This window comes from Ornithorhynchus anatinus, chromosome X2 (assembly GCF_004115215.2).
Source record: "Ornithorhynchus anatinus isolate Pmale09 chromosome X2, mOrnAna1.pri.v4, whole genome shotgun sequence".
NCBI classification, from domain to species: domain Eukaryota; kingdom Metazoa; phylum Chordata; class Mammalia; order Monotremata; family Ornithorhynchidae; genus Ornithorhynchus; species Ornithorhynchus anatinus.
Window position 1 is genome coordinate 3,235,888 of NC_041750.1, and position 138,148 is coordinate 3,374,035.

The window sequence follows — 138,148 nt, forward strand, 5'->3', positions numbered from 1 at the left end:
AGCACTGTTCCGAGCGCTGGGGGATACCAGGTGATCAGGGTGTCCCACGTGGGCTCACAGTTTTAACCCCCGTTTTGCAGGTGAAGCAAGCGAAGTCCAGAGAAGTGACCTGCCCAGGATCACAGAGCAGACGGGCGGCGGAGCCGGGATTAGAACCCATGACCTTCTGCCGCCCCGGCCCGTGATCTATCCACTACCCCGTGCCGCTTCATCATTACCACTGTGATTACTACAGATAAGAACACAAGATCTCAAGACTGCGAGCTTGTTGCGGGCAGGGAATGGGTCTTTTGTTAGACTGCCCTCTCCCAAGCACTGATTACAGTGCTTTGCACCCAGTAGGCGCTCAATAAATACGACCCAACGGAAGAATGGAAGTCCGATGCGGCGTCGGAACTCGGGAAGCCCAGGGAACGCGTCGGAGCACAAGACCCACGTCTGTGCAGTCTCGGTATTTCCCGGACGGATCTGTGGAGTTTCGCAATGAAGGCGGCCAAATCCGTGCGGTCTAACGCGATTCATGACCGTTTCCCATCGGACGTTGCCCCGGGAAAATACTCTACGCCCCCAAAAGTCTACCGGCGTTTTCCCTAATAATAATAATTATGATATTTGTTGAGCGCTTGCTATGTGCAGAGCACCGTTCTAAGCGCTGGGGTCGATTGTCCCACGTGGGGCTCTCATTTTTTCATCCCCATTTTTACAGATGAGGTAACTGAGGCACAGAGAATAATAACGTTGGTATTTGTTAAGCGCTTACTGTGTGCAGAGCACTGTTCTAATCTAACAGGGTAATCAGGTTGTCCCACATGCGGCTCCCGGTCTTAATCCCCCTTTTACGGATGAGGTCACCGAGGCGCAGAGAAATGAAGCGACTTGTCCGAGGTCACACAGCAGACAAGGGGTGGGGCCGGGATTAGAACCCACGACCTCTGACTCCCAAGCCCGGGCTCCTTCCACCGAGCCACGCCGCCTCTCACAACCTGCCCTGCCGATTTATTGCCTGCCGTCTCAGCCCGTTAAGGGCCCGTGACGAATCTACACGTTGCGCACTTTGGGCCGTCGCACGCTTCCGACGGAGTTCAGAGGTCCTCGACTCGCCGCCCTCCGCCGCCTTTCCGGCCCCCGTGTCCGATGACGGCCAAACAACTCACCTCATCCGACGGCGGAGGCAGCGGGCCGGCGTTTCCCCCGCCACCGCTGGGCTGTGGGAGAAGGATGGCCGAAATCACTCTTGCGCGGGGATCATTTTCTACCTCCTCTCTATTTTTACGGTATTTGCTAATAATGGTAACGATGATGATGGTATTTGCTGAGCACTTACTATGTGCCGAGCACTGTTCTAAGCGCTGGGGTGAACACCGGCTCATCAGGTGGTCCCACGTGGGGCTCACGTCTCAATCCCCGTTTTACAGATGGGGTAACTGAGGCCCAGAGAAATGAAGTGACTTGCCCAAGGTCACACAGCAGATACGTAACAATAATAACGATGCTGGTATTTGTTAAGCGCTTACTATGTGCCGAGCACTGTTCTAAGCGCTGGGGTAGACCCAGGGGAATCAGGTTGTCCCACATGGGGCTCACAGTCTTGGTCCCCATTTTACAGATGAGGTAACTGAGGCACAGAGAAGTTAAGTGACTTGCCCACAGTCACACAGTTGACAAGTGGCAGAGCGGGGATTCGAACTCACGACCTGATACGTGGCGGAATGGGGGCTAAAAATAAATAAATGGTGGTGTTTGTTAGGCGCTTACTACGTCCTAAGCGCTGGGGGAAGGTACAAGGTGATCAGGTCGTCCCACGTGGGGCTCACGGTCTTAATCCCCATTTTACAGATGAGGGAACTGAGGCACCGGGAAGTGAAGTGACTTGCCCAGGGTCACACAGCTGACAAGGGGCAGGGCCGGGATTAGAACCCACGACCTCAGGCTCCCAAGCCCGGGCTCCTTCCACTGAGCCACAGTGCTTCGCCAAGTGCTTACCGTGTGCCAGGGACTGTCCTAAGCGCTGGGGTAGATACGACCTAGTCCCTGTCCCACAAGGGGCTCACAGTCTTAATCAGAAGAAGCAGCGTGGCTCAGTGGCAAGAGCCCGGGCTTGGGAGTCGGAGGTCGTGGGTTCGAATCCCGGCTCCGCCACTTGCCAGCTGTGTGACCTCGGGCAAGTCACTTCACTTCTCTGAGCCTCAGTGACCTCACCTGTCAAATGGGGATGAAGACGGTGAGCCCCACGTGGGACAACCTGATCCCCTTGTATCCCCCCCAGCGCTTAGAACAGTGCTTTGCCCATAGTAAGCGCTTCACAAATGCCATCGTTATTATCATTACTAGGCCTCGCTCCTTGAGGTTGGGCCTGGAACCGGGGTCTTCTGACAGGGAGAGGCTTCCTTTCTCCTCCTCCTCCCACTGATGATAATTATGGTATGTGTGAAGCGCTTAGTATGTGCCAGGCACTGTACTAAGCGCTGGGGGTGGATACAAGTAAATGGGGTTGGGCACAGTCCCTGGCCCACGTGGGGCTCACAGTCTCAATCCCCCTTTTACAGATGAGATCCCTGAGGCACGGAGAAATTTAGTGACTTGTAGTTTATGGAAGATTTACGGTAATTAATTCAATATTAACGTTGGTATTTGTTAAGCGCTTACTAGGTGCAGAGCACTGTGCTAAGCGCTGGGGGAGATACAGGGGCATCAGGTTGTCCCACGTGAGGCTCACGGTCTTCATCCCCATTTTTATAATAATAATAATGTTGGTATTTAAGCGCTGACTAGGTGCAAAGCACTGTTCTAAGCGCTGGGGGAGACACAGGGTCATCAGGTGGTCCCACGTGAGGCTCATGGTCTTCATCCCCATTTTTATAATAATAATAATGTTGGTATTTAAGCGCTGACTAGGTGCAAAGCACTGTTCTAAGCGCTGGGGGAGATTTCTAGGGTAATCAGGTTGTCTCACCTGAGGCTCACGGTTTTCATTCCCATTTTAATAAGAATAATGTTGGTATTTGTTAAGCGCTTACTATGTGCAGAGCACTGTTCTAAGCGCTGGGGGTGATTTGCTGGGTCATCAGGTTGTCCCACGTGGGGCTCAGTCTTCATCCCCATTTTCCAGATGAGGGAACTGAGGCCCAGAAAAGTGAAGTGACCTGCCCACAGTCCCCCAGCTGCCAAGTGGCAGGGCGGGGATTGGAACTCATGACCTCTGACTCCAAAGCCCGTGCTCTTTTCCACTGAGATGGTCCACTGCCTGCCTTGAAACGGCCCGGTTGGCAGCCCCCCACCCCTCCAGGCCTGAGGCAAAATGGCGCCGTCGCCTCAAATCCCATTTCGCCTCCCTCCTCCCCGCCGGAAGTGGGAGAAGGCGCGCGCCCCCTCCATTGCGCAGGCGCCGGGGCTCCATTTGGCGCTCCGGACGCGCGCGTGCGCCCTGGGCCCGCGTGAGTCAGTGCCCCCCCCCCCCCGGTCGTGGTGCGCAGGCGCCTCGGCTGACGTAAGGGCGGTGTAACGGGCGGCGGTTCTGCCCCTCGTGACCTTGACCCCGGCCGAGGCCCCGGGCTGCCCCCGGCGCCGCCTGCGCGGGGGGAAAAACGTGGCGCGGCCCCCGCCCCGAGCGGACCCGGCCGCTGCGGCCCGACGGGGCGGGATGGGGGGGTGGGTCCGGCCGGGGCGGGGGCGTCCGGAGCGCCGCGGAGGGGGGCGGGTTGGGTGGCGGTTCAGGCGGGGCGGCGGGCGGCCCCGGGGTCCTGGCGAGGCCCCGCCCCCTGCCGCCCCACGTGGCTGGAGGTTTCCAGAAGCCCCGCGCAGTGCAGTTTCGCCCCCCGCTCGCCACCGCCATGCTCGCCGTTGCCCGCCTCGCTCGTCCTTCCGCCCTCCTGCAGGTGAGCGACCCCATCGTCATCGATTCCTGCCCACCTCCTCCAGGAGGCCTTCCCCAACGCCCCCCTCCCTTTCCCACTACTAATAAATCCGCCTGGGAAGCGCTTACCCCCGTGCCAAGCGTTGGATCGCGGCCCATCGGTTGCACCTCGTCGTCTTCGCCCCCTTCCAGAAATGCAAGGCTTGCCCAAGGTCACCTGGCTGAGTAATGACGATGGCATTGGTTAGGCCCTGGGTAGGGGTGCAGAGCGCCGTCCTAAGCGCTAAGGCGATCGGGTGGGCCCACGTGGGGGCTCACAGACTTCACCCCCATTTTACAGATGAGGAAACCGAGGCCCAGAGAAGTGACTTGCCCACAGCTGACAAGTGGCAGAGGCGGGATTAGAACCCAGGCCCTCTGGCGGCCCCTTCTCGTGTCGCTAAGGGGCATTTTAGTGATTTCTCTTCAAGTCCATCCGTCCCCACTCTGGACTGGAAGCGCGTTGGGGGTAGGGAGCGTGTCCTGTTGTGGCGTTGGACTGGCCCGAGCGTTTAGGGCAGTGCTGTGCACCCAGGAAGAGCCCGGGAGATACGGCTCCGGGGCTTGTCCGTTGGCCGCAGCCGGGCCGGTCCCCCTGGAGCCCCCCGATTTGGCCCGTCATCCCACCCCCCCTTTACTTACCCCAGCGCTTAGCACAGTCCTTGGCCCGCAGTCGGCGCTTAACGAGGACCGCCCGATCGCCTTTTGGCTAATAACAGAAGTATCAATAACGTTATCCATAACAGTAATGCCACCACTAATAATGATGATGGTGTGTGTTGAGCGCTTAATAATGATAATGTTGGTATTTGTTAAGCGCCTACTATGTGCCGAGCCCTGTTCTAAGCGCTGGGGTAGACACAGGGTAATCAGGATGTCCCACGTGGGGCTCACAGTCTTAATCCCCATTTGACAGATGAGGGAACGGAGGCACAGAGAAGTGAAGTGACTTGCCCACGGTCACACAGCTGACAAGTGGCAGAGCTGGGATTCGAACTCATGACCTCTGACTCCAAAGCCCATGCTCTTTCCACTGAGCCACGCTGCTTACTATGTGCGAAGCGCTGGGGGGATCAGGTTGTCCCACGTGGGCCTCACAGCTCCGTCCGTCAAGGGGCATAATAATAACGTTGGTATTTAATAAGCGCTTACTATGAGCCGAGCACTGTTCTTAGCGCTGGAGTAGACACAAGGGAATCAGGTGGTCCCACGTGGGGCTCCCGGTCTTCATCCCCATTTTACAGATGAGGTAACTGAGGCACAGAGAAGTTAAGTGACTTGCCCAGTCACCCAGCTGACAAGTTGCAGAGCCGGGATTCGAACCCTTGACCTCTGACTCCAAAGCCCATGCTCTTTCCACCGAGCCACGCTGCTTCTCCAAGTGCAGCGACTCGCCTCGCCCACAGTCACACAGCTGACAAGTGGCGGAGCTGGGACTCGAACTCGTGACCTCTGACTCCAAAGCCCGTGCTCCTTCCAAGAGGGATGGGGCTTGGGCCTGGGCGTCAGGTCATGGGTTCGAATCCCGGCTCCGCCACCCGTCTGCTGTGTGACCTCGGGCAAACCACTTCTCTGGGCCTCGGCCGTGAAACGGGGATTGAGACTGAGCCCCACGTGGGACAGGGACTGTGCCCACCCCGGCGCTTGGCACAGAGTGGGAGCTCAGTGGAAAAAGCCCGGGCTTGGGAGTCCGAGGTGATGGGTTCGAATCCCGGCTCGGCTACTTAGCTGCGTGACTGTGGGCAAGTCACTTCTCTGGGCCTCAGTTCCCTCATCTGTAAAATGGGGGTGACGACTGGGAGCCTCACGAGGGACGACCTCATTACCCTGTGTCTCCCCCAGGGCTTCGAACAGTGCTCGGCACAAAGTAAGCACTTAACAAACACCAACATTATTATTAAGAGAATCCGAAACGGGGGGAGGAAAAGCTTCGCTTGTCCACACGTGGGCAGGGGCAAGGTTGCGGGATGGTGGTTTTTTTTTTTTAATTTATCAGTCATCCCTCGAGGCCCATCCGGAGGACGCAGGAGGGAGGGAGATGATGGAAAAACCCACACCCTTCACTCTCCGGGCCGGCAAGGTCAAAGGAGGGAGCCAAGAATAAGTTAAAAACTCTCCCCAGTGTGGTAATCGCCGGGGTGTTAAGCGCTTAGTATGCGCCAGGCACTGTTGAAAACGATGGGGCTAGTGCAAGAAAATCCCCTCAGACCCTCCCGGCCTCGCAGTCTACGAAGCGGAAGACCCCTTTTACAGATGAGGTAACTGAGGCGCGGGGAATTGACTTGCCCAAGGTCACCCGACGGGACAGGATGAATTGCGACAAGTTTCCCCGTGTTCCGTAGCGCAAATAAACGAGCTCGCTACCGAGGAGACTGTGAGCCCCGCGTGGGACAGCCTGATAACCCTGTATCTATCCCAGGGCTTCAAACAGTGCTTGGCACATAGTTAGCGCTTCACAAGTACCGTCATTATTCGCTGTCTTTGAGACAGTTCTGGCAATCATCTCTAGACTGTGAGCTCATTCTAGGCAGGGAACGGTTTGCTAATTCCGCTTTATGGTCCTTCCCTGAGCGCTTAATACAGTGCTCTGCACCCAGGGAGCGCTCAGTTCGGTTAATCGCTTTAGTTTTGCGAATCTGCAGTAAATATAAAGTGTCCTCACTGTGCCGGAGTAGAGTAGGCTTCACGTCCTTTCCTTACGGTCAGATCTTGGTAGCTGAGACCTTTTTTCCCTCTGGTGTTCTCTCTCAGGATGGCTGGAACGGTCTTAGTCACGAGGTCTTCAGAATCCTCTCCCGGAGAGACTACGCGTAAGTGTGAACCCTGTCACTGGGGGAAGAAACGGGGGTCGCCCTCGTAACCCGCGTTGCCGAACTGTGCTTTCCAAGCGCTCGGCCCGGAGAAAGCGCTCAACGAATTGGGTGGAATGAACGAACCGTGTCTTGCAGGTCCGAAGCGATCAAAGGGGCTGTCATCGGCATCGACCTGGGCACCACTAACTCCTGCGTGGCCGTTATGGAGGGAAAACAAGCAAAGGTAAAGTCGACCGGCGTCCGCGTTGTTCCCGGGCCTGCTGGATCCCGTGGGCGCTCAACAAATATTTGTTCAGGGCGATTTTATCAGTCCGGTGGAATCCACTGACTACCGGATAGACCCACCAGCCATCTCGATCACTTAAGCTCTTGTTTATGCTCATCTAGCGTATATGTGGTTTGTTGTTGTTTCTTTAAATGGTATTTATTAAGGCTTACTAGGTCCCGGTCACAAGCTAATCAGGGTGAACACCGTCCCCGTCCCGCGCGGGGTTCACGAATCTTAATCCCTATTTTACAGGGGAGGGAACTGAGGCCCGAAGAAGTGAAGCGACTTGCCCGGGGTCACACGGCAGACAAAGTGGAGGGGTTGGGATTAGAACCCAGGCCCGTGTTCTATCCACTAGTCCATGCTGCTTCTCTAGCTAAATTTTGGCTACCTTATTTGCCGGTGTTTTCACATTACACGCCTCTCTTCTCCCATTAGCCGGTCAGCCTTCTCCTTGGGGCTGTTGGTTCATGACATTAGGCAGGCCACTCTACTTCCCCGTGCCTCGGTTCCCTCGGGCCTCGTTCGTCGTGGTGACGGCCCCAGGCGTCAGGTGGTGCGGCAGCTAAGGAAACAGTGATAGTAATTATTAAGCAATGGGAATTAGACCCGCTCCCTGCCCCTTGGATGGCGGGGGGGTGCTTTGCCTGACCCGAACTGGGGGTCCCGAAGGTTTGGGCAGAGATCGGGACGGAGTTTGAGCCTTAAATCCGAGGGCCCGCCTTGGCTGTCCCGCTCCCCCTCTGGACTGTAAGCTTGTTGTAGGCAGGGAAATTGCCTGTTGACAAATGCCCGCTAAGGTGCTTCGCACACAGTAGGCAATCAGTAAATTGCATCGAAGGAATCAGTGATGGGAAACGTATCGAAACCCCCCGCGGGAAGGCCCTCTTCCTCCGGTGGGACCGTGGGTTTTGCCCGTGCTGAGGAGGGGGAGGTAAACGCGGAGGGGGCTGCCGGCGAGCTCGTGGGACCCGGAGGAGGGGGATTTGGGGAGGGTGGTGGTCCCTCGCCTTGAGAGGGAGGGACCGAGGTGCCCCGGGGGTGAGAAAGGACCTGGGCATGGCTCCTCGAGGCGGCAGCTCCTCCCCCTCATCCGTCCGTCCCCCGCCGGACGCGCACAGGTCCTGGAGAACGCCGAAGGGGCCAGGACGACGCCGTCGGTGGTAGCCTTCGCGGCGGACGGCGAGCGGCTGGTGGGCATGCCGGCCAAGCGGCAGGCCGTCACCAACCCCAACAACACCTTCTACGCCACCAAGCGCCTCATCGGCCGGCGCTACGACGACAGCGAAGTCCAGAAAGACATGTGAGTGGCCGCCGACCCCGGCCTGGGGGGGACGGGGGCAGGGGGTTCCCCACAAGGTTCGAGCGAAAGCTAATCGGGTTGGACACGGACCATGTCGCTCGTGGGCCTCACGGGTTTAATCCCCATTTTGCGGAGGAGGTAACTGAGCCCCCGGGGAAGTAGAGTGACTTGTCATGAAGCAGACAAGTGGTGGAGCTGGGATTAGAACCCAGGTCGTGACTAACCGAGTTTGGGCATCTATTAAGATCCGGCCTCGGGCTGACAAGTGCAGGAACCCATGACGGCCCCTCACTCCCACCCCAGGGGAGTCTGCCGACTGTGTCCTCGGCAGACTCGGTTGCTGGTATTTATTGAACACCTCCTGGGTGTGGAGCACTGTTCTGAGCGCCTGGAAGAGTCGGTAGGCACGATTCCCCCGTTCAAGGAGTTTGCGAGTCTAGCAAGGGCGACCGCTCCTGAAATAAATCCCAGAGAGAAGGAAATAAGAGTTTCGGGAGGACGTAAGCAACGGAAGTCCGTAAGAAATGCTAGCGATGAGACGGCGAGACAGACGCGCAAGTGGGCTCGGCAAACCTGATAGGATTGCGTATGGGGCAGGCATCTTTAAGAAAAGATTATCACTTGCACGTAACTTAGGCATGGTATCGACGCTGGGGGGGATCAGCCCGGACTCGGGCTCTGCCTCGAGCTCGCGATAGAAGAGGAAGAGCTTGGCTCAGTTTCCCCTACCCGCCCGCCTCTCTGAGCTGCCTCCGCACCTGGCTGCGTCCCCCTTGAGCCTGTCGATACCCCAGCCCCTCAGCACTCGTGTCCGTATGCCACACTCCGTTATTTCCCCTCGCTAATCTGGTCTCTATCCCCCGCCCTTGGAGACTTGAAGCTCCTTGTGGGCGGGGATCACATCTACCCACCTCTGTTATTGTTATTAGTAGTATTAATTAGTAGTGCTCAATAAATACCACGGGTTGATTGGCCTTCATCTTACAGAGGAGGAAACCGAGGCCCAGAGAGATTATGCGGCTTGTTCACCGTCACTCAGCGGGCCCGGATCCGACTCCCGACCCCGTAGGCCCCTTTTGGCCGTTGCCCCGGTGGCCGCTCGAATCTCGGCGGGCCGTCCGTTCAAGCCGCGTACTCTCGCCGAGTGCGTGAGGGGAATTCTCCCCGGGGGAGCGTCTTTGGGCCGCGTCCTAGCGTGTTCGGCGGCTAAAGGGAATCCTTGGTCTTGCAGCAAGAACGTCCCCTTCAAAATCGTTCGTTCATCCAACGGCGACGCCTGGGTGGAAGCCCACGGGAAGCTCTACTCCCCCAGTCAGATCGGAGCGTTCGTGTTGATGAAGATGAAGGAGACCGCAGGTGGGTCCGCTGGGCCCGAGGGGACCTCCGGCGGGGACGCGCTCTTCCCGTCGGCCGTGGGTGCGGCTGAGGGATCGGGTTCCGCCTGGTACCACTCCCAACCTGCATGATGTTGGCTGGGCAGCAGCGCGGTCTAAAGGGTAGCGCAGCGTTCTGCGCGTGGTAAGCGCTCACTGGGTACCGTCGATGGAGTCCGGACCTGGATCGGACCGGTCTTGGATCCGACCCCGCCGTTTGGGCTAGGCCTCTGTCACCTCATCCGTGAAACGAGAATGACCTAGGACCTCTCTGACCGATCCCCGTGAGGGGCACGTGGATATCCACTGAGCGCTTACTGTACGCACAGCGCTGCCCTAAGCGCTTGGGAGGGGACCATCCAAGAGACTCGGGAGACCTGGGTTCTAATCCCAGCCCCGCCTCACGTCTGTGGTCGAAATCACCTCCAACAGCCAAACACCGCCCACAAGTCATTGGAAGGAGCTGTGGGGGGGGCCTGGTGACGGCGGTGAGGTGGGCGGCGACCCCGTTCTGCAGCTGGAGAAGCGATGACAAGAGAGGGGCCCCCGCGCCCAAAGAAAGGGGTCCGGCTGCCCCAGCCCCGGGTTGGCATCTGGTTTCATTCTCTTACAGAAAACTACCTTGGGCACGCGGCGAAGAACGCCGTCATCACCGTCCCCGCCTACTTCAACGACTCGCAGAGACAGGTGATCCAGCTCTCCTCCTTTAAGGCTTTCAGGCCTCTCAGAAGACTTAAATGTGACTTATCTAGATGAAGATTATAACAAATTGGAAACATCTTGGCCTTCCTTTTTTTTAAAAAAAAAAAAGATATATCAATATATAAGATTATGCATGCTCTAAACAAATAGTCTAGTTCAAGATATGACCAGCACTAGCATTAAACATTTTTCTCCAGGTTATAATATGTTAGTCCAACGTAGTGTTAGCAGTGGCTCGAGCTCCTTGGGTAGGAATAATGATGATAATGGTAGTTAAGCACTTACTATGTGCCAAGCACTACTCTAAGCATTGGACAAGTTAATCAGATTGGACACGGTCCCTGCACCACTTGGGGCTCACGCTTATAATCACTATTTTACAGAAGAGGTAACTGAGGCCCAGAAAAGTAAAGTGACTTGGCCAAGGTTGCACAGCAGACGTGGCGGCCAGGATTAGAACCCAGGTCCTTCTGACTCCCGGGCTCTGTGCACTAAGCCACGCCGCCTGTGTGATTCTGCCCTAGACGCTTGGGCCGAGCGGACACGTAGACCTATAAAAATAAGGATTTAAGTGCTTACCCCGGGCCAGGCCCTGTACCGAGCGCTGGGGTGGATACGAGCAAATCGGGTGGGACGCGGTCCCTGCCCCATCTGGGGCTCACAGTCTTAATGAGGGAACCGAGGCCCAGAGGAGCGAAGCGACTGGCTCGGGGTCACCCGGCAGACGGGCGGCGGAGCCGGGACGAGAACCCACGTCCTCCCGACGCCCAGGCTCCAGCCACAAGACCGCACCGCTTCCCCGGTTACACGGTTACCTTGCGTCTCCCGCAGCGCTTGGCACGTGGTAAACGCTGAACAGTCGTCCTCTCCTCCTTCCCCCCCCGCCAGGCGACAAAGGACGCCGGCCAGATCGCCGGCCTGAACGTCCTGCGGGTGATCAACGAACCGACGGCCGCCGCCCTGGCCTACGGCCTGGACAAATCCGAAGACAAGGTGTAAGTCCAGCTGGGGCGGGAAGTTGAGGGGGAGTTGCTCGTCAGGGACCACCCGGAGGGACGGTCTAAGCCTCTAGACTGTAAGCTTCTTGTGGGCAGGGAATGGAGAGCACCCAGTAAGCGCTCGATAAATACGACTGACGGAAGCGCGGAAAAAAGCCAAAAGCCCACCTCTTTCGTGAGCGCCCGGTCCGTCCTTCCCGTCACCCACCTCGCACGGGGGTCGAACTGCCCCGGTCCGAGCTCTCCGGCCGGCTGACGGCGGCCCCCCTGTCTCCCCGCCGCACAGCATCGCAGTCTACGACCTGGGCGGGGGCACTTTCGACATCTCCGTCCTGGAGATCCAGAAAGGGGTCTTCGAGGTGAAGTCGACCAACGGCGACACCTTCCTGGGCGGCGAAGATTTCGACCAGGCCCTGCTTCAGCACATCGTGAAGGAGTTCAAGAGGGAGGTGGGTAGCGGGTCGACTTCCCGGCCGCCCGGGGGACGGTAGCGGAGGCCCGCCCGACTCAAACGCGCGCCGGGCGTGTGGTCTTGTCGCCGTAGACGGGCGTCGACCTGATGAAGGACAACATGGCCCTGCAGAGAGTGAGGGAGGCCTCGGAGAAGGCCAAGTGCGAGCTGTCGTCCTCCGTGCAGGTGAGCTCCCGCCGGCCTCGGAGGTGGGGGGTGCGGGGAGCACTCTGGGACTAGGCGGCGGTCACTGTGCACCGGCGGGGGGCATTTAGGATATCACCGGTGGGACCCACAGATTTTGGGACTGGCCGCGTGATCGGGTGTGGGGCGGAAAGTGGAGCTTAGCCCGTCCCAGGGCCGGGGGCCCTCTGGCAACCGAAAATATTGGGATCCAGATCATCCTTGATTTTTTCTTTTGTCACTGTTGGGTGGGGGGTGGTATCCGCCCATCCCGATCAGTCTCTTCCCCTTGCCCGGCCGGGGTTGGCAATGGGGGGAACCCAAGGGCTTAGGGGGTTGTCCTGACACCCGGCGCGCCATCTCGGCCACAGACGGACATCAACCTGCCGTACCTGACCATGGACGCGTCGGGGCCCAAGCATCTGAACATGAAGCTGACGCGGGCCCAGTTCGAGAACATCGTAGCCAACCTCATCAAGAGGACGGTGGCCCCCTGCCAGAAGGCCATGCAGGACGCCGAAGTCAGCAAGAGCGACATCGGGGAGGTCATCCTCGTCGGGGGCATGAGCAGGATGCCCAAGGTAACCGGCGGGCGGGGGTGCGGGCGGCGGCGAGCTCTCCCAGGCGAGGCCCGATTCGCCGTTGGTTCAGCCGGGGAGCCCTGTGCCGTGATGGATTTAACGATCGACACATCATTCCGAAACGAGCGGTGTGGACAGCTAATGACTGAGCACAGAAACCCTGCTGAACCGTCCTGGGAGATCCCTACCGGGCAGTCGTGTTTGAGCGCGTACTGTGTGCTGACCACTGTACTGTGCGCTTGGGAGAGTACAATATAATACCACAGAGGCATTCCCTACCCACAACGAGCTTAGAGTCCAGAGGGCCCCGAGTGAACGGCCCAGAGGGGTGAGGCTTCGGCTTCCGGTCACGAATGCGGGCCGGGAGGGAAGACCCCGATGGCTGTCGACAGGCCGGCGGGATCGCACTTGGCGACGTCACCTCTCTGCCCCAGAGATCGCCCGTAGTCCGCCAGATGACAGGGCCGGTTTCCGGTCCCGTCTCCAGGTGCAGCAGACGGTGCAGGACCTGTTCGGCCGGGCCCCGAGCAAAGCCGTCAACCCGGACGAGGCCGTGGCCATCGGGGCCGCCATCCAAGGGGGCGTGCTGGCCGGCGACGTCACGGACGTGCTCCTGCTGGACGTCACCCCCCTGTCGCTGGGCATCGAGACCTTGGGAGGCGTCTTCACCAAGCTCATCAACAGGAACACCACCATCCCAACCAAGAAGAGTCAGGTAAGCGTCGGGCCTGCTCGGTCTACCTGAGAACACGGTAGCCGGAGGAGGTGGCTTTAGTCCAGGGGACTGCCCGAGCCAGACTTGCCCGAGGCTCGACTTCAAGCCCAGAAGGGAGGGCGGGCCGGGGCAGGGGGCAGAATGTATTGCGGGAATATCCAGAGGCGATCCCAGCCTTGCGGTGGGATGGGCGGAGCAGTTTCGGTCGCCGGCCGTTGTGTTTGAGACCGGGTTCCGGAGACGACGATTCTGTGAAATTCCGTGGTGTTGGAGAGCTGAACGGGATCCCGAGCCAGGATGGGGGTTATCTGCTTGGTGGTGAAATCGTAGACATCATTTTGAGCCCCCAAACAGCAGCACGACCGGTCATTTTTATCCCTTCCTCCGAGAAGGCTTTCCGTGGTCTGGCACAGCTGGGCCCCGGGTGTCTGGTTACTGCCTCCTCTTCACCGGAATGACTCCCAAATATCCCTGCTCCCATTCTCGGAGGAAGCGGTCTCCTTGGGCTGACACCAGCCAACCTGATTATACTTTCACTAGCCAGCTGGACGTGCCCCAGCAAACAAATCCCCTCTCTTTGTACAGGTGTTTTCCACGGCTGCTGATGGACAGACCCAAGTGGAAATCAAAGTCTGTCAAGGGGAGCGAGAGATGGCTGCAGACAACAAACTTCTCGGCCAGTTCACTCTGGTAAGTCCCCGGATGACGGGGATGCCTTGGGGCCCGGCCGCGGGCGCAAAAAACCGAGGTGGGTGGAGAGGCGTGACGGTTACCGAGGTGGGTTCCTCCCGGGGAGTGGAAACGATCACGGAGTGAGCGTGGACATAGGCATCGCCTCGGTGGTTCTTGGGGAGGTGGCCAGAGAGCTGACCAGACTCCCTGACATATGGGGTGGAGGATCCCGGGCCACTCGGAGATCAGTTGGAGTTACTCGGGGTATTGGCTGACCTCCCCTTGGTACAGAACAGAACTGGCTGCCTCGAGCGAGAGGGAAGGGGGTCAGCTGAATCGCCCCAACAGACTTGTACTGTCCTGGCCTTCCTGTGTCCATCTGTCAAATGGGGATACAAGGGCTATTCCCCCCCCCCAGTTAGGGTGTGAGCCCCAGGTCGGACGGGTGACCCGCGTCGGGCAACAAGACGCTAACGATCTGGGCTCTGGGCTTTCAGATTGGCATCCCTCCGGCCCCCCGGGGCGTCCCTCAGATCGAAGTCACCTTCGACATCGACGCCAACGGGATCGTCCACGTTTCCGCGAAGGACAAGGGCACCGGGCGGGAACAGCAGAGTGAGTCGGGGAGGCGTCCTCTTGCGGCGGGCGGGGGAGGATGGTTCTGTGCCGTGATGCGTTTTTTCCAACACGTCATTCTGAAACCCAAAGTGTGGTGGCTTTTCGACTGAGCACAGGATGGGGGAAGCGGGTGTCGAGGGGGACCGCCCCCCTCCCCGGGCCTTAGCTAGTTTGTGGGGGAGAGGAGGGAGGGAAGCCAGGTTAATCCGTTTGTCCCCGTCCAGTCGTCATCCAGTCTTCCGGCGGGCTGAGCAAAGACGACATCGAGAACATGGTCAAGAACGCCGAGAAGTATTCCGAGGAAGACCGACGGCGGAAGGTGGGTGGGGAGACGGGCGCCGTAGCCCACCGCCCTCGGTCGGAGAGGCGCCCTCTTCTCCCCAGCACCACCGGGTCATCGGGGGGCGGGGGCCGTTGCGTCGGGGCCAGGCCCAGTTAGGGAAGCGATCCCGAGACGAGGTGATCCAGCCAGGCAAGGAACGTTGGGAAGGAGCCATGGTGTCCGGGGACTCGGGCTGGTGCCCTTTGAGCCCACAGACCGAGAGGAGACGAATGGATAGGCAGCGGCAGAATGGTGGTAGTAATCTGGAGCCGACCAGATGTGAGTTGGACTGAACGCTTGGGACCCGTTCCCTGGCCCCAGGGAGCTTAAATCTCAGACGAGGTGATTCAGCCCATCTGACATCTGGTGTCTGTGTTCCAGTAGCCGTCAGTAAACACCACTGGGAACTCAAGTGTCGTTCACCGGGAAGGGCGGGAGAATGTCTTGTCTCCTGGGGGGGGGGGGGGGCGGCGGGGTCCCCTCTCGGGCACTGAACTGGGCTTCCCTTGGACTCCGCCCCCTCAGGAAAGGGTGGAAGCCGTCAACATGGCAGAAGGCATCATTCATGACACGGAAACCAAGATGGAAGAGTTTAAGGATCAGCTGCCAGCGGACGAGGTGAGCCCCGGTCCCCTGAGCGCGGGACGCCCGCCCCGAAGTGGCGGACGTCACGGCCCGCGAGGCAGTTGCGCCCCCACCCCCGAAGCCCGAAGGTCACTCTGCCCGGGGCACCGGGTCTGCTTGACCCGGGGGGGGGGGGGGGGGGGTTCCTCCCCTCTCACTTCCCCCTCTCCGCCTTTCCAGTGCAACAAGCTCAAAGAAGAAATTGCCAAAATGAGGGAGCTCTTGGCTCGCAAAGACAGCGAAACGGGGGAGAACATAAGGCAGGCGGCCTCCTCCCTGCAGCAGGCGTCGCTGAAGCTGTTCGAGATGGCGTATAAAAAGGTACTTGGCGGGCAGGGGCCGGCGGCGAGCGTTGCCCGGGGCGGGGGGACCAGACCTGGGGCCGCGCAGGTCGGGCATCCAGCCCCTCACCGTCGCTTCGATTCCCAGATGGCGTCCGAGAGAGAGGGCAGCGGCAGCTCGTCCGGGCCCGGGGACCAGAAGGAAGACCAGAAGGAAGAGAAGCAATAGGGGGGCCGCCGGCATCCCAGCCGGAGCCGAGGGCGCGAGAACGTATCGTGAAGCTTGGGGCCGAAGGAGCTTAAAGGACCTTCCCGAGCAGCAAAGGGCAAAATTCAGTCTTACTGTGTTTTTGCAGTATCCTATATATCTTCCTCTTACTGTATCAATTTAGCGGACGTGTTAGCGGATTATCGGCGGAGCAGAGGGCATCCGAGCGCTCCACAGTTGTTAAATGTTCATCCTCGGCTTTCCGGGAACCCCCAGCCGCACGTCAGGGCCCGGGCCGGGCCGGGGGCTCCCACCGGTCGTTCAGCGGACGGGCACGGCCCGGCACGAGACGGGGGCTGCGGGGCGCAGGCCGGGCACCCCCGCCGTGCTACGGGCCGCTCCGGAGCGGAGGAGGGGGGCCGGCTGAGGGCCGGCCCCCCCGAGAGAGGAGAGGGACAACTGCTCAAGCAAAAAATGTCCCTCTTCTGGGGAAGAAAAGGCGGGAGGGGGGCTCTTAAGGGGGGCCCGAAGATTCCCAGTCTCTGCTTTGGGAAACCTACATCCTTGTCGATTGTTCTGTTGATCCATTCTGGATTAATTTTTTTTTTTTTTTTAAAGAATAAATGTGAAAGGTTCGCGGCTGTCTCATTTTTAACCGCGTCTGACTTCGGCCCCACTGAGCCCCACGTGCTAATGAAGAAGGCTTTCTCGTACTGTGGGCAAGTCACTTAAATTCTCTGTGCCTCAGTTCCCTCATCTGTAAAATGGGGATTAAGACTGTGAGCCTCATGTGGGACAACCTCGTTACCCTGAATCTACCCCAGCGCTTAGAACAGTGCTCTGCACATAACGCTTAACAAATACCAACATTATAATACGGGCCGTGCTGCCCCAACACACGCGCGCAGTTTTCTTTCCCCTCATTTCCTGTCCCCCAGCCACCGTCCTACGAGAAAAATACTGTTTGGACTACGAAAAGAAGTAAAGGCCAAGCCCCAAAGCATCCGCTTGTCCCCCGGGCCCTCGATATTGCCATTATTAGTGTCCGTGAGCGGGGCTGTAGGAGACACAAGTTGCCAAAAGTCCATGGCGGCACAAGGAAGTAAAAGCCACACGTCCATCCAAGCCCCAGGTGGGCGAGGAATCGCATCCAACCTCCTGATTTGGAAACTGCCCCCAAGCCTTGGTCTTGGGGCGGGGAGGTCCGGGCAGAGGTGAGCTGCTCTTGGTCACCTTTAATGGGGGAGGGCATTAGGGGCGTCTCCCAAGCAGCTCCTATGGCCGGTGAGCATCCTCGATTGGCATTTCAGTGCTTACTCTGTGCTGAACAGTGAGGTGGATACAGTACCCAGCAGAGCGGACCCTACCCCTGTCCTACGTGGGGCTGCCCTTGTCCCCATTTTACAGGTGAATCCACCGAGGGCCAGTGAAGGGAGAAGCCCGAAGCCCTGCGGCAGGTCCGGCGGCCTGTGTTCTTTGAGGTCACGCTCTTCCTTGCCAACGGGGAATGTAGACCTTGGCCTTCCCGGCCTGAGCTCCAGGGGTTCGATCAATCATTTATTGAGCACTGACTACACAGTCTCCACTGCGTCCCTGGGCGACTACGATGCCGAGTTGGTGGTCGTATTCCCCTGCTTACAATGAGCGTACGGGCTGGAGGGGGATACGTTAATAAAATTATCGATAGAAGTGCCGAGGGAGGTGAACAAAGGGAGCAAATTCAAGTGCAGGGATGAGGCAGGAGGGAGTGGGAGAAGAGGAAATGAGGGAAGACTTCTTGGAGGAGGCGGGCCTTCAACAGTGTAATGCAGTGGGGTTAAGCTCATCTGTAAAATGGAGATGAAGACTGCGCTCCACGTGGGACAGGGACTGTGTCCAACCCCATTTGCTTGTAATATAATAATATTCGTATTAAGCGCTTAGTATGTGCAGAGCACTGTTCTAAGCGCTGGGGGAGATACAGGATCATCAGGTCATCCCACGTGAGGCTCACAGTTAATCCCCATTTTACAGATGAGGTCCCTGAGGCCCAGAGAACTGAAGTGACTCGCCCACAGTCACACAGCTGGCAAGCGGCAGAGCCGGGAGTCGAACCCATGACCTCTGACTCTGAAGCCCAGGCTCTTTCCACTGAGCCACGCTGCTTCCCTGTAATCCACCCCAGCGTTAAGTACAGTGCCCGGGGCATAGTAAGTGCTTAACAAATGCCATAAAAATAAAGAGAACTGCCAGGCCTGGGGCAGACAAGCCCCCCCGGTTTGCCGAAGAAGCCTCTCCCTAGATGAGGGGGCTGCTTCCTCCAGGTCGTGCTGACGCCCCTCGCCCCCCCGCCGCCCCGGCAAAGGCTGAAACGGTGACCGTTTCAAGGGAACCGACATCTTGCCCGCCCTCTAACCTTCCCCGCCTGCAACCTCGAGGGGAAACGGTTGGGAAGCAGGGTTGCCTAAATGGAAAGAACGCCGGGCTGGGAGTCAGGTTACCCGAGTCCTGACTCCCAGTTCTGCCACGGGCCTGCTGTGCGACCTGCCGCTTACCCTCTCTGAGCCTCAGTTTCCTCACCTGTAAAATGGAGCAAAGATATCGGATTTGCCTCCCTCTTAAGACGGGGTCCGGGCGGGGACCGAGTCCGACCTGATTGTCTCCTACCTACCCCGGCGCTCGATACAGGGTTTCGGCATCTAGAGAAGGAGCGTGGCGCGGTGGGTAGAGCCCGGCCCTGGGAGTCGGAAGGACCTGGGTTCTAATCCCAGCTCCGCCACCTGGCTGTTGTGGGAGTCCCCGGGCAAGTCGCTTCACTTCTCCGTGCCTCAGTTCCCTCATCTATAAAACGGGGAATACGACTGTGAGCCCCTTAGTGGGACGGGGACCGTTTCCAACCCGATTAGCTCGTACCCATCCCCGGGCGCTGATTCCCCGGCCCGTCCTCCATCCACTGGACCACTCTGCTTCTCTATGAGAGAAGCAGCGTGGCTCAGTGGAAAGAGCCCGGGCTTGGGAGTCAGAGGTCATGGGTTCGAATCCCAGCTCTGCCACTTGTCAGCTGTGGGACTGTGGGCAAGTCACTTCTCTCTGCCTCAGTTCCCTCATTTGTAAAATGGGGATGAAGACTGAGCCTCATGGGGGACAACCTGATTACCCTGTATCTACCCCAGCGCTCAGAACAGTGCTCTGCACCTAGTAAGCGCTTAATAAATACCAACATTATTATTATTGAGCACCGACTGAATGCAACCCCCTTATCAGCGGTGTGACCTCGGGCACGTCATTTCACTCGCCTCAGTGACCTCTTCCGTAAAACGGGGACGAAATCTGTGAGCCCCACGTGGCACAACCTGATGACCTTCTATCTCCTTAGAACAGTGCTTGGCACATAGTAAGCGCTTAACAAATACCAACATCATTCTTCTTATTAGCACTTTGAACTAAGCTCTTGGAAAACCACAACAGAAGCATAACCCAGGCTCCTGTCCCACAGGGACCTTACACACCAACACGTACCGGATCGCTAATATATTAGATATCGTTAATATCACGACAGCAGGGAAAGAGGGGAGCTGATATGCCTTTATTAGAACGGTGCCCGGCACATAGTCGGCGCTTAACAAATACCAGGATTATCTTGATTTCTTCGCTTATGCTGACTTAGCCGAGAAAGCGGGCCGCAAGCCGGGGGAAAGAAAGAACGTCACCTTGTGTCACCATCCTTCACTCACCTCCCGCTCTTCAGGTCTCTCGGGGTCCTCCTCGTTCCTCAGGAAACGGTGGTTTGGACGCGTTGAACTTCCTCGGCACCCAAGCAGCTTTGGTTTTTCCATCTCCCGTTCAGTCGTATTTACTGATAAAGCACTTGGGAAAGTGCAGTGCCACAATAAACAGTGACATTCCCTGCCTATAACGGTCATTCATTAATTCAATAGTATTTATTGAGCGCTTACTATGTGCAGGGCACTGTACAGTCGCGTGAGGAGCAGTGCCGGCGGACACTCTGGCCTGCTCTTGGGGGGCAACGGGGAGATGGATCGCCAGTTTTACCTGAACGCCCTGATGAGGGAAGGAAGGAGAAAAATCTTCCACTCTTTCCGGGGCAGAGGGGGAAGACCTCCATTTTCCCGTACTCTCCCAAACGCTTAGGACAGTGCTCTGCCCACATTTTCTTGTAAGCGCTCAATAAATAGGACTGATGGGTTCACTGAAGCAGAGGAATCACCCCACCTTCCCCTCTCCTCTCCGTTCCTGCAGCCTCCACCCCCACCCAAGACCCCCTTCTCTGATTCCTTTTTGCATTTCTCGACCGTGAGCCCGTCGTGGGGTAGGGATTGTCTCTATCTGTGGCCGAATTGTACTTTCCCCAGCGCTTAGTACAGTGCTCTGCACACAGTAAGTGCTCGATAAATACGATTGAATGAATGTTTCCAAGCTGATTAGCTTGCATCTACCCCAGCGCTTAGAAAAGTGCTTGGCACATAGTAAATGCTTAACAAATATTATTATTATGGGCCCTTGTGCTTTCTAAGGGGTCAGAGAAGCAACATGGCTCAATGGAAAGAGCCCGGGCTGGGGACTCAGAGGCCATGGGTTCGAATCCCGGCTCTGCCACTTGTCAGCTGTGTGGCTGTGGGCAAGCCACTTCTCTGGGCCTCAGTTCCCTCATCTGGAAAATGGGGATGAAGACTGTGAGGCCCACGTGGGACCACTTGAGCACCCTGTATCCCCCAGCACTTACAACAGTGCTTTGCGCATAATAAGCGCTTAACACGTACCACCATTTTTTTTTAAGTGCAGAATGGGTTCCTGGGGTCTCTGCTGGATCCCCCAAGGTCCCTCCCCAACCTTACACCTGCCCAAAGACGCAGAGGATTCCGGGAGAGGCCCGACTCCACCTGAGCGTCACAGCGCCTTTCAACGTGAGCCACCCAGGGACGAGAAGCGAAGCCAAGGCCACCTTACGCCCGGAAAACAGGTTCTGGCCAGCTACATCAAAGACGTTCCTGCAGAGCCACGTGGCCCAGTGAAAATATCACAGGCCCGGGAGTGGGAGGCCCCGGGTTCGAAACCTGACTCCGCCATTTGCTGCGTAGCCCTGGGCGAGTCACTCCACTTCTCCGGGCCTCAGTTCCCTCATCTGGAAAATGGGGATTAAGACTGGGAGCCCCATGTGGGACAGGGCCTGTGTTCAACCTGACTTGCTGGTATCCATCCCAGCGCTCAATATGGTGACTGACACATAGTAAATCTCTAACAAATCCCATTAAAAAAACAAAAAAGGGGGGGCAAGGAATGTGGGTGTGAAGTGAGGCGGAGGGCTGGGGAAAGAAGCTGGCTTGCAAGGCAGGGTTGGCCCTGTTTTTCTGCGTGTATCTCTCTCTCTGTCTCTTCTGCATTTTTTTCTTTCTCTGTGTCTGTTGTCTCCCATTCTGTCTCTCTCTGTATCTGTCTATCCCTCTGTCTCTCTGTGTGTCTCGTTCTGGGCCTGCCTGTCTCTCCCTCTGTGTCTCTCTCTCACTCTGGTCCTTGGTCTGTCTCTCCCTCTGTGTGTCTCTCTGGCTCTGGGCCTGTCTCTCTCCCTGTGTGTGTCTCTCTCACTTTGGACTCATCTGTCTCTCCCTCTGTCTCTCTGTCTCTTGCTGTGCCTGTCTCTCCTTCTCTGTGTGTCTCGCTCTGGTCCCTGTCTCTCCCTCTGTGTGTCTCTCTCACTCTGGTCCTTGTCTGTCTCTCTCACTGTGTGTCTCTCCCTCAGTGTGTCTCTCTCACTCTGGGGCTGCCTGTCTCTCCCCCGTGTGTCTCTCTCACTCTGGTCCTTGTCTGTCTCTCCTTCTGATTGTGTCTCTCTCACTCTGGGCCTGTCTCTCCCTGTCTGTCTCTCTCGCTGTCTCTCCTCAGTGTTTCTGTCTCGCTCTGGTCCTTTCTGTCTCTCCCCTTGTGTGTCTCTCTGGCTCCGGGCCTGTCTGTCTCTCCCTCAGTGTTTCTGTCTCGTTCTGGTCCTTTCTGTCTCTCCGTCTGTCTCTCTCGCTGTGTCTCTCTGGCTCTGGGCCTGTCTCTCCCTCTCTGTCTCTCCCTCTGAGTGTGTCTCTCTCATTCTGGACCTTGTCTGTCTCTCCCCCTTGTGTGTCTCTCTGGCTCCCGGCCCGTCTGTCTCTCCCTCTCTGTCTGTTTCTCCCTCAGTGTCTCTCTCACTCTGGTCCTTGTCTGTCTCTCCTCCTGTGTCTCTCTGGCTCTGGGCCCATCTGTCTCTCCCTCAGTGTTTCTATCTCTCCCTCTGTGTCTCTCCCCTGTGTGTGTCTCTGGCTCTGGGCACGTCTGTCTCTCCCTCAGTGTGTCTCTCTCACTCTGGTCCTTGTCTGTCTCTCCCTGTGTGTGTCTCTGGCTCTGGGCCTGTCTGTCTCTCCCTCTCTGTCTCTCTCGCTGTGTATCTCTCCTTCAGTGTGTCTCTCCGCTGTGTGTGTGTCTCTGGCTCTGGGCTCGTCTGTCTCTCCCTCAGTGTGTCTCTCCCTCAGTGTCTCTCTCATTCTGCTCCTTGTCTGTCTCTCCCTCAGTGTGTGTCTCTGGCTCTGGTCCTTGTCAGTCTCTCCCTCAGTGTCTGTCTCTGGCCCCGGGCCCGTCTGTCTCTCCCTCAGTGTCTCTCTCACTCTGGTCCTTGTCTGTCTCTCTGGCTCTGGTCCTTGTCTGTCTCTCCTTCAGTGTGTCTCTCCCTCAGTGTGTGTCTCTGGCTCCGGGCCTGTCTGTCTCTCCCTCAGTGTCTCTCCCTCAGTGTGTGTCTCTGGTCCTTCTGGTCTGTCTCTCCCTCCTTGTGTCTCTCCCTCAGTGTCTCACTCTGGTCCTTGTCTGTCTCTCCCTCAGTGTGTGTCTCTGGCTCCGGGCCTGTCTGTCTCTCCCTCTGTGTCTCTCCCTCAGTGTCTGTCTCGCTCTGGGCCTGTCTCTCCCTCAGTGTGTCTCTCCGGCTCTGGTCCTTGTCTGTCTCTCCCTCAGTGTCTGTCTCGCCCTGGGCCTGTCTCTCCCTCAGTGTGTGTCTCTGGCTCCAGGCCTCTCTGTCTCTCCCTCAGTGTCTCTCCCTCAGTGTGTCTCGCTCTGGGCCTGTCTCTCCCTCAGTGTGTGTCTCGCTCTGGGCCTGTCTCTCCCTCAGTGTGTGTCTCTGGCTCCGGGCCTCTCTGTCTCTCCCTCAGTGTCTCTCCCTCAGTGTGTGTCTCTGGCTCTGGTCCTTCTGGTCTGTCTCTCCCTCCTTGTGTCTCTCCCTCAGTGAGTCTCTCCCACTCTGGTCCTTGTATGTCTCTCCCTCAGTGTGTCTCTCGCTCTGGGCCTGTCTCTCCCTCAGTGTGTGTCTCTGGCTCCGGGCCTCTCTGTCTCTCCCTCAGTGTCTCTCCCTCAGTGTGTCTCTGGGCCTGTCTCTCCCTCAGTGTGTGTCTCTGGCTCCGGGCCTCTCTGTCTCTCCCTCAGCGTGTCTCTCCCTCAGTGTCTCTCTCGCTCTGGGCCTGTCTCTCCCTCAGTGTGTGTCTCTGGCTCCGGGCCTGTCTGTCTCTCCCTCAGCGTATGTCTCTGGCTCTGGTCCTTCTGATCTGTCTCTCCCTCCTTGTGTCTCTCTCTCAGTGTCTCTCCCACTCTGGTCCTTGTCTGTCTCTCCCTCAGTGTGTCTCTCCTTCAGCGTGTCTCTCCCTCAGTGTATGTCTCTGGCTCTGGTCCTTCTGGTCTGTCTCTCCCTCCTTGTGTCTCTCCATCAGTGTGTCTCTCCCTCAGTGTGTGTCTCTGGCTCCGGGCCTCTCTGTCTCTCCCTCAGTGTCTCTCCCTCCCCCCCCGCCCCCCCCCGTCTGTCTGTCTGTCCCGCTGGGGGGCGGGAGGGGGCGCTGTCCCCTCAGGCGGCGGCCCCGCCCCGGCAGCCCCCGCGCCAGCTTGGCGCGCGCGCGGCCCCCCGTGACGTCGCGCCGGCCGCCGGTGACGTCACAGGCCGCCCGGCGGTCCCGGAGGCCGCCTCTCTCTCTCTCCCTCCCCGCGGCGCCATTCCGGGGCAGCCGGACCCTCTCCCGTCCCCGGGGCGGGTTCGGAGCGACGAACGGGAAAAAAGAAAAAAAAAAAGGGGGAAAAACATCCCCTCCGCGCGCCTTCCTCTGGCCCTTTAAGAAGCCGGCCTGACGCGGCGCCGGAGGAAGCCTCGCGAGACTTGCGGGCCGCCCCCCCCCCCAGCCCGGAAGGGGACGTGAGGGAAGCGCGCGCGCCCCTCCTGCGCGTCGCACCCGGAAGCGCGTCCCGTCCAATGAGCGGGCGTCCCCGCGGCCCCGCCCCCCGCCCCGCGGCGGCCGACCAATGGGAGGGCCCGGCGGGGTCCGGCGCCGTCCAATGGGGTCCGTCGGGCCCGGCGGCCCCGCCCTCCCCCCGGCGGCGGAAGTGGCGTCACGGGCCCCATGTGAGCCGATTGCAACACATGCAGCGGCCTGGAGAGGGAGAGCCGGTGTCCTACGTCAGAGCCGCCGACACCGACGCCGCCAGCGCCATCGCCGCCGGGGGGCCGGGACCTTAGGTGAGGCGGCGGGAGGGGGAGGGGCGCGAGGGGGAGGGCGGTCCCGGGGAGGGGGGGGCGGGGGTCCCGGGGGGGGGGGAGGAGGAGGAGGGGAGGGGAGGGGGGCTCCCGGTCCCGGTGATGGCGGGACCCCTCACCCCTCTCTTTGCGGCTCCAGGGAGGAGGAGGAGAGAAGATGGCGGACGATCCCAGCGCGGCCGACAGGAACGTGGAGATCTGGAAGATCAAGAAGCTCATCAAGAGCCTGGAGGCGGCCCGCGGGTGAGCAGCCCCCCCGCCCCCCGGGGGTGATGATGAGCATCCTCGGAGGGGCCGGGGGTCAAGCCCTGGTTGGGGGCACGGCGCTGCTCTAAGCGCTGCGGGGCAGCCGGGGTCGTCAGGCGGACACCGCCCTCCTCCCCCCCCCCCCCGACGCTCCCGGGCTCCCTCTTTTCCCGAGGAGGCGCGGGGAAGGGAGGTGGTCCCGCGCCGACAGGTGGCAAAGGCGGGATTCGAACCCGGGGCCGCGGCCGGGGAGGCCATTTTGAGGAGGAGCCGCGGCGACGGGGGTCCTGGGGGGCCCCCTCCCCCTTTGGGAGCGAGGGGACCCCGCGGGGGGGGGGCGCTGGAAGTCGCCCCCACCGGCCTCGGTGGGGACCACGACGGCCTTGGCGCGCCCACTCTGTGCTAAACGCCGTCCTCATCCCCCGGGGGCTGCGGGGCCGTCAGGTTGTCCCACGAGGGGCTCCCAGTCCGCATCCTCTTCTTCCGGGGGGGGGAAACTGAGGCACGGCGAACCGGCCCCGAGCCCCACGGCCGACAGGCGACGGAGCCGGGATTGGAACCCGTAACCTCCGCCTCCCGAGCCCGGGCTCTTAACACCATCGTCGGCATCGTCGTGTTGGTGTTTGTAAAGCGCTGACTATGTGCAGAGCGCTGGGGTAGACACAGGGGAATCGGGTCGTCCCACGTGGGGCTCACAGTCTTCATCCCCATTTTCCAGATGAGGTAACTGAGGCACAGAGAAGTTGTGACTTGCCCAAAGTCACACAGCTGACAAATGGCGGAGCTGGGAATCGAACTCATGACCTCCGACTCCAAAGCCCATGCTCTTTCCACTGAGCCACGCCGCTTCTCTAACCCTAACACGGAGCCACGCTGTGGCGGCCCACCGGAGAAAGACCCCTTTTCCCCCTCGCCTCCGATCCAACGGGGTGGCTCCTTAGGGGGGTGCTCGGTCTGGGCCCGGGGGGCGTCTGCTTCATCAGCCGGCCCGGTTTCAGCAGCAGGAGGAGGAAGGGAGGGGTGTCTCGGGGGAGAAGAGCGGGCCCGAGAGGATTCGTCTTCTCCTCCGACGCGGGGACGGCCGTCCGGGGACGTCTTAGCCGCTCGGGGATGTCTCTGCATCCTCTAGGTAGGGGAGATTCCCGCCTCGCCCCCGTTGGCGATTTCAGGGCCGGAATCGGGATCTGCGGTTTCGAACTCCGCTCCCCCACCCTCGGGAGACGCTCAGGAGGCAGCCGTGGCGTTATCGCGGTAGTCGTCGAGGGCCTTGGACGCGTCAGGCGAGTTAGGATGGGTCCCTGTCCCACGTGGAGGAGGGAGTAGGATTTAATCCTCATTTTACAGCCGAGGAAACCGAGGCACGGAGAAGGGACGCGCCCAGCCGGGATCGGCACCCGGCGCGGGGCCGGAGCGGAGGGTACGGCTGGACGGGGAACGGGAGGGCCGTCAGACTGGCGGCCGGCGCCCGGGACCCTCCCCGCAACCCGCTTCCGAGTCACGGCCGGTCCTCCCTTACGGATATTCGAGGCCCGAAACCCGATCCCGTCGAACGAGGCGCGGAAAGACGGCTCGCTTTCCCCCTACCCGTCTTCAATCGAAAAGACGGAAGAGGGCCACGGGGCCGGAACTCGGAGTGATGATTGCGGGGCGGAGGTTCAGTCGTGGATCCTTGGACGCGTCCTGGGGTCGGGGGGGGTGGAAATAAACAACGAGACGAACGATCTTCCAGCGGGTGAAGTAAATAGCCCCCCGGCGATGCTGCTGGATCTGCCTCGGGGGGGGGGGGGTAGAGGGCGGGTTCACGCTCTGGCAAAGGAAACAGAGAGAGTGGGGAACACGAGGGCGACGGGTTTGATTTCTCCCCTCCCTGTTGTGGCTGGAGGGTGGTCGTCCTCACCCGTTGCTCCGGGGTCCTCCCTGAGAAATCTCAGACCCTCAGCTGGTGTTACGGCCCCATTTCTCACCCCCCCACCCCCTTTCTTAACCCGCCGCTTTGAGCTGTCGTGAGCGGGAGCCCCCGTTATGATCTGGGATAACCAGCGGAGCTCACCCCGAGGGCACGGCAGAGCATTTTTAGGAAAAGCACCGGTTACCCCGGGGGGAGAGAGCGGTTAAGGGTCGGGGAGGGCACTTGAAAAGAGCCCCAGCTAAAGCAGTTTTGGGCCGCCAGCCAAGCGTAACCCGGAAGAGATGAGGCAGATATCGCACGCCTTGAAACGGCGCTGCCCACCTGGGCCCCGTCTTCTCTCTGTCGTATAACAGTAACGAGAGGCGTGTTACCGGTTAAGCGCCTACTCCGTGCACCGTTCTGAGCGCTGGGGTAGATACGGGCTACTCAGGTTGGACACATTCCCCGTCCCGCTCGGTGCTCACCGTCTAAGGAGGGAGTAGGGTTTAATTCCCATTTGACAGATGAGGCGCAGACCCAGGGCGGTGGGGCCGGGATTAGAACCCAGGTCCTCCGACTCCCGGGATCTGTCACGTCGCGGAACGGCTCTCTCTCCGGGAGATGCTGCGGCTGGCTGTTGGGAGAGCCTCCGCTTTCTCTGGTTACGCTGCGCCGATCCCTCCGCCCCCGGGAAGGCTTCCCGGTTGGTCCGGTAGCCTCTTCCCCGCCCAGCTCGTCCCCGAGGGTCACCCGGGAGTTGGTTCCGAGCCCGCGCGCTCCTCTTTCGTTCATTCAGTCGTATTTGTTGAGCGCCTACGCTGTGCAGAGCGCTCTACCGAGCACTTGGGAGGGCACAGTAGAGCAATAAGACACATTCCCTGCCCACGACGAGCCTGCGGTCCGGAGGACGAACTTACGGTCTGTGGACATTGGATGGGGGTCGGGGGCGGCGACGCCTCGCTGCCTGCGATGTCGCAGCGAATCGGGTCGACACGTGCAGTGGCGGGAGCACGGGCCCCGGAGATGGAGGGCCCGGCTCCGACGCCTCTCTGCCGGGTGACCTTAGGCGAGTCACTTCGCTTCCCTGGGCCTCGGTTCTCTCATCTGTAAAACGGGGCTTGAAGACCGGGACCCCCACGGGGGACGGGGGCCGCGTCCAAGCCCGGGCCTATCCCAGCACGGGTTCGCAATTGAGTCCCACCGTTACGAACTGCCCCAAAACCCGAGTCGCCAGATTTTTCCCCCATTGGGGTCGGGGGGAGAACTCCCCGGAAGGGGCTTCGCTCTCAAGAGGTCCCTTTCTTCCAAGCGAGATCGGATGCGGCCAAAACACATCCCACCCAGGCAGACGGACGTGGCAAGGAATCACCGGACGGGGTTAGATTCAGGAGCGGGTCCAGAGGGCAGTCAAGCAACCGAGCGGCATCACCGAAGGTAGATGGATTAAACCGCGAGCGCGAAAGGAAGGCATTCATTCAGTGGTATTTATTGAGCGCTTACTGTGCGCCAAGCACGCTGCGGAGCACTTGGGAAGTGCCGTTCGGCAAGAAATAGAGACAATCCCTGCCCTCAGCGGGAGGGAAAAAATTGGGCCGGAAGAGGTCAGCCGCCCAAAGGCGTAAATCGCCTACGAAATGGCCCGAACCTGTAGGACGGGGAGAAAAACAGCACCGGCCCGGGAGTCAGCGGGTGACGGGTTCTAATCCCAGCTCCGCCACGTGTCTGCTGTGGGACCTTGGGCAAGTCACGTCACTTCCTCGGGGCCCCACTTACCTCACCTGTTAAATGGGGCTGCAGACTGTGAGCTCCATGGGGGGCAGGGGGAATGCTTACTCCGCACACAGTAAGCGCTCAATAAAAACGATTGAAAAAATGAATAACACGGACTGCGTCCAAGCTGATCAGTCAGGATCTACACCAGTGCCGTTTAAAATAGAGCTTAACAAATATTATTATAAACTCTCATTAGGGTTGTTATTATTATTAATAAGAAAGCGGTCTATCTGGCATCTTTTCCTTGTCACTGTGGCTAAAAGAATCTGTGTGATACCCATGGGGAGGGGTCCGTGTGAAGGAGCGGTTGGATAAGAGAGAGCACCTACCTCTTTGTCAAAAGGCTGAGCCGCTCAAACCCCGTCTTTCTGAATCTCTCGAGCGGGAAAGAGAAAGTCACCCGGCTCTGGGAGGGCGCAAAAGATTCGTCCGCCTCGAAGAGCGGTTAAAGCCATCAGGCATTGGGATTTCTCGAGCCGCCCACTGCGTGCAGGGCCCCGGACTGAGCACCTGGGAGGGTAGGATAGCGAGGGACTCGGTCTAATGTGCCCTCAAGGAGCTTCCTGGATCGCCTAGTTATCGGAAAAAGTGGCCCAGTTGGAACCAGAGCGTCATCGGAGTGCGGTCCATCCAGCCGTGAACTTCCCGGCGTCGAAGGGGACGCGTGTCGTATGAGTTCGTTTCGGGTCTCAGTCTCTTCCTCGAGGGTTATTGGAAGAAGGGGAGGGGGAGGCCGCGGGGAGCCTGGGCCCGGCCCCAGGAGAGATAAGAGGCCGCGCCGAAATCCTGCATCTGCCAAAGCCATTAACGTGCCTCTGTGGCCCGGCCCCGCTTAGACGTTTTCAGAAACCCGGGCGACACGGTGAAACTGCCTCCGGTGTCGTCCACGGAGGGCATCGGGCCAGAACCCGTCGCGGGCAGGGAACGTGTCTGTTCTATTATGCTCTCCCGAGCGCTTAGTACGGTGCTCCGCACGTTGTGAGCGCTCAATAAAGATTGGCTGACTCCTTGGGAGCCGAGGCTGGTTCCTCGGGCTCAAACTGGACTTGGGTTTTCACCCCGGTGCTCCGGAGGAGCCTGGAAAAGTGGCATAGCTCGAGGACCTGGGGGTAGCGAGAGGCCGGTTGCCGGATGAGGGGTGTTTTTTTCTCTCCTACCCCCACCCCGCCCCTCAATGGCGTTGAATAATGATACTTATAATAATTACAGTATTAAGCATTTACTATATGCCAAGCACCGTTCTAAGAGCTGGGGTAGATAAAAAGTTGAACACAATCCCCGTCCCACACGGGGCTCGTGGTCCTAATCCCCGTTTTTACAGATGAGGGAACTGAGGCTAAGTGAAGCCAAGTGACTTACCCAAAGTCACACAGCAGACAAGTGGTGGAGCGGGAATTAGAACCCAGCTCCTTCTGGGCTCTATCCGCTAGGCCGTGCTGCTTAAGACCCCCTGTGAGGCGAAGGTCCAGCTGTGTAGGGTCCCAACCCAATGCACGGGCAAACCGTGATCCCTCTAGGCTGTGAGCTCGTTATGGACAGGGAACATCTCTGTTAATTGTTGGATTGTCCTCTCCCAAGCTCTGCACGGAGGGAGCATTCAATAAATACCGTTAATTGATTTTTTTTGGCCACGGGGCAGCATTGACAGCCCCCTTTGCGGATTCACATTTTTCAACATCGGGGAATCCATCGGACCTAGTGTCTCGGTTGCCCCAGATAAAAATGGTGGGGTCAGCAAATAGCCCCTCTGTCTTTATTTTCCCTCACAGGTCTGAGTCCATTTCGGCAGCCTCGCCTGGGAGACCTCTCCTCCTTAACCCGGCGTTGAGCTTAAAGTTGTAATTCGGCAGCGACGCTGAATAGTAGATTGTTGCTGGTTGTCCCGGGTGGACGCACCAAGGCGGAGGCGGACTACATTCGGGCGGATTTTTTTTCTGTCCCACGGGGACCGGTTGAGAGGAAATGTTCGAATGGAAAACCCACCTGAATGATACCTCTCGAGCTGTTAGCGCTGTTCTAATCCCCCGAAGGGAGGCTTCACTTAATCGAAGGGTCCTTAAATGGGTTCCAAGCGGTTTCCCTTCGTGCTGCGTGTCAGGAACCGTTCTAAGCGCTGGGATAGGTACACGATAATCGGGTTGGACGCAGTCCCTGTCCCACACGGGGCTCACGGTCTTAATCCCCGGTTTACGGATGAGGGAACCGAGGCCCAGAGAAGTGAAGCGACTGGCCCAAGGTCACCCAGCAGACAGGTGGCGGAGCCAGGGTTAGAAAACAGGTCCTTCTGCCTCCCAGGCCCGGGCTCTATCCGCTAGGCCACTCTGCTTCCCCGTTAAGTGCTTACTATGTGGCGGGCACTGTACTAATCGCTGGGGTAGATGCGAGGTAAAGGGGTTGGACCGAGGGGGCTTGGCCGTCCGGTGGCCACTTACCTCCGTGGGGTCTCCGTGGTCACTCTCCCCCCCCCCCGAGAGTGGGTCTTTCCGCGCTGCCTCCCGGAATCGATTCCGTTCCCTCTCCGGCCTCGAGCTCGACCCCCTTCGGTGCGGGCTGGGCGCAGGGAGAGACCCCGGCCGGCCCCTCGGCACCAGGAGAGAGGAGGAAAAAAAAACAAAAACCGGGACAGTTTGGGAAAGAGGGTGGAGTCGGGAAGGAACCGTTTTTATTTTAAGCCGAAAACTCAAATAGCTCTGCTAAGGCCAAAGCTGCTGCAGAAAGGAGAAGCGGCTCGGGCCTGAGGGAAGGAGCCCGGGCCTGGGAGTCGGGGGACGCGGCTCCTAATCCCGGCTCCGCCGGTTGCTTGCTCTCCGACCACGGGCAGGTCATTTCTCGTCTCTGGGCTTCCACGACTGTAAAATGGGGATTCAAGACCTCCTGTCTCTCGTACTCAGACTGTGAGCCCTGTGCGGGACAGGGATTGGGTCCAACTTAATTAACTTGTACCTGCCCAAGTACTTAGAACAGTGTTTGACACATAATAAGCACTTTAAAGATGCCGTGGGGGAGAAAAAATCCGGCCTGGAAAACCTGGGGGCCACGAGAGAGTGGCGGGCTGGAAGATGAAGGGGGCCGGCTAACGCTGGACACGCTAGTCCGTCCCGAAAGCAGCAATCGACCGCAGGGGGAGATCTGGCCCGAGGTGGCCCTGAGACCACCTCAGTTGTAGTTTTTTTGGTTTTTTAAACATTTATGGTGTTTGTCAAGCGCTAACTTTGTGCCAGACACTGTACTCAGCGCCGGGGTAGATACAAGAAGGGAGAAGAGGAATCGAGTCCCCGTTTTGCAGGCGAGGAAACTTGAGGCACAGAGAACGGACTTGCCCAGGGTCACCCGGCAGGCAAGTGGCAGAGCCGGGACCTCGGGTGCTCTGGCTCCCGGGCCGTGTCTCTTTCCACTGCGCCATCCTACCCTTCCCTCTTCCCTACCGCTCTTCACTTCCCTCGGCCTCCCACGTGGGGAGGGGAGACCGGCCACGCTGAGGGGTGGGGGGAAGACTTTGCCAAGTCACTTGGGAAGGCGACTTACCCGAGGTCACCCAGCAGACGAGCGGCGGAGCCGGGATTGGAGTCCTTCCGACTCCCGGGTCCGGGCTCTAACCACTAGACCACGCCGCTTCTCCGTTAGGGCTCCTTCCGTGTGGCTTCCCTGCGGGCCCCCCGCTGTAGGATCGGTCAATTCTCCACATCAACAGACCCTCATCGCCTCCCCCTCCCCACCCCAGGGCCGGCGTCCCCTCTCCAGCACCTCAGAAAGCGGGCACGTTGAGAGAGGGAGAGGCTCCCAAAGGGACCGGTGGGGCCGGATGTGTGTGGGCTTTGGGGTTCGGACCGTCGACGTTCTCTGGCTCCGAAGAAACCAGTCCACAGCCTCCTCACCTCACGTTGAGCGAGCGTCAACTGCGGGCAGAGCGCCGTGCTGAGCGTTTGGGAGAGGACGACCCGGCAGGTGGGAGGCGCGATTCCCCCGCTCCAGGATCCCGCCGGGTAGCGGGGGCAGGCTAGAGTTTGGTTTCAGCGATCCAGGTGGCCACAGCAATACCCCCTCGCCCTGTCCGAATCCGATAAGGGCAGCGGATTTTCGCACATCCGTCCCCGACCGAGGCGGCGGGCGGGTTGTGGAGCTGGTCTAACGGGCGTCTCCGGCCTCTAGACTCCAAGCTCCTCTTCTAGTCTGGAAGTCTGTCCTCCAGCCTGAAAGCGCCTCCCGGCCGGGGAACGTGTCTACCAACTGTTCTGCCGTAGCCTCCCAAGTGCGGAGCACAGCGCCCCGCACACAGTCGACGCTGGATAAACCCGATGGAGTCGCGAACCCCCTTGGCGCTCTCGGGCCTCCCCCGCCTCGGTCTCCCCGGGGGACGGTGGCGCTTCGCTCGCCTGACGAAAACGTGGTCCTTCTGTCTCCTCCAGCAACGGCACCAGCATGATATCGTTGATCATTCCTCCCAAAGACCAGATCTCGCGAGTGGCCAAGATGTTGGCCGACGAGTTCGGGACGGCCTCCAACATCAAGTCTCGCGTGAACCGCCTTTCCGTCCTGGGAGCCATCACGTCCGTACAGCAGAGGCTCAAACTCTATAACAAAGGTAACGAGGCCGGCGGCGGGCGGGAGGGAGGAGTTTGGGGCCCACGTAGTAAGCGCTTGAAACGATACCACAACTATTTTCGTCATTATCATTATTGTTATTACCGTCGGAAATGGGGCCCTGCGAGTTAAACCAGTGATGCGTGTGACTCGCCCGCTTCTCGAAGGCTCTTGGGATAAACTCTGCTCCGTAAATAATAACAACGTTGGTGTCTGTTAAGCGCTTACTGTGTGCAGAGAATGACATGGAAGACCATCGGTCGAAGGCCGGTTGGCCAACAAATAAAACCGACACCGGCTTCTCATCCGCATCTAGCTGGTCCCGAAGCCCCCCGAACACCCAAACTGGGGGTGGCCGGGATCCGCGGGGGCGGGCGGGGGGCTCAGGTCTCGGATCGAGCTAAAGCGGTCAAGGTAGCCCACCCTCTTGCGAGCCGCGGGGGTCTAAAAATGACTCTCGTGCCTCCTTCAGTACCTCCAAACGGCCTGGTTGTTTACTGTGGAACAATTGTGACAGAAGAAGGAAAGGAGAAGAAAGTCAACATTGACTTCGAGCCTTTCAAACCGATCAATACGTCGTTGTATCTGTGCGACAATAAATTCCATACGGAGGTAAGAGCCCCCTCCCTTCAATCAGTAGAAGCAGCGTGGCCTAGTGGCTAGAGCCCGGGCCTGGGAGTCGGAAGGCCATGGGTTCTAATCCCCTCTCCGCCACTTGTCTCCTTTGTGACCCCGAGCAAGTCGATTCAGTCCTCCGGGCCTCAGTTTCCTCAGCCGTAAAGTGGGGGTTAAGACTGTGAGCCTTACGTGGGCCAGGGACTGTGTCCAACCTGGTTATCCGCTATCTCCCCCAGCACTTGGAACAGTGCTTGGCACGTAGTAAGTACTCTAATAAATACCGTTATTATTACCGCCTGTAGAGCATCCAGCATGCACAGGGCGATGTACTGAGCGCCGGCGGGGGATCCTTGTGGTCGAAAGGCTCAAGCCGGGCAGCTCGTTCCCCGAGAAAAGGGGGAAGCCGGACTTCCTGGGGCCTGATTTTTGGAACCGACCCGGTCCCCGTCCCAGCTCTGGGTTCGGTTGGCGAATCACGCCTCACTAGGGCCGGGCTCGCAGCTTGTCGTGAGGACAAAGTCGCCACCCCCCCCCCCCCCGCCCCGTTCCCGCCCCGAACTCGATGTGTTGGCCCGGTCGATCGATCGTCGGTACCTATTGAGCGCTTACTGCGTGCAGACCGTTATCCTGAGCGCTTGGGCGAGGACAACGTAATACAGCAGACGCGTCCCCTGCCCGCAGCGAGCTTACCGTCTCGGTGGCGGCGGTGGGTTGCTCCGTTGGGCCCCCGGTGATGGCAGGGCACCGCCTCTAAGGTCCCGGGCGGGCGTTGGGTTCCCCCGAGCCGCCGGCGTCCGGCTGCCGGGCGGCTGAGGGCGGCGACGGCTTCTGCTTTCTAGGCCCTCACGGCCCTCCTGTCCGACGACAGCAAGTTCGGCTTCATCGTGATCGACGGGAGCGGGGCCCTCTTCGGCACGTTGCAGGGGAACACCAGGGAGGTCCTGCACAAGTTCACCGTCGATCTCCCGAAGAAACACGGTAAGCCGGAGCCGGACCCGGGGGCGGGGCGGGGTGACTCTTCCTCCCCGAGCCTAAGGGGAGCAGGGGAGGAGGCCGCGGAGAGGGAGGAGCAGGAAGCGCCGAACGGAGAAGCGGTGCCGCCCGGGGATAGAGCCCGGGCCTGGGAGCCGGAAGGAGCTGGCTTCTAATCCCGGGCTCCTCCTCTTGTCTGCCGGGCGAGCGACTTCGCCTCTCCGGGCCTCGGTGCCCTCCTCTGTAAAGTGGGCGTTAAGAGCCCCAAGTGGGACCGGGTCCAAACCCGATTAGCCGGTATCTCCCCCAGCCCTTAGCACCCAGTAAACGCTGAACGAATACTATAATAGCATTAGCAGGGTGGGAGGTCTCCCCGCTAGCCCCCGCGGGGGCCGGCCGTCCCCGGCTCACCGCGGGCCCCGGGCTCCCCCCTCCGCCGCGCCGACAGGTCGCGGAGGTCAGTCGGCCCTGCGTTTCGCCCGGCTGAGGATGGAGAAGCGGCACAACTACGTAAGAAAGGTGGCGGAGACGGCCGTGCAGCTCTTCATCTCCGGGGACAAGGTGAACGTGGCCGGGCTCGTGCTGGCCGGCTCCGCCGACTTCAAGACGGAGCTCAGCCAGTCGGACATGTTCGACCAGGTACGCGAGCGAGCGGAGGCGGGGGGCTCGGGGGCCGCTTGGGGAGGAGCCCGGGAGTCAGAAGGTCGTGAGTTCTAATCCCGGCCCCGCCGCTCGTCTGCCGTGTGGCCTGGGACGAGTCACCTCGCTTCTCCGTGCGCCTGTAAAATGGGGAATAAGACCGCGAGCCCCTCGTGGGGCGGGGACCGCGTCCGACGGATTTGCTCGTCTCCACCCCGGCGCTTCGTGCGGCGCCCGGCGCGTAGTAAGCGCTCGACAAACAGGGGTGGTTATTAAGTAGCAGAGTGGGGAGGAGAAGCAGCACGGCCTAGTGGAGCGAGCGCAGGCCTGGGAGTCCGGAGGAAGACCCGGGTTCCGCTCCCGGCTCCGCCGCCCGTGCGTCGGGCGAGGCGCTTCGCTTCTCTGGGCCTCATCTGGAAAATGGGGATGAAGACCGTGAGCCCCCCGGGGAACGGGGCCTGGGTCCAACCCGGTTGACCCGTGTCTGCCCGGCCCGTGGCGAGCACTGAGAGCGTTAACACCAGCCCTCGGGCCCTCGAGGGGGTCCCTGCGGGGGCGGAGGGCGGCGGCCTGGCGGGTCCCAACGGTCCTTTCCCCGTCGGTCACAGCGATTGCAGTCCAAAGTCCTAAAGCTAGTCGACATTTCGTACGGCGGCGAAAACGGATTCAACCAAGCCATCGAACTGTCCACCGAAGTCCTCTCCAACGTGAAATTCATTCAAGAAAAGAAGCTAATAGGTACGAGCGATGGGCGGCGGCGCCGGGCCGGGGTTCGGCAGTGGTGACGGACGGGGCGGGTCCCGTAGTGAAGCCCCCGCTTCCTTCAGCATCCTTCGGAAGCGGTGCGGCCTAGTCGGTAGAGCGCGGGCCTGGGCGTCAGAAGGTCGGGGGTTCTGATCCCGCCTCTGCCGTGATCTTGGGCAAGTCACTTCACTTCTCCGCGCCTCAGTTCCCTCATCTGAAAAATGGGGATGAAGACTGTGAGCCCCACGCGGGACAGGGACCGTGTCCAACCCGATTATCTTGTATCTACCCCAGTGCTTAGAGCAGTGCTTGGCACATAGTAAGCGCTGAATACCAACATTATTATTATTCTGAAGGGTGAAACGGGCCTTGTCAGGGAATCCCATTCGCGGAACGTAGCGGGTCTCCGGGAAACAGCCCGCAGTCGAGCACTTAGATTCGCTCAGTCACTCGAATTCATTGAGCACTTACCGTGGGCAGAACACTGTACTAAGCACTGGGGAGAGTATAGTGTAACAACAGAGTCGTTCCTTTCCCACAGCATGGGGAGGCAGCCATGTATATAATTAAATAAGAGATGTGGACGTGAGGGCGGTGGGGCCGGGAGAGGGGGTGAATAAAGGGAGCGAGTCAGGGTGACGCAGAAGAAGGGAGTGGGAGAAGAGGAAAGCAGGACTTAGTCAGGGAAAGCCTCTCGGAGGAGGAAAGGTCAGAGGGAACCAGGCCTCTGCCCACTCATCGCCCGTCCAACTGACCCTTCTTGGGGTCCCCAGCGGGGCGGGAGGAAAGTCAAAGACAAGATTGGGTTCGCTGTTTCGGGGGGACCTCGACTGCGGCAAGCGTTTTTGCAACGCGGGTCTTCCCGCGTGTTCCCGAGAGCGTGCCCGGCGCTCGAGACTCACGGGTCTCTCTCTCTCCCCCTCCGGGCCTGTCATTCCCCAGGAAGGTACTTCGATGAGATCAGTCAGGACACCGGGAAGTACTGTTTTGGAGTCGAAGACACACTAAAGGCTTTGGAAATGGGAGCCGTAGAGATCCTCATAGTCTATGAAAATCTGGACATAATGAGATACGTTCTTCATTGCCAAGGCACCGAAGGTAAGGCGAGCTGGGGAATTGCTCACCCCGGGCTCGAGAGGGTCTTTGGCGGGGGGATCTTGAGGGTCCTTCCCCCCTGCTGCCCGTTTCCGGCTCCCGGGGCCTGCCGGTTGGACGTTGCAGAACTTCCATCTGCTCTCTAGAGAAGCGGCACGGCGGAACGGATAAAGCGTGGGTCGGGGGGTCAGAAGGACCTGGGTTCTAGCCCCGGCTCTGCCACACGTCTGCTGCGGGACCTCGGCGCGTCGCGTCGCTTCGCTTCTCAGTGCCCCAGTTCCCCCTCGTACTTAAACCGTGAGCCCCACGCGGGACAGGGGACTGTGTCCGACCTAACTAACTTGAATCGTGGAGCCGTGATCGACTTGGCTTCGAAGTCGGGGACCTCCCCGGGCCCACCGGCGCTCGCCCCGTCTCCTAACGCCCGCGGGGGCGGAGATGAGCCTGCAGCGTCCGCCCTGCCCCCCTCCCGTCTTCTCAGCGGGATCCCAAGCTTCGGCCCCGGTCTGCCCCGCCGGGCCAAGCTAACGCTTCTTCTTCTTCTTCCCCCGTGACGTCCGTAGAGGAGAAGATTCTGTATCTGACCCCGGAACAAGAGAAGGATAAATCTCACTTCACGGACAAAGAGGTACCGTTGTTTCTTGGTGGGGCGGATTTACGTACATAGAGCGAACGCCCCTCTCTCCCTATAAGTTACCAGCAGTGCCAGGGTAGCTCCTTCTCCCTCCTCCTCCTCTTCCTCCCTCTCCTCCTATTCCAGTCCCAACCGCGTATGCAGAAACTGGAACCCCAGCACCCCACTGGGGCCGGGACGTACCGCCCCCCGCATCCTCCGCTTCCGCCCCGCCGTCTCGCTTCCTTCCTCACGAAGCAGAGCAGAGGGTCCCCGGAGCTCCCCACCTCCGATTCAGTGCCCGGCTCCCGTAATCGCCCTCCTCCATCTTGTGGGCCTCTGCTCCTGGGTGAGGGGTCGGCCCCCCAGCCCGAGGGTGGGCTAACGCCCCAGTGGGCGGTGGGGACAACCCGAGGCCGCCTTGGTTCCCCTTAAGAACTGGGTCTGCGCTTGCCGAGTGCCCTCGGTGGGCAGGCTGCACTCTGTCTCTCTCTGTGTCTCTTCCTCTCTCTCCTCTCTCCTCCTTTTTCTCCTTTCTCCTCTCCCTCGTCTCCTCTGGCCTCTCCTTTCTCCTCTCCCTCGTCTCCTCTGGCCTCTCCTTTCTCCTCTCCCTCGTCTCCTCTGGCCTCTCCTTTCTCCTCTCCCTCGTCTCCTCTGGCCTCTCCTTTCTCCTCTCCCTCGTCTCCTCTGGCCTCTCCTTTCTCCTCTCCCTCGTCTCCTCTGGCCTCTCCTTTCTCCTCTCCCTCGTCTCCTCTGGCCTCTCCTTTCTCCTCTCCCTCGTCTCCTCTGGCCTCTCCTTTCTCCTCTCTCTCCTCTCCTCTGGCCTCTCCTTTCTCCTCTCTCTCCTCTCCTCTGGCCTCTCCTTTCTCCTCTCTCTCCTCTCCTCTGGCCTCTCCTTTCTCCTCTCTCTCCTCTGGCCTCTCCTTTCTCCCCCCTCTCCTCTGGCCTCTCCTTTCTCCTCTCTCCCCCCTCTCCTCTGGCCTCTCCTTTCTCCTCTCTCCCCTCTCCTCCGGCCTCTCCTTTCCTCTCCTCCATCTCTCTCCTGACTCCGCCGTGTCTGTGTCCCGCGCCCCTTCCTCCCCGCAGACGGGCCAGGAGCACGAGCTGATTGAGAGCATGCCCCTGCTGGAATGGTTTGCCAACAACTACAAGAAATTTGGAGCCACGTTGGAAATCGTCACGGACAAGTCCCAGGAAGGATCCCAGTTTGTGAAAGGATTTGGCGGGATTGGAGGTGAGTGCGGCCACCCCGTCGGACCCCGGAGGGCCTCCCCTCCGGCCGGAGCCCACCCTGGGGCGGCGTCGACTCCGAGAGCCAAGTGGAGATTCAGAGTCGCTCGGCCTCCCCGCTCATCCTCTGGCTTCCACCCCCCCCTAGACCGTAAGCTCCCCGCGGGCAGGGACCGTGTCCAGCAGAGTCCATTACAGTGCACCCTCCCAAAGCGTCCAGCCCGGAGCCCCCACTCCCTTCACCCCTTCCCCCAGTAGTCACCCACTAAATAGCAGAGAAGCAGCATGGCACAGTGGCTAGAGCCCGGGCGTCAGAAGGTCATAGGTTCTGATCCCGGCTCCGCCGCTTGCCTGCCGTGTGACCTTGGACAAGTCGCTTCACCTCTTCTGGGCCTCAGTTCCCTCATCCGTCAAATGGGGATCGAGACGGTGAGCCCCACGGGGGACCGGAACTGGGCCCGATCCGACTTGCCCGTACCCCCACCAGCGCTTAGTACGGCGCGTGGCACCTAGTAAGCGCTCAGTAGACACCGCGGTGACGGTCGCCCCGACGGATCTGCCCCACCAGGTATCCTACGGTACCGAGTGGACTTCCAGGGGATGGAATACCAAGGCGGAGACGACGAATTTTTCGACCTCGACGACTACTAGGTAGTCAACCCGGGTCCGGCGAGAAGCGCCTCGCCCTCCAACGTCCAACCCAAGGAGCACAGCCGCGACAGAGCCAGGCCAGATCCCTGCCTGACGGTCGGAGAGTCTCCGGGCTTCCCGATCCCCCGCGCATCGGATAGCGAAAACAACCACAAGACAACCTTACACTGCGATCGGTCACATGGCGTCACCGCAGGAGCAGCAGCAGTAAACTACTAAGTTCCTCGAGGCCACTCTGGACTAATTTAAAACAACAAACGGAAAACAACAAAAAAAAAAGGGGGGGGTGGGGGAGAAAAGAATCCCAGTTTTTACTTTTACTCGGTGGTGAAATTGGTTGCTCTCGTATTTTATGGAGAAGAAAAACAAACCACGAGGCCAGATGATTTTTTTAACCTTCATACGTAGAAGCAAAAACACTCTAACTGCTGTAAGCCGTCAAAAGTTAATCGAAGCGAGACCCTACTAAGTTTATTTTGATTGGAGGAAATTTTCGATGGCTGCCTTTCGCAGCGATCCATTTACATGGCATATTCTCCGCTTAACCTGCAGAAGAGATAACACGGGGCAAAACCATTTGAACTGGTTCTGCACGCCCTCTCCTCCCCCGTCTGTCTGCCCCCCTTCTCCGTCTCTCTCCCCTCCGTCTCTCCCCCCACCCCACCGTCCCTCCCCGCCTTCCCCATCCGATGTGGGAAGATGGCCCGGGCGGGGGTCGGTTTCAAACGTAGCCGTCCCGCCTCCGCCTCCCTCTTTGCCCCCCCGCCCTAGGTGCCCCTCTGAGGGGGCGAGGCGAGGAGCAGATGGCGGCGGGCCATCTCTGGACCCAGCCCTCGCCCCTCCCCCTCGGTCAGGGCAGCCCCAGGGGCGGGGAGGGGGCGGGAGGGGGAGCGAGCGCAGGGCTCGGATCCTTCACCTGCCAGGGAGGGGCTGGGGGCGTCTGCGAATGCTGGGATTGTAAGAAATAAAGTGGAATTTAGACGGACGCGAGGTCATTTAAGAGATGATTATTTTATTAATTTTTTGCCTCTCTTTGGTTTTGGTTTTTGGCTTTTTTTTTTTAAATGCTCTGACGGTAGCGGGGAGGCCTATCGGCGGGGCCTGGCCGCCCCCCGACATCATGCGAACGTTTGATTGACTGAAACGAACGGCGGGGGCCTCTCGCGGAGAGGACGGACAGTGTGACCGGGCGGGCCGCGGGCGGGTCCCCGCCGGGGGCCGGACGCCGGTCACGGGACGGGCCCTGCGCCGGGAGGGACGGGATAGGGGGCCTAAGCCCTCGACGCCGGGGCTGGAACCGGGTTAGAGCCCCGGGCTCTCGAGCGCCGGGGGGGGGGGGGGCGGGTAGGGGAGAACCGGTGTCGGGGGGGAGGTGGGGTGCCCCCAGGCCGGCCCCCCTCCGCCCCCCACGGATAACGGGGGCGTCGGTGGGCTGAGCACGCGAGAGGAGGAGTTGGCAACGGCTCCCCGAATAGACTGCGGGCCAAGGCCGACCAGCCCCTCTCCCGGGCTTCGCGATCCTGGCTCCGGGACCCCTTCTTCACCAGGAGGAAGGGAGCGTGGGGTAAACCAAGCCCCCCACCCCTCCCCAGTTACGGGAGACCACCCCCACCGGACCCAGTAAGAGCCAGGGGGCCCCCCCACCCCGCCCCCCCAAACCCCCGAGCCGGGGACTTCCCGCCAACCCACTCGTGCAGACTCAACTGCCTCCGGAGCGATTACCTTGGGGTCTTTGCCATCGTAAATGGGTCTGGGGTGACCTGACCGAGAAACAGAAAAAAATTGGATGTAAATTTGCATATTTCGGAATAGACTGCTTGTTGTCCCGCAGGATACCTTTAGGGTAGATATGCAGCTCCTTTTTTTGTAGTTTTTATTTTTACTATTTAAGTTGGGAAATGATGCCAAATTTTTGTATTTCTTTAAATCGATGTGTCCTCTTCCGTGATATATATTGCATTATATATTGATGTGTGTATCAATATATACTGATATGTATTACACTTACACATACGGAACCTACCGGGGGGTGAAAAATCAGAGCCTTTGCATTCTATATAGCCTCTGCAGAGAGATCCTAAGCAGCGAAATCTTGGTGTTGTGATGTACAGAAATGGAGAAGAGTATTAAACCATATTTAAGAATATGCCTTAGGTGCGTGAGTCTTTTATTTTTGAGAGCCTGCTGCTGATGAGTACCAAGCGGTTTTGAAGTTTCGTGCCCGACCCCGTACTTGGTTCTTTTTTTTTGTCTGGAGTTGGCATTGAGAAGCAGCGTGGCTCAGTGGAAAGAGCCCGGGCTTGGGAGTCAGAGGTCACGGGTTCGAATCCCAGCTCTGTGTCTGTGGGCAAGTCGCTTCACTTCTCTGTGCCTCAGTTACCTCATCTGTAAAATGGGGATTAAGACTGTGAGCCTCACGTGGGACGACCTGATGACCCCGTATCTCCCCCAGCGCTTAGAACAGTGCTCTGCACAGAGTAAGCGCTTAACAAATACCAACATCATTATTATTGTGCATTTCATGCCGTCTAGGGAATCATTTTTGTATTTGTTAGCACTTGCTATGGGCCAAGAGCTGTTCTAAGCACTGGGGTAGATAGAGTGGTGGTGAGCTATGCTGTTGGGGGAAGGGAGCCAAGGGGAAGGAGGAGCAGAATTATTATTTTTTAAAATGGGAGTTAAGCACTGTACTAAGCGCTGGGGGAGGGACAAGCTAATCTGCTGAGACACAGCGTCCCTCACGGGGCTCACTCTCTTAATCCCCGTTTTACAGATGAGGAGAACGAAGCACAGGGAAACAAAGTCACTCGCCCACGCTCACATAACGGACAAATTGGCGGAGCTGGGATTAGAACCCGGGTCCTCCTGATTCTCAGGCCCGGGCTATTTATTAGGCCACCCTGCTTCTTGACTCCACAGCCGAATCCAGAAGTCCCTGGCCCTCCCCTTGAAGACTTGGGCCTTGGGGACTTCAATGGACACAGCTGTGGCTCTCCTTTCTCAGAGAGGAAGAGACAATTCTAAGGTAGAAGGAAATGTAGCTTTCCTCTATCAACCTCAGAATCTAAAAGCTCACTGTGGGCAGGAAACGTGTTTATTGTAATATTTTCCTCTCCCAAGCGCTTAGTACAGTGCTCTGCAAACAGCGCTCCATAATTAGCCTCGAATGAATAAAATCCAGATCATCAGCCAGCCCAGAGTGAAATCAGACTTTAAATGGGAATTAGCCATTTCCATTTTAGGTGGAAACTGATTTTCCCTGATCCCTGCGGGCAGGGCGCTTAGTACAGTGCTCTGCACACAGTAAGCGCTCCGGAAATACCAGGGAGTGAATAAAATCCAGGTCGGCGGCCAGCCCAGGATGAAATCGGACGTTCACAATTCCCATTTTAGAGAGTTGGAAACCGACTTTTCTTGATCCTTGCGGGCAGGATCAATTCTGTTCTATTATTCTGACGATTCTGTTGTATTAGACTCTCCCACACGCTTAGTACAGGGCTCTGCACACAGGTGCTCAGTAAATACCACTGATGAATGCTCAATAAATACCGCTGATTATCAATCGAGGGTACTGACCGCTTACTGCGTCCGCAGAAGTAGGTTTGATCCAGATTCAGGGCTCAGGGTCTAAAGGGAGAGAAAAAAGCAGGCGTTTAATCCCCACTTATAAAGTCCAGAGCACAGAAGTGACTTGCCCAAGGTCACCCAGCAGACCAGACCGGGGTCAGCATTAGAACCCAGGTCTCCGGCCTCCCAGGCCTGTGCGCTCACCACGAGGCCGCAGTGCTTCCCCGGCTATTCCTTCAATCGTAATTGAGCGCTCTGTGGGTGCGGAGCACTGTACTAAACGCTCGGGAGGGGACAACGGAACGATAAACAGCCAGGTACCCTGCCCGCAAGGCATTTAGAGTCAGATATCAATATAAAGGTGACGGATACGAGACCACCGTCACTTCAACCTCCATCCCCGGCTGTAGACGGGTGCAGGCTGAGGAAGGTGGGGGGCAACCCTGCTGAACCATCCCGGGAGATACAGAGGAGCAGCGTGGCTCAGTGGAAAGAGCCCGGGCTTGGGAGTCATGGGTTCGAATCCCGACTCTGCCACTTCGCTGTGTGACTGTGGGCAAGTCACTTCACTGGGCCTCAGTTCCCTCATCTGTCAAATGGAGATGAAGACGGTGAGCCTCAGGTGGGACAACCTCATTCCCCTGTATCTACCCCAGCGCTTAGACCAGTGCTCTGCACGTAGTAAGCACTTAACGAATACCAACATTATTATTATTATTCTCTGTGCCTCAGTGACCTCATCTGGAAAATGGAGCCTCCCGTGGCATCACCTGATGACCCTGCATCTCCCCCAGCGCTTAGAGCACATAGTAAGCGCTTGACAGATACGAACGTTCTTATTAAGAACCCAGTGCCCACAGGATGGGCATTCATTCCCAAGGCCCAGGCCCAGCTGGGAAAGCCGCTTGGAAGGAGGTTTGGGAATTCCCAGTTGAGCCTGGAAAATGGGCCCAGGGCAGTGGCAGCCGCTGGCCACAAGGTGGCGCCACTGCTAAGGGCTTGGGGGGGGGCCCTGTCCATTGGGTCACGTGACCAGCCTGGTGTGTGAGACCCCTTAATGATAACTCTGATATTTATTTTATTTTCTTAATGGTATTTAAGTGCCTATCCGCCGGGGTGGATCCCAGCACACGGGGTCGGACCCAGGCTCCCTCCCGCCTGGGCCATTTCATTCATTCATTCAATAGTATTTATTGAGCGCTCACTATGTGCTGAGCACTGGACTAAGCGCTTGGAATGGACAAATCGGTAGCAGAGACAGTCCCTGCCCTTTAATAATAATAATAATAATGTTGGTATTTGTTAAGCGCTATGTGCAGAGCACCGTTCTAAGCGCTGGGGGAGATCCAGGGACATCAGGTGGTCCCTCGTGAGGCTCCCGCTCTTCATCCCCCATTTGACAGATGAGGGAACTGAGGCACCGAGAAGGGAAGCGACTCGCCCACAGTCCCCCAGCTGCCAAGTGGCAGAGGCGGGATTGGAACCCATGACCTCTGACTCCCAGGCCCGGGCTCTTGCCACTGAGTCACGTTGCTTCTCTCATTATTATAAGCAGCACGGCCCAGTGGAAAGAGCATGGGCCCCCCTCTCCCTGTTCCTCTTCGCTGCTTGCACACAGAAGGTGTTCAGTAAATCCTAACAACTTAAATCTCCCGCTACAGCTCCCAGGAAGCTAAGAGTCAGAGTGAATTTAATTTAGCCGGGATTAGAACCCACATCCTCTGACTACCCAGCCCCCATTTTACAGAGGAGGGAACTGAGGCCCAGGGAAGCGATTTGCCCCGGGCCAGACGGCAGCCAGGTGGCCGAGACGGGGTGAAGAGCCGCGGCCTTCTCGCTCCCAGGCCCCGGCCTCTCTCCGGGTTCTGCCGCTTGCCTCCCGGGCGACCTTGAGGAAGTCACAACTTCTCTGGAACTCAGTTTCCTCATCTGTGAAGCAGGGATTATTTTTAGGCCGCGCTAATTAGACTGGGCCCTCGCTGTGGGGCGGGGACTGGGTCCGACCTGATCAACTGGTATCTACCCCAGTGCTTAGCACAGTGTTTGGCACCCAGCTCTTAACTACCACCGTGAATATTATCATTACTGTCATTATTATTAATAATAATAATGTTGGTATTTGTTAAGCCCTTACTATGTGCAGAGCACCGCTCTAAGCGCTGGGGGAGATACGGGGTCATCAGGTTGGTCCCACGGGATGCTCCCGGTCTTCATCCCCATTTTCCAGATGAGGTCACTGAGGCACAGAGAATAATAATAATAATGTTGGTATTTGTTAAGCGCTTACTACGTGCAGAGCACTGTTCTAAGCGCTGGGGTAGATACAGGGGAATGAGGTTGTCCCACCTGAGGCTCACAGTCTTCATTCCCATTTTACAGATGAGGGAACTGAGGCACAGAGAAGTGAAGTGACTCGCCCACAGTCACACAGCTGCCAAGGGGCAGAGTCGGAATTCGAACCCATGACCTCGGACTCCCACGCCCGGGCTCTTTCCACTGAGCCACGCTGCTTCTCTTATTATTATAAGCAGCATGGCCCAGCGGAAAGGGCATGGGCCCGTCTCCCTGTTCCTCTTTTTTTCTTCCTTTTGCGGTATTTCTTTGGCACTTACTATGCGCCAGACACCGGACTAAGCACTGGGGTAGATACGGGGTAATGGGGTTGGACACGGTCGGGGCCCCACATGGGGCTCACGCCCTTCATCCCCGTTTTGCGGACGAGATGGCCGAGGCCCGGAGAGGTGAAGCGACTCACGCGAGGTCACCCAGGCGACGAGCGGCGGAGCCGGGATTAGAACCCAGGTCCCCGCTCATCGAAGCCGGAAGCAGGCCCCCCGGGCCTCGGTCTCCCGGCCTAGCGAGCTGCCTTCCGGTGGGAGGTGGGGGATTCCTTCTCCCGCACCCAGGCCAACCTCGGCGGCTTCCTGCCCTCCCTGTCTGGTTCTGCTGCCAGTCGGCCGGATGCCGAGGAGCAGGGAAGTTCCTTCCCGCCCCCTGGAAATTCCCTCCTGACTCGTCCGCGTGGCCTTTTTCCTCGTTTCGGGAGCCAGGGCGGCCCGCGTTCCCGCTAGGAAACGGGGAGGCAGGAAGCCCGGGTCCCTCCGCGACCTAAGGGGGGGGTCTTAAAGCCAACATCACTGAGAAGCAGAGTGGCCTAGCGGAGAGACCACGGGCCTGGGAGTCAGAAGGATCTGGGTTCTAAACCTGGCTCGGCCACCCTTCTGCAGGGGTGACCTTGGGCAAGTCGCTCGACTTCTCGGGGGCTCAGTCTCCCCATCTGTAAAATGAGCCCCATGCGGGACAGGGGCTGTCTCCAACCTGACCAAACTTGTACCCACCCCGGCGCTTAGAACAGTGCTTGGCACAGTAATAATTATTGTTATTATATTGCACACAGTAAGCACTCAAATACCACTGATTTATCATCCTCTCCCAAGCGATTAGTACAGTGTCCCGCATACGGTAAGCACTCAATAAACACCACTGATTTATTATCCTCTCTCCAGCCTTTCGTACATTGCCCGGCATACACAGAAAGCGCTCAGTAAATACCACTTACTGATTGTCCTTTATCAAGCGATTAGGACAGTGCCCTGCACACACAGGAAGTGCTCAGTAAATACCACTTGTGATTGTCCTCTCCCAAGCGATTAGGACAGTGCCCTGCACATACAATAAACGCTCAATAAATACCACTTCGTGATTGTCCTCTCCCGAGCGATTAGCACAGGGTCCTGCATCCACAGTAAGTGTTCAATAAATACCACTTAGTGATTGTCCTCTCCCGAGCGATTAGCACAGGGTCCTGCATCCACAGTAAGTGTTCAATAAATACCACTTAGTGATTGTCCTCTCCCGAGCGATTAGCACAGGGTCCTGCATCCACAGTAAGTGTTCAATAAATACCACTTAGTGATTGTCCGCTCCCGAGCCATTAGGACAGGGCCCTGCATACACTGTAATGATTGTCCTCTCCCAAGCGATTAGCACAGTGTCCTGCATACCCATTAAGCGTTCAATAAATCCCACTTACTGATTGGCTTCTCCCGAACGATTAGTACAGTGCCCTCCACACACAATAAATGCTCAATAAATACCACCGAGTGACCGACTGTCCTCTCCCAAGCGATTAGTACGGTACCCTGCGCACACACAGTAAGTGTTCAGTAAGTACCACTTAGTAACTGTCCTCTCCCAAGGGATTAGGACAGGGTCCTGCACACACAGTAAGTGTTCAATAAATACCACTTAGTGACCGTCCTCTCCCAAGCGATTAGGACAGTACCCTGCACACACAACAAATGCTCAATAAATACCGCGGAGTGATCTATCGTCCTCTCCCAAGCGATTAGTACAGCGCCCTGCACACGCGGTAAGTGTTCAAGTGGGCCGGGTCGTCAGTAGACTGGGAGAGAAGCAGCGTGGCTCGGTGGAAAGAGCCCGGGCTTGGGAGCCAGAAGTCACGGGTTCGATTCCCGGCTCTGCCACTTGGCAGCTGTGTGACTGCGGGCGAGTCACTTCACTTCTCTGGGCCTCAGTGACCTCGTCTGTAAAATGGGGATGAAGACCGTGAGCCTCATGCGGGACCACCTGATGACCCTGTATCTCCCCCAGCGCTTAGAACGGTGCTCTGCACGTAGTAAGCGCTTAACAAATACCAACATTATTATTATTACGATGGGGGGGCCCTGCTCCTCGCAGCCCTTGCTCCGGGGACCCAAAGCACCCACCTACGGACCCCGGTCTCCCCGGAGGAAGAGGAGGGAGAGACCGGCACCCCGAAGAGCCACTGGGGAAGGGGAGAGGGGACCCCCGAACCCGGACCCTGAACTTCGAACCGAACCCTGCACCCTGGCAGCTTGTCGGCAGGAAAGGGGACAGGGGGACTCGCCGGCCACCGCCGAGATCTGAGAAATGGGATCCAGCAGCAAAGCGGCTTGGCCTAGTGGCTAGAGCCCGGGGGCCTGGGAGTCAGCGGACCGGGGTTCCCACCCCGGCTCCGCCACTTAACAATAATAATAATAAAAAAATAGTATCTGTTAAGCTCTTACTATGTGCCAAGCACTGTTCTAAGCGCTGGGGGGGGGGAGATACAAGGTCATCAGGTTGTCCCACGCGGGGCTCACACTCTTCATCCCCCTTTTTACAGATGAGGGGACAGAGGAGTGAAGTGCCCACGGTCACCCAGCTGACAAGCAGCGGAGCAGGGATTCGAACCCATGACCTCTGAGTCCCAAGCCCCGGCTCTGGCCACTGAGCGGCGCTGCTTCTCACTTGTCTGCTGAGTGACCCGGGGCCTCAGTTCCCTCATCTGTAAAATGGGGGTGAAGACTGGGAGCCCCACGGGGGACGGGGACTGCGTCCAACCTGATTGACTTGAATCTACCCCAGCGCTTAGTACAGTGCCTGGGACGTAGTAAGCACCTAACACACGTCGTTTAAAAAAAAGCAAAAAGCTTAGTACAGCGCCTGGGGCATAGTAAGTGCTTAACAAATGCCATTTTAAAAAACCCAACAGCCCAGCAACGAAAAAACCTGATGAGCTGGTATTCTACCTCAGCACTTAGTACAGTGCCTGCCATGTGGTAAGCACCTAAATGTCATTTGAAAAAGCAAAAATCACAAAACGAACTGGTTAGCTTAGTACAGTGCCTGGGACAGAGTAAGTGCGCTTAGTCCAGGGAGGAGCAGCGCGGCTCAGTGGAAAGAGCCCGGGCTTGGGAGTCAGAGGTCATGGGTTCCAATCCCTGTCTGCCACTTGTCAGCTGTGTGACTTTAGTCACTTCTCTGGGCCTCAGTTCCCTCCTCTGGAAAATGGGGGTGAAGATTGGGAGCCCTACGTGGGACAACCTGATGACCTTGTATTCCCCCCCCCCGCCCAGCGCTTGGCACATACAGCGTGGCTCAGTGGAAAGAGCCTGGGCTTTGGAGTCAGAGGTCATGGGTTCGACTCCCAGCTCTGCCACTTGTCAGCTGCGTGACTGTGGGCAAGTCACTTCACTTCTCTGGGCCTCAGTTCCCTCATCTGTAAAATGGGGATTCACTGTGAGCCTCACGTGGGACAACCTGATGACCCTGTATCTCCCCCAGCGCTTAGAACAGTGCTCTGCACATAGTAGGGGCTGAATAAATACCAACATTATTATTATTATAGTAAGCGCTTAATAAATACCATCATCATCATCATTTGTCGAGAGCTGGTAGCCCGGGGTCAGATTCCATAAATAAGTTGTGAACCAGGTGGGCTCAGCTCTTTCTTCCTGTGGTCCCGGCCCTGGGACAAGGAGGAGGAGGAGGAGGAAGGGTTTGGGGAGGAGGGGAGGACTGGGTCCCTTCCTCGTCTGTTACCTCCGAAGAACAGGGACTTCGATCAATCGATCGAGGGCATTTCATTCATTCAATCGTATTTATTGAGTGCTTACTATGTGCAGAGCACTGTACTAAGCGTTTGGAATGGACAACTCGGCAACAGATAGAGACCATCCCTGCCCAGTGACGGGCTCACAGTCTAAACGTGGGAGGGGCACCTTACTAAGCAACTCCAATCCATCAGTGGTATTTTTTAAGCGCTTACCGGGTGCAGAGCACTATATTGAACGCTTAGGAGAGTACAATAGAACAATAAACTGACGTTTTCCCCACCCGCAGCGAGCTTACAGTCTGTCCCCCCCGTCTAGACTGGTAAACTCGATGTGGACAGGGAACGTGTCTTCCATTTCTGTTGTATTGGACCTTCCCAAGTGCTTAGTACACCGTAAGCGCTCAGTAAATACCACCGATTGATTTCTCCCCATCTACAGGTCTTTCTGTCACTGACGTCTGCCTCCTCCACTCCCCGCCCCAGACCGTAAGCTCATCGTGGGCGGGGAATGTCACTGTTTATCGTTGTATTGTACTTTCCCAAGCGCTCAGTGCTCCGCACACAGTAAGCGCTCAGTAAATACGACTGAACGAATGAATGCTGTCCGCTCTTTTCCTCAGAGAGCGGGCAAAGGGTTCCAGCCCCGTCCTGCTTCAAACCTCCCCGGGATCCCTTGATAAGACCCAACCCGGCCACGGAGAAGACTTCGAATATTCTGGCCCCCTTAGGTCACGCCAGGTCACCCCGGATTCCCTCGCCGAATCTGGGAAAGTCGGAGCGTTTCGGCCGTCTGGGCTCCGGGCGGCCAAACTAATAATAGCACCTTGAGTTCTGTAGCGTGCTTTGATTATTTTTTTTCCCCGAAGCACTTTCACATCGCTTTATCCTCCCGACGACCCTGGGAGGGAAGGAGAAGCGGACGGTGTTATCCCCATTTTACAGAGGAGGAAACTGAGCTCCAGCGAGGTGAACTGACTCGTCTGAGGTCACATATCAGAGCTGGGGTTAGGACCCAGGATTTCGGCCTTCCTCTCTCCCACGCTCCTTCCACCAGAACAGGAAGTTCAGGTCCCGGGCAGCTGGTCGGCATTTTTAACTTCTCTTAAAAACTTTTACTGGCCGGTGGCCCGATTTAATAATAATTGTGGTATTTTCTCGACACTTCCTATGTGCCAAGTCCTGTAGCTAACGTCTGGGTCGGATGCAGTATAATCAGTTTGGAATCGGTGTCTGTCTCACCCAGGGCTCACCTTCTAAGGGGGAAGGGAGAAGGGGTATTGAATCCCCATTTCACAGATGGTGAAATGAGGCCCAGAGAGGTTGTCAGTCAATCCACTCAACCGATTGATTGCATTTTTTGAGCGCTTACTACGTGCAGGGCCCTCTACTAAGCGCTGGTCTCCCCTTCTAGACCGGAAGATGGCCGTGGGCAGGGTACGTACCTACCGATTCTGTTGCACTGTACTCTCCCGAGCGCTTAATCCACAGTAACTGCTCGATAAATACGGTCGATCGATTGGTTAAGTGACTTGCCCGAGGTCACCCAGCAGGCACTTGCCGGAGCTTGGATTCCTCTTGGCCGGGGAGGACTTCAGGCTACTTCTCCCGGAAATCCAAAGGAAATCCAAAGGGGCCAGAGCCCGTGGACTTGTTCCCAACGCTAGCCGTCCCCCCAGCACTCCCTCCCTCCCTTCACCTGGTCCTCATCGGTCCTCCCTGGCTCCTCCGCTTCCTTCCTGGCCACGGCATCGCTTCGGGCCAACTCTTCAGGTGGCCACAGCGGAGGCCGTGGTGGTCCCGGGCCTGCTCGGCGGCGCAGATATTAATAACGCGTCCGCCTCCGGGCTGGGCTGGGTCGGCCCACTCCCTGACTTCCCTCTCTCCTCCCAGCGGCAGGCCTAGTGGATAGAGCCCGGCCCGAGGGTCACAGTGACCTGGGTTCCAATCCCGGCTCCGCCACTTGTCTGCCGTGGGACCGTGGCCAAATCACTTCATTTCTCTGTGCCACATCTGTAAAATGAGGACCGGGAGCCCCACGTGGGACAGGGACCGCGTCCGACTCGATTATCTTCTATCGCCCCAGCTCATAGTAAACGCTTAACAAATACCATGATCATTACTGTTATTATTATTATTATTGTCCCCGGGGCTGGGCTGGGATGCTTCCTCCCTCCTCCCAGCAGCGGGGGCGATAATAGTTACAACATCTGGCCGGAGAATAATGAAAATGGAAGAAACTGGCAGGGATAGAGGGAGAAAAGGAGTGGGGAGGAGGGAGAAAAAAAGAAGGAAAAAAGGAGGAGCCGAGGAGTAAGAGGCAGCCGGTCTCACTTTTTTTTTTTTTATGGTATTTGTTAAGCACTTATTATGCGCCGGCCACTGTACTATTCATTCATTCAGCCCTATTTATAGAGCGCTTACGGCGTGTAGAGCACTGTATTGTACTAAGCACTGGGGTGAATACAAGATAATCAGATTGGACACAGTCCGTGTCCCATGGTCTGTCTTAATCCCCATTTTACAGATGAGATAACCGAGGTGCAGAGCGGTGAAGTGACTCGTCCAAGGTCACCCAGCAGATAAGTGGCAGAGCCGGGAAGAGAACCCAGCTCCTTCTGAATGCCAGGCCCGGGCGCTATCCACCAGGCCATGCTGCTTCTCAGTTGCTTTCTAATGTCGGCCCCGCCACTTGTCCCCTGTGTTACCTTGGGTGAGTCTTTTCTCTAGACTGTAAGCTCATTGTGGGCAGGCAACACGCCCATCAACTCTGTACCGTACTCTCTCAAGCGCTCAGTACGGTCCCCTGCATATAGTAAGAGCTCAATAAATACCACTGAATGATTCTCAGGGCCTAAACCCTCTCGTCTATAAAATGGGGATTCAAAATGTGCTTTCAGTCATCAGTCAAACAGTCGTTCATATGTACTGAGCGCTTACTCTGTGGAGAGCACTGACTAAGCGCTTGGGAGGGTAGAAGAGAACAATATAACAGACACCTCCCTGCCCGCAGCGAGCGTACGTAGTTATTATTCTATTTATTTTATTAATGATGTGTATATATAATGATCTAGAGGGGGAGGCAGACATGAATAGAAATAAATAAATGACAGATTTGGACAAAAGTGCTGTGTGGCTGGGACGGGGGGGATGAAGAAAGGGAGCAAGTCAGGGCCTTGCAGAAGTGGGTGGGAGAAGAGGATATCCGTAATCTATTTATTTCCACTAATGTCTATCTCCCTCTCCGGACTGTAAGCTTCCAAACGCTTAGTACAGTGCTCTGCACACTGTAAGCGCTCAATAAATACAATGGAATGAATGAACGATCGAATGAAAAGAAGGACTTAGTCAGGGAAGGCCTCTGGGAGGAGATGTGCCCTCAGAGGAGTTAACAATGCTTCCCGAGGGAGGTGGCTTTTTAATCGGGTTCGAGAAAGCTAAGCAGCCCCCTTTAGAATGATTATTATACATACACATCGTTAATAAAATCAATAGAATAATAACTACGCACATATATACACAAATGCCGTATATATGCACTCCCTTTGGAATCCAGATCTAGGCTAGAGCTGCCGAAAACAGCCCACACGGGCCGTCGCCCGGGCCCCAAGGTCGGGCGGGTTGGCACTGCCCAGCGCTTCTGGGAAAAGGCAGATGGACCTCAATAAGAGGCTACTATCCCTGACCTTTGGCCACCTTCCCCGGCGTCTCCCTGGGGCCCTTGGCTGGGTTCAGATTAGGTGGCTCCTGGCTGCCCGGCCGACTTTATGATGCCACAGGGAGAAGGGCGCGCTATTTCAGAGGGGGTTCGGAGTCCCTGATGGACTGAAAGGGGCACCAGTTGGACGGTATCTTAGGAGTGTGCCTCGTTGGAGCTAGTAATAATGATAACTGTGGTAACTGTGAAGCACTGACTACACGCTGAGTGCTGAAATAACAATAGCTGCAGTATTTATTAAGTGCTTACTATGTGCCAGGCCCAGTACTAAGCGCCGGGCTAGATGCAAGGGGACTGGGTTGGACTCAGTCCCTGTCCCACAGGGACTCACAGTCAAGAAATGGGGAGAACAGGTATTGAATCCCCATTTTTGCAGTTGAGAAAACAGGTATCGAGAATAATAATAATTACGGTATTTGTTAAGAGCTTTTATGCGCCAGGCATCGTACTAAGTGCTGGGGTGGATACAAGCAAATCGGGTTGGACACAGCCCCTGACCCATGTGGGGGCTCACAGTCTTCATATCCATTTTCCAGATGAGGGAACTGAGGCCCAGAGAAGTGAAGTAACTTGCTCTCCCCCCTCCTCCTCCCTCTCTGTCATTTTAGTTATTTCTATCGATGTCTCTTTATTTCTACCGATGTCTGCCTCCCCCCTTTAGACCGGGAGCTCACTGTGGGCAGGGATTCACTCTTTATTGCCGTATTCTACTCTCCCAAGTGCTTAGTACAGAGCTCTGCACAAAGTAAGTCCTTGATAAATACGATCGAAGGAACGAACGAACACACCCACACCTATCTTAGGCCGGGGGGAAAGAGTTTAGAGAAGCTGACCAAGGGAGATTGAGACACCTCGTCTGGAAAGTGCTCAGAAAATACCACTGATTGATGGATTTATTGAGGTCCACCGACCCCAGATAACACGGAAGGGGCCAGGTCCAGCCCTTCCAGGTAGCCATTAGGGTTACGGAGGGGAAGGACTCGTCCCATTCAATTAGAAGCGGGAGCGCAAAGGTTACCTGTTCGAGGGGAGTTTGAACCCCAGCGCTCGGCCGAATCACTTTGTTGCCGTGCTGTTCCCAAGCCGAAGTCCTCTTCCCCTTCATTCGCTTCCTCCGCGTCTCCCCGGAACCTGATGGAAAATAAAACATCAGAGCAGCCGAGGAGAGAAGACGGATTTGGTTTGCTCCCCGGGGATCCTCGGATCAGCATCCCGTTATCACTATCAACAGTACTAACCGAGCACTTTCTCTGGGCAGGGCTCTGTGCTGAGCAGTAATAATAATAATACCCTCCCTCCCTGCCCGACGGCACTTGTGTATAGATGTACGTAGTTATTATTCTATTTATTTTATTAATGAAGTGTGCATATATAATGATCATGATGTGGTAGTATTTGTTAAGCGCTTACTATGTGCCAAGCACTGTTCTAAGCGCTGGGGGAGATGCAAGGTCATCAGGTTGTCCCACGTGGGGCTCCCCATTTTACAGATGAGGGAACTGAGGCCCAGAGAAGTGAAGCGGCTTGCCCAAGGTCACCCAGCAGACAAGCGGCGGAGCCGGGATTAGAACCCACGGCCTCTGACTCCCGAGCCTGGGCTCCCGCCACTGGGCCACGCTGCTTCGGCACCTATCTATGTATCTATAATTGTACTTCTTTGTATCGATGCCTGTTTACTTGTTTTGATGCCTGTGTCCCCCTTTCTACCCTGTGAGCCCCTTGTGGGCAGGGGAGAGAATCTCTGGAAATTCCAATAATAATAAGAATGATTATAATAATGTTGGTATTTGTTAAGCGCTTACTATGTGCCAAGCACTGGGGTAGAAACAAGGTCATCAGGTTGTCCCACGTAGGGCTCACAGAATTCATCCCCATTTTACAGATGAGGTCACTGAGGCCCAGAGAAGTTAAGCGACTTGCCCACGGTCACACAGCTGACGAGCGGCGGAGCCGGGATGAGGGTGGTAGCTACTTATGCTGGACTTGAACCTCTGACTTCTGCGCGGCGTCGGATTTGGTCACCAGGGTCTTTATTCCTTGTCCAAGGAACGCCACCCGGGGGTTCCGGCGGAGGGACCCGGCATAATAACGGCACTTATGAAAGGCTTACCCTCTGCTAAAGCCTCTGCGGGGAGACGTCAGAGAATCAGTTTCGATGCGGTCCCGTCCCCCGTGGGGTTCACGGTCTAAGAGAGAGAGGGCAGGGATAACCATAATAATAATAATGATGAGGAGGATGATAATAGTTGTTTAGCGCTTACTATGTGCCAAGCAGGTGATGACAGAGGTGGTTTAGGAAGGTTGCTCCATGTGAGACAGGGACTCTGTCCGACCTGATTATCTTGTATCTACCCCAGCGCTCAGCACAGCGCCCGGCGCATAGTAAACGCTTGACAGATACCATTAAAAATATCATCTCACGTCGTCGCGTCGTCTCCGACCCATAGCGACACCACGGACACATCTCTCCCAGAACGCCCCGCCTCCATCTGCCATCGTGGAGGGGATCGACAGAGTTTTCTCGGTAAAAATACAGAAGTGGTTGACCGATGCCTCCTTCCGCGCAGTCTCCTCGAGTCTCCGCCCTCGACTCTCTCCCGTGCCGCCGCTGCCCGGCACGGGTGAGTTTTGACTCGTATCAGACGGCCTTCCGCTCGCTAGCCACTGGCCCAGCTAGGAAGGGAATGGACGGGCCTCCGCTTGACTCTCCCTCCCATAGTCAAGACTGGTCCTGGAAACTCTCCGGGTGCCACCCTGAGAGGAAAATTAAAAATAGAAACGCATCTAAATATCTATCTGTCCTCCCTCTTTCTTAGACTGGGAGCCCCCTGAGGGACAGGGACTGTGTCCCACCTGATTAGCTTGTATCTACCCCCAGAACAGTGCTTGGCACATAGTAAGCACCTACCGCGGATGTCCCAATTATTCTTCTTATTCGGTCCAAATGCTTAGTACGTAAACACCGTTACCGCTACTTCTAGATTGTGGCTGCTGGAACCTTTCACTGGGGAAGAACTGGTTCTAAGGAAGGCCTTTCCCCCGCGAGACTGTGTCTAGCACAGCGCTCTGCGCACTGTGAGCACTCAATAAATACCACCGATTGATGGATGGATTAAACAATGGACTGATTAAATTAATCGATTTGAACTCCTGGGTAAAATAGATCGGTCGCTCCGAAAGCATCACTCTTCCCCGGACCGGTAACGATAGTATTTATTAAGTGCTTACTGTGTGCAGAGGCCTGTACTAAGCCCTGGGAAAGAGTACACAGGTGGGAATAAATATGAACCCTGTCCCTCCCAATCTAAGGATAAAGGTCAGGGAGAGGACTGGAGACATACATCCGGAGCAATGAAACAATAAAACATAAAATCAGCACAGGACACAAGGACAGATACACAACACACAAAACAAAAACAAAAGTCAGCAGGGAACTGTGGCAGGAGGAGCAGAATTTCGGACGACTCATGACTCAGAGTCCACGGCATTCCCGTAGCTATAGCGGTGGCTACCGGGGCCACGAGCCTTTCTGAGGTTCTGTGAGGACTCGGGCCCCCGGGGTGGTTTGCGATCCCACTGTGGCGGGGAGGGGTGCGGAGCGGGATGGGATGGGATCTCCTCGATGCTACGGGGGAGCCCGTCCCTGTTCCCGGAGCCGCACCGCGACTTGTGCCCGCGGTGAGAAAGAAAGAGCCTTGTCCGCTTGGGGCACATCTGTTTTGACCGTCATTTGAGATGGTAACTATAATAAGGAAGCACTACTTCATTTTTTTTTATGGTATTTGTTCAGCGCTTAACTTCAGCGTTTGGGCAAGCCACGTCACTTCTCTGAGGCTCAGCTCCTCCGTCTGCAAAATGGGGACTCAATCTCTGTCCCTTTTACCTAGACTGCGAGCTCCATGTGGGCCCTGATGATCCCGTATCTACTCCGGCGCTTAGAAAGTAATTGGAACCTAATAAGGACTTAACAAAAATCACAGTTATTGAGGACAGACGTGGACAAGAGCAGAAGAGAGATCCAGAGAGGCCTTTAAGTCGAGGGTTTTGTCCCAATAAGTACCGTGTCCCTAACGTCGCCACTGGCGTATGAGATATCCAATATCCCAGGTAATTGGGGCGAAAATGAAGAGCAAGGGGAATAGCCTAGGAAGAAACACCCGGGAAACATTCACATTCTCTAGACCACAAACTCATATTTATGAAGCACTCCCTGGGCGCCGTTCACCGCACGAAGCACTTGGGAAAAGAAGAGCAGAAACCCGAGTCTCGTTCCCTGCACACAAGGAACTAGAAGCGGCGTGGCTTAATGGATAAAGGCCGGGCCTGGGAGTCCGAAGGACCCGAGTTGGAATCCTGGCTCCGCCACCTGCCTGCCGTGTGACCTTGGACAAATCGCTTCCCTTCTCTGGGCCTTAGTTATCTCACCTGTAAAATGGGGATTAAGACCGTGAGCCCCATGTGGGACAGGGACTGTATCCAGCCTGACAAACTTGTAAATAACCCAGCACTTTGAATAGTGCTGGGCACATAGTAAGTGCTTAACAAGGACCCTAATTATTATTATTATTATTAGGCATCCCCTCTATTATTGCTGTTTTTATGTTTTATTGTTTCATTGCTCCGGATGTATGTCTCCAGTCCTCCTCCCGACCTTTTACCCTTAGATTTGTGAGGGGCAGGGTTCATATTTATTCCCACTTATTATTATTCCCCTCTGCCCTCCATCTTTTAGGAACTCTCTCTGGCCAACCTGAGCTATTGAGAAGCCCCCATGCCCAGCTTTCCCCCTGAAACAATCATGATCACACACCACGTCCCGTCCCAGCCGTCTCATTACCGGGAAGAGGGAAACAAACTGGAGGGAGTTCACAGGGAAGCAATAAAAATGATGAAGGGGCCGGAGCCGTTTATGGGAAGAAAGATTAAAAGAACGGCGTCGTTATGGTCGGGCTGGGGGATGATTAAGGGAAGACACGTTAGACGACTGCACCCCTCCCGGAAGAATGTAAATTCCCCCGGGAAGGAGCCAGGATGGGAGCGGAGCACCGTGGAAGGCCGGGATGAGGAAAAGGAAGGATCGTTCCTGGGCAGAGGCAGTCTCTTTCTCTGAGAGGTGGCCCCGGCATGGAAGTAGCTGAGACAAAATCAGACTTTAGCTTTAGAAAGGAGGCTGAGATTGAACCCTCCAAAAGAGCAATAAAGTCATTATGATTATTTTTACGGTATTTCTTACGCGCTTACTGTATGTCGAGCGCTGTTCTGAGCACCGGGGTAGATGCAAGGGGTCTAATCAGGTCGAGCACAGTCCCTCTCCCACGTGGGGCTCACGGTCCAAGTTGGAGGGAGGAGGATTTCATCCCCATTTTACAGATGAGGTAACTGAGGCCCAGAGGCACAAAGTGACTTGCCCAAGGTCTCGCAGCAGATAAGACCTGGAATTAGAAGCCGGGTCCTCTGGCTCCCAGGCCACGCTGGCTTTCCAGTAGGCCACGCTGTTTTCTAAAATAGATGTATAGGACGGGTAACTTTCACAACGGATACTTAAAGGAGATCTGCAAAAACGGGTGGTAGGTTGAGAAAGACGGCCCACTGCGGGCAAGCCAACAGGCTCAAATGTGTACAGATAAGAACGTAAATACAGCGAAGCGGTGTGGTCTAGTGGACAGAGCACAGATCTGGAAGCCTGCATTTGCCGCGGTGCTTAGCACACTGCTTGAACATAATAAGCACCCAATCCATATCACCTAGCGGAAGGAACCCGAAGCGGGGGAGTCACAGGACCTGAGTTTCAATCCCCGTTCTGCTCCTTGCCTGCTGGGTGACCTTGGGCAAATCACTTCACTTGACTGTGAGCCCGCTGTGGGCAGGAATATGTCGATCTGTTGTTATAGTGGGAGAGTGGGAGAGTGTTATAGTGTTTTAGTGTACTCTCCCACATGGTTAGTCCAGTGCTTTGCACACAGTAAGCGCTCAGTGAATACTATGGAATGAATGAACTTCACTTTCCTGTGCTTTGGTTTCCTCATAAGCAAAATGGGGGTCTCTAGACTGTAAGCTCGCTATAAGCAGGGACTGTGCCTGCTCCTTCTCTTGTTCTCTCCCAAGCGCTTAGTTCAGCGCTCTGCATGTAGTAAGCGCTCAATAAATAATAATAATAATAATGTTGGTATTTGTTAAGCGCTTACTATGTGCAGAGCACTGTTCTAAGCGCTGGGGTAGACACAGGGGAATCGGGTTGTCCCACGTGGGGCTCACAGTCTTAATCGCCATTTTACAGATGAGGTAACTGAGGCCCAGAGAAGTTAAGTGACTTGCCCACAGTCACACAGCTGACAAGTGGCAGAGCTGGGATTCAAACTCATGACCTCTGACAAAATGCCCATTCCGCCCCCTATTCAGTCTCTGAACCCTACGCAGGACAGGGACAGCGTCCGATCTGATCGAGTTGCATCTACCCCAGCGCTTAGTACAGTGCCTGGCACATCGGAAGCGTTTCAACGCCGCGGTCACCGTCGTCATCATCCGCCCGTCTGGAGGCCTCAGGCCAGGTGACAGATGGGACGGCAGCATCCGCCAGAAACCTCTGAACAGGCAGGGATGGATATGACCCACCGGCGCTCCGAGCTCTGCTCCCCTGGTGCTGACTTGATCATTCTTCCCCTCCGATGGATCGAAGTAGTTGAGTCCTCCTCCTTTGTTTCCCGGATCTCTTATTTCCCTTCTGCCGTACACCCCCAGGGCCCCAACAGAGAAGCAGAGTGCCCCCGGCGTCTCTCCTCTCCGATCCGGACTCCACTCCGCTCTCCGGATCATTTTTCTAAAATATCATTCCCCTGGGCACCCCCTCCCTCCGCCTCAGAAACCTTCCGGTCACCCATCCGTCGCTGCATCAAACGGAAACTCTTGACCGCTGGCTTTGAGGTGCTCCATCAGCCCTCTCCCCTCTCTGCACCCTCGCTCCTCTCCCACCTCACCCCAGCTCGCACCCTTGGCTCCTCTCAAGCCAGCCGGCTCACGGGGCCTCGAGGAACTAGTAATTTGAGAATGAGAAAGGGAAGAGGGCGACAGACACGAGTCGCTCGATCGCGTAAGGATGAAACAATAAAAATCCAAAAACGACATCAAGGCCGGGGCGGTTGACATATACAGGACCGGAGGGCTAGGGCAGCAGGAGTAGAGGAACGCATTTCAGGCTCACTCACAGTTGTTAAAAAATGAAATGATCAGTAAAAAACGATCAGCGGTGGCTACTTGCCGCTGCGCCTGGCTGGACAGGGAGGGCACGGTGGGAGTCCTGATGTGTCGGGGGATGTGTCTGTCCCCCGTAATTTAGGAGGGTCGGTCCTCGAGATGAGAGAGTGGGGATGGTGCGGGGCAAGCGAACCCCACTCGGAAAAGTTCACTCCCAAGTCCTGGTGCCAGGAAGAAAGTTGGCCAAGGGATATGGCCAGAACCGTCGTTTCGGAAAGTGAAAGCACCCTCTCGACCCCGATCGGGCTTTCGAGGAGGGAGCTTTGAAAGGGGCCTGTACTAGATCCCAGAGCGCATACTTGGTGCCGACCACCGTACTAAGCGCAGTCGGGCAAATGGCCCACGCCCAGCCCCCGAGGGCTGAAGTCAGGAGGCAGGCTGAAGGAAATGAGGTCGCTCTGCCTCTCCCCTCAACTTCCTCTCAGTTTGGCTCCATTGGGAATCCGAGAGGGAACTGCCAAGGCCCGTGGCAGGCCCACCCTGGCGACCGGCGGGGGGGGGACGGGCGGGAAAGGAGGAGGACGAAGGTCGGAGGGAGAGAGGGAGCGAGAGGCGGTGTCCCGTGTGAGGGGGAGGGCGTCAAAAGTTTTGCAGGTGACAGGGTCTGGTTGGATTGATCCATGTGGCTGTCTGATGGGAGAGAGACCCCGAAGATGAATTCTCGGTTCTGAGGGGACGTAAGGCGGGGGGCCTCGGCTGAGGTGGGAGGGGAGACGGTCCGGCCATTGGGTCAGGAACAGGTTGCCTTGGAGTCACCGGATGGTGGAGGGGGACATTGCAACTCCCATGGACCCTGGAGACAGGAGGAGGCTCCATTCATTCATTCGCATTTAATCGAGGGCTTACTGTGTACAGAGCACTGCACTAAACGCTTGAGAGAGCCAGACGCTCTCCCAAGCCTGGGAGTCAGAAGGTCGTGGGTTCTGATCCCATCTCCGCCACCTGGCTCTGTGTGACCTTGGGCAAATCACTTCTCTGGGCCTCAGTGCCCTCATCTGTAAAATGGGGAATAAGACTGTGAGCCCCGTGTGGGCAGTGACCGTCCCCCTCAATCTGCTCGTTTAGTAGAGCGCCTGGCATATAGTAAGTGCTTAACAGATGCCACCATTATTGTTATCGAACTATAACAGTAGAACAGACACATTCCCTGCCCACAACAACCTGGCAGTTTAGAGGGGCCAGACAGACATTAATAGAGATAAATGACAGATACGGACATAAGTGTTTCGGGGCTGGGAGGGGAGATGAATAAAGGGGGCGAGTCAGGGCGACGCAGAAGGGAGTGGGAAAAAGAGGAGAGGAGGGCTCAGTCGGGAAGACGTCTTGGAGGAGATAGAATTACCAAAACCGTATCACACCATACGTACCTCGAAATAACCGATCGCACCGCTTCAGCCCCCGAAGCCGCCGAGCCGGGCACGGAAGCCGGTAGGTCACCTTCGCTCAATCGCCCAAGCTGGACACTCTAGAACCAGTCAGGAGCCGGCGGGGGTGGGGCGCCTCAGGAGCAGACGGGAAAGGATGCTCGATCTAGCAACCGAGCCATTCCAGAACGGAAAAGGAGGTCCGCGGAGGTCATCGGATCCACCCCCCTGCCTCTGGAGAAGACTGCCCGGCCACGGACCTGAAAGGAGAAAAACAAATCAGCATCCACCCCCGAGGAACGGCGTCCAACGTCCGGCCGCCCACCTCCCCGGCCGATCGCCGTGGCAGTCGCACCTGAAAGGGGGCGGCTCGGAGGCCCCGCCGGCCCCCCGCGTCCGGGTGGGATCGAGGGGCCCGGCGGGCCCTTCCGCTCCCCGGAGTCGGTCCGAGCTGGGCCGGGGCCCACGGCCGACCTACGTCGCGGCCGACTCCTTGGGCGACGGCCAGGGACTGGCAAGGGGACACGCTTTCTTCCTGGAAGGATTCTTGGCTCGAATTCCGGGGTCCGCTCCGTCCTCCGTCTCCCCTCGGGAACCCTCCCCCCCCCCCCCCCGGGGCCTTGGCTCCTGCCGCCCCCTCGGCGATTCCTTCTAGGGATGACACGCTGGCGGCGATCCACGAAAACTCAGTCTGACGGGGTCGGCTTTTGTTATTTTTTTTTCTTTTAAATGGTAGTCACAAAGCGCTTACCAGGTGTCGGGCACCGTACTAAGCACCGGGAGAGATACAAGCTATTCCAGTCCCCTTGCCACATGGGCCGCACCACGTTAAATCTCCATTTTACAGATGAAGGAACTGGGGCACAGAGAAGTTAAACGACTCGCCCCGGGTCACGCAGGAGACGAGGGGCGGAGCCGGGATCAGAACCCAGTTCCTTCTGACTCCCAGGCCCGCGTTCCAGCCACTCGGCTAAGTCCTTCGGATTCCTCATCCCAGGCAATGAGGACCCGTCCTTTCTCCCCCGAGAGGACCGCGAGCCCCAAGCGGGACAGAGACTGACCCAACCCCAGGGCTTGGCCCAAAATGAGGACTTAATTTAATGACTATTAAGCTCTGAATCGACCACAAGCCTCAGCACGGGCTGACAGGTCCCCCACCCCAGGCTTCAATTACCCACCACCAACGGGGAACTGGAGAGAAGCAGGTTTCGCCCAGGTCTCTGTGCCAAGCGGGAGTCCCCGCTGCCTCGCCAACTCTCGGAGTTTCACCTCTTGGAATGGCCCACGCGAAGAGAGGATTAAAAGACAAAAAGTCACACCCCTTGTCTTCTCTGGGGTGCCCTTCTGCGAGGGAAAGGGGAGTGAGCGGGTGCCCCTAAATCTTGAACTCAAACGGCAGGATTCACACTCTCTTCAACTGGCAGCCGGGAAGCCCGGGATGCCGTGATAAAGGAACGGGAGAGCCTGGGCCTAACTGGGGAGTCCCTTAGGACCTCGGAGCGTCTGGGGGAAAAATCGAGGGGTGGGAAATCCAAAGAAGGCAGGGACAGACACCCCATTCCAGGACAAAACAGCCAGCGCTATTTTATTTCCTTTTTAATTTTCCCGGAAGGATATACACCGAATATCCCATTGGCAGTAAAGCGCATTCAATGTGTTTTATAAGCCAAACAGTCACTTGGTTTAAGCAAACACAATTACAAAGTAAAAATAAGACCACAAAATAATAAGACGCATGTTCATAACATACAAAGAAAAAAAAAAACGCCACCTACTCAGTAGGCAACTTCAACATTCCAACTCCTGAATATATATTTATAAATTTACATTTTCACTTACAAAAATAGACTTCTGAGAGTTCGGATTTAATTGTCTGTTTGTTTTTTTTTTGCTTACATTCTGGAGAAACGAAGCCGACGGCTTTCACCCTCCCCTCCTCCTCCTCCTCCTAAGACTCCCTGTTGTCTCTCTGTCCACCTTAAGACCAGAATCAGGCATGTCCCACACAGAAATCATGTGTCAAGGCGGCAGCCAGAGCGTCACGAAAAGGCACCAAGACGTGGAACTTCTTCCAACCGAAAGGAAAGACGAAAACCAAACCAAACCAAACAAACCTCCAAAAGACTTTTTTTTTTTGCCACATGTGAGAGTACAGTCGGTTGGTATTTACAAAAAAAAAAAAAAAGTGAACGGAACATCACTCTGACACATGCTCGGGTTAATATCTAGGAAGTGCCGTTTCAGCGAGAAGTTTCAAACGTGGCCAAGCGTAGTCGCTAAAACGGAATCGCCGTGGGTTTCGTTTTGTTTTCTTTCTCTGGTTTCTTTTTTTCCCTTTTCTTATACAAAACGAGGCCCTGACTCCAAATCATACCGTGTGAATCGGCCAGTCGCCGTCACATCGAGAGTAGCCCAAGAAGAACGAGATCTCTGGCACGGGGACGCTGTACAGAGGCAGGGGGCCGGACCCGAAGGCCCCGGCTCCCTGCCCGCCGAACTTAAGGTTCAAACGTTTTCAAAGGGGGAGGGGGTGGAAATTAGACGGAAATGAGATATCCAGAGTCCATGCAAATCAAGTCCTTGGATGGAGGTGATGGATTTCGGCATGGCTGTGGCTTTTTCAGGCAGCTGAAGTTAAAAGGGGGGGGGGGGAGGCGGGGGGAGGGGGGGGGGCGTGCGTGCAGAGACGAGGAGTCGGATCGGGATCCCCGTCCCGACCCCGCACCGACACCCCCGACCCGAGAACGGGCCGGACACCCCCGTCTCCCCCGGGACGGGGCGGGGGGGGGGGGGGGGGAGGTGTCCCTCTTCGGTCCCCCGCCCCGCCCCAACGCCAGTCCTCTTCTGGCCCCTAACAGATCTCTATTGTCCTGGGCGAGAAGGCGGCCGCCATGTCCGAGAGGGCCGTCGAGCCGCCGAAGGGGCCGGCCACGCCCGGGGCGGCGAAGCCGGGGACCCCCGGGGCCGGGAAGGCGGAGGCGATGGAGGAGAACGTGGAGGCGATGGAGGGCGAGGGGAAGCCGCTGTGGGCCGGGGACGGGTAGGACGACGAGGAGCCGGGGGACGGGTAGGAGGTGGGGGCCGGGGACGGGTACGAGGCGCCGACGGAGGAGGAAGAGGAGGAGGAGGAGGAGGAGGAGGAGTAGGAGAGGGGCGGGAGCGAGGAGGCGGGCAGGGCCGGGGCGGCGACGACCGCCGGGCCCTTGTCCGCCTTCTTGTCCTTCTGCCGCAGGTGGATCTTTGTGTGTCTCTTGCGCTCGTCGCTGCGGGCGAATTTGCGGCCGCAGATGTCGCAGGCGAAGGGCTTCTCGCCCGTGTGCGTCCGGATGTGGGTGGTCAAGTGGTCGCTGCGGCTGAAGTTGCGCATGCAGATGCGGCACTGGAAGGGCTTCTGGCCCGTGTGGATGCGGATGTGCCGGGTCAGCTCGTCCGAGCGGGAGAAGCGCCGGTCGCAGGACTCCACGGGGCAGGCGTAGGGCCGCTCGTGGGGCGGGGTCTTGCTGGGCCTGTTGGGGTACTTGCGCAGGCGGCCGGGCTTGGCCGCCTGGGCCGGGTAGGCCGCCCCGAGGGGCTTGGGGTCCTGCGAGCCCGTCTGCGTGGCGAAGGCCTTGATGGTGGACAGGGGCGTGAGCGACAGCTGCGGGCCCCGGCCCTCGGGGGCGGCGAACGGCTTCTGCTCCGCCGGGCCCAGCTCCCCCTGCCCCTGCCCCTGCCCCGGCGGGAACAGGTAGTCCGGGATCACGGGCACCTGGAAGCCGGCCTTGGCGCCGGGGTAGGCCGGGGGCGGCGGGTACTGCAGGCCGCCGGGCCCCCCCGGGGGCGGGGGGAAGGCCGGGGCCTCGGGGAAGAGGTCGGCGCCGGCCGCCGGGAACGTGGGGGCGGCCGAGTAGACGGGGCCGTTCTCCGTCGACTGGACGGCGCAGCTCGGCGGGGGGCTCTGCGAGGCGGAGGAGGCCGGCGAGGCCGAGGCGGCCGGCGGGTTGGTCACGCTCACCAGCCCGCTGACCAGGCTGAACAGGGGCTCCGGCCACAGGGGGTTGGCCCCGTTGGGCGCCGGCTCCAGGGAGAAGCGGCCCGTGTAGGCGATGGGCGGCAGGCGGGTCGTCTGGTTGGGGTAGCCGGGCTCCGCCAGCCCCTTCTCGGCGCCCAGGGAGATGTCGGGGAAAGTGTCTAGGTGGACGAGAGGGGAGAGACAGACGGAGAGCGGCGGCGTTACTCGGGGTGGGGTCGGGTCTCGGGGGACGGGGAGGTTCCGGGGGGGCGTCGCGGGGGGCCCGGTTAATAATCGACGGCGGCAGATCGCGACGTTCCTGGAAGGCCTCCGGCGGCAGAGCCCTCCTCGACAACAGCTGACGCAAATACGGAGAACCCCCCTCCACTGCAGCTCCCCGGGCTCCGCATCGGCGGCCAGCGGGGGCATCCCCTCCTCTCCCCGGCCCGTCCCCGGGACCCCCCACCCCCGCCGGGCATCCCCGGGCATCCCCAGCCGGACCCCTCGGGCTCCCTCCGGCCGCTGCGGGCGGCCGGGCGGCCGGGCGGCCGGGCGGGGCACCGTGCCGACGCTCCCTCGCTCGGCAAAACAAGCCCCCCCCTCCCCCTCCATCACCACCCCCGCAGCCCCAGAAACCGCCTCTGAGCCCCTCCCCGCCAACACACCCCAGGGGGAGGAGGGGGGAACGGGGGGGGGATGGGGGGAAGGAAAGGGGGGGGAAGAGGGTTGGGGGAGAAAGGGGGGGTTGGGGGAGAAAGGGAGGGGGGGCTGAGGGGGGAGAGAGGAAGGGGGGGCTGGGGGGGAGAGAGGAAGGGGGGGTTGGGGGGGAGAAAGGAAGGGGGGGCTGGGGGGAGAAAGGAAGGGGGGCAAGGGGGGAGAAAGGACGGGGGGTCTGGGGGGGACAAAGGAATGGGGGGCTGGGGGAAGAAGGGGGGAGCTGGGGGGAGAAAAGAGGGGAGCTGGGGGGAGAAAAGGGGGGGCTGGGGGGAGAAAGGAAGGGGGGGCTGGGGGGAGAAAGGAAGGGGGGGCTGGGGGGAGAAAGGAAGGGGGGGCTGGGGGGAGAAAGGAAGGGGGGGCTGGGGGGAGAAAGGAGGGGGGCTGGGGTGGAGAAAGGAGGGGGGCTGGGGTGGAGAAAGGGGGGGCTGGGGGGGAGAAAGGAAGGAGGGGTTGGGGGAGAAAAGAAAGGGGGGCCGGGGGGAGAAAAGGGGGGCCTGGGGGAGAAAAGAAGGGGGGCTGGGGGGAGAAAAGGAAGAGGGGGCTGGGGGGAGAAAGGAAGGGGGGGCTGGGGGGAGAAAGGAGGGGGGGTTGGGGGAGAAAAGAAAGGGGGGCCGGGGGGAGAAAAGGGGGGCCTGGGGGAGAAAAGAAGGGGGGCTGGGGGGAGAAAAGGAAGAGGGGCTGGGGGCGGAAGGGGGGGTCTGTGGAGAGAGAGGGGAGGCTGGGGGTCCCCCCTCCCGCCCCCGGGGCCCCCGCGGACGAGGCCGGACGCGGCGCGGGGGAGGGGGGTGTCCCGGCGGGCCCGGCCGGCGAGGGCGCGGCGCTTTTTACCTGCGGCCAGGTGTTCGAAGTGCTGCTCGCCGGCCTCGCCCGCGGGGGGGAAGCCGCCGCCGCCGCCGCCGCCGCCGCCCGCCGGCCCCGCTGCTCCCGCTGCTCCCGGTCCGGCCGGTCCGGCGGCGTCGGGGGCGAAGGGAGCCCCGGCGGAGCCCAGCAGCATCATCTCCTCCAGCTTGGGGTAGTTGTCCAGGGCGGGGGAGGAGTGCGGGAAGGGGCCGAACGGGTCGGCCAGGGCCAGCGGCGCCAGCAGCTGCAGCTCCGCCTTGGCCGCCGCCATGGGGGGCGTCGGGGGGGGGGGGAGGGGGGGTCCCGGGAGGGGGAGGGGGGTGTCCCGGGGGGGGGGGTCCCGCGGGGGGGGGGGCGGGTCGGGCTGGTCCTGCGCGGCCGGTGCTGCGGCGTCTCTCCGGCGCCTCCCCCGCCGCCGCCGCCGGCTCGGCCTCCATATAAAGGGTCCGGGCGGCGCGGCCCCGCCCCCGCCGTGACGTACATGGCCATATTTGGGAGGGAGGAAGCCCTTATATGGCAGGGCGGGAACGGGAGGACCCCCCGCGTGACGTCACGCGCCCCCCCCTCCCCCCTCCGGCCGCGCGCTCCGCTCGCTGCGCTCGGACGGGGATCCCGGGGACGCCGCCATCCCTCCCTCCCTCTTTCCCCTCTCTCCCCTCCTCCCGCTCCCGCCGGAAGCCCCCGCCGCCATATTAGGCGCTGCCCATATAAGGCCGGTTCCGGCGGGGGATCCTTCCTGGGCCTTATATGGCGCTTCCGGGACCCTCGCGCCCCGGACCGCGCGCCGCCTCCTCCTCCTCCCCCCCTCCCCCCGACCAGCTGGCGCGCATGCGCGCGCTCTCCCTCCTCCTCCTCCCTCCCCCCTCCCCCCTCTCCGCCGGGAGGAGCGGGAGGGCCCGCGAGCGCGCCCCTGTGCGCGCCCCCGCCCGGGGCCGTGAGAACCAGGGGAGGGGGGGAGGAGGAGGAGGAGGAGGCCACTGAGGACGCGGCGGCTGTCCCGGAGAAAGCGGGGAGAAACCGAGGCAGCCCCGCCCCCACCTTTAGGGGAGGGGAGACCCGTGCCCCCCCCCCCCACCATTGGGGGAGGGGAGATCATTTCCCGCCCCCACCTTTGGGGGAGGGGAGATCCACTCCCCCACACTACCTTTTGTGGGGGAGACCCATTCCCCGCCCCCACCTTTGGGGGAGGGCAGATCCATCCCCCCCACCCCCTTGGGGGAGGGGAGATCCACTCCCCCTCCCACCCTTGAGGGAGGAGAGATCCACCCGCCCCCACCTTTTTGGGGGGGAGACCCATTCCCCCCCCCCACCTTTGGGGGAGGGCAGATCCATCCCCCCCACCCCCTTGGGGGAGGGGAGATCCACTCCCCCTCCCACCCTTGAGGGAGGAGAGATCCACCCGCCCCCACCTTTTTGGGGGGGAGACCCATTCCCTCCCCCCACCTTAGGGGGAGGAGAGACCCATTCCTTCCCCCCACCTCCGGGGGAGGGGAGACCCATCTCCCCCACCTTAGGGGGAGGGAAGACCCATCCCTCTCACCTTAGGAGGAGGGGGAGACCCCTCTCCCCCCGTTCTGGGGGAGACCCATTCCCCCCCCCAACCTCTGGGGGAGGGGAGACCCACCCCCCCACCTTAGGAGGAGGGGGAGACCCATCCCCCCCATCTTTAGGGGAGGGGGAGACCCTTCCCTCCCCCCCCCCCAGGGTCTGCAGGGGAGAGCAGAGGGGTTTCCCCTCCCCTCCCCCTCCCCCTCCCCAGCCCGGCCTGGCTGCCCACCTCCTCCGGGCTGCCCCCCGGGGCCGGTCCTGGGGGGGGAGGGCAGGGGGCCGCCGACGCAGTGAGCGCGCAGTGAGCAGGCGCCGCCCGCCCCGCATCCCCCTCCCTCCTTCCCTCCCCCTCCAGAATAATAATTGCAGCTTTCCTTCAGCTCCTACTATGTGCCAAGCACCGTACTAAGCGCTGCTGGGGTAGAGACGAGGTCATCGGGTTTGTGCAAAGCACCGCCCCGAGGATCCCAGGCGATCAGCTCGTCCCACCTGGGGCTCACGGTCTAATAATAACGTTGATATTTGTTAAGCGCTTACTAGGTGCAGAGCACTGTTCTAAGCGCCGGGGGAGATTCCCCCACGAGGGAACTGAAGCGTGGAGAAGTGAAGTGACCGGCCCAAAGTGACACAGCCGACGAGCGGAGGAGCCGGGATTCGAACCCACGACCTCTGACTCCCCAGCCCGGGCTCTTTCCGCTGAACCCCGCCGAATGCGGCGCCTGACACATAATAAGCGCTTAACGAAGACCTTAAAGAAATGAGATTCGTGATGAGGAAGGGATCTGGGCAACTAAAAGACCCCGGCCAAGTTCGAGGTCTCGATAGTCCTGGGCCCGGGTATTGGGTATCGGGCTTATTATTTCCAGGATTTTTAGGATGAAAGCGAAATTGGAGAACCAGGGAGGTGACGGGGCAGTGTGAGTAGAGAGCCGATTCCGGGGGTCTAGATTTGAGAAGAAAAGCATTCATTCAATAGTATTTATTGAGCGCTTACTATGGGCAGAGCACTGTACTAAGCGCTTGGAACGAACAAGTCGGCCACAGATAGAGACGGTCCCTGCCGTTTGACGGGCTCACGGTCTAAAGAAAACAGTCTACAGAAAATCGACATCGTGAGCTGGAATGGGTAGTAAGAGTTGATCTTGCTTCAACTTAGATGATTCCATCACAGCGGGTCATCGTCAGAATGGTTAACGCTCTGTCCGGATCAAAGTCCCGGGGGTCCGGGTTCCGTCCGGGGGTTGGCGGGGGAAGACCCCCAGCCCTCCAGCGCGACGTCCCGGGTGCTCGCTCCCTCGTCCTGCTGGAGTCTCTCCCTCCCGCACTTGGCCTTCCAACCACAAACTGGGGAAACCGAGTCCCACCCTCTCCAACCGGCGACCAACCCTTCCCCTCGTTACTGCCTCATATTCTTTGTTCGAGTCTTCCCGGAGAAGATACTGGATTCACCTCAGGAGACCCTCCCCGGTGCCCACTTCAGGGTTTCGTACCCCGGAAGCCCCCTTGACGGACCGCTAGAAGGCAGGGGGTCTTACGGTTTCCTCCTTAATAACCCTAATAATAATAATAATAGCACTGATAAGGAGCATAGTGGAACGAGCGTGGCATTGGAGCTTGGTGCTCTAGCCTGCTAGGTGAACTTGGGCAAGTCCGCTTCTGTTACCTCAATTTTCTCCTCCAGAAAATGGGGAGAAAGTACCCCCCCTCGCTCCGAGACCCGTGGCTGCGTGTGGGATCGAGATTGGGTCTGAGCTGACTTTCTGGTATTGTCCCCCCACAGTTAATAAACGGAGTGGTTAATAAACATTATGGTGAACACCTTGAACCCGTTTAGGAAATTCGATTTCTCAGAGAGCTTTCACATGAGCTCTCATATTTTCTTCCCACGCCATCTCAGGGGCGGAGTCGTTAACACCCTCACTTTACAGGTGGCGAGACCGAGGCCGCAAAGCTGGTCAGTGGCCGACCTGGGACTAATAATAATAATAATAATTATAGTGATAATTTTGGGATTTGTTAATCGCTTACTATGTGCCGGGCACCGTACTAATCGCTGGTTTGGCTACAAGCCAGTTGGGTTGGATTCACTCCCTGTCCCGCGTGGGGCTCGCGGTCTTAATCCCCATTTTCCAGATGAGGTCGCTGAGGCCCAGAGAAGTGAAATGACTTGCCCAAGGCTACGCAGCAGACGGGCGGCAGAGCCGGGATTAGAACCGACTCCCGGTCCCGCCCGCTACCCACTACGCCATGCCGCTTCCCTAGAATGTAGGCCTTTAGGGCTCAGAAATTCCTGCTCTTTCGACTGGTCTCCTTTGGGCCCAGGGAAGTGCACGCGGTGCGCTGCGCGTAGTAAGTGCCCAATAAATACCCAGCAAGTGCCCAATAAATACCACCTCGGCCCTCCTGGATTCCCCTGTTTATTTAGAGAAGCAGCGTGGCTCAGTGGGAAGAGCCCGGGCTTGGGAGTCAGACGTCATGGGTTCGAATCCTGCCTCTGCCACTTGTCAGCTGTGTGACTCCGGGCGAGTCATTTAACTTCTCTGTGCCTCAGTGTCCTCATCTGTAAAATGGGGATTAAGACTGTGAGCCCCACGTGGGACAACCGGATCACCCTGTATCTACCCCAGTGCTTAGAACAGTGCTCGGCACATAGTAAGCGCTGAACAAATGTTAACACTGTTATTATTATTTGTCATTGACTAATTTACCCACTTGTGTTTCTCTTCCTCATTCATTCGGTCCTATTTATTGAGCACTTACTCCGTGCTAATGGAAAGAGCCGGGGCCTGGGAGTCAGAAGATTGTGGCTTCTCATCCCGGCTCCGCCACTTGTCTGCGGTGAGACCCTGGGCAAGTCATTTCACTTCTCTTTGCCTCAGTGACCTCATGTGGAGCGTGGGGATTGAGAATGTGAGCCCCAACGTGGGACAGGGACTTTGCCCAACTCGATCGGCTTGAATCAACCCCAGTGCTTAGTAGAGCGCCTGGCACATAGTAAGCGCTGAACAGATACCGTAATTATTAGTAATAGCATTATTTTACCTGATAACACTGATGACCATAGCATCTATTAGGCATTTCCTCCGTGCCTCAGCCCTGTGGCAAGCAGCATTGTTTAGCCTTAATCAGAAATGATAGAAGCCCTTTTGAGTGCAGGGCTCTGAAAGAGGTGCTTGGGAAGTAACCAAAGACAGATCTCAAAGCCCTCAAGGAGCTTGCTGTCGAATCGAGGAGAAAGCAGCCTTAACCATAGGAATAAACCGCAGATAAGTTAGAGAAGATAGAATTTACAAATACATATATATATATATATAAAAAACAGTGCTTGGCACATAGTAAGTGCTTAACAAACGCCAATATATATAATAACGGTGGTATTTGTTAAGCGCTTACTATGGGCCGAGCTCTATTCTAAGCGCTGGGGTAGAAACGGGGTAATCAGATTGTCCCACATGAGGCTCACAGTCTTAATCCCCATTTTACAGATGAGGTTACTGAGGCACAGGGAAGTGAAGTGACTTTAGCTGACAAGGGGCAGAGCCGGGATTCGAACCCGTAACCTCTGACTCCCAAGCCCGGGCTCTTTCCACTGAGCCATGCTGCTTCCCATGTTTAAGTGTATATATATATATATATACATATATATATATATACACACTTACTCCTTAGACTATAAGCCCCATGTGGGACAGGGTTATGTGACACATAGAAAGCGCTTAACAAATACAACGACTAAAATAATATTAATAATATGCACCTTTATACACGTGTTTACATATACATTTATGAAAGTATTCCTTAGGGTCTATTATACACACATACTATTACACACAAAGACATGTGTAGATTACAGAAACATCCATATTACATGTATTATATGAATGCAATAGGCCCAAAATACAAATGATATTAGTCAGTCGTATTTATTGAGCTCACAGTCTAAGCAGGAGGGAGAACAGCTGTTTTATCCGCATTTTAAAGTCGAGGAAACGGAGGCCCAGAGAAGTGAAGCGACTCGCCCGAGGTCACGCAGCAAGCCGGGGTTAAAACTGAGGTCCTCTGACTCCCGGGCCCTTGCTCTTTCCATTAGGCCGCACTGCTTCTAGTAATAACAATAACAACAATAATAATAATGAATAATAATAATCGTGGTATCTGTTAAACACTTACTCTGCACTGGGTATATTCATTCATTCATTCAATAGTATGTACTGAGCGCTTACTGTGTGCAGAGCACTGGACTAAGCGCTTGGAATGTCCAATTTGGCAACAGATAGAGACCATCCCCGCCCACTGACGGGGGAGACACGTGGCAAAGGAAAACTGAACGAAACCAAAACAAGACTTGGGTTGGACACAGTCCCACCTGGGGCTCCCGGTCTTCAACCCCATTTTCCAGGTGAGAGAACTGAGACCCAGAGAAGTGAAGTGACTTGCCCAGGTCACCCAGCAGACGAGTGGCAGAGCCGGGATTGGACTGTTTCCCCTCTCCCGCGGACGAGGGAGAGACCGAGGCCCCGTTTGTGGAGCCGGAGCCTGCAGGATGGGGCTCGAGTTCGGCTCTCGCCAGGCCGACCGTTTCCCCATCATTGTTCTCTGGCCGGAACGGACGGACGGACGGAGATTTCCAAGCCCTTTTCGCTGGCTCCGTCCCAAGCTCCCGTGGAGGAAGGAAGGGCGGGGACGGGGGCTCTCGGCCCACTGGCGGAGTCGGCCCCGCTCGTTGGAGGTGCCCGTTCCACCTGTTGTCTCCTGCTCACCGCTCCCAGGGAGCGAGGGAAGAGCCGGCCTGCCCCCTACCACCCCCGTCATTCATTCATGATGGTACTTGTTAAGCGCTTACTAGGTGCCGAGCACTGGTCTAAGTGCCGGGGTAGAGGATGATAATATAATAATGATAACGGTGTTGGTCAAGCACTTACTATGTGCCAGGCACTGTACTAAACGCTGAGGTAGATACGAGCAAATGGGGTTGGACACAGTCCCTGTCCCACGTGGGGCTCACAGTCTTAATCTCCATTTTACGGATAAGGGAACGGAGGCCCAGAGAATAATAATGTTGGTATTTGTTAAGCGCTTACTCTGTGCAGAGCACTGTTCTGAGCGCTGGGGTAGACACAGGGGAATCAGGTTGTCCCCCGTGGGGCTCACAGTCTTCATCCCCATTTTACAGATGAGGGAACTGAGGCGCAGAGAAGTAAAGTGACTTGCCCAAGGTCACGCAGCAGTCTAGCGGTGGAGCCGGGATTAGAACCCGCGACCCCTTCGGACGCCCAGGCCCGGGCTCTAGCCACTACGTCATGCCGCTTCTCATGATAAAAGTGAATCGGGTTAGACACAGTCCCTGTCCCACTTGGGGCTCACGTTCATTCATTCGATCGTATTTATCGAGCGCTTACCGTATGCGGAGCACTGCGCTAAGCGCTTGGGAGAGGACAGTATGACCATAACCAGACCAAACTGGGCCTCAGTTTCCTCCTCTGTAAAATGGGAATTGGTTACTTCTTCTCCCTCCTACTTAAACTGTGAGGCCCAGGGGGGACGGGACCGTGTCCAATCTAATTATCCCAGATCTTGAACCTACCCCGGAACCCAGATCCCGTACCGACGCCATCGCTCAGTACGCTGCTTGGCAATCCATCGATCCATCTGGTATTTATTGTAATAATGTTGGTATTTGTTAAGCGCTTACCGTGTGCGGAGCACTGTTCTAAGCGCTGGGTCATACAGAGTAATCAGGTTGTCCCACATGAGGCTCACAGTTAATCCCCATTTTTACAGCTGAGGTAACTGAGGCACAGAGAAGTGAAGTGACTTGCCCACAGTCACACAGCCGACAAGTGGCAGAGCCGGGATTCGAACCCATGACCTCTGACTCCCAAGCCCGTGCTCTTCCCACTGAGCCACGCTGCTTCTCAACTGTAAGCTCCCCGTGGGCCGGAATCACATCTATCAAATCCGCTGTTCGATAAATGCCATTGACTGATTGAGCGCTTCCTGCGTGCAGGGCACTGGGCTAAGCGCTCGGGGGAGTGCAGTACCACAGAGTCGGTAGACCCGTTCCCAGCCCACGAGGAGTTTACTACGGTCAAGATGGGGAGGCGGACGTTAAAATGAATCAGGGGAGACGGACATTAAAATGAGTCGTCGTCATCGTCACCGTCAACGGTGTTTACTGAGCGCTTACTGCGTGCAGAGCACTGTACTAAACACTGGGGAGAGTACAGTACGGCAGAGTTGGTAGACACATTTCCTGGTTTCAGTCCAGAGGTGCGAGACATTCAATATGAATAAAGAATTTATAATACGTAATTTGCTATAGGACGGGGGGAAATGACAGAGTGCAAGGTGGTGTTCCACGGTTATTATTACTAGGCTCATTTTTAGTCAGGCGCTTACTACGGTGCTCACGGTAAGCACTCAAGAAACTCTATCGATTGATGGATATTAGTTCCTCCCTCCCCCCTTGCCTTAAGAGGAACCAAGCTGAGGGAAAGAGAAGCTGCATGCCCTAGTGGAAAGAGCTCCGGGCCCGGGAGCCAAAAGGACCTGGGTTCTAATCCTGCCCCCGCCACTCGTCTGCTGTGTGACCTTGGGCAAGTCACCTCACTTTTCTGGGCCTCAGCGACCTCATCTGGAAAACGGAGGTGGAGACGGTGAGCCCCAGGTGGGCCAGGAACTGTGTCCAACCTATTTAGCTTGTATCTATCCCAGCGTTTAGAACAGTGCCTGGCATATAGTAAGGGCTTAACAAATACCATTTTTAAAAAAAAGACGTTTGTAGACCCTCCGAAGGGGCTGCCTCCCCTTCCCTCCCCGACCCCGATCCCGCCCATCTCCCGGCAGCCAATAAATCGTCACCGGAGCTTGAAGGGCGACGGATGGGTCTGCAGGTTGGTAACCTCGGGGCCCTTTCTGCGAGCTTACTTTAGCAAAGTCTGAGCGCCCCAGAGGTATGGGGAGGACCCCCTTTCTCCCCCAACCCCCCTACCCGCCAACCACCAAGGAGCGTTTAGGTCAGGGTTGGTGTTTTCACTCAGATTTTCCTAGGGAAGACTGGGTGGAGTGGAAAACAAGAAAGAAATCGAAGCTCACGTTTGAGTGGAAAGTCGAGTCAGCTGTAAACATCCTCCGCTCTGGCCCGGGGTGCCGGCCTGCTCCGCTGAGGGTGTCAAAATTGTTCTATCAGAAAGGAAAACATAACCTTTTTTTCCACCCCAGTTTCCTCCCCTCCTCCCCGGCCCCCCTACCACGTCAGCAGCCACCACGGCCGACCGGGCCTGTGGTTTCCCGCCGGGGCCGCGGTGACACAGGAAGTGATTCTCCGTCAGACTTTCCGAGCGCTCACGACGCGTCGGGCCGGGGCCGGCGGATCCCCCTCCTGCGACTCCCCGAACGATTTCCATCCAGCCCCGGCCCCTGCTCGCCATTCCCAGGCCCGACGGGGTCTCCCGGAGCTGATCCGAGATTCCCCACGATGGGGGAATCGTTGTCGGAGCCTCTGGAAGAGCCGTCTGGCTGTCTGGTTTTAATCCCGGCTCTGCCACGTGTCTGCTGTGTGACCTTGGACAAGTCGCTTCACTTCTCCGGGTCTCAGTGACCTCATCAGTAAAATGGGGATGAAGAGTGGGAGCCCCACGTGGGACTGGGACTGGGACCAACCTGACTACCTTGCATCTATCCCAGAGCTTAGAACGGCGCTTGGCACAGAGTAAACGCTTAGCAAGCACCATAATTACCATCATTATTATCCTTATTATCAATCTGGAGGGCCTGAAGGGGACGGAATTGGGGGGGAGGGCAGGGGAGGCCACGGATGGGGTGGGTGGAGACAGAAAGACAACCGGATAATTGTGGCCAATCGGTCCATCCGTCCCGGGGATTTATTGAGCGCTTACTGTGTGCAAGGCACTCAGTAAGCTCTTGGGAGAATCCAGTAGAACAATAAACAGACACATTCCCTGCCCACAACGAGTTTACAGTCTGGAGGGATGAGCTTACGGTCTAGAGGAACCAGACCAGCAGACCGAGGGTTTGGAAAAGTACAATAAAATAGAGTTGGTCAACATAATCCCTGTCCACAGTGTGCTTAGAGTCTCCAGAGGAAGACATCACAGATAGGGGAAGAATTCCAGATAGGGGAAATAGCATATCAGGCTACGGACATAAGTGCAGTGAGGCTGGGGTCAGTATCAAAGTGCTTAAGGGCAATTTGGATGTGTGCCCTTGAATCTGTGACCTCTGAACATTCGATATCAGCCCCATTCACTCACACGATCGTCTTTATTGAGCGCTTACTGCGTGCAAGGTACCGTATTAAGTGGTTGGGAAAGTACAACCCAACAATAACCAGCTGCATTCCCTGCCCACAGCGAGCTCACGGTCTAGAGGGGAAGACAGACAGCAGTATGCAGAAATAAACAAATAAATAACAGAGCTATACATTTGGGCTGTGGGGCTGGGATGGGGGATGAATGAAGGGAGCCAGGCAGGGCGATGCAAAAGGGAGTGGGAGAAGAGGAGAGGAGGGTTTAGTCAGGGAAGGCTTCTTGGAGGAGATGGGCCTTCGATAAGACTTCGAAGTGGAGGGGAGCAATCGTCTGCCTGAAATGAGGGACGGGGGGGACGTTCCAGGCCAGAGGTAGGATGTGGGCGAGAGGACGGCGGCGAGACAGATGTGATCGAGGTACAGTGAGAAACCCCACCCCCAACCCCGCGGCCCTTACGTACGGATCTCTGAATGATTTATTATAAAGGACTCATTTATTCATATAAACGTCTAGCTCTAGGCTGTGTATGGGCAGGGAATGTGTCCGCTAATTCTGTGGTACTGTCCCAAGCACTCAGAACTGCGCTCTGCGCAGAGTAAGCGCTCAATAAATACAGTTGATTGATTAAGGGATCCACAACCAGATGCATAGTCAGCACAGAGGGGAGGGCGATTGTTCAGCGCCTACCATGTGCTATGCCCTGTGGCTGATACAGGATAATCCGATTGGACGCAGACCCTGTCCCACAAGGGGCTCACAGTCCACGTAGGAGGGAGAACGAGGTTTTCGTCTCCATTTAAAGGTGAGGAAACTGAGGCTCAGAAAACTTAAGCGACTTGCCCAAGGTCACCCAGCCGGCAAGTGACGGAGCTAGGATTAGAACCCAGATCCTCTGACTCTCGGGCCCGGACTCTTTCCGGTAGGCCACGCTGCTTCTCCATGGAAAGAGAGGCAGAGATGGAGAGAGAAAAGCAGAGAGAAGGGAGGGAGACTGAGGCAGGAAGCGGAAAAGCAAAATGCATCCAGCCTGTGCTCTCTTCATCTCTGGATGGCCCTCACTCATAAACTCCCCTCTGACCCACATCCGGGAATGCCCCATCTTTGCCCTTCTTCAAGGCAATCCATCAATCAGTCCTATTTATTGAGCGCTTACTGTGTGCCGAGCACTGGACTAAGCGTTTGGGGGAGTACAGTTATAACAAAGTTGGTAGACACATTCCCTTGCCCACAACGAGCTCATACTCTAGCGGGGGAGACAGATATTAATAGAAAGAAAGAATTTACAGATATGGGCATAAGAGCTGTGGGGCAGAGGGAGGGGTGAGTAAAGGGAGCCCATCAGGGCGACGCAAAAGGGAGCGGGAAAAGAAGAAAAGGAGGGCTTAATCAGGGAAGGCCTCTAGGAGGAGATGGGCCTTCGATAATAATAATAATAATGATGATGATGATGCTATTTGGTAATAAGACTTTGAAGGTGGGGGAGAGTGGTGGTCTGCTCAGAGGCAGAGGGATGGATGAGATGACCTTCCTAAGGTCTATCCTAGCTGGAGGATTTTAGGAGGGAAACGACGGGGATCCAGGCGGGATTCCGGCTTTAGCCGGATTTAACCGGGGTGAGGAGGGGGACCCGGGGGCGGGCGGACTGGAGGGTCAGGACCCCCACGGCCCCCTTCCCAGCCCCCAGGATCAGGATCCCTGAAAGGACGTTCAATGCCAAGCGGCTTCCTTCCTACGGATCCCTTTGTGCTTTCCGGCAAAGCCCCAGCGTTTCCAGAAACGTCTGAAGGCAGAGGGAGGAGACAGAGCAGAACCTTACATAAAAGCACACGGAGGGGACGGAACAGGCTCTCTGAGGTTTCTTTCTTTCTTTTTTTCCTCTCTTCTCTAAAAACCCATTCCAAAAGCTGAGCTAGAAAGCGCGGGGGCTCTGTCCCTCCCTCCGCGGCCCCCTCTCTCCCGCCCCCCACCAGGAACGCCAGCGAGGCCCGTTCTCGGTCAGTTGGAGCCGGTCGGGGGGAAGCGAGACTCTTTCCTAGCCGACGGAGTCCTCCCGCATCCCTTCGGAAGAAGCGACGCGGTCTAGAGGGAAGAGCCCGGGCCGGGGAGTCGGGAGACCTGGGTTCTAATCCGGGCACCACCGCTCGCCTGCTGGGTGACCTTGGGCAAGTCGTTTATCTCAGTCTCCTCCTCTGTGAGATGGGGATTCAATTGAACCCCGTGTGGATCCGGCTGATAAGGCTGAGGAGAAACAGTGTGGCCTAGTAGAAAGCTCAAGGGACAGGGTTCTCATCCCGGCTCCACCACCACCTTGCCGCGTGACCTTAATCAATCGATGGTATTTATTTTGTGCAGAGCATTCCCACGGCACTTATTACCTATCTGCCATTTATTTCTTTATATTATTGTCTGTCTCCCCTTCTAGACTGTAAGTTCACTGTGGGCAGAGAATGTGCCTGTTATAGTGTCGTATCGTCAGTACAGGGCTCCGCACACAGTAAACGCTCGATAAATGTGACTGACTGATTGGCTGACTCATTAAGAGCTCGGAAGAGTATAATGCAACGGAATTAGCGGACGCATTCCCCGTCCATAACGAGCTTACTTAGGCAAGTCACTTGGCTTCTCTGGGCCTCAGTTTCTCCGTCTGTGAAATGGGGATTCAAGACCCGTTCTCCCTCCTCCTTAGCCTGTGAGCCCCATGTGGGGCAGGGACTGTGTCCGACCTGATTAACTGGGGTCTCCTTCAGTACTTGGCTCAACAAATAGCGTGTCTTAGTAGAAGCGGGATGACCTAGTGGTCAGTGCTCGGGCCCCGGAGGCAGAAGGACCTGGATTTTAATCCCGGCTCCGCCCCTTGTCTGCCGTGGGACCTTGGACAGTAAAATGGGGGTTAAATCCTCCTCCCTCCTACTTAGACCGTGAGTCTGTTGTGGGCCGGGGACTGTGTTCAACCTGATAAACTCGTATCTACCCCAGTGGTCGGACATAGTACGTGCTTAGCAAAAGTACCATATAAAAATACCACGATCATTATTATTACCCCTGTTGTTATTATTGTCATCCCTGACCACAGCTCTCCCACCCGGGAGGCTTTCCTGCCTCTCTCCTGCTCCATCCCAGCAGCCCCCCAGAGACAGTGGGGGGAGGGGAGTTGGAGAGGCCTAAACTGCCCCCCCCCCCCCCGCCCCCAAACCCCCGATTCCCCAGGGCAGGCCGGGTCCTGCCACCCCCAGACCAGAAGAAAGCCAAAAAACATCCAGGTAGCCCCTCACAGCTAAAGATCCAGGAGATACAACGCCCACGACACACACACACACAACGCTGACGACATCAGCACTCTATCCGGACGCAGGCCCAGATGCTGGGGGATTGCTGGAATGGGGCAAATGGATCCGGGTGCAGGTAGTCTGGGGGGGGATGAGGGGCTGGGATTTAGAGTGAGGGTGGGGGTGGGTGTCCTCTGCTTGAAGAAGATTCATTCATTTGTATTTATCGATTGCTTACTGTGTGCAGAGCACTGTACTGAGCGCTTGGGAGAGGACAATATAACAATGGACAGACATGTTCCCTGCCCAGAATGAGCTACTTTGTATGGGGAGGTTCTCACCCTCAGTGACTGAAAAGGACAAGAATAATAACGGTGGTTGTTGAGCGCTTACTATGAGTCAAACACCGGGCTCAGCGCCGGGGTAAATGCAAGTTCAGCAGGTCAGACGCAGTCCCTGTCCCACATGCGGCCCACGGTCCAAGAGGGAGGGAGACCAGGAAGCTAAGCCCCATTTTACGGAGGAGGAGACCGAGGCCCTGAGAGGCAGAGTGACTTGCTCAAGGTCGCACAGTAGACAAATGACAGAGCGCAGGTGTTCTGACTCCCAGGCCCGGGCGCTCCGGGCTAGGCCTCTCTGCTTCCCACGCGAGCACACAGGCCGCCCCTCGTTGCGCCGAGGTGTCTGTTGCTTGCTGGGTTTGGGCTCTCGCCTCCCGGCCCCACCAGGCTGCAGCTTTCGCATCTTCTGCAGGGGATGAGCCGCTCCTCTCCGGATCGCAGCCTTCCCGGCTGGTCCGTCTGAGGCTACCGGCTCCCCGGTTTCAGGGTCCCTGGCTAAGTTTCCGGCCCCCTTAATTTGAGCGGCGATCAGGAGGGCCGTCCATCCCCCCCGCGCCGGGGGCTCCCGGGCCTGGCCTGAAACGGGGCCGCCCCACCCCCCGTCCACCCTCCTGGGCCCGGGACGGGAGATGGACCTCCCAGGAGAGGACTCGGGAGCGGGGCCGGGTTCTCGCTAACTGGGTTTCCCCTCCCGCCGACTTCTCCAAGGAGGCTTCAGGTCTCCTTCTCCTCCTCCTCCTCCTCGTCCTCCCAGCGCCTTCCTGCTGGCAACTGTACAAGGCATTCTCGCTTTGGGGCTCTGAATCTAAATTGGGAGTGTGAAGTCGTCCCCTCCTCCCCCTTCTCCCTCTCCTGATTTAGCTTTTTATATTAAAGAGAGAGAGAGAGATGAGCTTGGTGGTGGCCACCCCCAGATCTCCCCAACCTCCCCCACCCCGGCTCCGCCTCGCCCAGAGTTGTCAGTCAGTGGGAGGGTCCCCCAGGCCCTCGGGAACTGAACCCAGATGAACTCCTCGCCTTCCCCCTTCCTAAGACCTTGAGCTCTCGAGGAGCCTCTTTTTCCCCGACCGCTTTCGCCGTGTCCTCGCGACATCCCTGGGAAGCGAGGAGCGGGATTCATCTCCCCCACTTTTACAGATGAGGACCCGGAGGCCCAGAGAGGTGAAGTGATTTGCCCGAGGTCCCACGGCGGGACCTTGCCCCAGCCAAGATGAGAGCTCGGGCCTCCTGATTACCAGACTGTCATAAATAATAATGACAGTGATTGTGGTATTTGCTAAGCTTTTAGTCTGTGTCTATAAGTATTAATAATAACAGTAATAATAATAACGGTATTTGTTAAGCTCTTACTGGGTGCCAAGCACTCTCCTAAGCTCTGGGGTAGATATGAGGTCAGCAGGTAGTGTCACGTGGGGCTCGCCGTCTTAATCTCCATTTTCCAGATGAGGTAACTGAGGCCCAGAGAAGTTAAGCGGCAGAGCCGGCATTAGAACCCACACTCTCTGACTCCCAGGCCCGTGCCCTTTCCACTAAGCCCCGCTGCTTCTCCATAATACCATAATAACAAATACCATAATGATCATGGTATCTGTTAAGCCCTTACTGTGTGCCAAGCACTGTTCTAAGCACTGGGGTAGAGCACTGTACTGAGCCCTGGGGTAGATACGATCGGAACAGATGGGACATGGGGCTCACGGTCTAAGCAGCAGAACAGGCACCGAACCCCCATTTTGCGGATGAGGGAAATGAGTCAGTTTATTGAGCTCTCATGTGTGTATAGCACTGTGCTAAGCGCTTGGAAGAGTTCCATTGACTATAACAGACACATTCCCTGCCCACAATGAGCTTACAGTCTAGGGGACTCCCCTCTCAGCCTCCTCTACCCCTCACACTCCCGGTGGGGCAGGACCAGGGCAGGGGAGGGGAGTAAGTGCTCAATAAATATGACTGGACGAATGAATGAACGAACGAATGAATGAATGAATGGGGTGGATCCAAGCCAATGGGGTTGGACCCAATCCCCGCCCCACATGGGGCTCCCAACTCCATCAGTTTCATCGAGTTTCATAGAGGCGGCCCGAAGGGCCAGCCGTTTTCGCGTGGAGTCAGCGCAACGGAACTGAAAACGGGGAAGTGGGGTTGAATCTTACAGCTCATTTGGCTCCCGTAAGTGCTATTTTAGTTCTCCATCCCCTGCCTGCCATCATCATCATTAGTGGTATTTACTGAGCGCTCACTGGGGGCAGAGCACCGTACTAAGCATTTGATAGAGGACGACAGAGTTGGTAGACACCTTCCCTTGCCTATGATGAGCTTACCGTCCCTTGTCTCTCCCCTCATTCGTTCATTCAGTCTTATTTATTGAGGGCTTACTGTGTGCAAAGAACTGTACTGAGCGCTTGGGAGAGTACAATATTGTGGAGGGCTCCCCACACCCATAAGCTCATTTTTTAAATGATATCTGTTAAGCAGCATGTCCCAGCGGCAAGAGCCCGGGCTTGGGAGTCAGAGGACGTGGATTCTAATCCCGGCTCCGCCACCTGTCTGCTGGGTGACCTGGGGCAAGTCACTTCGCTTCTCTGGGCCCCAGTCAACCTCATCTGTAAAATGGGGATGAAGACCGTGAGCCCCACGTGGCACCACCCGGTCACTCCAGCACTTAGTGCTTGGCACGTAATCGAATCCCCCGATTAGACCGGGATTGTGTCTCTCTGTTGCCGAATTGTCCATTCCAAGCGCTTAGTCCAGTGCTCTGCACATAGTAAGTGCTCAATCAATACTACTGAATGAGTGAATAGTAAGCGCTTGACAAATACCATCATTATTATCATTAATGGGACTACGTGCTGTACTAAGCACTGGGGTCGATACAAGCTAATCGGGTGGGCCACCGGGGGCTCACAGTCTTCATTCCCGTTTTCCAGATGAGGGGACTGAGGCCCAGAGAAGGGAAGTGACTGGCCCAAGGTCACCCAGCAGAGAAGTGGAGGAGGAGGAGGGATTTGAACCCAGGTCCTTCTGACTCCCAGGCCCGGGCTCTAACCATTGGCCGACTGGGCCGAATTAAGAAAGGCAGGCGCCCTGGAGACGGGCGCCACCTAGCGGCCACCCCTCAGCGCTGCAGACGCCGGCGGCCCTCGAAGGGGGTTTCTTGGCCCGGTCCTCCGCAAAACGCTCTGCTCTTCCTGAGCCCTGGACTAGGCGTTCGTTCATCCTTTCATTCAGTCGTATTGGATTGAGCAGTTACTAGGTGCAGAGCACTGTACTAAACGCTTGGAATGTCCAACTGGGCAACAGATGGAGACCATCCCCGCCCAACGACGGGCTCACGGTCTAATCGGGGGAGTCGGACAAAAACAAGACATTATCACGATAGAATCGAGGGGATGGACACCTCATTAACAAAATAAATAGGTAATAAAGAATATATCCACATGAGCACAGTGCTGAGGGGAAGGGGGAAGGGGCGTTGGGGCCCAACGGTTCCGTGGCCAAGTCTGGAGAGCGAAGCTGTCCAATTGACCCATAACCAGACAAGCAGCGACGGTAGCTACGTATTTATATTTATATTCATGTCGTCTAACTCTGTTCTGTTTGACTCCCCCAAGCGCTTAGTACAGTGCCTGGGAGTCAGAGGGACCTGGGTTCTAATCCCGGCTCCGCCACGTATCTGCTGGTTGACCTCGGGTGAATCACCTCACTTCTCTGGGCCTCCGTTCCCTCATCTGTAAAATGGGGATTCAGAATGTGGGACAGGGAATGGGTCCAACCTGACTAGCTTGTATCTACCCCAACGCTTAGTAGAGTGCTTAACAAATGCCATCAAAATAAAAATAAAATTTCTCTTGTGACCCAAATCTTCTCCAGACCAAATCCACCCATGATAACAACACTCCTTTGCAGGGAGAAGGCAGTGTAGACGGGCAGAGTCCCTGAAGCCACAGAACCCCAGTTGAAGAGACTGTCCTGAAAATCCAAACTGAATTCATCCAGCTAGACAGATGGATCCAGAAGAGACTAAATCCATAAGATTTAGTGCCCCCAATCCTGCTCCCTCTCCCCGATCCTGCCTTCTGGGGTGGGGGGGAAGAGGGGGCTCGGGGCAGATCCCAGATTCCAGTCAGGGTGAGAGGAACAGGGCAAACTAACGCTCCCCAAAATCCCAGCTGCCCAGATTGAGTCACCCGGGCTTCCGACTGATTCGCAAATGTCCCAGGAAAAATTCCCCACTGGCTCATCTCTCCTTGTATCCCAAGGGGACCGGGAAGTGGCCACTCTTGGAACGGTAAGATAAGGGGATTTGCAATTCTACTGAAAAATGAAAACTGATTTTTCCCTAAGCGGTCACAGACCCTAAGCTCAAGACTGAGACCCCTCTCTCCTCTCTACTCACAGACACACGTGTGCCTAGGCACACGCACATGCAACATATATTCACACACCTTCCTCTCTCCTCTTCACCCCCTCCCAGACACACTCGGGCGAAAATAATAATCAAAATGACGGTACTTGTTAAGCGCTTCCTATATGCCAAGCACTGTTCTGAGTTCTGGGGTAGACCCAAGTTATTGAGTTTGGACACAGTCCCACGTGGGATTCACGCTCTTAATTCCCATTTTACAGCTGGGGGGAACAGGGGCCTAAAGAAGTAAAGTGACTTGGCCAAAGTTACACAGCGGACGAGCGGTGAAGCCGGGTAGAGAAGCAACGCGGCTCAGCGGAAAGAACCCGGGCTGGGGACTCCGAGGTCATGGGTTCAAATCCCAGCTCCGCCGCTTGTCAGCTGTGTCGCTTAGCTTCTCTGGGCCTCAGTTCCCTCATCTGTAAAATGGGGATGAAGACTGTGAGCCCCATGTGGGACCACCTGATGGCCTTGTATCCTCCCCAGCGCTTAGAACAGTGCTTTGCACATAGTAAGCCCTTAACAAATGCCATCCTTATTATTATTAGGATCCAGATCCTTCCTACTTCCAGGGCCGTGCCCTAACCACTAAGCCACGCCGCTTCGCCTCTTTATCTACACACATATACACGTACGCCTGTGCCTACACGCACCCTCCCTTCCCAGACGTACATAAGTGCACACAGACATACAAACACACACCCTCTGGGCTCCTCACCACCCCCTCCCAGAGCCCCCCGCCCACCCCTCCACCTTCCCCGCTGCGGGCCTGCCACTTCCTCTGAGCAGAAGCAGGCAGCTCTCCGGTCCCAGGCTAAATCCGGCTCGGGAGCTGAGAGCCTATTATTATTACAGCCTCGACAAGATGCAGATTATTACAGACTCGACAAGATGCAGAGCTGCAGTGCCCGGGGGAGGGGGTGCGGGGGGGGACGCGGGAGCTGGAGGGAGGGGAGGGTGGCTTTCCTCTGGCGTCAGAGCCTGGAAACCCCATTTTATCCAGAACGCTGGGCGCCCACGCGAAGAAGGGGCGGGGGGCCGTGGGGAAGGGGGAGCGGGAGCCCTTAGCAAGGCCGGTTCTGAGATGGTGCTCTACAACCCTTCCATCCTCGTCTGGCATTTAGTTATTATCATCAAACAGCCCGGCTCGGTGGAAAGAGGCCGGACTTGAGGGTCGCGGGTTCCAGTCGCGGCCCCGCCACTTGTCAGCCGTGAGACTTCGGGCTAATCACTTCACTTCTCTGGGCCTCAGTTACCTCATCCGTAAATAATAATAATGGTGACGGTGGTCGTTGAGCGCTTCCTATGTGCCGGGCACTGTTCTAAGCGCTGGGGGAGATACAAGGGCATCAGGTTGGCCCACGTGGGACTCACGGTCTTCATCCCCATTTTATAGACGAGGGAACCGAGGCCCAGAGAAGTGAAGCGGCTAGGCCAAGGTCACACGGAAGACAGGAGGCAGAGCGGGGATGTAAAATGGGGATTGAGCCCCATCTGGGATGACCTGATAACCTTGTATCTCCCCCAGCGCTTAGAACAGGGCTTGGCGCATAGGAAACGCTTAAGAAACACCGTCGTTATTATTTATCTCTATTAATGCCTGTCTCCCCCTTTAGACCGTAAGTTCGTTGTGGGTCAGGGAATGTATCTGTTTGTTGTCGTATCGGCCTCTCCCAAGCGTTCAGCCCAGTGCTCCGCACACGGTAAGGGCTCAATGAACATGACCGACCCAAGCTGAAAAACCCACAGCTGCAAGCGGAGAGGGAAAGCTTGGCTTTCGAGGCGTCATTCAGAGAGCACAGAGAGCCCCCTCCCCAGAGACAGGGTCTGCCCGAGCCCTGCTTCCCCCAGGCTCTGTGGGCACCCCCCATCCTTGGGGAGAGGAGATGGGCGGGGGTGGGCGGGGCCGGGCAGATTCCCGCCCCTCGGAAGACTCCCTGGAGGAGGTGGTCCTGGAGCTGGATGCCGGAGGACTGGAGAGACCCAGTCGTCGAGGGGTCGGAGGTGGGAGATTCCGTTCTCCCCTCTCGGACGGAAGACCCCAGCCCAGAGACGGGGGGGTCCCCCGACCACTCCCCTCCCAGGCGCCCCGGATTCTCCTCCCTTCACTGCACCACTAGTTCCCTGAGCATATTTAGTCCTAGAATCCCGTGTTTCCATGACAACCAGCAGATGCGGCTGGTAGGCTGGGCCTGACACCAGAAGCCCCTGCTTCCTGCCCCCCTCCCAACCGTGCCCTACCCCCCCCCCCAAAAGCCCGACCCGATGCTACCTGACCTCTAGGACTCAACCCCCTGTTTGGGGTCCGGTGCCCTTTGACCCCACGGACCCGGTGGGGGGAGAGAGATTTGGGATGACTGGGTTCTGATCCCAGCTCCACCAGTCGTGTGTGACCTCACTAGTCACTTCACTTCTCTGTGCCTCAGTGACCTCATCTGTAAAAATGGGGATTAAAAAATGTGAGCCCCACGGGGGACAATCTGATGACCCTCTATCTCCCCCAGCGCTTAGAACAGTGCTCTGCACATAAGTAAGCAGCGTGGCTCAGTGGAAAGAGCACGGGCTTTGGAGTCAGAGGTCGTGAGTTCGAATCCCAGCTCTGCCACTTGTCAGCTGTGTGACTGTGGGCGAGTCACTTCACTTCTCTGGGCCTCAGTTCCCTCATCTGTAAAATGGGGATGAAGACTGTGAGCCCCACGGGGGACAACCTGATTCCCCTGTGTCTACCCCAGCGCTTAGAACGGTGCTCTGCACATAGTAAGCGCTTAACAAATACCAACATTATTATTATTATTAAGCGCTTAACAAATTCCATAATTTTTATTATTATTCTTTGTGCTTCAGTTCCCTCATCTGTAAAATGGGGATTAAATGTGGGACAGGGACAAAACATCTGGGGGTGGGGGTGGGGGAGTTCATCCACAGAAGGAGGAGGGTCTTAAATGTGAATGAACCTTCCCACACCCCCCGCCCCACAATTCTCTGACTGCAGGGGATTCCCTCATAATAATAAAAATAATAAAAAATGAAGGCATTTGCTAAGCACTTGCTATGTGTCACGCGTGGTACTAAGTTCTGGGGTAGATACAGGATAGTCAGATCGGACACAGCCCCCGGTCCCACACGAGGCTCACAATCTAAGGAGCATAGAAATTGAATCCCCCTTTTACAGATGAGGAAACTGAGACCCAGAGAAGCAACTTGCCCAGGTTCACACAGCGGGCCAGTGACAGAGCTGGGATTACGCGGCTTAAATCACTTCACTCCTCTGGACCTCGGTGACCTCACCTGTAATACGGGGATTGAGACCGTGAGCCCCACGTGGGACGGGGCTGTGTCCAACCCCATTTGCTTGTAATAATAATAATAATAAGGATGGTGTTTGTTAAGCGCTTACTATGTGCCAAGCACCGTTCTAAGCGCTGGGGGACATACAAGCTTATCAGGTTGTCCCAGGTGGGGCTCGCATCTTAATCCCCATTTTACAGATGAGGGAACTGCGGCACAGAGAAGGGGAGTGGCTCGCCCCATTTGTTACGTGCTTACTACGTGCCGGGCACTGTACTAAGCCCTGGGGTGGATACAGGCAAATCGCAAAGGACACGGTCCCTGTCCCACGTGGGGCCCACCGTCTCAAATCCCCGTTTTACAGATGAGGCCACTGAGGCCCAGGGGAGTGACGTGACTCTCCCCGAGGTCCCACAGCAAGACAGGTGGCAGAGCCGGGATTAGAACCCCTGACTTTCTGACTCCCGGGCTCCACCAGGCCACGCTGCTTCTCACGGGTCTCCTGGCCCCGGGGAGACCCTGGCCCCCTCGACTCTCCAACCCCTCCATCCCCCAGAGCCCCCAGCCCCCTCCCCCTCTTCCTTCTCGGCAGGGCACTCAATCAGGACCAGAGGCCGGGGAGGGTGCGGATGGGTTTAATGAGGATGCAGGGAGGAGGAGAGGGAGGGCAGGAAGGGCGTGGGGGGGTGGTCTGATGGGGTGGGGGGGCCTGGACCCAGGAGGTGGCTTCCTGCAAGGCACTGAGGGAGCGGGAGGGGAGGGTCCTCGTGATCCCTAGAATCTCCGGCGACCACCGCTTTGCTCCTCCAGTCGCCCACCGGGCTCCGTGACCCTCGGAGAGGGGGTTAGTCTCGCCTTCCCCGTCCCCCCCGAGCCGGGGGGCCGGAGGCTGGGGACCCTTGGGATCCCTCGGGGCTGACGGGCAGGGTAGGGTCACCCCCCAGGGCCCAGGGAGCCCTCCCCAGCTCCGCCCGCCCCGCGCAGGTGGGCCCGGTGGGCCTGGGACAAAGGGGTCGGCCCTGTTGACCCCGTGACCCCAGGGGATCCACCGTGTCCGGCGTCGGGAGGGAAAAGGGATGGGGGGCCCGGGTCCGGTAGCCCCCCGGGAGTAGGGGCGCGCGCGAGAGAGCGCTACAGCAGCTTGTCCGTGTAAACAGCCCGGCCAGGGTCGGGAACTGCGGGTCCGGGGTCCGGGGTCCGGGGTCCGGGGGCGGCGGCGGGGACTCCCTCTTCGCGTCCTCAGGCCGAATCGCCGCCTCCGGACACCTTCCTCTTGGGGCGGCTCTTCAGGGCCTTGGCCGCAGGCTGTGGGGGTCAGGGGTCAGCCGGTCACAGGTCCAGAGGGGAGGGATGGTAAACTCCTCTCGGGCAGGAACCCTGGGTCTTCTTCCTCCACTGGCCTTTCCCGAGCGACTTATTCATTTATTCTACTGAGTTATATTGAGGTCTGCTTAATAATAATGATGGTATTGGTTAAGCGCTCCCTTTGGGCCAAGCACCGTTCTAAGCGCTGGACTTGCACTGATGTCTGTCTCCCCCGCCTCTAGACTGTGAGCTCGTTGTGGGCAGGGATCGTCTCTCTTTACTCCTGTACTGTACTTTCCCAAGCGCTCATTACAGTGCTCTGCACATAGTAAGCGCTCAATAAATACGATTGAATCGAATCGCTCGGTGAAGGCCCGTCTCCTCCGAGAGGTCTTCCCAGATTAAGCCCCATTTTTCCTCATCTCCCACTCCCTTCCGTGTCACCCTGATTTGCTCCTTTTGCTCTCCCCCCCCCCCCGCCGCCCCGCCCCACACCACTTATGAATAGATCTATAATTTATTTTTATTAATGTCTGCTTCTCTGTATTGCTGTCTGTCTCCCCCGCCTCTGGACTTCGAGCTCATTGTGGGCAGGGATTGTCAGCCTTTATCGCCGTCTCGTACTTTCCCAGCCCTTAGTACGGGGCTCTGTACACAGTAAGCGCTCAATAAATACAGCCGAATGAATGAAAAATACCTGTGGTATCTGGTTAAGCGCTTTCTACGTGCCAAGCACTGTATGAGCTAATGAGGTCGGACGCGGTCCCTGTCCCGCACAGGAGAGCGGCTATCCGATCGCTGTTTTACAGCTGGGGAAACTGAGGCCCAGAGAAGTGAAGTGACTCGTTCAGGGTCACGCAGAAGGCAAGTGGCGGAGTCGGGATTTGGAACCCAGGGCCTTCGACTCCCAGGCCCGGGCTCTTTCCCCTAGAGCACGATGTTCCTTGATTGTGAGCTCCTTGTGGGCAGGGAAGGTGTCTATCGACCGAGCGCTATCTTGTACTCTCCCAAGCGCTCGGTACAGCGATCCGCCCTCGGAAAGCGCCCAGTAAATACCATCGGTTGGTTGTTGGTCTCGGTTTTCCGCCAGCTGAAGTGATCCCGAAAAGGTCGTTGGGAGCAGGGACCCCCGTCTACCGACTCCCTTCCACCGTCCTCTCCCAAGCGCTTAGTCCAGTGCTCGGCACACAGTAAGTGCTCGATAAATACCATCGATTGATTGAATGATCGAGTGGAGGGAGAGGAGAAGAGAAAGCGGGGAGGGAGAGGGGAACGGAAAGGGGGAACGGGAGGGGTCCATTCGGGCGGCCACGCAGCCCCCAGGCCTCACCTCAGCCTTGGCCACTTTCTTCATGGACTTGAGCCTCTTGGGGCCCTTGTCTCCTGTGTCATCCTCGGAGGCCTCGGTCCGGGCGTCGGGAGACTGGCTCCCTCTGGACCGCAGGCTCAGGCCGGGCTCCTCCGCGGGAGACGGACAGGACGGCGCTGGGGGCGGGGGGAGGGGGCGCAGCGGGGACAGGGTGAGGGGTCCCCCCGCCTGGCTCCCTCCCCCATCCGTCTCTCTTGGTCCAAGCCTGACCCTGCCCAGCTGCCCTCCCCGGGGGTCCCTTCGACTGCCCCTCCCGGGCCCAGCCGACCCCGGCCCAGCGACCCCGTCGCGCACCCAGGTGTTGGCTGGTGTCCGGGAGGCGGGGGGGCGCGTGTCGGAGGTGGGGGTCCGCACCGGACGACCCCTCGTCGTCTTCCCGGAGGAGGGTCAGGTCCTGCATGCTGAAACTGCGCAGCTTCTCCGACAGCACGCCCTGCCCCTGCCCAGGGCGCTCCCTCAGCCAAGCCGGGACCCCGCCCCACCCGGACGGGACCCGACCCCACCGCGTGGAGTGGGGGGGAGCCCGGGGGGGGACCCGGGACCCGGAGGGGGGAGGGGACGGGCGGGCCTGGGGAGACCTACGGCCGGAGGATGCAGAGGCCCGGAGAGGGCGGAGGGCGTAGGGGGGAACTCGGGGGTGGGATGGGGTCGTAGAGGGGATGGGGGGAAGAGTCATAGGGGGATGGGTGGGGTGGGGTCACGGAGGGGATGGCGGGGGGGCGTGGAGCGGATGGGGAGGCAGGGGCGTGGAGGGGATGGGGTGGGGTAGGCCAGGGCAAAGGGGAAGGGGCGAAGGGGGCGGTGGGGCAGGGAGGACCCCGGCGGTCTTCCCCCCGCCCCGATCCGGGCCTTACCTTGGCGGCGGCGGTGACGGCCGCGTTGGCCGCCAGGTTGAGACCCCTCTTCCCCACCCGCATCATGGTCTCGTAGCTCTTGTCTCGGGCCTGCGTGATGTACTCGTCGATCTCCTGCGCGGGGCCGGGGGACGGGCCCGGGGGAGGTCGGGAAGAACAAGAAGAATCACCGCGGTGTCCGTTAAGGCCTCACTCCGTGCCAGGCACCGTGCTAAGCGCTGGGGTGGACGCGGGTCAATCGGGTCGGACGGTGGTCGAAGGAGGTGGAGGGGAGAACGGGGATTGGATCCCCATTCTGCAGTTGGGGAAACTGAGGCACGGAGAGGCTGAGTGGTCTGCCCAAGATCGTACGAGATCCCTGCCTTCCCCCCCGGCCCCCCAGACTACGCTTTCTGTGAGCAGGGAACGTGTCTATCAACTCTGTTACACTATACTCTCCCAAGTGCTTAGTTCAGTGCTCTGCACACAGGACGCGGCGCAGAGAAAGAGCCCGGGCCTGGGAATCAGAGGCCGTGGGTTCTAACCCCGGCTCTGCCTCTCGTCTGCCTCGGGTCAGTAACTTCTCTGTGCCTCCGTTCCCTCGTCTGTAAAATGGGGATGAAGACTGTGCGCCCCAGGTGGGACAACCCGATGGCCTACCCCAGCGCTTAGTAGAGTGCTTGGCACGCAGTAAGCGCTTAACGAATGCCATCGCTATTATTACAGTGCCTGGCACCTAGCAAGCCCTTAACAAAGACCACGATCACTGTCGGTAGTAATAGTAAGCGCTCAATAAATGCCACGGATCGGGAGGTTGGGAAGGTGGGGGACGGGGGGAGGTGGAGGGAGGGGGTGGGGGTGGCTGGGGGTCGCACCTTCTCCTTGTTAGAGAGCGTCGGGTGGACAAACTTGCGGTAGAGCACGCTGGAGCCCTTAGTGTACGGGGAGAGCAGCCAGATGACGAACGCGATCTTCAGCTCGAAGTAAAAGGGGAACCTGGGGGGGTGGTCGGGGGGGGACGGGGTGGGGGGAGAGACGGAGAGACAGAGAGACAGAGAGAGCGCGGCCGGACGCGTGTGGAGAGACCGTGTGGGGGGCGGGGAGGAGGCAGGGGTGGGCCTGGGGGGCGGTGGGGGGTCTCACCAGGACAGCACGATATCGGTGAGGGTCTCGGCCGTGGTGAAGAAGGCGAAGACGATCCAGTACATCATCCATTTCACCTGCGGGCAGGGCCGCCCGGCCGCTCTCTAAGGGGGTGGTGGGGGGGGGGGGACACCCGCGGCCCCTCCCCCAGCCTGCCGGCAGGATCCCCCCCACCCCAACCCGCCCCGGGGCCGGGGGGTCGGGTCCGCCCACCCCGAGGAGGCCTGGGCACTCACGTATTCCTTCACGTTTTTCGTCTTCACGGCCTTGTAGGAGGAGTAGGCCGGGTAGAGCGTGCCGAAGATGAGCCTGCAGGCGGGCGGCCCCTCGGTCAATCCTATTTATCGAGCGCTTACCGTGTGCAGAACACTGGACCAAGCGCTCGGGAGAGGACGACGGAACGATCGAACTGACGCATTCCCTCCCCACGACGAACTGTCGGTCCATCCTCTGTGGCAGTCGGTCGGTGGTATTTATTGAGCGCTCATGCGGGCCGAGCGCTCTACTAAGCGCTTGGGAGAGGACACTAGGACCGGCACATTCCCTCCCCACAGCCAACTTACGGTCCGCGCCGTCAGTCGGTCGTATTTATTGGGCGCTCGTGTGTGCCGAGCACTGTACTGAGCACTTGGGAGAGGACAGCACAGACGCATTCCCTCGCCACGAGTTTACAGTCTAGAGCAGGGCGACGGACATTAATATAAACAAAATAAAATTCCAGTGCAGTGTGGCCTGAATGCAGGGCACCGTGCTAGATGCTTAGTAAGTGCAGAATAAAGAAATAACATGGTCTCTGCCCATAGGGAACTTACCCGCTAATGGGGGCAAGATGAACATAAAAATATTTACAAAGTGGTCAAGATAAAGTGAATGAAGGTGTAATAATGTTAAGAATAATGTCTGTATTTGTTAAGCGCTTACTATGTGCAGAGCACTGGTCTAAGCGCTGGGGTAGATACAGGGTAATCAGATTGTCCCTCTTGAGGCTCACCGTCTTCATCCCCATTTTCCAGATGAGGTAACTGAGGCACAGAGAACTTAAGTGACTTGCCCACAGTCACACAGCTAAGGGGCAGAGCCGAGATTCGAACCCATGACCTCTGACACCCAAGCCCGGGCTCTTTCCACTGAGCCACGCTGCTTCTCTGTATGTAAACAAGCAACTGGGGAGAGGGTAAATACATTTCTAAGTGCTAAATTACAAAGCAATAAGTTTATAAGGGCCCAAGGGATGAGAAAGCACCGGGGCTGAGAAATCAAGGAGAGCTTGGTGGAAGAGGTGGGCACAGAGAGTGGGAGGCACAGGGAAACCAGAAAAGGCTACGAGAGCTAAAAATTATTATTAATAATAATAACAGCTGTGGTATTCGTTGAGCACTTACTATGTGCCAAACGCTGAACTAAGCACTGGGGTTGATACAAGACAATCAGGGTGGAAACAGTCCCTGTCTGCCATGGGGCTCTCGGTTTAAGTGATCACGATAACTGCACTATTCGTTAAGTGCCTACTCTGAGCCAAGTCCTGTATTAAGCCCTGGGGTAGACAGAGGATTCATTCATTCAATCGTATCTATTGAGCGCGCACTGTGTGCAGAACACTGGCCTAAACGCTTGGAAAGTACAATTCAGATAGAGACAATCCCTACCCAACAACGGGCTCACGGGCTAGATGGGGGAGACGGACAACAAAACAAAACAAAACAAATAGGCATCACTGCCAACAAAATAAATAGAGCGGTAGATCATCAGGTCAGACACCGTCCCTGTCCCATTCGGGGCTCTCGTCCGATCTGATTAAGTGGTTTCTACCCCGGCGCTTAGAACAGTGCTTGACACATAGTAAGCACTTAAACGGTAATAATAATAATATTAATAATAATAATGGAATATTCCCCTTCTCCTCCTGGACCTGGACTGCCCTCCAACTCCGCAAAATTGCCAACTGCACTCATTTCCCAAATCACAAAACAGAGACAGAGACACACTAGCCATCCCCACAGACTTTTAGCCACGGACCCCGGAGGCTACAGAAAGCACACGGGATGGGGTTTGGGGGGGTCTCAGCCTCCAGGAGGCCAAACCCCAAGCCACTGATCTGTTAAAGTCCGTCTCCCCCTCTAGACCGTAAGTTCGTCGTGGGCAGGGAATGTGTCCGTTTATTGTTGCACTGTACTCTCCCAAACGCTCAGTACAGTGCTCTGCACACAGTCAGCGCTCAGTAAATACGATTGAAGGAATAAATGAATGACAGTCTTCCCCCTTGCCCCGCCAAAGGTTATTTCTCCCCAGCGACGGACAACGCCGGGGGGGGGGGGGCGGGGGTCACTGCTCCAGGTTCCACTCCTTAGGCGGCTCCTCTCCTCCCGCCAAGCCGGATTCTGCCACACGTGCGGAGGCCCCCTCGTCTGGAGCCGGTTTCTTGGCCGCCCCCCTTCCCGCGGCACCCCCTTTTTTAATGGTATTTGTTAAAACGCTTACTGCGGGCCAGGCGCTGTACTAAGCGCTGGGGTAGACACAAGTTAATTAGGTTGGATGCAGTCCCTGGCCCACATGGGGCTCACAGTCTTAATCCTCGTTTAACAGATGAGGAAACTGGGGCACAGGGATGTGAAGGGACTCACCCAAGGTCACGCAACAGACAAGCGGCGGAGCCGGGATCGGAACCCAGGTCCTTCGGACTCCCGGGCCCGTTGGCGGCGGGGATGTCTATCCACCAGGCCATGCCCCTTGCCCCGTGAAGACCTTCCGGTGCCCGCTTTGCCCCCAGGACCCTTTCCTCGGCCGGGCCACCCGGTGGGGCAGTGGCAGGCCGGAGTTTGGCCGGGCTGGGCGGGAGGAGGTTGGCGCGGTGTGGGGGTGGCTGGAGCACCTGATCGCAGTCGGGGTGAAGGGGACCGGAGGTGGGGGGCGTCCAGGGTGTCTCCGGGGCCTAAGGTAGGGGGTTCTGCTCACACGACAGCCTCCTCCATCCTCCCCTCGAGGCCACGGGCCTCCCCGGGCCCGGCCCCACCGGCCCCGGTCAGCGGGAGGGTGTTGGCGACCGGCCAGTCCGGCTCCCCGGGCCTCCGACAGACTGACGAAGAGCGGGGAGGATTTCCACCGAAACCCCGGCCCGGGGCCTCCCCGCCTCCATCCCTGGCGGGACCCCTTCCCTCCCGGCCGCCCTCGGTCGGGGTCACCGGAGCCGGGGTCGTCGGACGGACGACGCCAACGGGGCCGGGCCGGTGAGGCGGGTGGTCCCCGGGACCAGCCGGGGCCTTGCGGGACAGGAGGGGCGGAGGCCGCCCCTCCGAAGGCTTTATGGGCACGGAGGCTGGGGGATGGAGGCGATGACCTCCAGAGAGCCCTCCAGGCTGGGAAGCCATCCCGGGCTCGTGGCCTAGGGACCCCGACGTGGGCTCTCCCAGCCCCCGCCCGCCACCATCCCCCCTCTCCCCATCTGGGTGAGGAGCGGGCATCCTGAGGGGGTGGCCAGGCCGGGCCGCCCCCCTCTCCTCCGTCCTCTCGGGAGTTGGGGGAGCTCGGGAGGCCAGGGGTGCAGGTGGATTTAGGGAAGAAAACCCACCCCCCTCTTCCCTCTCCCCCTGCCGGACCCCTCTCCCGGTCCACTGGGCCCACCGGTCCTGGCACCCAGTAAGCGCTTAACACCCCCCCCCAATTATCATTATTATCGTGAACCCCTCGTCCCTGTCCCCTCCCAGTCTCGGGCTGGGGCCAGGCCTGGGGATTTGGACGAGAAGGAGGAGGTTGGAGGACTCCCCAGATGCCTCAATCCCCACCCCCCAATCCGCCCAGGCCCCCAAACCGTCGGTCCCTGTCCGTTCCTCTCCCCCAGCTTCCCGTCCTCGCCCCCCTCCAGCCCCCCACTCACACGACCAGGCGGGAGATGATCCAGGACACCATGGCCGGGCCGGGGAGGGTCGGGGAGGGTTTTGGGGGGCCGGAGGATGGAGCAGCCCCAGCCCCAGCCCCAGCCGCCCTTAAAGGGGAGGTTCCTGCAGCAACCGTAGGGCCTGGGAACGGTGGCGGCTCTTAAAGGGAAAGGGGCGTCTGTCGGCGGCCACAGAGCCCCTCCCTCTCCCCCCCTCCCCCCCCCCCCGGGGACCCAACACCCCCCCTTGCCGCCCCCCGAACCCGAACTTCCCCCTCCCGCACCCCCCTCCCCCAAACCCTCCACCCTGTCCATCCTCCATCCTTCCCTGGGGCCCCCCCTCCCCCCAGAAGGGTCCCCCCACCCCAAATCTTCCAGGTCGCAGAGGCGGCCCCTCTCCCGCCGGGGATCAAATTTCCAAGGGCTATAAAGGGAGACACCCTGCCCCAAACCCCCCCGCCCCCGTCCCCCTCCCCAACCTCCATCAAACCCAGCACAGGCTGCCATGGCAACCGTGGAGAAACAGCGTGGCCTAGCGGATCCAGCCCCAGGCCTGGGAACCAGAGGGACCTGGGTTCCAATTCCCCCCTCACCACTGAAATAAAATAAATCAGGGATGGTATTCGTTAAGCGCTTACTCTGTGCCAAGCGCCGTTCTAAGGACCGGGGTAGATTCAAGGTAATCAGGTTGTCCCGTGTGGGGTTCCCACTCTTCATCCCCATTTTACAGATGAGGTCACTGAGGCACAGAGAAGTGAAGCGACTTGCCCGAAGTCCCACAGCAGACAAGTGACGGAGCGAAGATTAGAACCCACGCCCTCTGACGCCCTGCCACTTGACCGTTGCGTGACCCTGGGCAAATCACTTCACTTCCTGCGCCTCAGTTCCCTCACTTGCAAAATGGGGATTCAGACTGGGAGGCCCAGGTGGGACAGGGACTGGGTCCAACCCGATTAGCTTGTAGCCACCCCAGCGCTTAGTACAGTGCTTGGCACATAGTGAGGGCTTAACAAACACCATGTAAACAAAACAAAAAACCAAAAGACATGTCTGAGCTGCCCCCACCCCCACAGTTCCACGGCCCTGAAACCGGGGAGAGTCTTCTGGTCTCTTCTTTCTGGCAAGCTGGCATCACCTTTCTTCCCACGGCAGTCTGGGTGTCCCTCCCTGAGGCTGAAAGACTAATAATAACAGTAATAATAATAATTGTTGCGTGCTTACTACGTGTCAAGCACTGAGACGCAATGCATTAGATCAGACCCAGTCCCACAGTAAGCGCTCAGTAAACACGAATGAAGGAATAAATGAATTGAATGAATGAACGGGACTCACAATCTAGAGGACATTTAATCCCCATTTTACAAGCAAGGAAACTGAGGCCCAGAGAAGTTGAGTGACTCGTCCGAGGTCACGACAGCCGGCCAGTGGCGGAGCTGAAATCAGAAGCCAGGTCTCCTGACTCCTAGACGGAGACTCTTTCCGCTAGGCCTCGCTGCTTCTCAGGGGCATCCCATCCTAACCGGAGTCCCAAATGCCAGTCCGTTTGGAAAGCAGAGGGGAGGCAGACAGGGGCCCGGCGGACATGGAAGGCTCAGGAGAGTAAGGGATGGCATTCGCCAAGAAGACTCGGTGGCCTCTTCCTTAGAGGATGGCTCAAAGATTCTCCAGGAAAATGATCCACGTGCTCTTCAAAAATGCTAGAAATCCAAGACGCAGGGGAGAGGGCCTCCATCACCCCAAGACCCGGTGCCGAGCTGGTCCGGTCCACCCTCCCCCGATCCCTCACCCTCCCAAGGGGAGTTTCCGCTACAGGCCGTGGACAGAATCCGTGTCCGCCGCCCGGGCCGGGCCCTAAGATGGTCTCCCGGTAGCAGCCAGGACAGCACCATAGTTAAGGATGGGTTTGCGCCTGGCACTGCGGTCCAGGGAGGCCCTGCGGTTGCCTGGAAACCATCTCCCGGCAACCCGGGTGGGCGCTCGCTTAGACTCCCGAGCCACACCTTCCCCCGTGCCCGGCCCTCAGGTGAAGCGGGCTAAGCCTGTCCTTGATGAAGACGCCACCTGGGCACCTTCGGTGAGCCTTAGGTGACCGGAGCCTTGAAGCACTCTTCTGGGACGCCAACCCGGTCCCAGAAAGTTGCCGGGGTCCAAAACGGGCAAAGTGAAAACCCGGCTCCCGCTGAGAAGTCCCCGTCGCTGCCCTAGTTTCGGAGACATTTTTAGCCAAAATGTAGGCTAGTCCCTGTCCTTATTTCTCCTGAAGCGGCAGCAAAATGCCATTTCCATTGTCTTTTGCCTGTGTAGAAAGGCCACCTTCGCAACCCGATTTCCATGACATTTCCAAAGCCTCTTTTCTGTATCTTTATGTGTTTCAGAGGCGAGAGGTGCTGCACAGAGTTCTCCGGTTTCTCCCACGGGAGCCGCCGCGACACTCAGAGGTCAGAAACATCAAACCCTTTCTCCAAGAACGTTTCCCAGGGCGATTTCCCCGAACCACTGAGTCAACTGTATTTATTGAGTGCTTACTGTGTGCAGAGCACTGTACTAAGTGCTTGGGGGAGTACAGTCAACCGACATTCCCTGCCCACGACGAGATTACCGTGTAGAGGGGGGGGACGGACATTAATGGAAATAAATGACAGTTGTGGACACGAGTGCTGTGGGGCTAAGAGGGGGGATGAACGAAGGAAGTCATGGCGACGCAGAAGAGGAAAGGAGGGCTTAGTCGGGGAAGGCCTCTTGGAGGAGACGGGCCTTCGATAAGGCTTAGAAAGAAAAGGCATGTCGGCAGCTGAGCCATTACTCGATCCTCCTCCACCGAGGAGCCATCGGCCTTATGGATTCTTGAGCACCCCGTCTCCTAGAGCCAGCTGAGCACAGGAGAATACAGCGAGGCACTAACTTGGAGGAATGAGGGAAAAGTTTCTCAGACCACGAGACCAAGGCTTCCTCCTCCGGTCCGTCGGCTCGGCGGAGGACAACATCGAGAAAGGTACAGATAAGTCCTTGCATCTCCACTAACTCCCCACCAACAGCCAGAAGCAGCATGGCCCATAAGATAGATCCCGGGCCTGGCAGGCAGAGAGACCTGGCTTCTAATGCCGCTCTACCTCTAGTTGCTGGGTGACCTTAGACAAGTCACTTCACTTCTCTGGGTCTGTTTCCTTATCTCTAAAACAGGGATTCTCCCTCCTACTGGTCCCACGTGAGACCCGATTATCTTCTATCTGCCCCAGTGCGAGCAGCCGTGAGCCCGGTGGTAGGAGAACGTGGAGAAGAAATTAGTCCAGTCCACGTGGATTTGTTATATTTTAATAAGAACATGGAAATCCTAGTCAGCCCTTCACAAAATGAAAATACAGAAAGTGAAATTAAAAGGATTCTACAGTAAATGACTTTTTATTATTTTTTTTTTTTTAAAAATGAAGTAACTGTGAACATATAAACAAGCCTGCAAAGGGGCACAAAAGTACTGCTGGAAAGAAGGTAGATAGTTTCCAAAAGTACTTTCTGGACATTGGAATCCATCACTCTCAGGTGTTGACGCTGAATCCGGGAAAACAACTTCCGCTGAGCCGGAAGGTGTGGAGGAGGGGGGCGGCGGGGGGGAACCACCTTTCTGGGCGAGAGAGAAAAAGGAAAAAAAAAAAAAAAACAAAAACAAAACCAAAAAAACAAACCCAAAAAACAAAAACCAAACCGGCCTGTCAGAAAGTCAATTCTCCTTTCGCTTCCGGAAAGCCGCGGGAGCCCCGAGGTGAGGATGGCTCGCCGAGTCCCCGGCGTGGGCCCGCGTGGGCCAACCACGGCTCCCAGGCGCCACGGGGTCCCCCTCGACCCCTCGGATGCCCCCCATCCGCGGGCGGCTCTCCCGAGGGGCCGCGGCCGGACGGGGAGGATGGGCGGCTGGGGGCGGAAGCGCAGCCCGGCGGGGCCGGGTCTCTCGAGATCTGCTTTGGCTGTTTTGTGCTATCGTGGGGCCTCTTGGTTTTCGCCCAGCCGTTTTCTCTTCGGAGACGGGGGGGCTGGAGGGAAGACTGGCGGTCCTGGGCCTTTCCGTGAACCCGGGAAAACGGTCGCGGTGTTTCAAAAATTCTAAAAATATCTACTTTCAGGAAATCGTAACTGTCTCACTACAAACCTAGTTCTTCACTAAATACACAACGCTCCCAGCCCTGGGGCCTCCTGGGAGAAGCGAGTGGACCCTCCCCGGCGTTCAGGGAGGGCGCGGGGGGCCGTGGGGGAGGGTGTTGGCGGGGGAAGGGGGGGCCCTGGTCTCCCTCCCCCCCCGGGGTCCGGCGAGTCCAGGCGGGCGGCCGGGCACCGTCCCGTCGGCCGCTCCCTGCTTACGTCCGCGAGTCGGACGACCCCCCCGAAGGAGGCTGGGCGCGGGCGGAAAGGAGAGAGGACCCCCGTTCCCGGCGCCCCATCTCTCCCGAGGGCCCGCGGCGGGTTTCGGGAGGGCCCGGTTCCCGGAGGGCCACGGGCCGGTGACCACGCGCGGCCCCTCGGGCTCCGAGTCGGGGATCGTGGGTGAGGAAGAGCGCGGCTCGCCCGTTTAGACCTTCAGTGTTGAGGCAGCGTAGGAAACAGTGGCCAGAATTTGTAATACTGAGCACCGCGGCTCCCGGGCTGGGGGAGGGTGGGGGGGCGGAGGGGCGGGGGCAGCTCTGCTCCAGCAGAGACCCCCGGGCGGCTCCCTGGCGGGGCTGTGAGTGAAAGGCCTGCTTCACAAGGGGCGGGGGTCCGACTGGCCATTCCTACGACCGTGCCAGTTTGGATTCGTGAGCCTTCAGTGTGCCGACGGCGTCCTTGACCGCGTGGTAGATGATGTTCTTGACCTGCGGGAGCGGGAGAGAATTGGTCTGAGGCCATCGGGGCCGGCCCGGCGGAGGGACACCTCACACCCCGCAGCTGGTGCAGGGGAGAGGGAAGAGGTCTTTGGAAATCGGTCACTGTGGGGTTTCACTTAGAGAGCTTCCCTTCCAGCCCCGTGGGGGACTAACCCTTGTCGGAGATTGGGCAGGGGGCGGGTGCCCGGCTTCCAGAGGCGGAGAAAGGCTTGTTTGTATCGATCGAACCCCCGCCACCCGCTCTCCGGCCACTGAGGCCGGTTCTCGAGACTCAACGCTTTGGACGCTACGGGGACAGCCTCCGTACACCCAGAAAGGAGGCCTGACCTCGGACTCCGAATTAAGCCGGGTGGAGACAAGCGGGCCGACCCCCTCCCTCCCCGCGACTCCCAGCCCCGAGCGGCCCGCCTCTCCCGGAGCGATCCCGGAAGCGTCACCTGCAGCTTATCCTCGTGGTTCGTGTGAGTATTGGACAGGTGCCTGAACTCCTGGGTCAGGCGGAAGCAGTGCTTTACGTGTTCGGGGGATACAAAATCTTCCGCCACCTTGATGCAACTGTACAGATTGTGAACCTGGGAGGGGGAGAGACGGGGCCGGGCGTCAGACGACCGACTCCCCGGACCCGACCGTCGTGCCCTCCCCGCTCCTCCGCCCCGGGGCGGGGGGGTCCCCCGGGGACTCGCCTGGTGGGGGGCTCCGGCGGGGATGAAGACGGCGTCTCCCAGGAACTGCACGATGGCCCAGCCCTGCACGCCGTGATCCTCGTAGAGGCGCTTGCGCAAGGTCTGGTCCAGGTACCAGCTCTGGTCGTGGATCGGGTCGTGGTCGGGAGGGTTTTCCTGGCCCTGCTCCTCTCCCACCTGCGGTCAGAGTCGTTCGTTCGTACGGTCCATCGAACCGACCGAGCGCTTACTCTGCGCCAAGCTCAGTGGGAGCCTTGTGGGAATTCCCGTGCCACAAACTGGGTACCTCATGGCCTCGGCGACCCCCCGAGCCCACAAACGTGCGTTCAAAACCTGAGCCGTGTTGTGAAAACATCAGGGAAAGGGACCCGCTCCCATCAGACCATCTGGTCCAGACCCTTGGGGCATCTGCGTCATCTGGATGAAGATGGGGGATTCCCAGGCCACAAGAACATTTTTTTTTTTTTTTTTTTTTTACCTTTGCTTATATGGTTTTGGATAAACGGGAACACGGGAATTTTGGTGTAAAGGAATGTTGTTCTGCGCAAAAGATAATACTGGAGATCGGAAGGGAAAATTTGGAAGGATAATTGAATCTGGATTTTTTCACGCATGGGAATTAGAGGAGCTAATTAAAGTTCCTCGTTCACCGTTTCTCACAGCCTCCTTCAAATCCACCCTGGGGGAGAGGGAGACAGAAGAGTCCAATTGTTTTCCAACCGCCCTGAGACAACGTTCACCACAGTACGATTTGGGAGAGACGCCGAGGGTTTGCGCGTTCGTTCCTTCTCCCCCACCCAGCAGAGGCGGAGCTCAAACTGGTGGTAACCGGGCAGGGATCGGTGACCGAAGCGGTCTTCCCTCACCTCTGCCCCTGTCCGGCACCCAGGGGATGATGATGATAATAATAATAATGATGATGATGATGATAATAACAGCGCTATGTGTCACGCGCTGTTCTAAGCGCTGGGGTAGATCCAAGCTAATTAGGTCGGACACCGTCCCCGTCCCACATGGGCTCACAGTCTTAATCCCCATTTGACAGATGAGGGAACTGAGGCCCAGAGAAGTGAGGTGACTTGCTCAAGGTTACCCGGCAGACAAGTGGAGGAGCTGGGATTAGAACCCAGGTCCTTCCGACTCCCAGGCCCGGGCTCTCTCCACCGGGTTGGACTGGTGGGGGGTTGGAGGGGAGCCCGCTGCTCTACCTTTCTCAGCAGCTCCCGGATCTTTTCCGCATCCTTAGCCGCGTAGATATGCCACAGGGCCCCGGGCTTCTCCTTCCCTTCGTGGATCCGCTGCTTCGTCACCTCGTCGGCATCCCCTTCGTCGATCGTCTTTAGGACCTCTGAAAGGAGCGAACGGAAAGTCTCGACGGGTGAGAAGGAAAGGAGTCCCTTAGACCGTAAGCTCGGTGGGGGCAGGGAACGCAGGGGCCAACTTTGATGTATTGGGCTCATCCAAGCGCACAGAAGACACAATAAATACTACCTCACTGGCACGGAGTTTGTGAACTCATCGCTGCCGGACTCGCAAGTATGACACTCAAATTCCACCCCCGACGTAGTAGACGCTCAAAAAATACTATAGATGATGAATCTAAATCTCGCTTTGATAATAATAATTATGATGGTAGTTGTTAAGCGGTTATTTTGTGTCAGGCTCTGTACTAAGCACCGGGGTGGATACAAGCAAATCGGGTCGGGCACAGTCCCTGGCCCGCATGGGGCTCAGAGTCTTAACTCCCGTTTTAAATCCTATTCCTTCCTACTTAGCTTGTGGGAAAGGGGCTGTGTCCAACCTGATCGGCTTGTATCTCTCCCAGTACTTAACCCAGAAGGGGAGGCTGAGGCCCAGAGAAGGGAACTGCCTTGCCCAAGGTCACACAGCAGACAAGAGGCGGAATGGGGATAAGAACCCAGGTCCTTCTGACTCCCAGGCCTGTGCTCTATCCAATAGGCTTCTCTTGACACTTGGGAAAAGAGGGGTGGGAATTTCTGGACAATCGCCATCCAGGAGCTCGGGAAGAGACCCGGCTGGGTCTCCCCCGTCCCGGAGGGCCTCCTCTCTCCGGCCTACGAAAGGATCCAGAAGTTCACAGCTCAGGCCACCGCTGCGGTTGACACCTGGCTAAAACCGGGGCTCCTGGACAGTGTCCGGGGCACCCATGGAGGCCGGGGGCCTGGAGCAGACGGGGAGGGAGGGCGGCGAGGTCTGGGACCCTTACCCTCGTCGTGGGCCCCCTCGCCGATGGGGATGCCGACGTACACCATGACGTTAACCGCGTCCGACACGTCCAGGTGCAGGTTGGTGGTGCCCACTCGCCGATCTTCTGCCGTTATTAAGCCTGAGGGGACGAGAAAAGGAGGTAGGATGAGAGTCGGTTTTGTCCTGACATCCAAAGCCCCCTCAGGAGGGACCCTCGGGGGCAACTAAACACGTACCCTCACGGCTACTTTTGCTAGGCGTCGGCTCGAGGGCAGGGATCATGTCTACTAACTCTCATGTACGCTCCCAAACGTTCAGTCCAGTGCTCTGCGCTCGGCAGGCTGTCAGCTCCTTGAGGGCTGGGATTCTATCTATTAACGCTACTGTACGCTCCCAAGAGCTTAGCCCGTTGTGCTGCACTGAGTTAACTGAAAGCTCCTTTTTTTAAGGGCATTTGGAGGGTGCTATGTGCCAGGCACTGATCTAAGCACTGGGGTAGATACAACGCAATCAGATTGGCCACAGTCCACGTCCTCCATGGGGCTCACAGTCTTAATCCTCATCAGACAGATGAAGGAACGGAGGGACAGAGAACTGAAGTGACTTGCCCGCGGTCTCCCAGCCGACAAGTGGACTCGAGACTAGAACCCGGGTCCTCGAGGGCAAGGATCGTGTCTTCCAAGTCTACTGTATCATACCCTCCCAAGTGCTCTGCACACAGTAAGCGCTCAATAAATACGACTGAATGAACGAACTTCCGCTTTCCCCAGATACGGGGGACGGGGGGCGGGGGGAAGTGCCTTCTGTTCTCCCCGCGTCCTCTGGCCACGATTCCCAGGACAGGGCAGGGCGGGGAGGCCGGGAGGGGACGCCACCCTACCGTAGGCGTTGTACATCTTGGGCCCCAGGTCAGGCCGGACGAAGTAGCTGGGCAGCCTGGAGGCCAGGTTCAGCCGGCCGTCCCGCTTGGTGTATTCTGGGAGAGGGAGGTTCTCCATCAGGTCTTCAAACCTACAAAGGGTGGGGGGGACACGGAGGGAGGGGACCCCGGTTAGGCGGCTTCAGGGGGAGAGGGGAGCGGGGGGGAGGCGGACACGCCCGCGGGTCGTCTTGCCGAGCGACCCCCACGTGAACGGGGAGGGGTCGGACGGACGTCGGCCCTCACCCACCTGGTGGGCATCATGTCCCGGAAGTCCTCCCCCGGCGGCCAGTCCTTCAGCTTCAGGACCATCGGCTGCCCGTCTTCCGACCGGAGCCGCTCTGCCAGAGAGGAGAAACGCTCCTGAAGGTCCAGGCCGATTCCGCGGGGGCCCCCGGGCTGCCCTGCGGGGCAGCTCCAGCAAAAACTTTTCCCCGTGACTCTGTTTTCTTTCTTCTCCAAACCCACGAGACTCCACCTCCCCGCCTGCCCCCAAACAACGCCCACGGGGGGCCTCTAGGGAGCACCAGCCGGGCGCCCCAAGCGTCACGGCGGGATCGGGGACGGCCGGCCCGGGGGTGGGGGTGGGGGACGGCTCTGCCCGGCCACGGCCAAGATGTCATCTGGGAGGTCGGCACCGGGCTGACCAGTGCCGGGGAGGAGCCCCGGGGGCCGCTGGCCTCCTTCCCTGGCTGCGCTTACTGGAAATGATCTCGAACCCATCCCAGAAGTCCCGCACTTTCACGTCGGAAATGATGGCGCAGTTCCGGCAGTTGACGAGGTCGACGTCCTGGTCCCCGAATTCCAGGCTGAAGGCTTCCGGCTTCCAGAGTTCCGACTTGAGCTTCTTGTGGACGCCCGACACCAGGACCGGCTGGGGAGAGGGACGGGCCCCGACTAGCTCGTATCTACCCCAGAGCTCAGTACAGTACCGGGCACGCAGTACACGTTGAACGGATACTCCCCTCCGGCCATCCACCCCACTCTGCCCCGAGACCGTCCGTCGTGTCCTCCTCTTCCTACCTCTTCCGGGAAGCCCACCGGAAAAGAACCCGACCCACACCCCACGGTTTCGGAGAGTGGCGGAAGTAAAACCGAAGAATGAGGAGAGACCGGTCCAACCCTGCGGACTCCAAGCCCCGACGTCGGTTAAGGCTACCAGACACGATTCCTTCCGGGCCGGGCAGGCTCCAACAGGAATTCTAAGTGGCGGGGGCTGGGATGGTGGGGGGGAGGGGGCCAGGGGACAGAGGTTAGAGGAGGTGAAATTCCTTTGCTCCCAACCACCTCCCTCCCAACCCGGTTCCTCGCTTGTTCCAGGGTCTGAGCAGGTAAGAAGCCACTTGGATCCAGGTCGTAGAGGAACACCCGGGCACCCCTCCGGCAGCGCCCCTGCTCCCTTGCCCCACCACGCGAGCCGGGGGTGGGGTCTCCTGCCCTGGGGGCGAGGGGGCCGCATCCCCAAAAGCCCAAACCCGGAGCTAACGCTAAGACCCCACGAGGGAACAAATGAGAGACGCGTCCAAAACTAGCACAGTATGAGTACTGGCTTAACGCTCCCAAAGCACCGGGTACCGTACTCAGCGCTGGGATAGATTCGAGCTGATCGGGTTGGACGGAGCGTCCACGTCCCACGTGGAGCTCACGGTCTTCACCCCGGTTTACGGATGAGGGAACTGAGGCCCAGAGGATCGAAGTCACTTGCCCGGGGTGACGCGGCGGACAAGTGGCGGAGTCAGGAGGAGAACCCTGGTCCTTCGGGCTCCCAGGCCCGGCTCTAGCCACTAGGCCGTGCAGATATTGCTCTGCCGCTAACGCACTTGGGCTCCCTCAGTGTCTCCTTTGCTGGTGCGTGTTTTTTCGTGTGGAAGCTCTCTGTGGGCAGGGAGCCTTGTGGCCTTGCCTTTCTTTTGTGACTCCCAAAAGCTTAGGACGGGGCCCTGCCCTCACCGGGCGTCCACCCAACACCACTGTTACGTGGTGTTACCGCTTCACCGCCCGAGAAGAAATGCCCTGGAGAACCGCCATGGGAAATCGCCCTCTACCCCGTTTCTCCGGGGGTCGAAGCCCACCGGGCCACCATCCCCGCGGTCCTTCCAGAACCTCCGTGAGTTGCCCGTCGGTAGCGGCCTAGGGCTCCTTCCGCCAGGGTCGGCTTACTGTTTGGGTTCCTCTGGACTGTCGGCTCGCTGTGGGCGGGGAATGTCTCTGTTTATTCTGTTGGATTCTCTCAAGCGCTTAGTACAGTGCTCGGCACGTAGTAAGCACTCAATAAGTACGACAATGAATGAATGAATGTAAGTTCTTCTCCTTAGGACCCCACCTGCCCCCCACTAACCCGAGGGGCAGGGGACCACTTACGGAGCCGCGGAAGTAGCCAACTGGGTGACTACATGCAGCTGTCTCTTGGGACCGTATTAATTAAAATAGTAATAATAATAATAATGCTATCTGCTCAGCGCTGACTACACGCCAAATGCTCTCGGACAGATGAAAGACAATGAGATCAGATCCAATCCTTGCCCCACACGGGGCTCACCGTCAAAGAGGGGGAAGGGAGAACGGGTATAATAATAACAACAATGATAACTGTTAAGCACTTACTATGTGCCAAGCACTCTTCTAAGCGGTGGGGTGGATACAAGGTCATCAGTTGGCCCAAGTGGGGCTCACAGTCTTAATCCCCATTTTACAGATAAGGTAAGTGAGGCACAGAGAAGTTAGGGACTTGCCCAAAGCCACACAGCAGACAGTGGTGGAGCTGGGATTAGAACCCATGACCTCTCACTCCCAAACGCACGCTCTTTCCACTGAGCCACGCTGCTTCGCTATACCGGTCCCCCGTGTGACAGATGGGGAAACCAAGGCCCGGAGGAGGAGTCGAACGACCTGCCCGCCCCGCGTGTCCCGGGTCGGTACCTGGCCCTGCTTCCAGCATTCCCGGAAGATCTTCCAGTTGTTCTTGTTGCTGGGGTCGTGGAGGCAGAGGAGCCGGCCGTCGCAGAGCCACGAGTGGGAGGTGTGGGGGTCCAGCACGTTCAGTCCCATCACCATCTCCTTCACCTCCCTCTGGGTGTCCGTCAGGCTGCTGGCCCTCTTGGCCGCGTCCGACGTCTTCTTGTTCTCCACCACCGAGGCGATGATGTGGTCCAGGAAGTTGGGCAGGCTGGCTTTGCTCTTCACCCCCTGTGGGGAGGCAAGTCCGCCGCGGGGCGGGGTCTGAGTGCCGGGGTCCCACCCGCCCCCAAAACCCATCCCCTGGAGCTCTGGGCCCCGGCGGGGACCTGATCGGAAGGGCCCAGACTTCCGCTCCGTCACCCGACCCTCAGTACAGGTGGGGGGCTCCGAGGGCTCGGGTCGTCCCCGACGGGAGAGCCCGGGACGGGAGGCGTGGAATGGGGGAGTCGCTTCCCGCATTTGGATCCGCACCCTCTATTCACCCTTCCCTCATCCCCATAGGACTTACGTTCATACCCCCGGTTTATTTCTATTCAAGTCTGCATCCCCTCGTTGCGGGCAGGGAGCGTGTCTACCACTTCGGTTGGATTATATTCTCCCAAGCGCTTACTAAAGTGCTCTGCACATAGTAATCGCTCAATAAATACCACTGATTAAGGGGATTGGGGGGGGGATGCTTTCTTCTCACTCCCTCCTTGAATGTCTCATCCCTGGTCACTAAGGGATGAAGGAGCCCAGAGAGGCCTTGCTCGGGGTGTGGAGTGAATTCTCACGCGTGGGAGGAAGCGGGAGGGGACGGGGGACCTGAAGAAGCTCCGTGAAGGGCCTCGGAAATCAGAAGATTTCCCAGGACGACCCCTTCAACCCCTGGGCCCGTAGAGTGGGAGCTCCTGTGGGCAGGGACCGTGTCTACCAACTCTTATTACCTTGTTCTTTCCCGAGCGTTCAGTCCAGGGCTCTGCACCTAATAAGCGCTCAATAAATACCATAATAATAATTAACGGTACTTGTTAAGCACTTACTATGTGTCTAGCACTGCCCTAACCGCTGGGGTAGAAACAAGTTAATCGGGTTGGCCACAGTCCCCGTCCCACCTGGGGCTCACAGTCTTAATCCCCATTTTACAGATGAGAAAACTCAGGCCGAGAGAAGCGAAGTGACTTGCCTAAGGTCACACGGCAGACATGTGGCGAAGCTGGGATTAGAACTCAAGGTCCTGCGGACTCCCAGGCCTGTGCTCTATCCACTAGACCGCACTGCTTCTTTACCCCCTGATGATGGATTTTCTTTTTCCCCCCACGGTTAGGGTGGCCATGCGATCTCCCTTCCCCCGTGCTTCTGGAAAAGCCAGCACTGGGGCGTCCGGGGCCTCCCCTCCCTTCACGCTCCGGCCCACCCCACGGCCCCCAAACTCGGCCCCCTGTCCACCGAGGGCGGCGACAACCCCACCGGCTGCAGAGCGAGACAGGACCCCAACCCGGGCCCGCCGGGGATGAGGGGCACGGAGGGCCGAGGGGGCCGGGACACTGACCGCCGAGGACGCGGAGAAGACGGGCGGGAAGGGGATGCCCGTGTCGAGCGGGGCCTGCGGGAGCTTCCCGGGGCCGGAGTGCAGCAGATCTCGGAGGCTGGAGCCCTCCGCCTTGTTGGCCGAGGCGGCGGGGCCGAGGAGCAGGCTGTTGAACAGCTTGGGGGTTAACGGAGACACCTTGGCGCTGGGGCTGAACGAGTCCAGACCGAAGGGGGAGTGGGATTCTTTACTGAGCACTGACCTCAGGGACCCGGCTTCTGAAAGACAGAATCACAAGGGTGAGGCATGTGGCGGGGAAGGGGGCGGGGGGCGTGCACCGACCTCTCCTCCAGGAAAGTACTAGCCCTCACTTCCACGGTGGGTAAGCGGGGCCGGGGGCCAGCGGTACGGCTATCGGAGGCCGAGGCCGAGCCACTCCTCACAGCTTCACAGCCTTTCACTGGTCAGAAGACTTATTCTCTGGCCTTTATATATATACCCAATTTATTTAATATAACTGTATATACATATCCCTCTCCCTTCTCTCTTCCTGATATATAATACGTATCGCCCTTTCTCCCTCTTTCTCACCCCGATTGGACCAGGGGCCCGCTCTTGGAGAAACCCAATTGACTTCTGAGAGAAATGCATGCGTTCATTCCTGCTGCCTGGGATCAATCCAGACGAGCAATGTTTATAAGAACACTGGGCTTGGTATAGATCGTGTATTCTCTGCCCACCTGTAGCACTTCCGTCCAGATCTTCCAGATCTGGTTACCTACGCTCCGTCTCATACTAATGACGATGATAATACTAATTGCGGGTTTTGTTAAGTGCTTATCCTGTGGCAAGCAATGGGGTGGATATTAGATAATCGATCAGACACGGTCCCTGTCCCACGTGGGGACACGGTCTTAAGTAGGAGCAAGGCCCAGATCTTGAATGCCCATTTTACCGACGGGAAAACACTGATGCTCAGAGAAAGGAAGTGACTTCCCTCCAGACTGTGAGCTTGTGGTGGGCAGGGAACAAGTCTACCAACTCCGCTGTATCGGAGTCTCCCGAGCGCTTAGTACAAGGGGGGTGTACAGCGGGGGTGCACCCCAAGCCGGGGTGAGGAGGAGAGGGGAAGGATTTTATGGGGTAGGAACCTTGCCCGGAGACTCGATCAGAGATCGAAAATCCGGGTCCGACAGCTGTGGAGAGAGCCAAATGTCGGTCTTCTTGTCCCCCTCCAACCCCAGTCGCCCCCACAAGCCCTCGCCCGCCGGGGCTGCGGCATCCGATCCCGGTTGGGCTCTTGCTGGGCTGAGATTGTAACCAAAGGGGTTGGTAGTACAGCGCTCTGCTTGGCCTCTTGGGAGAGCTTTCCTTTCACTGCTTGGTCGGGCGTCCTTCCCTGTCAAAGCTTTAGGGGTTCATCTGATCATCAAGCCCCCCCCCCCACCTTTGACTTGGAGGACGCGCTAGAGCTGTACCCCTTAAGCACTTTGATGTCCTAGCTCTGTTGGACTGTCCTCTCCCAAGCGCTCAGTACAGCGCTCTGCACCCAATAAGCGCTCAATAAAAGCCATCAATGATGATGCCAATCTCACAGGCCTTATGGCCGTAAACTGCTTCTCTGTCGCCTCCCCAATGCTTCCATTTCTGCCTTTCCCAGTGGACTGCGAGCACCTTGAAGGCAGGGATCATGTCGGCTGACTATTATACCGGCCACCCCCGGTGTCCCACAGCCAGTGAGCCTTTAATAAACGCCGCGGGTCGATCGATTGACCTGGCGAAAATTCCCCAACAGGCTTGTTCTGCCTCCTGGATTTGGGGCCGGTGGGGGGGGGTGTCCCTCCAACTCCATCTTTCTTCTACACGGAAGCTCTTCTTCACCCTCCCCGTGAGCTCCTCTGCCGACCGGGGGCCGTGTCCAACCCGATAGCCTAGTATAGACCCCAGCGCTTAGGACGGTACTTGACACGTAGTGAGCGCTTGAAGAGCACCGTGAAACAAAAACAAAGTCGGACAGACGAAACCTCGCGGGGGATGGGGCGGAGACCGCTCACCTTTCGTTTCTTCCTTGGCCTTCTGCGTCGCCAAGTCGGCCAGCCAGTGCAAGGCGGAAGAGGGCGGGGGCGGGGTCTCGGCGGAAAGCGGCCTGGCGGCCTTGGCGTCGCCGCCGCTCGTGGCCGCCGCCTCCGTCTTGAGCGCCTCTTCGGCTCGGGCGTCGGGGGCGTCGGGCTTGGGGAGGAGGTCGGCTTCCGGCGGGGCCGTCCCCGTCCCCCCCGTCGCCGCCGCCGCCGCCGCCCCCCCGCCGCCGCCAGAGAAGGGGGCTTCGTTTCCGGAAGAGGAGGTGGCGGGGTTTGTGCTGGGAAGCTGGAACACAGAGGGAGCAGGCGTTGATGACTGAGAGAGTGCCCTGGGGGACCGGGGTCGGGGAGAGACCACCAGGGTGGTCCCTGTCACCCAGAGCGTGGGGCTTTTTAGTTGGTCAGTCGTATGTGCAGAGCACTGTACTAAGTGCTTGGGAGAGGACAATACAACAACAAACGGACACATTCCCTGGCCACATCTGTGACGCTGAGGAGGCTCGATCGAACGAGCAATTAAGGAGCGGGAAAATGCTCTTCTAGAGCCTTCAGGGAGAGCTACAGTAGCCTGGGGGGGGGGGGGGGCCCTAAAGCCATACCCCTCAACGTGACTCCCCTGACTGATTAATTATGGTACTTGTTAGGCGCCTGCTATGGGCCAAGCCCCGTTCTAAGCACTGGGGCAGTTCCAAGCTAATCAGGTTGGACCCCATCCCTGTCCCATGGGGCTCACACTCTCGATCCCCAAATTCCAGATCGGAGAACTGAGGCCCAGGGAAGTGAAGTGACTTGTCCAAGGTCCCCCAGCAGACAAGTGGCGGAGCTGGGATGAGGACCCAGGTCCTTCTGACTCTCAGGCCCGGGCTCTATCCACTAGGCCACACTGCTTCTACGGTCCTGGAGGAGAACTCAGGGGCCACCCTAAACAAGTTGTGGGTAGGAATGTCTCTGCTCGTTGTTATATCCTACTCTCCCAAGCTCTCGGTACAGTGCTTTGCACACAGTAAGCGCTCAATAAATACAACTGAATGAACGAGGATGACGTCGGGCTGCTGAGAGGACGCCCACCCGTGACCGCTCCCGCCGGGGCCCGGCCCCCTGGCTACTTACCTGGGCCATCCCGTTGGTGACGGCCGGTCTCAGCACGGATTTGTTCTGCCGATTAATACAAGGGCAGTTAGCTTTAATCCCCCACTTGCCCCGGGCCGCGTGTACCATGTCTCCGATGTTGTAAAGAGCTAGAAAAGAAGGGGAGTTTCGTAACCGGCTGGAACGGGGGACCGAGGGAGGTTCGGGGAGGGAAATGGGGAGTGGGGAGGACGCCGAGACACCTGGGAGGAGGAGGAATTCTACCCGGATTTCTAAGGCTGAGGTTCGGGTGGAGGCCCATTCCCACCGGGAATGGGGCAGGGACGCAATCCCGCCGCGCCGGAGCTCGGGCCATGCAGCCGGCCCCACCGCTCTTAGAGGGACGGAAACGCAGGGCGCGGCTTTCTCCGTCCATCGGAACCTCCGGTGACGGGCAGGTGCGTCTTCGCCGACGGGTCGGGGCGACGCGACGGAGAGCGCGGTGGGGTGAGGCTGGCCTCGGGGGACCCACCCGCTAGCTCGCCTCCGGGACGCCCAGGTTGGGGATCGACCGGGGGGACTCCTCGGCGGGCTTGGGGGTGGCGGGGGTGCCCGGTTGCCGCTCTCGCCCCGGGTTGGGGGTAGCGCCCGTGTCACGTACCTGTGCCGGGAATGATCTGCGTGGGCATGAGGTTCTCGGGTTCGTGGGGCTGGCCCTTGGCACACTTCAGCCACGAGAAAACCTCTTCGTCCCCGATCTCCTCTGTCTCTGAAATGAGGAAGGGAGAGGGTGGGGGACCCTGGCTTACCCTGGGGGGCAATCCGTCTCGCCCATCTTCCCTGAAACCTTCAGACCCGCCCACTGGCACCGACAGAGCCGCATTGGGAGAAGCGGCCCGGCACACGGGAAAGAGTCCGGGCCCGGGTTCGGATCCCAGCTCCTCCCCTTGCCCGCTGGGCGACCTGGGGCTCGAAACTTCACTTCTCCGGGCCCGTTTCTCCCTCGGTAAAATGGGAATGAAACACCTCTCTCCTTCCCCCTTAGCCCGTGCCCAACCTGATTATCTGATTATCAGGGAAGCAGCAGGGTCTGCTGGAAAGAGCACGGGCCCGGGAGTCAGAGGCCGTGAGTTTTAATCCCGGCCCTGCCCCGCGTGACCTTGGAGAGCCGCTTCACTTCTGTGTGCTTCAATTCCCTCATCTGTAAAACGGGGATTAAGACCGTGATCCCCTTGTGGGGCAGGGACTGCGTCCGACCTGATTACCTTCTATCTACCCCAGCGCTTGGGACAGTGCTGAGCACGCAGTGAGCACTCGATACTGCAATTATTTTACTATTATTATTGTAGTTACCGTATCCGACCCGATGACCTTCTATCTACCCCAGGGTTTAGAACAGTGCTTGGCACCTAGTAAGCGCTTAACAGACCCCACAGGTAGTCCTGCCGAATCTGCCGCGTCCAACCCGATCGCCCCGTATCTCTCCCAGCGCTCGGAAGGAGGGGGCCGCCACTTACCGCTGCGGGGGCGGCTCTTCCGCAGCCGGTAACAGTCCAGGCAGACGCCGAACCCGCACTTGCGGCACACCCAGTGGATGTTGAAGAGGGTGGTCTCGCACACGTCGCACATCTCGCGGACCCCGCGCACGGCTCGCTTCCACGCCACTTTCTCTGCCGACGAGAGCGGGGGGGGAGGATGGCTCGCTGGCACGGGCCGCCCCGGCTGCCCGTCCGGCCCCTCTGGTCGCTCGCCCCCGTGGGAGGGCGGGGGCCGGCCGGCTCCGGCTGCGGCCTGGGGTGGCGTCCTGGGCTCGGAGGACTCGCCACCGCTACTCCCGCTAGAGGGGCGGCGGGCTCTAGCGGGACCCGAGTTCAGATCCAGGCTCCGCCACTTGCCCGCCGGGTGACCTCGGGCAACTCGCTTTACTTCTCTGTGCCTCGGTTCCCTCATCCGTAAACGGGGGGGCGGTTAAGGCTGTGAGCCTTATGTGGGACAGGGACGGGGTCCAACCTGATTAGGTTGCATCTCCCCCGCAGCGCTTAGAACAGTGCTTGCCACGTAGTAAGCGCTTAACAAATACCATTTATATACACATATAAATATATATAAAATAGATATTTTATATATTATATATGCACACGTAGTATATAATATATAAACACATCCAAACAAAATAATAAAATATAATAATAAAATAAACTATTATAACGTTACACATTATATATTGTTTATATTATATATAGCGCTATATAATGTAGGCTATAAAATAAAATGATAGAAAAATATATATTTATATATACACTATATGCATAAAATATATTATATATTTCTATATACATAAATATATATACATGCACGCTCCGTGACTCAGTTTCCCTATCTGTAAAAACGGGGAGGAGACACCTGCTCTCCCTTCCCGTCGGACTGTGAGCCCCACGAGGGGTCAGGGCTTGGCCCACTCTGACCATCCTCTACCTCCCCCGGTGCCTGGCGCACGGTAAGCGCTTAACCAATATCACAATTACTAATCCTGCATTTATCACATCTGCAGTTCTTCGTACTGCTCCGAATCCTACCCGCCTACTAAGTCACCGACGGAGGCAGGAGCTCAGTAACTACTACGATTCATATTGCTCCTCCACTACTCGTACTTCGACCGATATTACGCCTACAGCTACACCCAATAGGTAGCTCATTATCGCTACCTCATCGAACGTCATACTCGCCCCGGCCCCGAAGGCCTAATATAAATATCCTATGGTCTCCTTCTTATTTCCCCAACCTCTAAATTCTTTTTCACGCCTGTCTCCCTCAGTAGCTTAACAGTTGACGGCCCCACCCCAGGGAACACGGTGGCTCTATTTTACGGGGTCTGGATTTCTCATGCGATTCGGCGGCTGCCTGCGCTCGGGGGCCGCAGGAACTCGACGGGAAGCTCCTCGCGGGCAGGGATCGTCCCAGGCTCTTACTACAGTGCTCCGCACACGAGAAGCGCTCGGTAAGTACCGCCGCGAGGAAATGGACGGAAGGGAACACCGAGCGGCTTGAAAAATCAGGGGGCTTCCCCCCCGGCGTGGCCCGGATTTCCCGGGTGTTTCCCGGGTTGGGGAAACGGGTTATAGCCGCCCCCGGCTCCGTGAGCGAACGGCCGATTCCCTGGAGCGCCGGGACCACGGGCGGGGCTCCGGCGAGAGCCCCGTGGCCGGCGCTCCGGCCCCGGACTTTAAGATCCGTCCATCGAAAGGGGGCTCCGGGGCAGCCTCGGGAAGTCCAGTCGGGCCAGCCGATTCGCCTCTCTGGGCCTCGGCTTCCTCGCCTGGAAAACGGGGACGGGGAGCCCCGTCTTGCGGGACCGGGCCCGTCTGTTCCGACCGTACCCACCTCGGGGCTGAACGCGGTGCTCGGCACGCGTTAAGTGCTTAAGATACCCCCAACGTTGTTACGGTCACGGGAGATTTCCCGCGGCAAACACGCGGCGGAGGCCACGGCTCCCCCGGCTGCTTTAGCCTCCGAGCCCGGCCGTCAACGGAATTCCGTGAGCTTCCGGCGGGAGAGGCGGCTCTAACTGGAGCCGGGAAGGGGGACGTGGGGGGCGCGGGGGAGCCGGGGGGAGGGGGGACGAACGGTGCCTTACGGTGGGGCTCCACCATCATCATGGCCTCCTTCTCCGACATCACCAGCTGACAGAACTGGTCCCCGACGTTGGCCAGGATGTACTTGGAGGTCTCCAGGTCGATGCCCTCGGCCAGGGAGGAAGACGGAATCCACAGGTTCATGGCGTCGGGGTCGCTCTGCTGGGGGCTCAGGAACCCTTCCACCCGGAGAATGCCCTTCCGGGTGAAGATGAGCCTGGAACGGGATGGGGGAGCCCCCGCGAGTCGGTCCGGGCCACGGGACGGGCAGGTGGCCGGAAAGGCGGATCCCGAAGGGGAACCGGGAGGGACCCGGGAGGATGCGGCCCCGCGTCGAGAGACCTGGGTTCTAATGACGGCTCCGCCTCTTGCCCGCTGGGTGACCTCGGGGAAGCCGCTTCACATCCCTGGGCCTCGGCCGCCTCGACTGGAAAATGAGGACTGCGAGCCCCATCGTGTGCATTTGATCTGCTCTGATCACATCTACCTCAGGGCTTAGCACATTGCTTGGCACACAGGATAATATACTCCCATTATTATCATTACTGGAAAGCAGTCTGACTTAGTGGACAGAGCTCGGGCTTGGGAGTCAGAAGTCGGTGGTTCTAATCCTGGCTCTGCCACTTATCCGCTGTGTAACCTTGAGCAAGTCACTTCTCTGTGCCTCAGTTCCCTTTTCTGTAAAATGGGGACTGAGGCTGTGAGCTTCAAGTGGGACACTTACGCACATCCCTGTCATTTATTTATTTCTATTGATGTCTGTCCGTTCCTGGCCCAGACTGTAGGCTCGTGGCGGGCGTGGGATGCGTATGTTTACTGCTGCTGAAGTGTTCAGTACAGTGCTCTGCACACGGTAAGCGCTCAATAACTACGACTGAATGAATGAACGAACGGACCAACCCGATTTGCCTGTATCCACCCCGCCGCTCAGAACAGAGCCTGGCAGATAGTAAGAGCTTAACAAATACCATCTCTATCGTTATTATCACTATTAGGAAGTGGCGGGCGGGGGGGAGTGGAGGGAGGGTCCGTCCGGTACCTGCGGAAGTGGAAGAAGCGGCAGGCCACGGTGGAGTCGTCCTGCTCCTGCTCCTTGAACTTGCGGTAGCGTTCCAGGCGGCACTCGCGACATTTGTGCAGGTGAGGGGCCACGTTGATGCAGGACCCGTCCTGGAGGAAGGGCTCGCCCGACTGCTTCAGCTTCCGCACCTTGCTCATGTCCTTCAGCACCGACTGCCCCACTGCGCGGCGGAGGGAAGGAGAGGAGACACCGGTCAGAGACGGACGCCGACCGCGGAGGGCCCGCCGGTTCTTTCCCGGCGTCGTCCAAGCGGCGAGGCCCTACCGGAGAGGGCCCGGGCCTGGCAGTCAGAAGGACCCGGGTTCTAAGCCCGGCTCCGGCCCTTGTCCGCTCGGCGGGCGAGGGCAAGTCACTTCGTTTCTCTGGGCCTCGGTTACCTCGTCTGGAAAACGGGGATGAAGACTGTGAGCCCCATGTGGGACAGGGGCTGCGTCCACCCTCCGAGCCTGATTCTTCCCAGCGCTCAGAACGGCGCTTGACACATAGTAAGCAGGGCAGGATCGTGTCTACAGCTCGGTTGGACGCTCCCAAGTCAGTTCAGTGCTCGGCACGCAGTCGGCCGGAAGCTCCTTGAGGGCGGGGATTGTGTCCACTCGCCACGGCACTCTCCCAAAGGCTTAGTAGAGCGCTCTGCCCACGGTAAGCGCTCAATAAATACCACTGATTGACTGATTTCAGCCCCTGCCCCAAGAGCACCGGGGAAGGGGCCTGAACGGCAGCGGGGAGAGCCGGACGCTGAATATGGAGGGATGGCCGCTGACCGGGAGGCCGAGGGAGCCCGTGGGAACGGCTCTGGTGGGAGACCTCTAAGGTCCGGAGATCCTCCCCGGTGGTCCACCCCTGCCCAGGGCCCGGCCCCGGGTGGAGGGAAAGGATGGAGAAGCAGCATGGCCGAATGGCTACAGCCCGGGCTTGGGAGTCAGAAGGACCTCGGTTAATAATACGCTGGAGAAGCAGCGTGGCTCAGTGGAAAGAGCACGGGCTTTGGAGTCAGGGCTCATGAGTTCAAATCCCAGCTCTGCCACTTGTCGGCTGTGTGACTGTGGGCAAGTCACTTAACTTCTCCGTGCCTCAGTTCCCTCATCTGTAAAATGGGGATTAAGACTGTGAGCCCCACGTGGGACAACCTGATTCCCCTATGTCTACCCCAGCGCTTAGAACAGTGCTCGGCACATAGTAAGCGCTTAACAAATACCAACATTATTATTATTATTAATAAGTACTGTCCTCGTTAAGCGCTTAGTATGCGCCAAGCACTGTTCTAAGGACTGGGGTAGATACAGAGTGATCAGTTTGGACACAGTCCCTGTCCCACATGGGGCTCACACTTCTAACCTCCATTTTCCAGACGAGGTCACCGAGGCCCAAGGAAGTGAAATGACTTGCCCAAGGTCACACAACAGACACGTGGCGGAGCCGGGATTAGACTGACTCCCAGGCCCGTGCTCTATCCACTAAGCCCCGCTGCTTCTCCAGCCCCTCCGTCCACCCTGGGGCTCGGGCTCCCGGCTGTGCCCCTTGTCGGCTGGGTCCCGGGCGAGTCCCTTCTCTGGGCCTCAGTTCCCTCATCTGTAAAAGGGGGATGAAGACCGTGAGCCCTCTGTGGGACAGGGACCGCGTCCAAATCGAGTAGCTTGTATCTGCCTCAGCGCTTAGAAGAGTGCCTGCCACCCAGGAAGCGCTTGACCAATACCACAGTTATTATTCTCGGATGTGGGAGTCAGAGGACGTGGATTCTAATCCCCGCTCCGCCACGTCTGCGGGGTGACCTCGGGCAAGTCGCTTCACTTCTCTGGGCCCCAGTGACCTCATCCGTAAAATGGGGATGAAGAGCGTGAGCCCAACGCGGGATGGGGACCGTGTCCCGCCCGATTACCCTGTATCTACCTCGGAGCTTAAAACAGTGTTTGGCACACAGTAAGCGCTTAACAAGGACCGTAATTATTACGATTCCTTTCGTTACGGAGGGGGAGGAGGGCGGCGGCGGGGGTCCCCCCGGCCCGTCACCTTTGAGGGGGGCTGTGCGCGGGCGGCCCTTGGGCGCGGTCTTCCCCTTCCCCTTGCCCAGCAGGAGGTCGGCGGCCCGGCGGTCCCCGTTGGCGCCCAGCTTGCCCATGAGGTGGTCCGGGACGCCCTTGAGGCCGGCCTTGGCCTGCTGCTGCAGCTGCTCCTCCGAGTCGCTCATGTCCGACAGGTCGCTGTTGGTGCTCGAGTCCGAGTCCGGCTTGGACGTCAGGCTGCGCTCGTCCAGCGAGAACCTCTTCACCGCCTCGAAGGGGGCCGTCCGGCCCTCCGCCGCGAAGCCTCCCGCCGGCCGGCCGAACGCGCCGGCGAAGGTCTTCAGCAGCGGGTTGTCCTGCTGGCCGGGCCCCACCGCCGGCTTCTCCTCCGTCGGGCTGGACGACAGGGTGGGCATCTCGATGGGCTGCGTCAGGCCGCCGGGGGGAGAGGCCGAGCGCCCGTTGCCCACGGCGGACAGGCCGGGGACCCCGCCCGGGCCCGGGGCCCCGGGGCCCGGCCCGGAGGGGTCGGTGGCGATGAACAGGGTCTTCTTCTTCGCCAGGGCGGCCGGATCCGCGGCCGGGGGGTCGGGCCAGCCCGGCGCCGCCTTGGGGCCCCCGGCGGCCGGCGGGGCGAAGCCCCCGAAGGGGCCGGGGTCGGCCTTCTCGGCGAAGGCCAGGAACGGGTTGGAGGGCTCCTCGCGAGACAGTTTCGGCGGCTGTAGGAAGAGGTTCTCGTGGCCCTCCGGGGGCCGGGGGGCCAGGAGGCTCCGGGGGAAGGCCGGGGTCAGGGTGGGCATGGCCTCGGTGGGCGCCTTCCGGTCCGGGGCGGGCCCGGCCTTGGGGTCCGCGGCCCCGGGGCCCGGCTTGAAGGCGGCGCGGGCCGGGGCCTCCTCGGCCAGGCTCTCGGAGATGGTGGCGAAGTAGTTGCTGGAGGGCAGCGCCTGGGACATGCACTGGAAGAACAGGTTCTTGGATAGGGGGGCGTCCTTGGGGGCCTCCGGGGGGCCGCCGCAGCCGAACGCGAACGCCCCCGCCGCCTTGCCCTCGGCCGCCGGGACCCCGTTCGACTGGCTCCTCCCGCCGCTGAAGGCCAGGGGTGGGGACGGGCTCGCCAGCGTCGCTCCGAACCCGGTGGGCGCCGGGAGGGAGTTCCGGGGATTCTGCAACGAGGGAGGGAAAGAAACGTGAGCGGCGGCGGGGAGGAGACGAGGGGACGCGGCCGGCCCGGGGCGGGGGGGGGGGGGGACGGCGCGACCCCCGCCCGTTTCCTTCGCCCCCCCCGGCACCTCCGACGACCGCTGGGCTCTGCCTCTGCGCCGCTGGGACTTTCCCATCGGCCCTTACTCCGGCCCGGGGAGGCGGAAAGGGACACCGGCGGCGAGTGGCCTTCGCGACCTCTACGACGTCTGGAGGGAACCGGCCCCCACGACCTGTTTCTGCCCTAGGCTTCTCCGCTGCTGTGGCCGGGGTGAGCGTTAGACTCCGAGCCGCGCGGAGCCTGAAACTCTGTTTCCCATACCAAGGTCCCCCGGTGCCCTTAACGGGGTCCTTGTCTTTTTATGTGGTCTTGCTGTTCCCCCACGACCCCTTATTCGGAGACTGAGGCCTAATCGCCCCATTTTTGCCCGCACGGTACGGGCATAAAAAATAACGCTCGCTCTCCCCGCCACCGCTAAAACTCAGTCTCCCTCACCACTCTAAGCAGGCCGACCATTCTCCTGAGCCGTGCCCGGCGAACCTGCAATTTCCTCCTCGCCGAATGACCGCGGAGGCTATTTTGATCCAGGAGGGAAGTTATCATTTATCACTGGATCGCGACCAGCTGCCCCACCGTTCTACCGCGGCAAGTCTCCCGGGAATTCAAATGCCAATCAAACACGCTGTCTTTTCTTGGGCGTGGGGTGCCCCGGAATTCCTGATCCCACTAGATCGTACACGCCTCTGCCCCAGAGGAAGCCCTCTGAGGGCAGGGCCGGGGTCTGGTTTCCAGCCCGGGGGAGCGCCTGCCGTTCTTTGCTACACCCTGTGATGGAACCGACCACACAGCCCACCATCCAGCGCCATCTGCAAAATCTAAAACCTCACGCTAAAAACCGAGCACTCGGAACGGTTCCTGCCACACGCTTCACAGATACCAAAAAAACAACAAAAAACCCTCTTCTTCCCCTTTCCAAATAAAAAGCCCCTAAACAAAACCACCCCGAACGAGAACTGCGTTAAAGGAACCAGCTTGTTGGCTTTGGCCTCTGGGTTGTCAAACCTAGGTGCCATCTGAAGAGAACTAGCCGGTGCCCAGCAAATGCCACACGGAGATGAGAGACCAACCCGTGAAGGAAGACGAGGGTGTGACGAAAGAGATCTTGGCTACGCTTCAAAAGTTGCGGAGGGGAGGGGGCGGGCGGGGAAACAAAAGAGACAACCCGTGGGCACGTTTCTTTTCCAGAAGGCAGCCCTGTGGGGGTTGGAAAGATGGTCGTCGCTCTGGCCGGCCCCGGATGGTTTGAAAAGGGGCCTTTAAAAGGGAACACATTCGAGACAAACAGGAAGACGCAGTTTTGGCAGTTTGGACAGCCGGCTCAGCGGTCTCCCCGCCAGATTTTCCCCAGGGCTGCGCCCAGGTGCACGAAAACGGGGGTCTCCAGGGGGCGGGGGGGAGGGAGCTGGCAACCGCCCGGTGTCGACCCACAGACGCTGGCCGGTTACGTTTCCCTGAAAGGTGTTGTTCCTTGGTTCTGTCTCTCCTCCAGCCCTCCGTTCTCACCCTCCCCCGCGGACACCACCGGCCAGGGGAGACGCACACGGAGCTGGGGGCCGGCAGGCGGTCGACCCTCTCCCCGCCCACCCTCCTTTTTTGTCTTTTTATTTCGTCTCGGAGCTGCGGGGATGGGGCGGAAAGTGGACCGGGGGCGGTTTGGGGAGTCCGGGGCGCTTGGCGGGAACGAGGGGCTCCGCCGCCCGTCTGCTTTGAGACCGTGGGCAAGTCGCTTTACTTCTCTGGGCCTCGGTTCCCTCGTCTGTAAAACGGGGATTGGGACCGTGAACCCCGCGTGGGACGGGGACTGGGTCCAACCTGATTAGCTGGTATCTAATGGTATGACTCTGGGCAAGTCACTTCACTTCTCTGGACCTCACCTGTCAAATGGGGATCAAGACTGTGAGCCCCACGAGGGACAACCTGAGTATCTTGTATCCTACCCCGGCGCTTAGAACAGTGCTTGGCACATAGTGAGCGCTTAACAAATACCATAATAATAACAATCATTACTATTAACAGGTGCCAGAATCAGAGCTACGAACGACAGAAGGCATCGCTTCAATCGGCTACCGCTCCAATCGCCAGACGGCCCCACACCTCCGGCACAACGCTCCGACCTTTCGGGCAGAGGGTCGGGAAGACGGGAAAAACGGGATGGGGGAATCTCGTGGCTCTGGGGACCTCGGAAAACCGCGGTCGATGGAAAGAGCAGTATCAAAAAATTAAGAAGGCCGGGAGCCCCACGTGGGACAGGGACTGAGTCCAACCTGATTAGCTGGTATCTACCCCGGCGCGTAGCACCCAGTAGACACCTAACAAGTACCATTAAAAAAAAATAGGGCAGTAGTTGTGGCCCTCACAGACCATTATTATTATTGGTGCTTAATTATAGCACCGACTTCCCCAGACGTGACCCTTGACTTTGATAGGCTTCGGGAAGGCCGTGACCGTTCCTCGAACCAAATGGATCAATGAATTAATCAAAAAAAAACCCAAAACACTCCCCACTGGAAGGTTTTTCGCATCTCGGCAACCGAGACCGGATAGGTGGTTTTTTGATTAAACCAGTGGTTTGAGGGCTGAGAAGTTATTCAAACGGCCCCACCTGCCTAGACCGATCCACCAATCAGTCAATCCATCGATGGCTTTTCCCAAACGCTTACCGCGCGAGGAGCCCTGAACTAAGCGCTCGGGAGAGTACGATGCCATGGAGTTGGTAGGCGAGGGCCCCCGCCCACAAGGAGCTTAGAGCCCACGGATCATTTCGCCTCATGGCCCCGGCCACAAGACAACACTCACCGCAAACGCCATCCTCCCTAAGGCTCTGATGTCGCTGACAAAATTAACGTTGAGCTCCTCGAGGGCAGGGTGGCACCTACCAACTCTATCGGACTCTCCCGGGCCTCGGGACGGCGCTCGGCCCGGAGACCGGAGGCTGCTGGAGGGCAGGGATCGTGACTTCTATCGTTCTCTTCCAAGCCTCGAGTTCACTGCTCTGCACACGGTGAGCGCTCAAGAAATACCGCTGACTGTATCCGTATGAGCGCCCGTCCGCCCTTCTGGACCGTCAGCTCGTTGTGGGCAGGGAATGCGTCCGGCTACTGTTCTACTGTCCTCTCCCAAACGCTTAGAGTTCAGTGCTCCGCACACAGTAAGTGGTCGACAAATGCCCTCCCCACCGCCCCGACTCGCTCCCTTTGCTCTACCCCCACCCCCCGCCCTATAGCACTCGTGTCTAGATGTACATGTTTAGGCTTTTAATTCTATTTATTCTTTATTAATGATGTGTATAGATCTATTATTCTATTTATTTAGAATGACGCTACGCCTGTTGACTTGTTTTGATGTCTGTCTCCCCCCTTCTAGACTGTGAGCCCGTTGTGGGCAGGGATCGTGTCCCTTTGTTGTTGAACCGTAGTTCCCGAGCGCTCAGTACAGTGCTCTGCACACAGTGAGCACTACGACCGAACGAATGAAACACGACCGACCGATCGGGTCTTCAAACTCTCCCCTGCTCTCCCTTGCAGTCGGCCCAACTCTATCGCATTCTCCCCGGCGTTCGGTCCAGTGCCCCGCCCGGGGCAGGCGCTCAGATCGATCCCGCCGCCCGGCCTCGGGGCGACCGCCCAGGGCCCGCGCTCCGTGCCACTCACCTCCCCCTGCGCCTGCGTCCGTGCCGCCTTCTGCTTCTCCTGTCCGCCGACGGCCGCCAGGCCCGAATCCGAGATCCTCACCGTGGTCGGGGTGGGGGCGGCCGCCCCGGGGCCGACCGGCTCCGGGGCCTTGCCCGCCTCTTTGCCGCCCGGGCCCCCGACGTCCGAGCCCGGAGGGGCCTGCGCGGCGGCCGGAGGGTACGGGGGGTAGGGGCCGGCCTCGTCCCCGCCCAGGGGCTCGTCCTGGACCACCAGGGTCCGGCCGTTCTCTTTGGTGTACGTGGCGAAGCGGATGTTCCGGTTGAGCGGGGGGACGAAGGGAGGCAGCGGCTTGGTCCTGTGGTCGGGGCCTGGGTCCCCTCCGGCGGCGGGCCCCTTCCAGGGCCCCCTGCTGACCTCGCCCCCGTCGCCCCCGTTGCTGTCCGCCTCGCCCCGCTCGCCCTTCAGCCTCTTGGTGGCCGGGTCGCAGGGGGCGTCTGGGCCGCTCTTCCTCCGCCTGCTGTCCTTGACCTCCACGCTCTCTCTCTTCTTCTTCCCTTTGGAGTGCTTGGCCGCTTTGAGGGCGCTCCCCTGACGGACAGATTCGGAGAGGTCAGGACACTGTAAGCTCCTCCCTTGAACGTATTTGTTAAGCACTTACGACGCTCTAATCGGTGGGGTGGAGACAAGCAAATCGGGCTGGACACCGACCCCTTGTCCCACTCGGGGCCCATTTTACAGAGGAGGTCACCGAGGCCGAGAAAAGGGGAGTGGACTTGTCCAAAACCACCCGGCGGACTCCTGGCGGGGCCGGGAATAGAACCCATGTCTCACGCCCAGGCCCGTGTTCTATCCACTAGGCTACGCTGCTTCCAGGCAGTAAGTTCCTTGTGGGCAGGCAGTGTGTCTGTTTACTGCTGGACTGTACTCTCCCGAGCGCTTAGTACAGTACTCTGCACAGAGGAAGCTCTCAGTAAATACTAGTGAATGATTGAGGGAACGACCACGCAGACGTCCCCCCGCGCCGGGGCTCTCTCGGCTGATTCCACAGAAGGGCGGACCCGGGCGGAGGGGCTGGTTTTTCAGGGCTGATTTAAATGGGAATAAAAAGAGGAGAAGAAGAAAAGGAGGGGAAAAAATAAGAGGCTTCTCAACTAAGCGGCGTTTGACCTCTCATCTGTACGGAAGCCATTTCTGGGCTGGCTCGTGTCTCTCTGAGGCGACGGCCCCCGGTGACCGGAAAAGGCCGGTCTGAGACACCCATATCTCCTCCCTTTCCGGTCCTGCTCTTGGGCCACTCCGAAAAGCAGTGAGGCCTAGTAGAAAAAGGCCGGGCCCGGGCGTCAGAAGGACCCGAGTTCTGATCCCAGCTCTGCCACTTATCCGCTGGGTGACCCTGGGCCAGTCACTGCACTTCTCTGCCCCTCAGTTCCCTTATCTGAAAAACGGGGATTATGAGCGGGAGCTCTTTCTGAGACAGGGACCGTGTCCAACCCGATTATCTTATATCTAACCTGGCGCTCAGAACAATATCTGGCACACAGTGAGCGCTTAAATATTGCAAGTATTATTACTCTTTCTGCTCGTTTCGGGCAGGGAACGTGACCGATTCTGTAGTACTCTCCTTAACGCTTAGTACTGTGCTCTGCACAGGGTAAGGGCTCAATATATACCATTGATTGCTTGGGGAAAGGCGTCCTGAGCTTCAGGGTTCCACGCCCACCCCGTCCCGCCCGGCAGTTTGCCCGCGAGGCAAGGTTTTGTGCCTGGAGGAAGGGGCGCGTCGTGCCCCAGCAGAGAAGACGGCCCCGACGCGATCGGAAGGAACGCTCTGCTGCTGCTGAGGAACCAAGACCCGAGCTGGGCATTTTCTGCGGGCCCGAGAGGTCACCCGCTGGATGGTCAATGGGTTGAAGGACCCACGCTGCGGAGTCATTCGGTCCATCGGATCGACGGAGCGCTTACGGTGCGCAGAGCACTGTACTAAACCCTCGGGAGAGTACAACAGAATAAGAGAACAGTCATATTCCTCGCCCAAAACAAGCTTCCGGTCTAGAGCCACGCGTGGCTCGCGGCCGGCGAGTCTCCAGGCGGGGCCCGGGGACCCGAGCACCCCAACTTTCCGACGTCCCCAGACGGCAGGGCCCGGAGGGGATGGCACGGCGCCGGGAGACCCGGATTCGAGGCCCGGCTCGGCTGCCGCCCAGTTGTGGGACCCCGGCCAAGTCACTCTGCCTCTCTGGGCCTCAGTTTCCCCATCTATAAAATGGGGGCGGGATCCCTCGGCTGCTGCCCCTTCTCCCGGGCGGGATGGGGACTCAGTCCGATGGGATCATCTCACATCAACCGCTCACGGGGGAAGTAATCAATAAATAGCATTATTATTACTGTCGCCGTAACGCTACCTCGTTCTGAGGCGTGGAGGAGTTGTCCATCAGCATCACGTGTATCAGCCTGGGATCCACTGACTTGATCTCGCCGGTCTGCGGTTTCGGGGGCCGGATGCCGGCGGGACGGAAGGGAACGAGAGGAAAAGAGAGGGAGAGGGAGAACATATTCAATCAATTTTCTCGCTCGTGGGAGAACACACCGACCTATCGCATCTCCGGGTCCCCTCTCTCCGGGGGGGGCTTTATGTGGAAAGACAAAATGGAAGTCGTCCATTCCTGCAGGTGAGACCCTCCCCAATAAGTCGGGCAGCCCCGAGGGGGCCCTGGGCCCGTTGTTCATCTGATTGTGCTCCCTCTTGCCCCCTCTTGTCCCTTTACTAGTCAACGATCACACTTCCCTGCTTCAAAGCCCTACTGAAAATTCACCTCTTCCAAGAGGCCTTCCCGGACTAAACCCCCCTTTTCCTCAGCTTCCCTTTCCTCCCCACTGCCCCAACTCGCTCCCTTCGCTACCCCATCCCTGCCCCACAGCTCCTGTGTACATACGTACATATCTATAATTCCATTTATTTACATTAATGTCCGTTCCCTTGTTTTGATGTGCGTATATCTATAATTCTATGGATTTCTATTGACGCTACTGATGCCCGTTTACTTGTTTTGATGTCTGTCTCCCCCCTTCTAGACTGTGAGCCCCTTGTGGGCAGGGACTGTCTCTCTGGCTGAATTATACTTTCCAAGCGCTAAGTACAGTGCTCTGCACCCAATAAGCGCTTCATAAATACGACAATGAATGATCATCAGTATAGCAATAAGTAATAATCAGTCAATCAATAATCAGTTAAGCTCCAACTGAGTCCCAACACAGTCATGGAGAAGCAGCGTGGCCTAGTGGATAGTGCGAACAGATAATATTAATAATACTAATAATGGTATTTGTTCAGTACTTCCTATGTGCCACGCACTGAGACGAGTTAATCGGATACAAGTTAATCAGGTTGGACCCAGTCCCTGCCCCACACGCGGCTCACCCCCTTAGCCTCCATCTTCTAGACGAGGGAACCGAGCCCCAGAGAAGTGAAGTGACTTGCCCCAGGTCACCCAGCAGACGGGTGGCGGAGTCGGGATTGGAACCCGGGCCCTTCCGACTCCCAGGCCGGGGCTCTAGCCGCTAAGCCCGCTGCTCTAGTCCAGGCCTCTCCGGACTAGAAAAGGAAAGCAGGGGCGTCTTCCCCCTAGGGGAGCGGGCGTCCCGGGCGGGTCCTCACCTCGGTCACAGACACGTCCATGAGCCGGGTGATGGGGTCCTGGCGGCTGACCACGCCGCCCAGCCAGCTCTCTTCGCCCTCCGGCTGGTAGACCTTCACCCTCTGGCCTTGAACGCTGTAGGGACCTAGAGGAAAGACCGGTCAACGGAAGACAGCGACGGTCACCCGGGCCCCGAGCCACGGAAACCGCGGCCGGGGGCCGAACTTCCGGGCTCCTGGCTCAGGGAGGGGAGGCGGGCGGCAAGGCGGGACAGAGGCCCCTGACGTTCTTCACGGATTCCCCCGGCCCGATGAGGTCTTTGGGATTCCCCGAACGCTCTGGTGGCCACAGTCCTAACTATCTGGAGGGCCAGGGAGGCCTTCCTGACCACGAAGGTGTCCCCCGCGGGGTCCGCCCTGGGCGGCAGAACCCTCAGCGGGCTCCGTCTCTGACTGACGGGCTCCGTCTCTGGGGGCGGGGAGGATCGGGGTGCCGGCGGGAGCTAGAGGACCGTTTCCGGCTACGGCGGCGAGACCCGGTGGACCGGTGAGCCGGCCAGACCGGAGAGCCCAGCCGCCGTGAGGCGACTTTGAACGGGTCGGGCTCTTTCGGCAGACGCCCCATGAGCTGAGGTGAAGTGGAAGGCTCTCTCCTCCCCATTCTCCAGGTGAGGCGACGGAAGCCCGGAGAGGGGAAGCGACCGACCCCAGACCCTCGGACTCCAAGCCCCGGACCCCCGTTCTCCCGACAGGAGGGAGGCGGAGACGGACTGGGCGTCTCTGACGTTCGGGGTGGCTCTCCGGCGCCGAGTCTCCGTCCAAGAAGGGGCTGGAGGTCAGGCGGGGAGGGAGGGGAGCAGAAGCTGCCAGGGAGAGGCTTCGGGGAGGGCAGACATCAGGGGGCACGGGGACAGGGAGGGCGGTCAGGGAGGACTCCGTCCTTCCTCCCGGGAGCGTCCCCGGGCTGAGCTACGGAACGCGGGAAGGCCGGGCCGAACCGAAGCGGCGTGGGCCCGGCCGCGGGGGGCGGGGGGAGGGTCTCACCTCTACTGAAGATCTCCTGCAGCTTCTGGTCGCTGATGAGCGCGTTGACCGTCTCTCTGAGCGCCGCCTGCTCCAGGAGAATCTGGTTCTGGCTCTCCGTCCCCATCTGATGATAAGAATAATAACTGTGGTTTTTGGTAAGCGCTTATTATGTGCCAGGCACCGTACTAAGCGCCGGGCTGGATACAAGCAAGTCAGGTGGGACACAGTCCCTGCCCCGACTGGGGCTCACAGTCTTCACCCCCATTTTACAGAGGAGGCCCAGACGAGAGAAGCGACCTGCCCAAGGTGACCCAGCGGAGAAGCGGCGGAGCCGGAATTAGAACCCGGGTCCTTCTGACCCCCACGAGGCCACGCTGCTTCTCTCTCTCTAAAATACACCCGCACCCACACCTCCGACACCCCTCCCAGCCCTCCCGCCGCACGGGATGGATGCCCGGCACCCATTTCCACAGAACCGGGCCGTACCTGGAACAGACGCAGCCCACTGGCATCCGACAGGAACCTAAGCTCTCGATCGAGAAGGAATTCCACCGGAACCACCGAACCCAGACCCAGCTTATCCACCAAAGGGGTGAAGGTCTGAGGAGAAGAGCGGCCAAGAAAAGGATAAGATAACCGTGGTGTTTACTAAACTTGCTTTTATCTTAAACGGTATCTGTCGTGGGCTTACTCTGTGCCAGACACCGTACGAAGCGCTGGAGTGGCTACCGGTTAATCGGGTCGGACACGGTCCCTGTCCCATCTGGGGGTCATTTTACAGAAAAGGTATCCGAGACCCAGAGACGCGGAGTGACTTGCCCGAGGCCACGCAGCAGAGAAGCGGTGGAGCCGGGATTCGAACCCGCTAAGCCAGGCCGCTTCTCTCGTTTTGGGCGGGGACCGTGTCTGCTAAATCTGCTGTTCTGTACCGTCCCAAGCGCCTAGTACAGTGCTGCGCACAGAGCAAGCATTTAATAGATACCACTGTTTGACCGATACGCCAGGGACTGTACTAAGCGCCCGGGTAGATACGACCTAATCGGGTGGGACACAGTCCCGTTCCACTTGGGACTCACAGCCTGAATCCCCATTTTACAGATGAGGGAACAGTGGCCCGGAGAGGTCAAGTGCCTTGCCCGGGGTCACCCAGCAGACGTGCGGCGGAGCCAGGACGAGAACCCAGGTTCTCCGACTCCCAGGCCCGGGCTCTACCCACTAGGCCACGCTGCTTCCCAAGAAGAGAAGAAGGAAAACCACAAAACAAGCTCCCAAGGCTTAGGATGGATTGGACCCAGCTAGAAATTATCAATTACAAATCATTCATTTATAGTCATATCGGTCTTCCCCGCTGGTCTGGAAGCTCAATGGGGGGAGAGGGTGGGCCTCTATCGATTAGTAATAATAATTAATAGTAATAACGGTATCTGTTAAGCGCTTACTATACGCTGAGCGTTGCTCTAAGCGCCGGGGGTAGATACAAGGTAATCAGGTGGGACACGGTCCCTGTCCCCGTTCTCTTGGGTCGGACTCTCCCAAACGCACAGTACAGTGCTCTGCACGCAGCAATCGCTCAATAAATACGCTTGATTGATTGACTGGTTGAAGGGGAGCAGCTTGGGGCGGCATATCTTTGAGAGGGGGAGCCCCCAAATTTGGGGACCCACTGTTTGAGCACCGGTGACATTCCCGGATATTCCAGCACGGCCTAGTGGATCGAGCCCGGGGCCTGGGAGTCGGAAGGACCTGGGTTCTCATCCCGGCTCCGCCGCCTGCCTGCTGGGTGACCTTGGGCCGGTCACGCTTCACTTCTCTGGGCCTCAGTTCCCTCGTCTGTAAAATGGGGATGAAGAACGACAGCCCCGTGTGGGACGGGGCTCGCGTCCGACGTGATTAAGCTGTAGCTAACCCAGCGCGTAGAACAGTGCCCGGCACAGAGTGAGCGCTTAACAAATACCGTGATGAACAAAAACAGGGTCAGGGAGGTGGCGGAGCCGGCTCGAGCCCCCTCGGGCTTCTGCTCAAGCCTCACTAAGGGGGGCTGGGGGATGAAAGCTGCCGGGACCACCCCCCGCCCTCGCTACTCACCAGGGCGGGCCACTGGGGGATGGAGACCCTCGTCCCCTGCAGCAGGAAGGGGTCTTTCCGGGGGACCCAGACCAAGGAGCCCTCCAGCAGCAGGACGATCACCTCTTCGGCGTGGACCTTCACCCAGGAGTGCTGCTTCCAGTTGCAACCGTCGAACTCCACGAAGATCTGCGCGAGACACCGGATCCAAAGGGGCTTCAGGCGGCGAGACCCCACCTGGCGTTGCCCCCCGTTCCTCTCCCTCAACACACACACACACACACACACCCCTTCTTCTTATTATTATAATAGTTATATTAGTTAAGCATTTACTACGTGCCAGGCACCGTATTAAGCGCTGGGGTAGATACAACCGTATCGGGTTGGGCACAGTCCCTGTCCCACACGGGAGTCACAGTCTTCGCCACCATTTTACAGATGAGGGAACGGTGGCCCAGAGAAGTGAAGCGACTGGCTCAAGGTCACACGGCAGACAAGTGGAGGAGCCGGGAGTAGAACGCGGGTCCCGCTGACTCCCAGGCCCGGGCCCTAGCCACTAGGCCACGCTGCTTCTCTGCATTTCTTCATACTTAATAAGAACGACGATGATAACGACGATAACTACGAGGTACCCGTTACGCACTTCCTACGTGCCAGGCGCTGTATTAAGCACCGGGGTAGATACGAGCTGATGGGGTTGGATACAGTCCCTGTCTCACGCTGGGCTCCCAGTCGCCACCCCTAGTTTCCAGATGAGGCCCAGAGAAGCCAAGAGACTCGAGGCAGGATTAGAACCCGGGTCCTTCTGACTCCCAGGGCCGGCTGAATGAATTTCCGGCCTCCCTCCCGATGGCTTGGCAGCCTTGGCAACCAAAGCATGGGGCCAGAGAGGGGCTTCGAAAGCCCCCAGGGGGTAAATCAGGGAAGGCGAGACCCGGCCCCTCTGGCCGCATCGGTTCTGACGGCCCGGCCCGGGACGGACGGGCCACAGCTCTCAGCGGCTCGTCAGCCGCCTTACCAACGTCCGTCCACCCAGCCGGACCAGGTTCTGACACTGTGGCTAAAGGAGTTCTGCTCGCCCTGTCTATCTGCACCTCGTATCTATCCCGGCGCTTAGCACGGTGACTGGCACACGGTAAGCGCTTAACAAAGACCACTCAAAAAATAAAAAATAAAATCCCCCCAGGGTTGGGCATGGAGGTTCTCCCCTAGGGCACGCCAGGGGTCCGGTCTGGCCCTCCCACGGACGGGCACGGGGGCCGGCCCAACGTAGCGCCTCCCCCATACCCGAGACACAAACAGGGCATGCCCCTTCACCGGCTCTTCACTAACCGCCAGTCGAGACGGGGCTCCTCATTTCCACCCCGCTCACCGGAGGGTGTCTCAGAATAACACTGATAAAAATCAAATAATCACGGTACTTGTTAAGCGCTTACTACGCGCCAAGCGCTGCTCTGCAACCACTGCACCACGTTAATACAGTCTCTCATCCCCTCCCGCCCGGTGACCGCATCAGCCTCCTCGCTGACCTCCCAAGCCTCCCGTCTCTCCCGGCTCCAGGCCGTATTTGGCTCTGCTGCCCGGATCAATTTTCTACCAAAACGTTCAGGACGCGTCTCTCCACTCCTCAAGAAACGCCGGCGGTTGCCCACCCACCTCCATATCAGACAAAACCTCCTCACCCTTGGCTTTAAAAAGCCCCACTTTTCCTCATCTCCCACTCCCTTCTGAGCCGCCCTGACTTGCTCCCTTGGCGACTGCCCAGGGTGAGACAGCAGGCGGGTGACGGCGCCGGGATTAGAACCCAGGTCCTTCTGATTCCCAGGCCCGGGCTCCGACCGCCAAGTCGCCACTGCCCCCGGGACGGGGCGGGGAACTGTGTGTTTTCGCCCTTTGCGCCCGGGGTTTTGGAAATACTGGTCGATCCCTCCGGAAACTGGTTGGGTCAGTTCTGCCTGGGGACGGACAGACTCGAGGGAGGGAGTGTTGGCCGCACACAGGGGAGCTGACCCAATGGCTGGCTTTTCCCGGGCGGCTCCACCCCGGAGGGCCGGACAGGACGCTCGGGACTGGTGGCGCGACGCGTGGGGGTGGTCCCGCGGGCCCCTCGCCAGCCCGGCCCGGGGCACCGGCCCCCGTCTCGGCTCCGGGAGGGACCGTCACCCAACTGGAAGCCGCCCCTCGCCCCCGACATTTCTCCGATCCCCCTCCCCTCCATAAAACCGGTTGGACGCATTTCAATAGCGGGAACTGGAAGAAGGGGCCGGTCGCAGTTCTGCGAGTTGGTTTGGAAAAGAAAAAAGAAAAGAAGTCGAAGGCGGATAAATTACAAAACTTCTGCCAGGCTGATGAAAAAGGTCTTACTTGCCACCCAGCCGGCCCTGACCACTCCGGTGTGGGTGTCTATGTGTGGTGGGCGGGCTATTCGCTCTGCCTAGTCTTTTGTGGCATTTCTTAAGCGACGTACTGTGTGCCAACCACCGTCCTAAGCGCCGGGGTAGATACGAGATAATAATAGTACTTGTGGCATTTGTTAAACGCTTACTGTGTGCCAGGCCCCGGACTAAACGTTAGGATGGATACAAGCAGATGGGGGTGGGACACCGGCCCCCGTGGATGAGGAAGGAATGGTATTTACTGAGCACCTACTGGGTGCAAAACACTGTTCTGAGCCCTCGCGAGTGAAGGAGACAAAAGCTGAATTGGGAGGCTGAGGGAGCTGGGACTTTTCTTTTTTTCCTTCAACCAGGCCAAGGGAGTTAAGGGCCACACCAGGTGCTGATGATGTGCTAAGCACTCCGCTGAGTGCCGAGGGAGAGGTGATCGGATCGCCCCGGGGGGGGGGGGGGGGGGGGGGGGGCAAATTTACGCTACGTTCTCCCAAACTGGGTTTAGTAATAACAAAAACCAATAACAACATCTTCATTTGTTACGGGCAAGTTTACACACTGCATTCTCCTTAGCTGGATTTTAAAACAATAAGAATAATAATGCAAATACTAAATGCCAAGCACTGTTCTAGGCGGTAAGGTAGATACAAGTTAAGCAAGTTGGACAAAAATCCCTGTCATTCAATCAATCGGATTTATTGGGCGCTTACTGCGGGGCTCGCGTTAATCCCCCGTTTTGCAGATGAGGGAACTGAGGCCCAGAGAAGAGACTGGCCCAAGGTCACCCGGCAGACAAGTGGGAGAGCCAGGATGAGAAGCCAGGTCCTTCCGCCCGGGCTCTAGCCACGGAGCTGCTCTGCTTCAGGGCACCGATCCCTCTCGTTATAATGATAATTCTGGTATTTGTTAAGTGCTTCCCACGTGCCAGGCCCCGTTCTAAGCGCTGGGGTAGATACAGGCAAACCGGGTTCGACAGAGACCGTCCCTGTCCCATATCAGGCCGAGAGTCTCGATCTCCATCGCACCGATGAGGCGCGGAGAAGGGAAGTGACTCGCCCAGGGCCACCGGGCAGCCAAGCGGCGGAGCCGGGATTAGAACCCATGACCTTTTGACTCCCAGGCCCGTGCTCTATCCACTTTGCCACGTGGCTTCCCCTCTCTAACCCCCGGCCTAGGCCGCACACGTTTGCGAAATTCCCCGTCTTCCCCTATTCCCTTTAGAGACGCAGCGTGGCGGCGCAGTGGATAGACCCCGGGCCCGGGGTTCAAATCCCGGCTCCGCCACCTGTCCGCTGGGGGGGGGGGGATCTTGGGCAAGCCACTTCTCCGTGGAAAGAGCCCGGGCCTGGGAGTCAGAGGTCGTGGGTTCTAATCCCGGCTCCGCCGCTGATCAGCTGGGTGACCTGGGGCAAGTCGCTTCACTTCTCTGAGCCGGATACCTCCGACGCTTAGTACGGTCCCTGGCACACGGTCAGGCGCTTAACAAATATCATAATCGCTATTATTAAAATGGGGATGAAGACCGTGAGCCCCACGTGGGACAACCTGATTCCCCCGTAAACCCCCCCAGCGCTTAGAAGGGTGCTTGGCACAGAGTAAGCACTTAAATACCATCGTCGTCATCATCATTACTATTCTCCGGGCCTCGGTTCCCTCGTCTGCAAAAGGGGGATCGTCGGTCGAGACCGTGAGCCCCACACGGGGCAGGGACCGTGTCCATCCCGACCCGCCCGTATCCTCCCCGGCGCTCGGCACAGTGCCCGGCACGGCGTAGGCGCTTAGCAAATACCACCGCCGGGCCGCGGGACGAGCCCGGATGGCCCGAGACCGAGCAGCCCGTCCAGGTCCCCCGGCCCCCTCGGGCTTGCCCTAATCACAAAACCGGCCTATTCCCCGGACGCCGGAGTTGTCCACCTCCGCTCTCGAAATAGAAATCCGAAATACTTCCTGGTGGGCGTGAGGGGGAGGACAGACGCGGCCGGGGCCGGATCCCACCGGTGCTCACTGGCCTCGGGACGGTAAGCTCGTCGCGGGCAGGGAACGTGTCCGTCTAACCGCCGCGCTTTCCTCTCCCCGGCGCCCCGCTCGCGGTAAGCGCTCGGTAAGTACGACCCGACGCCTGGACCGGGAAAGCGTCGAACGAGGCCCCGGGTGCGCGCGTCGATCTGGGAGGAAAGAGGGAAAAGCAAGCCCCTCGAGCCCGGGAGCTCGCGGCGGACAGGGAGCGCGTCTCTTCACGGACGGGTCGGACCTTCCCCGGGCGCTCAGCACGGTGTTCAGTAAATACGACCGGACCCCCACCGGGTCCCCCTCCTTGGCCGTCGGGCCCCGCCTGGCTTCCCTGAAGTGAACCCCCGGAGGAACGGACCCCCACCAAAGCCGCCCGGGCCCCGGGCGACGGACCGGGAGGGCCGAGACGAGACGGGCCGGGGAGGCCGCGGCCGACGCCGACACCGACGCCGGTCCAAGGGGGAGGCGCCGAGCGGACGTGCCCGCGACTGGCATCGCCCCACGGGCCCGGCACACCCAAACAAACGCGCGCTCTCTCGCACGGTCCTCTCTCTGAAGTTTACCCGACGAGTCCCCCCGGCCCCCTGCCCGCCCCCCAACCCCGGGCCCGGGGGAGTCCGGGTTGTAAACTCTGCTCCGCCAGAGAGGGGCCCTGGAGCCCCAGCCCGTCTTCGCACCCACGGAGGAGGAGAAGGGGGGGGGGGGGAGGAGGAGCAGAAGAGGAGGAGGAAGGGGAGGAAGAGAAGGGGAAGAGGAGGAGAAGAGGAGGAGAAGAAGGGGAGGAAGAGAAGAGGAGGAGAAGAGGAGGAGGAGGAGAGGGGAGGAGGGGAGGAGAGGAGGAGGAGAAAAGGGAGAAGAGGAAGAGGGGAAAGGGGAGAAGAGGGGGAGGAAGGGGAGGAGGGAAAGGGGAAAGAGGAGGAGGAGAGGAGGAAGGGGAGAAGGAGGAGGGGAAAAGGGAGAAGAGCTACCCCAGCGCTTAGAACAGTGCTCTGCACATAGGAAGCGCTTAACAAATACCAACATTATTATTATTATTAGAAGAGGAGAAGAGCAGCAGGAGGAGGAGGAAGGGGAGGAGAAGGAGGAGGAGAAAAGGGAGAAGAGGAGGAGGGGAGGAGGAGGAAGGGGAGGAGGAGGAAGGGGAGGAGGAGGAGGATAGGGAGGATGGGGAGGAGGAGGACCAGGCCGAGGACGACGAGGAGGAGGAGGAGGAGGAGGAGGGGGCAGCTGTTGCTGTCACCCAGAAAGCCAAAGGGGGGAGGGAAGGAAGGGGGCGGGGAACGAGGGGGAGGGCAGGGGGTGGGGGAGCACCCAGACGCACGGACAGAGACACACACAGGGGTGTGGAGGAGGTCGGCGCAGGAAGGCTCCGCGCCCCCCCCCCCCCCGCGGAACCGGGACCCCCCGGACCCCCCTGGGGGGGGGGGAGACAGGGAGGCCTCTGTGTGTGTGTGTGTGTGTGTGTCGGCGTGGGGGAGGGGGAGGAGGCCCCGCCCGCCCCTCCCCCGCACAAAGGCCCCCGGGGAGGGGGAGGGGCGGGGGCGCCCCCCACCCCCGTGTGTGTGTGTGTGTGTGTGTGTGTGCGCGCGCGCGCGGCCGAGGGGGGGCAGGGGGGAGGGGGAGGGGGAGGGGAGGGAGTGACTCACCGCCAGGTCCTGGGGCACCGCCCCGCTCATGGCCCGCACCGTCCCGGCCCGCCAGGCCCGGCTGCGCAGCGGCGACCCCCCGGGCCCGCACGGCCCCGCTCCCCCCGGGCCCCCCGGGCCCCCGCGCCCCCCGGCCCCGCCGGCCCCGCCGGCCCCGCCGCCTCCTCGAACAGCAGCAGCAGCCGCTTCCCCACCGGGGAGGCCGCCGCGTCCGCCATGGCCGGGACACGACGCCGCCCCCGACGCGCCCCGCCCCAACGCCGGAGCCCCGGAACCGACGCCGCCCCGAACACCCGGACACCGCCAGGCCCCAGCCCGGGCCCGGGCCTCCGCCGCCGCCTCCTCCTCCGCCTCCTCCTCCCGCCGCCGCCGCCGCCGCCCCCGGGCCGCCCTCCTTCCTTTCCCTCCCTCCCCGCCTCCCCGCCGCCGCCGCCGCCGCCGCCGCCACCGCCGCGCAGCACCGCGCCACAGCGCC

General features: G+C 58.5%; 5 protein-coding genes, 1 long non-coding RNA gene and 2 other non-coding genes across 8 annotated transcripts; 4 read left to right on the top strand and 4 right to left on the bottom strand.

Annotated features, from left to right (window-relative positions):
- The first annotated feature begins 3,770 nt into the window (after positions 1–3,770).
- On the top strand, positions 3,771–16,640 carry HSPA9 (heat shock protein family A (Hsp70) member 9). The gene is made up of 17 exons (XM_029052913.2): positions 3,771–3,875; positions 6,644–6,702; positions 6,841–6,928; positions 8,095–8,276; positions 9,508–9,632; positions 10,263–10,336; positions 11,240–11,346; positions 11,636–11,798; positions 11,894–11,986; positions 12,355–12,564; positions 13,052–13,279; positions 13,865–13,969; positions 14,449–14,566; positions 14,794–14,888; positions 15,417–15,509; positions 15,696–15,836; positions 15,945–16,640. Exons 1-17 carry the CDS (start codon positions 3,831–3,833, stop codon positions 16,023–16,025), a joined length of 2,007 nt encoding a protein of 668 aa, XP_028908746.1. The 5' UTR covers positions 3,771–3,830; the 3' UTR covers positions 16,026–16,640.
- On the top strand, positions 12,647–12,718 carry LOC114807486. Its single transcript, XR_003755547.1, has one exon. It is a non-coding gene; the product is annotated as a small nucleolar RNA SNORD63 (small nucleolar RNA).
- Positions 14,615–14,684, top strand: LOC114807497. Its single transcript, XR_003755558.1, has one exon. It is a non-coding gene; the product is annotated as a small nucleolar RNA SNORD63 (small nucleolar RNA).
- Positions 16,641–24,401: 7,761 nt separating the features above from the next.
- Positions 24,402–40,582, top strand: ETF1 (eukaryotic translation termination factor 1). The gene is made up of 11 exons (XM_029052623.2): positions 24,402–24,510; positions 24,668–24,771; positions 32,842–33,017; positions 33,489–33,628; positions 34,474–34,612; positions 35,055–35,245; positions 35,854–35,983; positions 36,932–37,087; positions 37,648–37,712; positions 38,784–38,931; positions 39,496–40,582. The coding sequence occupies exons 2-11, from the start codon at positions 24,686–24,688 to the stop codon at positions 39,576–39,578; spliced, it is 1,314 nt and encodes a 437-aa protein (XP_028908456.1). The 5' UTR covers positions 24,402–24,510; positions 24,668–24,685; the 3' UTR covers positions 39,579–40,582.
- A 669-nt stretch (positions 40,583–41,251) lies between these two features.
- On the bottom strand, positions 41,252–55,409 carry LOC114807345. Its single transcript, XR_003755399.2, has 4 exons — positions 55,332–55,409; positions 54,240–54,352; positions 43,155–43,205; positions 41,252–41,338 (listed from the first exon to the last, which is right to left on the bottom strand). It is a non-coding gene; the product is annotated as an uncharacterized LOC114807345 (long non-coding RNA).
- Positions 55,410–64,617: 9,208 nt separating this feature from the next.
- On the bottom strand, positions 64,618–67,660 carry EGR1 (early growth response 1). Its single transcript, XM_029052622.1, has 2 exons — positions 67,373–67,660; positions 64,618–66,006 (listed from the first exon to the last, which is right to left on the bottom strand). The coding sequence occupies exons 1-2, from the start codon at positions 67,653–67,655 to the stop codon at positions 64,688–64,690; spliced, it is 1,602 nt and encodes a 533-aa protein (XP_028908455.1). The 5' UTR covers positions 67,656–67,660; the 3' UTR covers positions 64,618–64,687.
- Positions 67,661–89,118: 21,458 nt separating this feature from the next.
- Positions 89,119–97,052, bottom strand: REEP2 (receptor accessory protein 2). Its single transcript, XM_029052624.1, has 8 exons — positions 97,021–97,052; positions 93,386–93,458; positions 93,150–93,226; positions 92,882–93,002; positions 92,028–92,141; positions 91,468–91,612; positions 91,135–91,289; positions 89,119–89,804 (listed from the first exon to the last, which is right to left on the bottom strand). The coding sequence occupies exons 1-8, from the start codon at positions 97,050–97,052 to the stop codon at positions 89,739–89,741; spliced, it is 783 nt and encodes a 260-aa protein (XP_028908457.1). The 3' UTR covers positions 89,119–89,738.
- A 3,258-nt stretch (positions 97,053–100,310) lies between these two features.
- KDM3B (lysine demethylase 3B) lies at positions 100,311–137,929 on the bottom strand. The gene is given in 25 exon segments (XM_029052830.2): positions 100,311–101,861; positions 102,311–102,445; positions 102,557–102,733; positions 103,765–103,904; positions 104,784–104,903; positions 105,645–105,775; positions 105,934–106,024; positions 106,386–106,557; positions 108,603–108,869; positions 110,173–110,429; positions 112,206–112,515; positions 113,340–113,467; positions 113,959–114,066; positions 114,815–114,967; positions 116,932–117,146; positions 117,969–118,170; positions 120,018–121,173; positions 124,922–125,491; positions 127,306–127,383; positions 128,559–128,683; positions 129,582–129,687; positions 130,050–130,163; positions 131,649–131,816; positions 137,674–137,789; positions 137,792–137,929. Coding segments are annotated over 25 exon segments (5,220 nt in total). The 5' UTR covers positions 137,892–137,929; the 3' UTR covers positions 100,311–101,780.
- Positions 137,930–138,148: the final 219 nt, after the last annotated feature.

What these genes read in the sequence shown, in the direction of transcription:
- HSPA9 (XM_029052913.2), top strand. Translation starts at nt 3,831, where the DNA reads ATGCTCGCCGTTGCCCGCCTCGCTCGTCCTTCCGCCCTCCTGCAG. An exon ending in TGGAGGGAAAACAAGCAAAG is followed by an intron (nt 6,929 to 8,094) that starts GTAAAGTCGACC and finishes GGACGCGCACAG; the next exon opens with GTCCTGGAGAACGCCGAAGG. An exon ending in TGAAGGAGTTCAAGAGGGAG is followed by an intron (nt 11,799 to 11,893) that starts GTGGGTAGCGGG and finishes TTGTCGCCGTAG; the next exon opens with ACGGGCGTCGACCTGATGAA.
- ETF1 (XM_029052623.2), top strand. Translation starts at nt 24,686, where the DNA reads ATGGCGGACGATCCCAGCGCGGCCGACAGGAACGTGGAGATCTGGAAG. An exon ending in ACAATAAATTCCATACGGAG is followed by an intron (nt 33,629 to 34,473) that starts GTAAGAGCCCCC and finishes TCTGCTTTCTAG; the next exon opens with GCCCTCACGGCCCTCCTGTC. An exon ending in AGTCGGACATGTTCGACCAG is followed by an intron (nt 35,246 to 35,853) that starts GTACGCGAGCGA and finishes CGTCGGTCACAG; the next exon opens with CGATTGCAGTCCAAAGTCCT.
- EGR1 (XM_029052622.1), bottom strand. Translation starts at nt 67,655, where the DNA reads ATGGCGGCGGCCAAGGCGGAGCTGCAGCTGCTGGCGCCGCTGGCCCTG. An exon ending in CTTCGAACACCTGGCCGCAG is followed by an intron (nt 66,007 to 67,372) that starts GTAAAAAGCGCC and finishes TCGTCCACCTAG; the next exon opens with ACACTTTCCCCGACATCTCC.
- REEP2 (XM_029052624.1), bottom strand. Translation starts at nt 97,052, where the DNA reads ATGGTGTCCTGGATCATCTCCCGCCTGGTCGT. An exon ending in ATCATCTCCCGCCTGGTCGT is followed by an intron (nt 93,459 to 97,020) that starts GTGAGTGGGGGG and finishes GCCCGCCTGCAG; the next exon opens with GCTCATCTTCGGCACGCTCT. An exon ending in CGAAAAACGTGAAGGAATAC is followed by an intron (nt 93,227 to 93,385) that starts GTGAGTGCCCAG and finishes CCCTGCCCGCAG; the next exon opens with GTGAAATGGATGATGTACTG.